The sequence below is a fragment of the Drosophila simulans genome, chromosome 3R (genome assembly GCF_016746395.2).
Source record: "Drosophila simulans strain w501 chromosome 3R, Prin_Dsim_3.1, whole genome shotgun sequence".
Taxonomy (NCBI): Eukaryota; Metazoa; Arthropoda; class Insecta; order Diptera; family Drosophilidae; genus Drosophila; species Drosophila simulans.
The window spans coordinates 3950876-4090168 of NC_052523.2; the positions used below are offsets into that span (position 1 = coordinate 3950876).

At 40.2% G+C, this 139293-nt stretch overlaps 18 protein-coding genes and 3 non-coding genes across 27 annotated transcripts in view; 4 read left to right on the plus strand and 17 right to left on the minus strand.

Annotated features, from left to right (window-relative positions):
* Window positions 1–6805: 6805 nt before the first annotated feature.
* Trnav-cac lies at window positions 6806–6878 on the minus strand. The gene has a single exon. It is a non-coding gene; the product is annotated as a tRNA-Val (tRNA).
* A 306-nt stretch (window positions 6879–7184) lies between these two features.
* On the minus strand, window positions 7185–8554 carry LOC6727091 (deoxynucleotidyltransferase terminal-interacting protein 2). Its single transcript, XM_002102450.4, has 2 exons — window positions 7994–8554; window positions 7185–7579 (listed from the first exon to the last, which is right to left on the minus strand). Exons 1-2 carry the CDS (start codon window positions 8468–8470, stop codon window positions 7208–7210), a joined length of 849 nt encoding a protein of 282 aa, XP_002102486.1. The 5' UTR covers window positions 8471–8554; the 3' UTR covers window positions 7185–7207.
* On the minus strand, window positions 7641–7955 carry LOC120285120. The gene has a single exon (XR_005544433.1). It is a non-coding gene; the product is annotated as a small nucleolar RNA U85 (small nucleolar RNA).
* A 1782-nt stretch (window positions 8555–10336) lies between the features above and the next one.
* Trnav-cac lies at window positions 10337–10409 on the minus strand. The gene has a single exon. It is a non-coding gene; the product is annotated as a tRNA-Val (tRNA).
* An 18695-nt stretch (window positions 10410–29104) lies between these two features.
* Window positions 29105–36974, minus strand: LOC6727094 (esterase B1). Of its 3 annotated transcripts, none has more exons than XM_016175847.3 (4): window positions 36859–36974; window positions 31310–31622; window positions 30529–31240; window positions 29105–30464 (listed from the first exon to the last, which is right to left on the minus strand). In XM_016175847.3, exons 1-4 carry the CDS (start codon window positions 36957–36959, stop codon window positions 29839–29841), a joined length of 1752 nt encoding a protein of 583 aa, XP_016033578.1. In that variant the 5' UTR covers window positions 36960–36974; the 3' UTR covers window positions 29105–29838. The 3 variants fall into 3 exon arrangements, with proteins under 3 accessions (XP_016033578.1, XP_039150584.1, XP_002102487.2); XM_039294650.2 differs by lacking the exon at window positions 36859–36974 and adding an exon at window positions 35056–35087; XM_002102451.4 differs by lacking the exon at window positions 36859–36974 and adding an exon at window positions 34306–34587.
* LOC27209100 lies at window positions 35723–36405 on the minus strand. The gene is made up of 2 exons (XM_016184605.3): window positions 36247–36405; window positions 35723–36190 (listed from the first exon to the last, which is right to left on the minus strand). Exons 1-2 carry the CDS (start codon window positions 36279–36281, stop codon window positions 36067–36069), a joined length of 159 nt encoding a protein of 52 aa, XP_016033579.1. The 5' UTR covers window positions 36282–36405; the 3' UTR covers window positions 35723–36066.
* A 27-nt stretch (window positions 36975–37001) lies between the features above and the next one.
* LOC6727095 (esterase B1) lies at window positions 37002–48191 on the minus strand. The gene is made up of 5 exons (XM_016175846.3): window positions 47592–48191; window positions 40102–40414; window positions 39794–39944; window positions 38997–39733; window positions 37002–38659 (listed from the first exon to the last, which is right to left on the minus strand). The coding sequence occupies exons 1-5, from the start codon at window positions 47633–47635 to the stop codon at window positions 38195–38197; spliced, it is 1710 nt and encodes a 569-aa protein (XP_016033580.1). The 5' UTR covers window positions 47636–48191; the 3' UTR covers window positions 37002–38194.
* LOC6727096 (growth hormone-inducible transmembrane protein) lies at window positions 44030–45477 on the minus strand. Its single transcript, XM_002102453.4, has one exon. The coding sequence runs from the start codon at window positions 45309–45311 to the stop codon at window positions 44214–44216; it is 1098 nt and encodes a 365-aa protein (XP_002102489.1). The 5' UTR covers window positions 45312–45477; the 3' UTR covers window positions 44030–44213.
* Window positions 48192–52528: 4337 nt separating the features above from the next.
* Window positions 52529–58903, minus strand: LOC6727097 (esterase B1). The gene is made up of 4 exons (XM_002102454.4): window positions 58383–58903; window positions 55124–55436; window positions 53714–54601; window positions 52529–53463 (listed from the first exon to the last, which is right to left on the minus strand). Exons 1-4 carry the CDS (start codon window positions 58427–58429, stop codon window positions 52987–52989), a joined length of 1725 nt encoding a protein of 574 aa, XP_002102490.1. The 5' UTR covers window positions 58430–58903; the 3' UTR covers window positions 52529–52986.
* Window positions 58904–61685: 2782 nt separating this feature from the next.
* Window positions 61686–62337, minus strand: LOC6727098 (ubiquitin-conjugating enzyme E2-18 kDa). Its single transcript, XM_002102455.4, has one exon. It carries the CDS (start codon window positions 62232–62234, stop codon window positions 61773–61775), a length of 462 nt encoding a protein of 153 aa, XP_002102491.1. The 5' UTR covers window positions 62235–62337; the 3' UTR covers window positions 61686–61772.
* A 154-nt stretch (window positions 62338–62491) lies between these two features.
* On the minus strand, window positions 62492–66572 carry LOC6727099 (esterase B1). Its single transcript, XM_002102456.4, has 6 exons — window positions 66411–66572; window positions 64211–64523; window positions 63983–64133; window positions 63362–63925; window positions 63129–63298; window positions 62492–63073 (listed from the first exon to the last, which is right to left on the minus strand). Exons 1-6 carry the CDS (start codon window positions 66455–66457, stop codon window positions 62600–62602), a joined length of 1719 nt encoding a protein of 572 aa, XP_002102492.1. The 5' UTR covers window positions 66458–66572; the 3' UTR covers window positions 62492–62599.
* Window positions 66573–67401: 829 nt separating this feature from the next.
* On the minus strand, window positions 67402–71769 carry LOC6727100 (esterase B1). The gene is made up of 3 exons (XM_002102457.4): window positions 71249–71769; window positions 67990–68865; window positions 67402–67921 (listed from the first exon to the last, which is right to left on the minus strand). Exons 1-3 carry the CDS (start codon window positions 71630–71632, stop codon window positions 67475–67477), a joined length of 1707 nt encoding a protein of 568 aa, XP_002102493.1. The 5' UTR covers window positions 71633–71769; the 3' UTR covers window positions 67402–67474.
* On the plus strand, window positions 68973–71226 carry LOC6727101 (esterase B1). Its single transcript, XM_002102458.4, has 4 exons — window positions 68973–69203; window positions 69260–69536; window positions 69621–69771; window positions 69937–71226. The coding sequence occupies exons 1-4, from the start codon at window positions 69190–69192 to the stop codon at window positions 71118–71120; spliced, it is 1626 nt and encodes a 541-aa protein (XP_002102494.1). The 5' UTR covers window positions 68973–69189; the 3' UTR covers window positions 71121–71226.
* Window positions 71770–71777: 8 nt separating the features above from the next.
* On the minus strand, window positions 71778–73249 carry LOC6727102 (reticulon-3-B). The gene is made up of 3 exons (XM_016175845.3): window positions 73119–73249; window positions 72234–72740; window positions 71778–72159 (listed from the first exon to the last, which is right to left on the minus strand). Exons 1-3 carry the CDS (start codon window positions 73120–73122, stop codon window positions 71870–71872), a joined length of 801 nt encoding a protein of 266 aa, XP_016033582.1. The 5' UTR covers window positions 73123–73249; the 3' UTR covers window positions 71778–71869.
* A 432-nt stretch (window positions 73250–73681) lies between these two features.
* On the plus strand, window positions 73682–75686 carry LOC6727103 (tubulin alpha-3 chain). Its single transcript, XM_002102460.3, has one exon. It carries the CDS (start codon window positions 74212–74214, stop codon window positions 75562–75564), a length of 1353 nt encoding a protein of 450 aa, XP_002102496.1. The 5' UTR covers window positions 73682–74211; the 3' UTR covers window positions 75565–75686.
* A 1874-nt stretch (window positions 75687–77560) lies between these two features.
* On the minus strand, window positions 77561–79782 carry LOC6727104 (esterase B1). Its single transcript, XM_002102461.4, has 5 exons — window positions 79678–79782; window positions 79344–79617; window positions 79097–79247; window positions 78131–78864; window positions 77561–78051 (listed from the first exon to the last, which is right to left on the minus strand). The coding sequence occupies exons 1-5, from the start codon at window positions 79689–79691 to the stop codon at window positions 77599–77601; spliced, it is 1626 nt and encodes a 541-aa protein (XP_002102497.2). The 5' UTR covers window positions 79692–79782; the 3' UTR covers window positions 77561–77598.
* Window positions 79783–79977: 195 nt separating this feature from the next.
* On the minus strand, window positions 79978–82180 carry LOC6727105 (esterase B1). Of its 2 annotated transcripts, none has more exons than XM_016175844.3 (4): window positions 81919–82180; window positions 81588–81861; window positions 81383–81530; window positions 79978–81328 (listed from the first exon to the last, which is right to left on the minus strand). In XM_016175844.3, the coding sequence occupies exons 1-4, from the start codon at window positions 81930–81932 to the stop codon at window positions 80142–80144; spliced, it is 1623 nt and encodes a 540-aa protein (XP_016033583.1). In that variant the 5' UTR covers window positions 81933–82180; the 3' UTR covers window positions 79978–80141. The 2 variants fall into 2 exon arrangements, with proteins under 2 accessions (XP_016033583.1, XP_002102498.1); XM_002102462.4 differs by having other exon boundaries at window positions 79979–81328; window positions 81588–81864.
* Window positions 82181–82328: 148 nt separating this feature from the next.
* LOC6727106 lies at window positions 82329–93049 on the minus strand. Its single transcript, XM_039295449.2, has 8 exons — window positions 92772–93049; window positions 91712–92178; window positions 89812–90992; window positions 87703–88009; window positions 86843–87320; window positions 84233–84497; window positions 82921–83820; window positions 82329–82859 (listed from the first exon to the last, which is right to left on the minus strand). Exons 1-8 carry the CDS (start codon window positions 92816–92818, stop codon window positions 82401–82403), a joined length of 4104 nt encoding a protein of 1367 aa, XP_039151383.1. The 5' UTR covers window positions 92819–93049; the 3' UTR covers window positions 82329–82400.
* On the plus strand, window positions 86574–89103 carry LOC6727107 (esterase B1). Its single transcript, XM_016176260.3, has 3 exons — window positions 86574–86736; window positions 86874–87340; window positions 87718–89103. The coding sequence occupies exons 1-3, from the start codon at window positions 86690–86692 to the stop codon at window positions 88902–88904; spliced, it is 1701 nt and encodes a 566-aa protein (XP_016033584.1). The 5' UTR covers window positions 86574–86689; the 3' UTR covers window positions 88905–89103.
* A 2650-nt stretch (window positions 93050–95699) lies between the features above and the next one.
* On the plus strand, window positions 95700–96118 carry LOC120285042. Its single transcript, XM_039295432.2, has one exon. It carries the CDS (start codon window positions 95963–95965, stop codon window positions 96116–96118), a length of 156 nt encoding a protein of 51 aa, XP_039151366.1. The 5' UTR covers window positions 95700–95962.
* A 13537-nt stretch (window positions 96119–109655) lies between these two features.
* LOC6727109 (neuroligin-3) overlaps window positions 109656–139293 on the minus strand; it is a 71153-nt gene continuing 41515 nt past the window's right edge. For all 4 annotated transcript variants that reach the window (XM_016175842.3, XM_039295431.2, XM_016175841.3 and 1 more), the window contains 10 exons: window positions 137259–137422; window positions 120148–120414; window positions 119042–119239; window positions 118302–118694; window positions 117780–117816; window positions 115526–115738; window positions 113697–113835; window positions 113246–113397; window positions 112961–113073; window positions 109656–112825 (listed from right to left, as the gene is read on the minus strand). In XM_016175842.3, the coding sequence (XP_016033586.1) occupies window positions 111651–112825; window positions 112961–113073; window positions 113246–113397; window positions 113697–113835; window positions 115526–115738; window positions 117780–117816; window positions 118302–118694; window positions 119042–119239; window positions 120148–120414; window positions 137259–137422 (2851 nt within the window). In that variant the 3' untranslated portion in view covers window positions 109656–111650. The remainder of the gene's footprint in view (window positions 112826–112960; window positions 113074–113245; window positions 113398–113696; window positions 113836–115525; window positions 115739–117779; window positions 117817–118301; window positions 118695–119041; window positions 119240–120147; window positions 120415–137258; window positions 137423–139293) is intronic.

Sequence of the window (139293 nt, forward strand, 5' to 3'; positions counted from 1 at the left end):
AAACGGAAAACAGAACGGCTAAGAAACGTAGGGAATGGCTAGAATTGTACATGGCCAAATTGAGCTGCTATACTGCAAAATGATGGTGCGTCTTGCAATCAGTGCGTATGTGGGTGTAAATTCGAGTATGAGCCACATGGGAAAATCTGGCTCGAAGGCATCTTATCAAGTCTGCAAGAATAAACAAATTGGACTGTCCACTGCTTTCCGTCCAAGTATTCTTTGTTAGTATGTGATAGATGAATCGCTAACTGAACTTTGATAAATAAAATAAAAAATACTCCTAAAAAGATCCTAAAACTAAACGTTTTAATTGAAGTGAAAAATTGGCTTAACTGCCTTTGTTGTCAAATTGTGAGCGTATTTTGGTTGGCTGCTGCATGAATTAAAAACCCCTCAAAGCTGGAAACAGTTCGACATTCTCCGCAAACCCCTTGCCACTTCGAGTTGCACCGTGTCACACTGCTCGGCAAAAAAAAAAAGCGAGCGGACTGTGAGCAAATTTCGTTTGGTATTCTTTTGCAGCTGGGTCAGCACTCTGAAGCGCAGTCCGTGCTGACATTCTCCTTGTTTACTGGCTGGTCAAATGTGTCAACAACATTGCTGTGCAATTAGGAAGGTCCTCGAAAGGGTGCAGCAATTTGCTTCCCCCCTCCCCCTACGCGCTTCGTTTAAACATGGCTAAAACCAGGGGGGATTCACTTTAAGCTGAAAGTAAGAGCAGGAGAAATGGGAAAGCAATTAATAGTGCTACACATGTTGAACATTCATCTACATAGCATACCTACATCTGTTTTAGTTTTAGTTCTCGCTCAGGTTTCCTTTTTTGTGCTGTGTGTGTTTTATTAAGTTTTTAATTAATGTATGAGCAGTTTAAACTTGTAAAAGTCCTGTCATGATAAACTAAAACAATATTTCTCACTTGGGGGCCAACGACGACAGCTCCTCGTTCCGAGTTTTCCGGTTGCCAGGAGAAAGCAACGCACCCCACAGGCAGTCAAATGGCCCAAAGGCAAGCTTTTCAAAATAAATGAAGTTACGGCCAAAGGATGTTCGTGTCTGTGTTACTGGCCATGTTCCTGTGGATGTGCCATTAAAATATTTGCATCTCATTATTTAGTTTTGGGCTATTCGTGTGCCGGCCACTTTCGAGCGATAGATATAGAAATCCAACTATATATCTTTCGGCTATATTATGGTAATTGACCTTTGCCAATTTCTTACGCATATGCCACACACTCCTTTTTATTTTGCTTTCCTTTGTGGGCAGACTTTTGTTTCGATTCATTTCTGTGTGCTTCGGCTCTATCTTATCAGGCAAATTGAATTTGTGGTCGGCACCCAATGAGTGTGCTAAACCATTTGGCAAACAGACATCAAGCGGCTTACACACACACAAACACAAAATGCACTGGGAAAAATTCGCATTTCTATGATAATACTTTTTAAGCATGTCCTGTAAAGACTTAGAATGATTGGGCTACAGCCTACATTAATAAACAAACTTTATGTTTTTATTAATTTAAGATAGATAGCTGATTTTTTTCTCTGCATTCGAGTGCCAGTCATTTTTCAGAGTCTTGCAATCTGCTTCGGTTGAGCTTGTGAATGTGTGAGCTGGTGCGTGTGTGTGTGTCTAATCCTTTATGCATTTGGTATCCCAGACGTGGACTGACCCCATTTGCGAAATTCTCTGCGCCATCTATCAACACATACCCACAAAGACACGCACACAATGCACAGGAAATTCACACGACATGGTCAAAAACTTTGCACAATTAAAGTTTAAGTGTTGCACAAACTTGTGTCATGTGCTTAGGAGCCAGGGAAAGGGTGGGAGGGAAATGGGGGGAAATCGCAACGATGGATGCATAAATTTAATTTTGTTATTATAGACTTTGCCAACGAATCCCAAAGCTGCACAGTGGGCAAGAGTATCTTATGTTTACAATGAGTAGATTTACATATAATATTTGATTTCACTTTGCTTACTGTTGACACAAAGCAGTGTTGGGAGGTATATAGTACAAATATAGTAATTATAATTAATATAGAAATAGGCAAAGCCAAGAGGTGTATTATAACCTTTCGATTTGAAAAAGGTAACTTTTCCTCAATTTTCCTGAGCGTGTTTGCCCATTGTGCGGCTGTGTGTTTTGGGTAGAAGAAATAACACCTTTCGCAAAGTTGCAAATGCAGTAACAAAGTGTAATTAAAAAGTTTGACTACGCTTGCAAAAATAATGGAATCGATTATGAGCCACGCCCAGAATGGCCACCCCCCCGCACTTCGCATCCTGCCGCACTCAATGGAATTAAAAGGATATTTTTCGCCTTTGACTCCCTGCTGCCGACTGCCAATTGCATTCCCACGTCCTTCCCTTCGAACCATTGTTTTCGTCTGTCAAATGCAGACACTTTGCTTTCGGTATTCATGGCTCGAGTAGCTGCAACAACCGAGCGGAAAACTCTAGCAGAAACTGTCAATAAGAGCATTTTTATGCATTCATTTCTTTCGCATTTCTGCAATCAGTTGAAAAATTGCAAAAACTACAGCGAGCGCATTGAGAATGAAAACTTTGAGAAATGTTAATGCAATTGCTTTCTCCGAAAAGTCCGAGTCAAGGGAACCACCTCATTAAACTCTGTGAATCGCAAAGGGCTCGCATAAAATTTGTTTAACGACATGCTCGGTTTAATTAGATGAAGGTCCATTTAATCAGAGCGTATTATCCGATATTACTTAACCACTCTTAACCACTTTATGCAAACAATTAATTGTAATGGATAGTGCGATTGGCCATTCGTCTGTCGCCGTTAATTAAGCACAACAAATGCGACGTTTTTATTTTTTAATACTTAAAAGAGTCCGGCCAGTTATTGATTTAAGGGTAAGCGTGTATTTAAATTTGCATAAACTGTTATTAATAAGGCAGATTAAGCCGGCAAAATGGTTTGCGTTGAAATCGAATCGAAGGATAAAGAGATAAAATTTGTCGCTTTTTGTGCTTCTTACACTTTGTGCATGCACCTTGCTGATATTTTTATTTCCCACGCATTTGTTATGCTTTTTAATGTATTTTTAATCCGATATAATTAATACGGCCCCAACAACGTTGCCTATAGTTTATTAATTACATTATTTCGTAGAAATATTAACACGAGGCCGCCAAGTCATAAATAAATCTGCGAAAATATCGAATGAAAAATAATACGTTCGCCGGCGAAGCTCGTAAATAATATATAACGGGCGCTTCTTAAAATAAAAACAAAATCGAATAATTTAATAATGGCAAAAATGCGACTGGCGACCGCAAAATGGCTTAAGTCGCCGACGGTTTAAACAAATGATGTGTGAAAAATTAATGGCAAAGATATTCTCGACTAGTGAGAGTGCGAGGAATGAATTTTAATAATAATTTAAATTGCTTAAAACATTTATTTGCCTTTTTTAATTCTCAATGCGGCTCAAACACTATAAAAATTACAGAATTATCATACGGAAGATTTAATTCGCAGGAAGAATGAGCAGCTTAATAAGGGAAAAAAGAGCAGAAATCAGGCATTTATTGTGTGCTCCATTGAGTTGTTCACACATGGATTTGCCTTTCATCGTCAATTTAAAAACAATTTCCATGTTTGTGCCATAGTTTTGTCAGCGTTTTAAGTGTGTGCAGGTGTGGGTGGGGTTCAGATGATCCACAAACACACACGCACCAACCACACCACACCCACTCAACTGTCTGTCCGTGTGGGAGATTGTAGGCTGTTTGTTGTGGTCAGCTGTGCTGAAAAGCTGGAAAATGAATCCTGAGGTTTCCTCGGTCACCGGAATGTTGTTATAGCACTCACACTTCAGGGCCAGAGAAGTTGCTCATACGCCAGGTAATCCCACATCTTTTTTGTAGCCCGCTTTTGCCGGCTGCTCTAATCCAAAGCAAACACCTGCGTCATAAACTTTAAGCCCGACAAAGTTTCGGGCCAACAACCGAATTGGAATCATTGGAGCGTACTTACGGTTTGCCGTGTGAGAGTTTGGCCAAAAAGAAAACTTTTCGATTTGTCAAATGGTATTTAGGGATATCCTTGGTTGGTCGCAAAGTTTAAAGAGTTCGTTTGTGCATTTGTTTATAATAACTTGTACCTGACATTTACTGTTCAGTTAACGAGCGGTGCTAAAATGTTGGCTCTTTCATTTAATTATTGTAAATGAAAATGTACGAAATGTTAGGCTTGATTACCATTTATTTGAAAAATCCTTGATAATAGCCAAAACCACGATACGACCAGAAGTATGTTTGGGTGTCATATAATCATTAATTCATAAAATCCCAGCTTTATGGCTAAAACTTTAACGAATTTTTATTCGCGTGGCAACAACTAATGCGGCATTTCTCTCTCATCATCTTTATCAAGTCGTTATTAGAGTTATTATCATTAATTTATTAAATCCCCCGAACATGGCGCGACATGACAGTCACAATTCAAACAGATACATTTCACCAATCCCCCCAACCCCAACTAAACCGAATTTAATGTGCTTTTCGGGGGAAAGCTGTTTCGGAAAATCTTTTAGTAGCAGCGGAGGAGCAGCGCAATGCTGTTGACACTCGTTTCGGAGGGAAGACTTCATCTTCGCAGCTTAGTGGCGGACAAATTCCGAGTCTTGGTCACGCTCCCCCACTCCGTGGACAACATTTAGCTGGTTATTGTTTTAACATTTGCCCCCATCCCCGTACCCAAACCCATACCCATCCCCGAACCCGGACCGCAAATGTGCGTCTGAGCTGCTCTTATCTTATCGTTATTAACGTTCATTTTATTGTCATGCTGCTCGGCTCGGCTCGGTGGCAATGGCATTGGCAATGGCAGCTTTTGTCTGCTAGTTGCCATCAGTTGGCCGGGCATTTCAACAGTCCTTTTATTGTGTCATTATTGTCATTTACTTCGCTTTTCCGCTACTCTTGATCATCGCCGCGCTGTGCGGCCTGCATTATTTTGGTTATTTGTGAGTTTCCCTACAAACGACCTGGTTTCAGTACATTATGCCCAGCGCTTCTCTTTGATTCGCCGATGACATGCGTCACTGCCACACTGCCACAAAATGGCATACTATACTATATAATTTTTATACACAACTTTTTAAATTTTAAATACATACCTTGGAGGAACCTACATTAGTACTTCTTATAATCAAATTTAAGTTAAGTGATTTATATTTTTCCGCTGTGCATCTGAGAATTCTTTAGATGGCCACCCAGTGTGCGTTCTTCGGCATCATTAATGTGATTAACGTTGGCACAAAAGTCGCTTTTGATTTGGCCGCTGAAAAGACCGAGCGATTCGTGATTTTCTTGTGCTTCATAAAGAGCATTTTATTCATTTCTCCGACCGTTATGTTTGCTGACCCATAAATACAGATTGGCCGACTTGGGGCCGAAAGTCCGTCAAGAGCAAAAGGATAAATAAGGCAGGCCGCTCATAAATTGATTTCGATATCAATTGCTGAACTTTGACTTTTAATTAAAGGCTGTGCCGCGTGCTCACAAATAAGAGCAAACTTTTCATATGTGCGTACGCTCACAAGGGAAAATGCATATATGATATGCATGCAAGTTACCAATTTGGCGTTAAAATTCATACAAACATGAAAGGCCGTGGAAAATGCATACATTTGCGCTATAAAGAATGCTTTTCCGAGGGGAAAACTCGGGCGGCGGTGGTCGCTGCGTTAAAAATGCGAATTAAAAAATGCCAAATGAACGGGAACTGGGCGCAGCAGGAAAAGTTAAAACGCGACTCCGGGACGGGCTGAAATTATAAATCAATTTAACGTTGCCAAACGAGGAGGCCGGACAAAAGTGCGAGCCTCGAGCCGCATAGTAAGTAAATGTGCGGCGGTGGCGGTGGCAAAGTTTTCCATTTTCCATTTTACAAGCAGCGCCAGCAAAAATTGTATAAATTGCCAACTCAAACGGAAACGCAATGACACCGGACGCCATTGACCACCGCCGACCCCCCCGTGACCCGTGATCCCGCTCGAGAACCTCCGTCCGGATGGCGGATTACGGGTTTCGGGTTACGGGATACTGGTAACGGTTAACGGGTTATGGCTTTCGGGGTGCGGGTCTCTCCGGGATTTGGTGGACGCATGCGCGGCTCGTCATCCGGCCATTCCGCGCCGCCACGGATGTACACGCTTTAATCCGTAAACCACAAACGACGGCATCAGATACAGATACTCCAACTGGGGCTCGGGACATTCCCCATTCAAGCCACTGGCCCGCTGCATTTTAAGTCAAGCAGTTGAACAACTGTTTGTAATTGCAGCTTCGCCGGCACTGTGGTAATGGCCCTTTGGGGCCGACTTGGGGTTGCCGTCCCGTCCGCCGGAATCTCTCACAGTTGAATGCTGCAAAAAGTCCTTGCAAGCGGATGTTGTGCAATAAAAATGCAAAGTGCGCCAAAGTTGCCGTCCAATAGCAGCCAGCTGATACAGTAAATAAATGTAAATTAATGTTGTTTCTGGTGCACCACGAGGCATTACAAGATTCGTGAAGGGGGACTGTAATGGGTACATTTTCACTATGGGATGCCGGTGCGCCGATTTTTGGTTATTAAGAGATTATGCCTGAAAGTATACCTTGATTTTTGACTTTTCAATATTTACTGACTTACTGCTCTATAAGAAATTTATCGAGCTGTTCTACTTTAAAATTATGATTTATAATTAAACGAAATTGAAACAAAATGTCATTAAACAAATATATAAATATAAAAAAAAATATAAATTAAAAAAAGTCTCTTGTTCCCGCCCGGGTTCGAACCGGGGACCTTGTGCGTGTGAAGCACACGTGATAACCGCTACACTACGGAAACTTCATGTGAGGCATGGTTCAAAGATTAGTTATAAAATTAAAAAGAAACTTCCCTCGTTCAATCATAACAATGTAGGATAAAGTAATAAATTTAATTTGCAAAATACAAAGAATCTAGCTGAGGAAAATAATGTTTAAATAATCGGCCAAAGGTAAGAAAGTTTAAGAAAAATACATCGTGGAGAGAACAAAAAATAAAAGGTACTAATCCATACGGATCTTGCGATACTTTACGATCTCTGGAGTTACTTGATTTCTTTTTTTATCCGATATATTTATGTTCAAATTAAATAGAGAAACAAGTAAGTTTGGTCTTAGAATAAAATATTCCTATTTTTTATTTTTCTTAAGTTTTTTCATTTTTTTCAGGTTTTTACGATAGGCGTATTTGTCTGTTCGCTGAATAACCTCGTTGTACTTTCTCTTGTTGAACTTCTGGAAGCTCTCGTCGTCTAACAACTCATTAACCAGCGACTGCTTCTTCTTGGACTTCTTTTCTTGGTAGTGATCCAAGTGCGAAGGTAGCACAGTTCCGATTTGGAAGAATTTGGGCAGACGTTTCAGGTCGTTCTTTTTGTAGAATTGCTTAGGGTTCAGAACCGATCGCATCTGAACAATTTTCAGTTCGTTTCGCATCTCGTCGGTGATCTCTGTGGCGGGCATATTAAACCATCCCTTGCCCTTGGTCTTGGAGCGTTCAGCCTGAAAAAAAAGAAGGCGATTAGAAATGAAAGCAAGTTATAAAGCTGGAATTTTCTATATGTTGCGCTCAGATTACTAAAGACGTCGTCACCACGGCATATAGCTTAGACCTAAGTGGCTCCTGGGTCGACAATAGCGCGTGTTTCATTTCTTTTGGGTGTTCTGTAAGCCAGAGACTAAACTATCTGTCTAGGACTTAAGGACAGATAATAGTCTTGATCCCTGGCTGTTGGTGTCCCGCTGGCCTTACGGCCACTGCAAATTCTGGAGTGCAGCAGCAAAGATTACAACGGATGAAACTAGATTTGCTAAAGTCTGAGCCTTAGGTCTGGTCGCAAATGCGCAAACTCCGATGTCGAATATTTCATCATGGGCAAAAGGGCTGTTTGTACAAAGAAATCGCTTGACACTCACTCTGTTGATGATGGGTTGCTGCCTCTTTCCCACGGTGGGCAGTGCGTGCGCCTGTTCTAGACCTGGATTCAAGGCCTGTTTCGTCCTCTTCATATTACTTTCCAGGTTTTCCTGCCGCAGGTCCAGGTGGGGGGCATCGTGGTTCAGTTCTGTTACCCGCTTCCGGGGCACAACCTTCGGTTTGCTGGAGTTCTCCACGGCACTCTCGACCTTTTCGCCGAGGTCCTCCAGCTGTTTGGCAACCTTGGAGACCGGCTTCTTTTGGTCAGGCAGGGAACTCACGACATCGAGCACTTCCTTGGATTTTAACTTAAGGCCGAAGAGCTCCACTGCGCCCTCGTTTTGTTCATCGTCCTCCTCGCTGTACGCGTCACTTTCTGCCAGGAGCAGCTCTTTGTTGTACACAATCTTCTGATGCTGCTGCTCGCCATTGAATACCTGGCGGCCTGTTGTGTCTACCAGAAAAATAGAATCCATTTTGCGCGGCGACCACGCTTGTTTATAACATGACAACAGTGTGACCGTACAGTAGTAGCACTTACACACACCGGGCGGCTGTCTAAAATATACTAAATGCACCGCACTTATTTTGAAAAATACTAGCACTTGGCAAGGGTATTCCTGAACCATTATTTATTGAATTAGTTTTAGTTTAAAAAGATATGGGTTATTATCTGAATTTTCTAACAAGTTCATTTGACCTATATGGTTTGAATTTAGAAATTCACAACCGATTTACAAACTAATGGAATACCCCCAATTTCAATTTTTCCATTATTAAAGTATAACATTAAGATGCTTAAGTAATATTTGACGTACACTTAAGTTAACTACCTCATAAAATCTCAGTTCCGAATGCGAGGTACCAGGTCTTGAGCTTGGTGGACCTAATAACTGAATACTGCCTAAATGTATCAATCCAAATGCTACTGAATTGCTTGGTAATTTAGTAGTCATATTGCAATGCTCAAGGAAAAGAGATTATTGTTCTACTAATATTTACATTATGCAAGGAAAGTCTTTATTAATTTATTCATACCTTTGGCTTAAAATCCATTATAAATCATACAATTTAAAAATTATTAATAATAATCCCATATCTTAGGATTAAGATACCGTTTGCCTGTTATTGCTAAACATGCATTTGAGATTCTATTTATGTGAGTTCAAGTTTCACTGTTCAACAAAACGGCAACCCATGTTATAGTCGTAAAACAAAGATATATACATAGATATATACAAAGATATATACATTAAAAAACAGGTTGGGTAAATTCCATATATAATAACAAATGATGGAACGTAGTACACTCGTAGCAACTTAACAGAACGTATTTCGCTGCAGCAAAAGAATGGGCAAATTGCTCGGCAATGCCGCGTACATGGAAGTGTTCTGAACAGCAAATTTGTTACGAAAATCCGAAGCTAAGCTACTAAGTTACTTAACCAACAAATTTTGAAAGTGGCTGACTCGGGCAACTGTCGCCGGCTTCAGCACCGGACCGCCGCCCGTCCCCGCCCAATACGGCTATCGGTCGAGACCGGAATCCGCGGGGTGGAGGGGGCGACGGATCGGGGGTGCATGACCGTGCGTCGACCGCCGGATAACCCGTCGTCATCCAGTGGAAGGCAGCGGAAAGCCGATCCGAACGAGGAGCCACGGCAACGCCAGGCAGAATTACTGGGAAACACAAAGGTGTGACGGAGGGTCGGCTCTGAACAGATCTGATAAGCAGATGCAGTTACCTGAATATCGATCAATGTACAGAACAATCACAGAATACACTTCCGAGGAAATATCAAGCAGCTGTTGTATTTATACGAGCAATTCACCAAATAAGCGCTTGGGAATTACAAGCTGGCAGCCGGGCAACCGTGTTGTGTGCCAAACCAAATCGGGGTGGGTTTTTGCCTTTGCTTGTGCATATGCATTTTCCGTATATGAACGTTGCTTTAAAAGCCTGTGAACTCAAAAGTATAGACTCTATGTAAGAAATTTTAATTATTTTAGAATGACTCAGAATTGCGAAATTGTAAAAAAATAAAAACGGGAGGTATATACAAAAAATCTATTCCTGGGTTGCCCTCGGCTGGTCTCGAATCTACGACTGATTCTACAAGGTGGACTGACAGCATGAGTTAGATTGCTACTACATATTTTTATGTACAGCGGTAGGCAAACAAACAAGAAAATCATATGCATTTATAAATTTGTACCCTTTGAAATATGTGTGCCAAAAAAGGTGTCATTTTAAAATTAGTTAAAATAGAAGAAAAATAATAAAAAAAACCAACTTGGTTATCAAGTGCCAAAAATGAATTTGACAAAAAAAAAACTGGAATTGTTCCCGCCCGGGTTCGAACCGGGGACCTTGTGCGTGTGAAGCACACGTGATAACCGCTACACTACGGAAACAGTTGAAAAAACTGCGTCCAAAGTTGCAGCTCCGGTGTGCCAAATTTTTTTAAAAGTACATATGTATAACTCTATGTATGGTTGGATCTAATACATTATAATTATTGTAATGTCTTTGGTTAGATCTAACGAGCTTAACTATGAAAATCTCGAAATAGTTCCAGTATTTAGAAAGCGTATAATTACTTTGCGAGGCGTTTTAAAGTATTGAAGAAAGTGGGCGTAGTTCTGCCGCAATATTGCTTTAGTTCTAAATACTGGGAAAATCGTGCTAATATGTACATATGTACTGGTATATCACGAAGTGAGATATGTATTAAGGAGTTTACTTTGGCAATCGTTGGATAATTTACCTTTCTACTTATCACCCTTTCATTCAGCATAAGACATGGAGCGCCTACAAAGCCGGTAAATACAGGTGTGAAAATAAAATTTAATGCAAACTAAAATTTGACACTGAAGGCAAATAAATCATGATAGAAAATTTATTGATGTCTTTAATTGTAAGCTTAACTGCTTAATAAATGAATAATTTGTTTAGGATTCGTCTGCGGTTGACACCAACATTAAATTGTATTAACTATCTGTCATAATTCGTTTATATTGTTTGGCTCCATTTTTGTAAATGATTTTTATATGATTTTCGGAAAGCAAAGGGTGGTATATGTCAAACTTAACAAACAAAAGTGAATCAAATAATTCGCCACTAATTTGATTCTAAATGTTAAATGCACTAATACGAATTAAGCCGGACAAAGTGTCAGTTTTCATTTTGCAAAAGCCAGAGCTAATCTGACACAATTTCGCTGGTTTATTTGTATATTTAGCGCCATCAACCAGCAGCATTTTACTTTACTTAGGCACGCGGCATTAAACCGAATGCAGATAATTAATTTCATTGCACATTGAGCTGGTGCTAATTTAATAAAATAGTGCAAAACGCTTTGGTGACTTTTCCATTCACACATTAATTAATTTGATTGCCAATATAGTGTGTAAAATGGCAAAAATTCCAATTGTGTTCATTATTAGAATCAAACTGAAAATTTGTGCTGAGTTTACTGAGCTGAAAAAAGAGCACATTTATTTTATATTCACTGATTTCAGGAATTCGAATATAATTAAAAAGGTTATAAATGGAATGGCCAACGTATTATGATAGTTTTTTACTCCTGCCCAAAATGCCCTTTATTGCTTGTTCTTGGTTGAGTAACTAAGTCTGGCTGGCAACCTTTGACCCGCCCACAAAAGACCCCGAACCAAACCTCGTTTTTTATAGTCCTAAACTTTATTCAAAGCAATAAAGAACATCGAAGAATCATGAAAGTGCACAAATGAACGAATTTGAAATTTACTCTCTAGAATATTTATTGGTTTAAGGCTAATAGAGATCTATTGGAAAACGCTAATGTTACCACTTTCATCTTTTGTACTAAAATGAAGTTTTATTCAAACCAGAATGAATGGGATAGACTTATACATATATTGACGGGAAGCATCTAAATTCCAAGCCTCGGAAAATAGAAGCTCAAGGCGAAACAGGTGTGCTCTTACCCTAGGAAAGGGTATCTCGAAGGTGGGAAGGATGTTTACCACGGCGCCTAAACAAACAGTGCATACTTTTGGGCGCCCAATGTTGGCACATGCAAGGCGTGTGCAATAATGCGAGCCAACCTGGCTTGTTGCGGCCGTGTCAAAAGTATTTTGACTTGGAAAATTTAAATTTTTGCCCCTCCCACGCCGCGCAGGAAAAGTGACTGACTTGTGGGGAAACAAAGTGTGGAGGCTATGAAAAAGGTCCTTTTTCGTGGGCGGTAGCTGGTAAAGGATAAAAGGTAAACACACTTTCTGCTTGGCAACAAGTTTTTTATTGCTTACCAAATGAGCAAAGGGCTGGGATCAGCGGATGTGGTAAACATTGCCGTGTTAAGTTTGCCAATCGGAACTTTTCAATGCCATACAAAGGCGCTGGGCAATAAAAATGCATTTTTTATTTGGCTCCCAGATTTATTCTTCCGAATAAAGGCAAGGGGCACAAAACGCGAATTTCTATTTCTTTGCACTACGTGATTTGCAATTTTCCAATTTCCCAAGAGCCGAAAATAAAGTTGCACCCCGACCCAAACCCAATCTCGCCGACTCTGTTTCAGTTTGTGGTATGGCATATGTTCACACATGAACACGAATATATTTAAAGACTTACAATTTTGGGCTCCGTTCATATCTTATGTAAATGAATCGAGAGCGATAAATTATATTTAGGATTTTGTTATCTAAGGCGACATGGGTGCATTGCTCAAAAACATGTAATTTAAGTGCACACTACATGAGTCAGTCACTTGAGATCGTTCCCCGCCTCCTAAAATAGTCCCTTAGTGGGAGACCACAGATAAGGTCCTCGCCGCTCAAGATAGGCAGATGTGCCCGAGCGTGGGACCTCGATAAGGCGGGGACTATTTACTTAGGCCTCTGCGTAGGCCATTTACTTTAAGATGCGATTCTCATGTCACCTATTTAAACCGAAGATATTTCCAAATAAACGCAGTTTCTTACAAAAACTCAACGAGTAAAGTCTTCTTATTTGGGATTTTACATTTGGTCAATCGAGCCTTTAATCGACTCTGCAGTTTCCCCCTACCAAAGGTAAGGAACTCAGAGAAAGGCCAGCTCCTTTAAGCATCTTACAGCTAAAGGTAGCAAAAATAAGTGACTCTTGTTTCCCCCTACCAAAGGTAAGGAACAGAGTATAAATATAAAAAGCAAAAAGATACAAAAGAATCTTTTATGTTTTAAAACAAGCACCTTATAGTCTATAGCTAAAGGTTGCTTTGTGTACCATTATAAATTGTGGTAAGGCGTGCTTGAGGCCATACATCAGCAATTGTGAAATTAAAAAGTGCATAACAAAAGTGCCTTATAAATGCTCTAATAGCATTAAATCAGCTCATAAATAGAGTGCAGTGTATATGCCAAAAGAGCATAAATGCCGAAATAAATGGCTAAAAAACAAAAAATCTGACTGGACTACAAAAATAATAAAACGTGCCAAATAAAAAAAAAATCATCTTTAAACATCAAAGGAGCCTCTACCAGCAGCAGAAGCAGCAACAACAGCAGCAGCAGAAGCAGCAACAGCAGTAGCAACAGCAGCAACAACAGCAGCAACAGCAGCAGCAACAACAACGACATCAGCTAAGTCAAAACAAGAATTTTCTGTTTATCCAAACACACATATATATATAAATACATATAAAATACATATACACGTACTATATATATTAAGAAATTACAAAAAATTTTCAAAATGATGTCAGAAAAGACTATTCAATTCCTTAAGAAGCAGTCCGAAATTATTTTGGAAATTAGAAAGTTGGAAGTAAAACCAACATTAACAGATGTAGAAATTCTAAAATTAAATGAGCTTCAAAAATGTTTCATTGCTAATCATAGCAATTTGTTAAAGATCGGCGTTGTCGATCATGAATATTTTAACGCGAAGCAGTATGATTTAATAATGATGGTGTTAGAAAAAATTAAAAATAAAAATGAAAAAATTAAGGGCGAGTCGGTAGAAAACACTTTCCCTAAATCAAACACTGTCCCTAAATCAAACCCTCCCCCTACATTAAACCTTGAAATGTGTGGTCACCCTGAAAAAGAGGGTATAGCACAAAACAACGCTCTAAAAGTAGAGCAGGCATTTCGAAATAATGTTGGCCAATTTCGAGTATATCTAGAAGATACGTCTAAACTAATAGACAGTAGTCCAGATTTCCTTAAAATAAGGAAAAATAAAATTGAATTTTTATGGCATAAAATAGATAACCTGATTGAACAGGTGAATAGTCATTTTGAGAGCTCGCTATTCGAAGAAGAAATTAGCGAACTTGAATTTGACAAACAAAATATTCTTACAGCCATTAATAGTCGACTCAGTGGCACAATAAATAAAGCTGAAATGTCGACGGTTGTTAAGGCGGAGGAGTTACCAACCCTGCCTAAAATACAGATTCCCACTTTCTTTGGTGATTCCAAAGAATGGGATCTTTTTAATGAACTCTTTACAGAGCTCATACATGTGAGAGAGGATCTCAGTCCTTCTCTCAAATTTAATTATCTAAAGTCAGCATTAAAAGGAGAAGCCAGAAATGTGGTTACTCATTTACTGCTCGGCTCTGGAGAAAATTATGAAGCCACTTGGGAGTTTTTGACCAAGCGATATGAGAATAAAAGAAACATATTCTCAGATCATATGAATAGGCTTATGGATATGCCAAATTTAAATTTAGAATCCAATAAGCAAATAAAGACATTTATTGACACGATTAACGAGTCAATTTATATTATAAAATTAAAGGCACAATTACCAGAAGATGTGGATGCAATTTTCGCTCACATAATTCTTCGGAAATTCAATAAAGAATCACTCAATTTATATGAAAGCCATGTTAAAAAGACAAAAGAAATACAGGCACTTTCTGATGTCATGGACTTTTTAGAGCAAAGGCTCAATTCTATATCATCATTCTCACAGGAAGTAAAACCTGTAAAGAAAATGATTAATAATAACAAGAATAAAAATTATAGTGACAATTGTGCATATTGCAAACTACCAGGGCATTATTTAATTCAATGCCATAAATTTAAAATAATGAATCCAGCAGAACGGTCTGACTGGGTAAGAAAAAATGGGATTTGCCTAAGATGTCTGAGGCATCCGTTTGGTAAAAAATGTATAAGCGAGCAGCTTTGTTCGACTTGTCGTAAACCTCACCACACGTTACTTCACTTTGCAGGTCATAATCCAGAAAAAGTGAATACGTGTAGAACAACAGGTCAAGCCTTGTTGGCCACGGCCTTGATTCAAGTAAAGTCGAGGTATGGAGGCTTTGAACAATTAAGAGCATTGATTGATAGTGGCTCTCAAAGCACAATTATTTCAGAAGAGTCTGCACAGATTCTAAAATTGAAAAAATTTCGGTCTCATACTGAAATAAGTGGAGTATCTTCCACAGGAACGTGCATCTCCAAGCACAAAGCGGTTATTTCGATAAGAAATTCTCCGAAAAATTTAGAAATTGAAGCAATTATTCTCCCAAAACTTATGAAAGCACTTCCAGTCAACACGATTAATGTTGATCAGAAAAAATGGAAGAACTTTAAATTAGCCGACCCCGATTTTAATAAACCGGGTCGCATTGATCTAATCATTGGAGCAGACGTATATACTCACATTCTGCAAAATGGAGTTATAAAAATAGACGGTCTCCTTGGGCAAAAAACTGATTTCGGGTGGATAGTTTCTGGATGTAAAAAATCCAAAGGAAAAGAAACCATTGTAGCCACAACAATAGAAATAAAAGAGTTAGATCGCTACTGGGAAGTGGAAGAAGAAGAAAAAGATGATATCGAGTCTGAAATCTGTGAAAATAAATTTATCAAAACGACAAAAAAAGATTCAGATGGGCGATACATTGTGTCAATTCCATTCAAGGAGGATGTCACCTTAGGAGATTCAAAGAAACAAGCGATAGCTCGTTACATGAATCTGGAGAAAAAACTAAAAAGAAATGAAAAACTTAAGGTTGACTACACTAAATTCATGAATGAATACATGGATTTAGGACACATGATTGAAGTGAGTGATGAAGGCAAATATTTTTTACCGCACCAGGCAGTGATTAGAGATTTCAAGCCTTACGACCAAATTGAGAGTAGTTTTTGATGCTTCAGCAAAAACTACGAATAACAAAAGTTTGAACGACATAATGTGGGTTGGGCCACGAGTTCAAAAAGATATTTTTGACATTATTATTAAATGGAGAAAATGGGAATTTGTTGTTTCGGCAGACATTGAAAAGATGTACCGACAAATTAAAATAGATAATAATGATCAAAAATATCAATATATTTTATGGAGAAATTCTCCAAAAGAAAAAATTAAAACATATAAATTAACCACAGTCACTTACGGAACTGCATCTGCACCATATTTGGCTACCAGGGTTCTGGTAGATATTGCAGATAAATGTAAAAACCAAGTTATTAGTGCAATAATTAGGAATGATTTCTATATGGATGACCTAATGACTGGAGCTGATTCGGTAGAAGAAGCTAATAAATTAATAACATTAATTCTCCATGAATTGCAGAAAGTTGGATTCAACTTAAGGAAATGGATTTCCAACAATTCCAAAATATTAACCACTGTGGAGGACACAGGGGACAATAAGGTTCTCAATATTATCGAAAATGAATGTGTTAAAACTTTAGGACTAAAATGGGAACCTCAAAATGATTTATTTAAGTTCAGCGTAAATTGTAATGATGAATCAAAAAATATAAATAAGCGCGTGGTGTTATCAACGCTAGCAAAAATATTTGATCCGTTAGGATGGTTGGCACCAGTCACGGTTTCAGGAAAACTTTTTATTCAAAAACTTTGGATAAATAAAAGTGAATGGGATCAGGAATTATCCATAGAAGATAAAAATTATTGGGAAAAATATAAAGAAAATTTATTATTGTTAGAGAATATTCGAATCCCAAGATGGATTAATTCAAACAGTTCTTCAGTCATTCAGATTCACGGATTTGCGGACGCCTCCGAAAAAGCATATGCTGCAGTAGTCTATGCTAAAGTAGGACCTCATGTTAATATAATAGCTAGCAAAAGTAGAGTCAACCCTATAAAAAATAGGAAGACAATTCCCAAACTCGAGCTGTGTGCAGCTCACCTGCTTAGTGAATTAATCCAAAGACTAAAAGGATCAATTGACAATATAATGGAGATCTATGCTTGGAGTGATTCCACGATTACCTTAGCATGGATTAACAGTGGTCAAAGTAAGATCAAATTTATAAAAAGAAGAACGGATGACATTCGGAAATTAAAAAATACTGAATGGAATCATGTTAAGTCAGAGGATAATCCAGCAGATTTAGCATCCAGGGGAGTGGATTCTAACCAGTTGATCAACTGTGATTTTTGGTGGAAAGGTCCGAAATGGCTAGCAGACCCAAAAGAACTTTGGCCTCGGCAGCAGTCTGTAGAAGAACCTGTCTTAATAAATACGGTATTAAATGACAAAATAGATGATCCTATTTACGAATTAATAGAAAGGTATTCCAGTATAGAAAAACTTATACGTATAATAGCATACATAAATAGATTCGTGCAGATGAAAACAAGAAATAAAGCCTATTCATCAATTATTTCAGTAAAGGAGATAAGAATAGCGGAAACAGTTGTTATTAAGAAACAACAAGAATACCAGTTTAGGCAAGAGATAAAGTGCCTTAAAATCAAAAAGGAAATCAAGACAAATAATAAAATATTGTCATTGAATCCATTTTTGGACAAGGATGGGGTTCTAAGAGTTGGAGGAAGATTGCAAAATTCCAATGCAGAATTTAATGTTAAACATCCAATCATTTTAGAAAAATGCCACCTAACAAGCTTATTAATAAAAAATGCTCATAAGGAAACATTGCATGGAGGGATAAACCTAATGCGAAACTATATCCAAAGAAAGTATTGGATTTTCGGGTTGAAAAATTCGTTGAAAAAGTATTTAAGAGAATGTGTAACGTGTGCAAGGTATAAACAAAATACAGCTCAGCAAATAATGGGTAACTTGCCAAAATATAGAGTGACGATGACATTCCCGTTTCTTAATACTGGAATAGATTACGCAGGTCCTTATTATGTTAAATGTTCAAAAAATCGTGGCCAAAAAACATTTAAAGGATACGTTGCTGTATTCGTTTGCATGGCCACCAAAGCCATACACTTAGAAATGGTAAGCGATCTAACTTCAGACGCATTTTTAGCAGCACTCAGAAGATTTATTGCTAGACGGGGAAAATGTTCCAATATCTATTCAGACAACGGAACAAATTTTGTAGGAGCTGCAAGAAAATTAGATCAAGAGTTATTTAATGCAATACAAGAAAATATAACGATTGCAGCGCAGCTTGAAAAGGACAGGATTGATTGGCATTTTATTCCCCCGGCAGGACCTCACTTCGGAGGTATTTGGGAAGCTGGAGTTAAGTCAATGAAATACCATTTAAAGCGTATAATCGGCGACACTATTTTGACTTACGAAGAAATGTCAACTCTTTTATGTCAAATAGAAGCATGCTTAAATTCAAGGCCATTATACACTATAGTTAGTGAGAAGGACCAACAAGAAGTTTTAACACCAGGTCATTTTTTAATTGGAAGACCACCTTTAGAAATAGTCGAACCAATGGAAGATGAAAAAATCGGAAATTTGGATAGGTGGAGACTTATCCAAAAAATGAAGAAAGATTTCTGGGTTAAGTGGAAAAGTGAATATTTGCATACGCTCCAGCAAAGGAATAAATGGAAAAAGGAAATTCCTAATATAGAAGAAGGGCAAATAGTTTTATTAAAGGATGAGAATTGTCATCCTGCAAGATGGCCTTTAGGAAAGGTGGAAAAGGTGCATAAGGGGAATGATGATAAGGTCCGAGTGGCTAAAGTAAAGATGCAGGAAGGATATATCACTAGACCCATTACTAAAATTTGTCCCTTGGAAGGAATAAAGTCTGTTGACAAAAATGAGGCTGACCAAGAGCCAAAAAGACGAACTAGAGCGACATCGGGAATGTCCAAGATCGGAATCATTATGGCAATGTTGTTGTTTGTGTTAAGTTGTCAAGTTTCTAGCGCATTACCTAAAGATATAGCACCAAGATATTCTATAGACAAAATAAATAAAACCTCAGCAATATATCTAGACCCGCTAGGAGATGTTGAGATTGTGAGTACTTCTTGGAATTTGGTTATCTATTATAAAATGGATCCATATTTTAAAATGTTAACAAAGGGTAATGCGCTTATACAAAGTATGAGGAAAGTTTGCGAAAGACTTCATAGCTTTGAAGAGCAATGTAGTCTAGTCTTAGATAATATGCAAAGTCAGTTATCGGAACTTGAAGAAAACAATAAATTGTTTATGATGCAGTCTAGATCTAGAAGCAAGCGTGCTCCTTTCGAATTTATGGGTTCCTTGTATCATATTTTATTTGGTATAATGGATGAAGATGATAGAGAGCAATTAGAAGAAAATATGAAGAATTTGTTAGATAACCAGAACAACCTTGATAAACTAATTCAAAAACAAACATCTGTGGTTGATTCAACTTCTAATCTATTAAAGAGAACAACAGAAGTTCTTAAAGAAAATTATTATGTTTATAAGGAATCAATAAAATTCTTTATGATTACGAAACAGCTACACTCATTGATTGAAGAAGGCGAAAAAATTCAAGCAGGCATTATAAGCCTGTTGATTGATATTAATCACGGTAGGCTAAATACAAATATTCTCAGGCCAAATCAGCTTAAAAAAGAAATTGCCAAAATTCAGCAGAGTCTTTCGGAGAACCTAGTAATTCCAGGAAAACGGTCAGGTACGGAACTTAAGGAGGTGTATACACTGTTAACAGCCAGGGGTTTATGAACCGACGATAAAATTCTAGTTGCCCACCATAACATTCAGTCCGAAAGTGAAGAATTATTATCAACACCTTATATAGGAGAAGTTAGTGAAGTGCCGAAGATTATTTGGGATCCGCTGAAACTATCAATATTAAATCATACTGAGGAATTTGAACGATTGAATAATGAAATTAAATTTATGAAAGAGAACCATCAAAAATTGAAAGATTTACATTTCCATCATATTTCCGGACATGCTGGATTAATTATTGCTTTAATACTAATGATAGTATTAATAATATATTTCATACGGAAATGTGCTGTGCAACAAAGAATGCAAGCAATAACCTTTGCAGGTCCGTTGCCAGTACTATAAATATCAATAGTAAATAAACAATAAAATAATATAACAAATAAAAATATACAGTCCACTATATCGTTGTTTAATAGAAAATGTACTTCTACATAGAAAAAGCAAAATGTTTAAAATAAGTTAATTGAGTACAAATTGTTGAATTAAAAATAATGTAAACCATAATTGTAATCCAATAAAATTAAAAGCCAGAAAAACTAGGCCCATTGAAATCTTAGTTGCAAAATAAATGAACATATATCAAATAAATACAGTCCACTACTGTTATAAATGCAACTAATATACTAATGTACATCTCAGCTTTGCTGGCCCTTTGGCAGAATGTTCACACATGAACACGAATATATTTAAAGACTTACAATTTTGGGCTCCGTTCATATCTTATGTAAATGAATCGAGAGCGATAAATTATATTTAGGATTTTGTTATCTAAGGCGACATGGGTGCATTGCTCAAAAACATGTAATTTAAGTGCACACTACATGAGTCAGTCACTTGAGATCGTTCCCCGCCTCCTAAAATAGTCCCTTAGTGGGAGACCACAGATAAGGTCCTCGCCGCTCAAGATAGGCAGATGTGCCCGAGCGTGGGACCTCGATAAGGCGGGGACTATTTACTTAGGCCTCTGCGTAGGCCATTTACTTTAAGATGCGATTCTCATGTCACCTATTTAAACCGAAGATATTTCCAAATAAACGCAGTTTCTTACAAAAACTCAACGAGTAAAGTCTTTTTATTTGGGATTTTACAGCATATCAGGCCAACCCACATGCGGTGGTTGTCCACACGGCAAATGTCGGCTGCCATTTGATTTTTCTCGGCAATTTTATTTGCCAGTCGCGATGCGTATTTTATACATGACTACAGCGAAAACTCACTAAGGAATAACGCGAGGGGAATTGGTCTAAACGCAGTCCAAAGTGGTTGGCATGTTAACTTGGCTTATTATTAATTTGGCTTGTACCAAATCCATTTCATATTTTACCACTAACTAAAACATCAAGATTTACTTATTGATCTCTTTATAAATTAAATCATCACTTATCATCGGATTTTAACCCTATTTTTCAGTGCTGGCTAATTCGCCGTGTATTTTAGCCGATTTCCACTGTGGCGGCTGTCAGTGATTCGGCTTCGGTTTGTTTGCACTCCTGCAAATGTATTGCATTTTATTTTCGATTTCTAGCTGTTCTGGCTCCTGCCGTTGTTCGCGCATTTCCCTGACGCGATATGCACTTCCTGGTCTGATACCTCAACTTTGTATTTCCGCCATTTCCTTCGGCTTTTCTCCAGGAGCGCCAGCAGTAGCAGCAGCAGCAGCAGTCAGGGCCAAAGCCGTGGCCATATCTGCGCAGCTGGGGCACAGCGATTTCTATTCCAATGCTGCCAAGGCTGCGCTCGAGGCCAATAAATATTTTTTGGGGCACGCGATTTTGTGCGGCACTTTGCCTTTTCTTTTTCATACCCGCTTCTCGTGGCGGAGGAAGGTATATTGAAACTGGTCAGATATATTCGATATTAGTACTTTGGTCCTTTCTTCATGAGTTGGGCTTTAATAACTTTCCTCGAAGCAAGTACAGTATGCGCTTATATATAACTCGTGTTTAAATATTTGGCAACTTATTTAAAATGTTACTTAAAAGTCAAAACAAGAAGTATCTGGCAGTCTGCGCCCTTTGAAGTCACTTTCAGTGTTTATTTTGCTTTTATTTTGCCCCGAGATGGTTCTATTTCGGTCTTGGGTCTTGGCCTCGTCCTTCGTGTCCTCCTGCCATTGTCTGCCACGCCATTTAATGTGTTTACTAGATAATCGAAATCATGGCAGTTTGTTGGTTTTATATGTTGCATTAACACATTGCAACTGCAGACATGTGGGCTGCCAACAAACTTCCCTTGTTTGCCCTTTAATCCACTGGAGTGAACTATGTTCCAGAGAAGAGTCAAATTCCTGTGTTAATCCTGAGCAGGCATTGTTTTTGCATTCTTTAGGAGTAACATGCAAGTTTAAAGAATTATTAGCGAAGTTAATTTCAGCTAGTAGAGTAGAGATAGAGTCGTCTTTAATTAATTTCCCAGCTCGTTTCTAGCAGATTGAAGACAAAACCCGAAAACTTTCACAATTTGCGCACGCACATCGCAGCAGATGTGATGTCGGGCGATAAAGTTGCCGTTGCGGAGTTCAACTATTAATTACGTAACGGAAATGCAAATATTTCAACCAATTTGTGCCCGCAACAAAACACAGCTACGTGCAACACTTGCCAGCTGATAATTAGCAAAAAGTTGCCACTGAAATAAAGTTACAGCCAACCGTTCACCCACTTCGTCCTTGGGAGCAAGGATAGGATCCTAGATGGCTGCACCTGCTGACAGGTGTTGCCAGCATTTTGCATATGTCTTCCTCCATTTCTGTCAACTGAGCACCGGAAATTGCTGTCGGCACAACTTTCTTTTTCTCTCCGCCGAAAGTGGCTGCAAAGGAAGGGAAAACGATTTATAATTTAGCCAATTTGATACAAGATATTCGTCAGATATTCCCTTTCGAAGGACGCCTTAACTTTTATCATACGGCAAATATTTGGCTTGCACTTTTATTGTTTGTCAAAGTTGGCCAAAGTACAAATGAATGGGGTAGACAAACTATTGGGCATTGTTTTACTTTTGTTCGAAAAAATGTTTGCTTGTTGCATTTTGGGAGAGGGGTGGCATTTTCTGTGTTGTTTACTTTTTGTTGCAACGATTTCGTAATGAGAAAAGTTTTTGGCGTGGCAAAAATGTTGCTGACTGCCTGGTTGATTTTTGGATTATTCGAATTTAAATTTAGCATTTAAATGGTTTCTGGTATTTGATACAAGTTTTTGGTTAGCTTCTACTAATTTGCGTTTTATGTGATTATGTGATAGCTTAAAAAATGCTATACAGTTTTCATAGAACATACACATTGTTTTTGATAGAATATTGAACTAGAAAGTGGTAAATCAAGAATAATAATAAATAAAAAACAATAAATTCCTTATTATAAGAATTTATAATAAACCTTTATTAAAATAAAAAAATTACTAAAAAATATTTTTTTTATTTTTAATATAATATTACTAAATAGTTAATTATAACTATGATTTTGATATATGATATATTATCTGGAATTATTTACGTTTTCCTTTTCCCTAAACAGAAATTAAAGCCAACTACAATCGGTAGCTGAGCAGCCAGCTTGAACTCAAAAATGAATCCACTTGGGTGCGACCAAAACGACTCCTTTATCACGGCCTTCTCAACTCCCATCTAGCTTCACTTTTCACTGACTCTCTGACATGTTGAATGCTGTTGCAACATGAACATGCTGGGTACGGCCATAAAACTCTTGTACCAATCCCAAAAGCCCACTCTCGAACAACCCCAAATATGTCATTACGCATACGCACGGTGGGCGGCAACCGGGCCGAAACTAAACAAATGCGAAAAAGTCGAGCGTCCGGCACTGAGATCGGCCGAAAAGCTCACTGCGGCAATGCAAAAATTAATTTTCACCCCAACGGCCATGCAGCGAAATTTCGACAGAAGCCGGCAACGCCAAATGTTAAGCAGGGTTTTGGGTTAGTAGGGCTCTGGCGGGGATGCTGGGTAGGTACTCTGGGTTTTGGAGCTGGGTTTTCGGCTGGTAATGTCGGTTCTCCCGACAGTTACAAGTGCTGGCTGCAAGTTGCCAAAACAGCCACGGCCAGCGAGCCAAACAAGCCGCATTAATTAGTGGCCAAGGACATGGACACGGACATGGAAATGGACGGAGTCCTGGCTCGTGCTCGCAGCTCCCGCATTTTACATTAACCATTTTTTTTCCGCCGGACTCTATCCCGCTGGCTCATGACAAATTGGACGTGCTCTCCCGAGTGTCCAAAGTGGCGAAGTTATTGCCATTGCTGTACTCCGAGGTGGACTCGCCGGAGGCCCCGCTTCCTTATCCTTTCGCCTCCATCGCGGTGCATTTGTTTAGCGATATTGCCACCCGGCAATGTCCCGCTGCTGATATGCATTGAGTGCATTAGTTGCATGTGTGTACACTGAGAGAAATGCTGTTTGATCACGAATCAAATTAGTAGGAACTAAGATAAGGCTGTACATAAGTAAGATAAGTAAAGTCGCCATATAGCACTGAAAAACATTCTATGAATGCACCAATAATATACATTTTACGCTACTTAAAACACCTATACATTAGAAAAATTCAATGCAACTTGCATCAATGAAACTTTTATCATGAGCGTAAAACTTCAAGTACTATTTACTATTTTAATTTAAATATAAATACATAAAATCTTTCAGTAAGCCTTACCAACCATCTTCTTACTTTAATTGGCTTCTATACTACTTATTTTTTGATAAATTTTTAATCTTGCTTATAAAAATAGTCCATCTAAATTTAGTTACAGACTAGCATTTTCTTTAAGTGCCTGATGAAGTGTTAGCTCTCAGAATGTTTGTGTGTGTGTGTGTGAATGCTCTCTATTTTGCGGCGACACTAAAAGCTATTTGTAAATTTCGCGGCTGCAATTATGTTTGCTGTGTCGTGTTGCCAACAACCCCTCCCACCAACACCGCCCACTTTGTCCACTTTTGGGCGCACTTAGCACACATCTCTGGCCATCTCGCTCTGGCTTAACTTCCGGTTCCGTCACATTTTTTTTTCTGGCCATGTGGCTTTGCTGGTTATTATTAGTTCGCTGCGGTTTTTTGGATGTGGCCGCTTTCTGTCTTGCTGACCACATCGTGTATATATGCATGTAAACATATAAATATTTGCAACATCATCCGTGGGACTCTTTACTCGGATTTTTAAAGGTCTTGAAAATCCTGATCCTTGTTTTTTGGCAAACTCTTCGTGTACAGCGTTATACTCGCATTTTTACATTTTTTGTGAAATGTAATATTTATTATTATTAAAATTATTTTTCATATTTTTAGAAATTTTTCAATTTTAACCTAATACAAGCCAGTGCGAACATTCATTAGTTTACGTTCTAAAATAAGCGCACATCTGCTGAGTAAATACATTTTTTATATCTAATATGAGTAACAAAAATGTAATTTTTAACCAAATGGAATTTCATTATTTGGAATTTGTAAAAGTATTCAATATTATTTCTGATGTGAAGATTGAATGTTATCTGTTCAGGTTTCATAATATAACATCGATTTTTAAATTTCAAAACCTGTAGCCAAAAAGTAATGAATGAAATAAAAATATCAAAACATGTTATGTTATTGTGTGCTAATTGAATGCATTTCTCCACAGGATCTCGTCTACTTGTTCAACTTAAAGAGAAACAATCAATAATTCAGCATTGTCTGCGTGAGGAGCAGCTGTTTGGCACAACTTTCTTTCCCCAAAGGTTCACCTGAAATTTACCGACAAATTATGTTCACACTTCAACGGCGGAGGCCGAACTTCGACGTCTGCCCATATTGGCAAACACTCAGCCTCCGAATCCCTGGCCTTTTTAGAGGGTGCCACAAATCATTTAGTGGCATGAATTATAGCTGCGAAGCTTAGAACGTGCTCCCAGCGTTAAAGTGTCATTACTGGGCTTAATGAGTCGACGAACTGCACAAAAAGGAAGCAGACACATACCACGCTGGAATAGGATGCAAAAAAAATATGTGCACACAGGACACACAGGAAAAGGAGCCAAGGACGAGTCGAAAATTAAAATATGTAGCATGCAAACAAGCGCAAACTACATTGCTCATTGTCTGCGTCTAATTTATGTTGCTGTTGGTCAGCCAGCACCAATAAATAATAGTTCTTTGCTCAGACAATTTCTGAAAAAGGTATAAGTGGGTATATTCGTCAATAGAGAGAAAAGTACATGTGAACCTAATATTTTAAGCCAATTTGATTTGGATGAAAACTTCTTACAAACAATAAATAAATAAATTTTAAATATTATTTTAATGATTTTAATCTAATCTTATGTAAAGACTTTCGTTCTGGTATCGTAACAAATTTTAGTTTCAGCAAGGACCCATGTCAGGATACAATATAAACATTTCCCCTACTCGACATAACTATGAAATATATTTATTCGAAACAGCTTCTTACTTAATTACTTATTTGTTCAAGTGGCCACTAGTTCACCTGCTGATTAGCAACAGCTTCAAGTGGGCGAGCGGACCCATTAACAAGGATACGTCACTCTGCCACTGGCTAAGTGCAGAATCAAGGATCTTGAGGCCATGGAGCTGGAGCACCAACGCCACATAAATTGCGGCGCCCAAAATGCATAAACCAAGCATGTCGCGCAATCATTTTCAGCTGCCACGTGCCCCGGCATACATTTCGGGCACTTTATGGGGCAAGGAAGGAGTTGGCCCCATGCTACTTGGCTAGCAAACAAATGGCCAGCGGCAGATGCGATGGGAGTGGCTCGAAAAATTTTAAAGCTGATTACTCAATAACTTTACTTGGAGTGCATAAAACGCCGGGCATATCCTGCCACTGCTCAACCCCCAACCTTTCCCACTTCGTTCACCGGAGACGAGGGCAGGATGAGGAGCCGTGCTTTCAGCTGCCTGCAAGTCGCTTTATGTGCACTTAAATTGTGTTTGTTATTAAAGCCGGCGAGGATGCAGCTCCTGCGGAATCTGCTGCTGTTGTTTTCACTTGGACCAAATGAAATTTATGCTCAAATTGAGTTGCGTCCGTGTGCGTCGAAGTGTTTTGCAGGTGAAACGCAGTCAACGGCTCCCTCCTTGGCAGCATTTTTCACGTAATTTGTGACACTTAAGTGAATAATTTATGCCTGCAACATAATTGAGTTGCACCTGCCTCCGTCTTCTAATAGCATGCTTTCTTAGTGCACTTGGGGGTCAAAACTCCAAGTTTCATTGACTTTTTCTTGTGCAGAGACTACTTTTTAGCCACTATTTTTTAGCACTGTATCTTGCTTGAACAATTATGCGTTTTTATATCTGATTGGCCATCCAAAATGAAGTGTTATATACAGATATTCTATTGCATAGCACTTATTACAAACCATACTCAAACATGTAAAAAACGCTTTTGAAAGAGCGCACTTTATCGATCATGGGGAAACAAATGAAATGAATAAACATTTACATGGAATGTTATTTATTTATGCTATTTTCGGCTCAATTTCCATTGAAATTTAACACAATTTATTTTGCATCAGCGCGAGTTATTCAATTTGGAAATTAGGAATGAACTTTTTGCGCCCAAAGCTGTCAAAGTCACTCCAACGAGCTGAACATTCATAAAAAAGCGTCGAGTTCTCATCGTGGTGATCCCCTCGTAATGGCCAGAGATTCAAACAATGAATGCATACAACCCGGGAATCTTTTATTATGTTCTTATTTTATTATTCAAATGTACGGTAAATTCAATTAGGCCGCAGTTAAAAACAACGGGCGCGAAAAAAGCCGGAATACATGCACATTGCTGAAATTCAATTACAACCGCTAATGCCACTTGTATTGCCTGGAGTCCCGGCCACAGACTGTTCAGCTCTAAATACCTGTAATCCGGCAAATTTAATTTGATAAAAGTTGAACTTCAATAAGCGCCAAAGTTGCCATGGTTGTCGGCCATTATAATTGCGGTTGTTGTGTGTGTGCTGACCACTTTTTTGTTAAGCGGCCGCCGCAGTTCAGACCGCAAACAAATATGATCAGACATCCCGACGAGTGACTGCGATAAGCAACAAGCGAAGGGGTATAAAAAACCCCCCACGACAAGTGGCAACACGGCGGATGAATTTGGCTTATGCAGCCAAACACACACTGCCACGCACCACCTACACATTGACATGTTGGGGCATTAAGCTAAAAAAAATGATTTTTTATTTGTTACATACTTTCCTGCGGTGGCGCAAAAAATTCCCTTCATCTGCAACTGGCAACAAAAAATAAAAACGTCAGGCTTTGAGTGCAAAAATGTGTAGCATCCACAACAAATTAAATTAAGTGTCTATTTAGAGAAAATGCAGTTAAAAGCCGTGGTCAGAGTTAAAAGTCTTTTTTTATTTAACATTTACTGCTAAACTTTCATCACGTAAACTATTCTAACGAATGATTCGCAGAAAAACCAAACAATATTGTGAAACCTCAACATTTAACACCATTTATGTATATTAAGTGAAACCTTCAGAAAAATATTTAAAATGAATAATTAAATAGCAAAACTATAGTTTAAGCTGAGTTTACAAGAATATTTAGACCAAATGATGCCAATAATACCAGTTTTTACTTGAAATTACAACAGTTGCAGATTTCTGATAGAAAACATTTAAAACTGAAATATGAAATTCCCTCAATCCTTTCGCCAGAAATTAAAACTTGAAGCTGCGCGCAAATTCATTAAAATCAAATTGAAAAAATATTTAATCAAACGCCAGAGCCAGGAATAGAGAGAGGAATGTGTAAAACGAGAAATCGCATTCTCAAACAATTTTGTGCAACGGAAAAAATTCTAATTTATTGAGTTAACGCCCATTTTTACACCCCGTGCACATGAACAGGATCCGGGCGCTAACCCCTCCTGGAAAGCACCCCCTAAAAATCCCCTCCCCCTCCGGTGGTCACGCCCGTGCGCATGCCACAGCCATGACCATAACACAGTCTAATTCTGTGCAAAAAAAATTGTATATATAGGAAAAATTTAACGAAAAATTGCCCAACTCTCTGCGAACCTGTCCACAAAATGAATTTTCACGCTGCTGACGGGAACACGCATCCCGAACACACGGCGAACGAGCCCCTTTGCATTTACCACACAAACATTTTGGCCGTGTTCCTCGAAAGCCCCTTTTCCTAACAAAAAAACAAAAAAACGAATTAAAAACTTGCAAAAATTTTAATGGAATTTTTTTCATTCTTTCTACACGCCCACGCTCCCTGTCCCTGGTGTCATCCTGCCCATCGTTGTTGGCGGTGGCATTGCGGAAATTGTTGTCCCCTTTGATTGTCAAGAGTCGGCTTACACACATAAATGTCACATCAGCATATAGCCAAGTGGGTGGAAGTGGGCTGACTATTCGCCGGTGTTAGCCATATAGATGAGCGACGAAATAAACGTTTAAAAAATCCAGCGGGTTTGGAATAAAGGGCTGTCGCCAATGACACTAAACTAAATCTTAAAGCGGATCTCGCACACGGAAGTGTTAGGGTTTTAAAAATGCACATAAAACTAGTTTACTTCTCGAATAAAATTATTTTACTCGGCTTAGATGATTATTGAGTTTTGATGCTAATTTCAGAAATATTTAATTGGTCTGAGCTAACAGAATTTATTTAATTTAATGCTAGTCTGCTTCGGAGTGACTAATCAAGTGTTTTTAATTTAATTTTATACGATGCATTTATTATTATAAAATCGTTAGGCAGATGACAAATACAATTACGATAATTATTGCAAGTCATTAAAACTGCTTATTTTTAAATTAATCAACATATCAATCCTACAATAACCACATAACATATGTACAATGTATTTACACAAATTACGATTATCCAAATCCATGGAATTGAGACAGCTAAAGCTTTAAAACCCTATTAATGATGCACTGCATCTACAATTTGTTTGAGGCGTAGAAACTGTTCCACACAGGCTCGATTTTTTGCAATTCTGGAAGCGCCATGACTTCAAACTGATCCCCAATATTGAGACACTTGAAGTCGTTTTCGTTTTCGATGGGTGCAAACTTGAGTGATTTTATACTTTCGCAGTTCGGGTCTCCGTGGGCTGCGAAACTCGTCCAAACGTCGACCATTCCGGTTATAACCTTGTGTTCCGGAGAATCGGGAGCGGATTGATGCGACAACATGCTGTGGAAAATATAGCACAGATCGTCACCATGACAAACGCCTCGCATCTGATGACCGCAAAGTACAATCCTAATGGCGTTGCACAGTTTGGAATCGTGATCGAATCGATACAGATAGGTGGGTGCGCTGGATTGCCGGACGCGGTTCAAAGCTGCCCTGTATATGGGGTGCCAGAACTCTCGATATGAGCACAGCTCGAGAAACTTCATCATGTTTGCCTGGTTACAGGGTTCGTCGCCGAAGTACGCCTTCTTCAGTTGCAAGCCGTAGTTCTCACGCAGTTTGGGATCTAGGTTGAGATTGAGATCGCTCGGTAGCAGATTCTTGCAGTTACCCACCTCATCCAGGGTTGCTGGCCGCCTTGAAACCTCTGAAAAATAGTTCTATTTAATAAGCTATTCCAAATACAAAATAAGTATTAGTTCACCACTTACCTGGATAGAATAGCAATCCCTCGAAGCTCGTGCCCCCAAACATCATGGGTATCCTGTGACTCCAGCTATTCTGCATCAGTTCATGCGGGTTTTTAGTGACCACAGTGTGCTCGGTAGCATATGGTTCTACGACAGGTCCAAAGGCGAAAAGGATCCGATGATGCTTTTCATCGTTGCTGAGAACTGTTGCGGATGCCTTGACAATCTCCCCGCCACTAATTGATCTCAGAAACTCAAAGATCGCCTTGTCCTTATTGTCACCGGTGTATCCCAATTTTTGGGCCAGCCTATAGGCCCAATTATTTCTCGGTGGCTGCGTCCAGGGGCACAAAACGCTGCCCGACATAACGATAGCTTTGTGGATAAGTCCTTCAGTTTGGGGACTTAGTGCAAGGAAGTGGGTCGAGGCTCCACCGGCACTTTCGCCAAAGAGTGTAATATTGTTGGAATCACCGCCGAATGCTTCGATGTTTTGTTGCACCCATCGAAGGGCCATGATTTGATCCTTGAGACCTGCATTTCCGGGAACGTTTAGTTGGGGATCATCCAGGCTGAGGAAGCCCAAGGCACCCAGTCGATAAGCAACGGTGACTATGACCACATCCTTCGACATGAAAAAGTCGGGACTGTACATATCCCGAGAAGCTTCGCCAACTTGATAGCCACCTCCGTAGATCCAAACCATCACGGGACGCAGTTTATCCGGCTGCAGCTGAAATGGAAAGGATACAATACTAACATAAACACAAACTCCACAAGATCCATAAGCACATGAACTTACATCTTTAACATACACATTTAAGTAGAGACAGTCCTCTGAGCCCGCGTATTTTCTGAAAAACATGTGCGTCTGAAGGGGCTTGTCTGCCGGCGAAGTGCAATCCAATTCCTGATCCCATGGCTCCACTGCCACTGGGGCCTTGAAGCGCAGATCTCCCACCGGAGGCTTTGCAAAGGGTATCTTCTCGAAACTGAAGTAGCTTCCTCCCCAGATTGTGTTTCTCTTAACTCCCCGCACAGGACCTGATTTTGTCTTTATTACGGAATATATAGCCGTCGCCAACTTGCGCTGCTCGTACTTGAAGCTTATTACCCTGTAAAAGAAGTGATTATCATAAGTTTAGATTGTATGACAACAGTGTTTTGTTTAACTATGAAAAATAATTCATATATATTATAATAATTACATTAACAACCGTATATTATGCCGTATATTAAAAGCTGTTATAGTCGAATACATTAATTACTAAAGATGATGATGATGTGTTTATACCAGTTTTAGTTGAATTAATGCAGACGGTGCACTGAAAATAAACCTTGTGAATCTGCAGGAGAATATAGTTTCTTTAAATTGTGAATACCACATTCTGATCACTGAAAGATATTTTTGCTTTAGGAACAGTAATCATGGTAATAATCGTTTCATATCAAAATGTAGGATCGCCAATTGGGGCATCAAGTGGCTTGTTAACTTCTTGGAAATGTCATAATACCCACTGCCCTATTATAATAATTTGCGATCTAATCCGCTCACCGCAGTCACGCATTGGTAACATGACCACAGTGAACACCAAGCAGTGAGCTCCAGTCCAATTTCAACCACTTTCAATGTCATTGGAGGTGGTTTGTTGGCTTCAAAGTCTTGCGAATTGTCAACGGCTTTTGACCAACCTCAACTCGACGCCTCACGTTTTGCATGCACGACCAGTTTTCTATTTTCTACAACACACCTTTGTTTTTTGCCTGAGACTTTTTTGTTTCTGATTTTATGGCTAATTTGTGGGTGGGCGTGAGGCGGTTTAATGCATTTAATGGCCTATTTTTATTTGTTCGCACTGCGCACCGTCGATTGAGGAGGCACAAATAGTATATTTAACAGGCATTCTGCAAATGCACTGACATAGTTTGATTCAACATCATTGCACACGAATGCATACAAATCGGTAATTACGTTTGAAATCGAGAGAAAGGCGAGATCAGATTGGATACCAGATTGGATTGTACGTGACTGCTGTGGGTTCGTGAAAGCCAACTTTCAAGATATAACGCCATTTCAATATTTTTCGAAGATCTGAATTTGTCATTGAAATGATTTTCTTCAGTGTAGTTCGTTTTAAATGGCCTAATAGGCAGCAGCAAAGCAGCAGAGCGAAACAAATGAAGGTAATAAATTTAGACTAATTCACTCAGTTAACCTAAGGTTTAACACATTTATAAGTGGGAAAAGCATTCAAATTGTACTTCAAGCACAAAGCAAATGTGCAAAGTAATCAAAATTAAGTTTAGTCGTATCAGAAATACTTAAAGCATTCGACAACCAATCAATGCAGTGCGATATAGTTGATCAACAATTCGATTATTTAAAAGGCAATAGCTTGGCGACAAAAAGTTAATACGATGACTAACAATATAAAAAGCGTTAGAAAAAACTATAAGCGAGTTTGTATTATATCAGAAGTGTATCTATAGTGAAAAGAAATCTCTAACTACAAACAGTTCATGCAAAAACCGCCATGTCATGCCCATAGGGCAGAAAATATGGCAGACCTATCACCTGAAATGAACCCTGTACCCGAACAACTTATCAGTATAATTCCGCGTGTTAAAAACAGACATATATACAGACTTATCTGCGATTTGACAAGCCGCTTGGAGTCAGTCGTATAATGTAGGGAACGTTTATCCATTAATTTATGAATTTAACTAGCAGAGAATATTAAATCTTTTAACGAGTAGACTTATCTGCAATTTGAGATTAAATCAGAGGTTTGGGTAATCATAAAAGACCAGCTCGGCACTTCAAAGAAAGGCAAAGTCCTCATGCTTTTTTCATGGTAATTAATTTTATTTGTATTCCGCTATTTTCATACATATTTACATCATATGTTCAATATGATGTTGGTGATGAATTTATCGATAGGTCTGATTCACTGCTACTGACCTAACCTAACTTCACCCACTTCCTCAATTGAAAGCCCGCAGCAAGCAAATGGTGGTAAATAAATATAGAAGCACGAAATTAACACAATTGTGTGTGGCTATGCAATAATTTATGTTAAAAATACTAACTACCCGCAAAACTGCTAATAAACCTGCGAAAACGTGCAAAAAATAGCAAACACAATTCAAATATCATTAACAACCAACAAATGCCGCAACTGTGGAAGCATCGCTGATTCATGGGTGAAAAAAAAACAAGGGGAAGATAGCAAAGCCGAAGAAACAAAACAGACAGAAATGAGCCAGGGAAAAAGCAGCATTATTAAGTTTATGCAAAACAACTGAAAACAAGCAACATATATACATAAAAAAAACGACACGCAGCAAAGTTTGCGCAACAATTTCACCAACGCAAGACATAAATTGATGTGTGCACAGATTACACTAAGAAAAAAAATTACAAATATCCAAAACGATATTAAATGGTTATCACTGTTATTAAATGGCGCCTAGTTTGGTCATTAATAGTTTCAAGAAGTACTTTATTAAATTTAAAAACAAAATTAATTTTAATTTCAATTTATTTAATCTCGATGTTTTAGAAGCAGGATAATGTTAATTTATTCTTGTTTTCCAAGTAAATAAAATATGTTTCATCAAATTTTTTGTTATATTTATAAATCAAGCACTTCTTTAAAACTATTTTCCCAGTGCACACGTATGCATTTGTATGCATGCTGGGCAGAAGCTGTTGCAAAACCAAGACGCGAGACCTCAAAACACAGAAAACCGTTTAACGCTCCGCAAGAGCAAGAAACGGACACTGGGAAAACTCACTTAAAGGTCAGCTTTAGTATATCCATAAAGCGTGTTGCCATATCGAATGCCATATAACGCACTCTTTTTCATGAACACCCAGACACGCTGGTTATCTATGTATAGATATAGTTCCGCTATGCACGCTTCGCAAACGATCGATTTGGGGAAAGTGTCACAATAAACCCGAAGCTAGCCAAGTTAACACAACCGGCTCGAACGAATCTATCGCTATCGCTAATCGCTGAACGGAACAAACAGAGCGCTCTCCAAGAGCGTGCGGCACCAACTGACCGGTGTCTCGGGATCTTGTTTATAATAATATATGAAGCTTTGGAGCGGTGGCGGTATTGCCATTCTCCAAACTCTCTCTTTCTCTCAGTGCTTTTGCACAGAGGAAGCGATTCTCACCTGAATCAGCTGTTCAGTTAGCAACTCTCTGCTCTCTACACTACCGGTTTTACGGTTCACTTTACGAGTTTTCTTACTGTTATAATATGTATGTATGTGTTTGTATTCAAGGGGGTCGTAGCGTAACACAGTCATCTTAATTCATAAATGTCCAGGTATCAGGGATTATATGGGGTTTTCCACTATAGATAAGAATAAGAATTTTAATCGGAAACTGCTCTTTTATCATGATAGCTTAGATCAAACTGGAGTCTTCTTCTCTGCAGTGTACATTTTTATAAATTAAGATTCTAAGCGGCTTTGTGACCTTAGATGGCACTCTCGAAAGCGGTCACTTTCCTTTTTGTTAGTCTAATTTACCTTGCACTTAGGTACATTTAGTAATGTAACCCGTTATCAGTAGCGACTAGACTATGTTCTTCTCCTTTCTTTAAATGTTAGCTTTTTTCGGATAATGATCATTGCGGTCACTATGTTGACTGTCATTCACATTGAAGATCTTATATTATTATGTTACATTATATTACAAGATATTGATACATCAAAAAGTTCAAAGTTTAAATATATGGTCAATTAGTTGAGCTTTTTTCATATTATCCATATGAGCTTCGTATTATCGTTGTTATCGAAAAAAGTTTATATTCACAAGCTTTCAGTGCGCGCTGCAAAGCTGAGTGATGTGATACTCGAAAGTGTGATCAAGCTTTACAAATCAATATTAAACCTATGAGAACCAACGCCTCAAGATAACTTTCAACACGAACTTAATTAATTTACTTTCTTAACTATTTTTTGAGCTATTTTAAGCCTTTCTGAAAAGAGCAAAGCCCCTAAGACATACACTAAAAAAAAAAAACACTTATATTGTCTTTCGCTAGAAAAATAAACATATATTTGTAGGAGCTTTCGTCTAGTGATTATATTAAAACCTACATATATTAGTGTTTTCTTTTTTTAATTACCCACGATTCCCTTTTTTTTTTACAACGAATAAAGTAGCTAAGCAAACAAGAGAGGAGTAACTAAATTTCATATATCTTTTGAAATATTGCAACACTTTTCAATGTGAGCTGAGCATATTATCGAGTGACACTGAATTTATGATATGAAAATAGATAAACCAACTGATAAGTAATTGACTTGCAAATACTTTGGGAATAAATTTCACAAAGATAAGACATATTTTATGACAGTGAAACAAATAACAAATAACAAATAATGTAACAAATAATTTAAATGTTCCAGTAACTCCGAAGTGTATTTTATAGATGTAATTTTTCTACCGCTGAAACTTGTCAATTTAAAAGCTGTCTGCTGAAAGATTGTCAATTTATTTACTCATGATTGGGCTTAATAGGGCTTATCTAACCCCTAATAGTCGAAGTCATCGGATGCGGTGTAGTGCTCTTCACTTTCAGTTACCACTGTGTCTGCCTCGGCGGAAGGAACATCGTCACACAAACCCAAGTGCAGGCTTATGGCAATGAAGTATAAACTGAAAACAACGTGCTTTAACTTTCTATGATCCCACTTTTCGAGAAATAATCTTACCTGATCAACAAGACAATTTTCAAAAGTGCATCCATTTCGACTTATCCAGCTCAGTGTCCCAAATCTTACTGATGCACAGATGCATGATCAGATATAGAAATAGCTGGTTATCTCAGTTGGATTACACTAACTATTAGCACTCGGCAGCTGATTCACAGTTATTATTTGTACAACCGCCGGGCATTAAGTATAACAGATCAAACAGACTTTGATTACAATACCTTGACATTCACTTCGGTGGACATTATTATACAATTATTAGAGCTAATCACCGTAACGAACAAATGCAAAACATAAAGGTTCCAATTAGCAAGGAATTAGTCACGCTGTATTTCATCTCGCGATTTGTATTAAGTATAACATTTTCGCATCAACGCATTTTCGATAATTTGTGGCCATTTAGTAGGTCTGATAACTCACATGAGACCCAGACAAAAATTTATGACGCAGTCCCATGTTCCGATGGAGTTTTATGGGAGTGGTAATGAATATGCAACCACATGTTGAGTTTGCGTTTTTCATTAGAGGGGTAAACTATCGTACTTACTGCTAAATGAAATCCCCATTGTTGAAGACTTTCGGTACACTTTTGTTATCGTATATCGTACTTACTGCTGAATCAAATCCCCATTGGTGAAGACTTTCGGTACACTTTTGTTTGGAATGAGGCTAAAGTGCCTTAGTATAGTTAGAGATACCCAATACCTTCTCATTTCTATTGTGTGAGAACTATTTCAAAGCACTTGTTGAATCTGTTATTTCTTTGTTTCAAAACACAAAGTTTATTTTTTTTTCATAAAATACATTTTTAAATTTCATAGTGTTTTGCATCACATGACTTTGAAGCTTTTCGACAATATATTTGTATTTCCAACAAACTCGGATACACAGAGAATTCTTAGGCAAACTAGTTTTAGCCAGCTGCCTTAAATCGTTATCTTCTTGTGGACATTCATAAACGATTCCATAAAAATTGTTTTTGTTTTCATTATTTCGTATTCTAAAAATGATGTAAAACTTGGACAGGTTTATCGTTTGTTCGAATATAACATTTTACCAAAAACAACCTATGCATACAAAAGATATATATCTAAAAAGACTTAGGCTAAGAATATAAATAAATTGGTTACGGTTAACTAGTAGTCTTAGTTAAATATACATCTCAAAAACACAAATGGAAATTCCCTTCTTGTAAATGTGTGCGTTCGTGATACTGGAAGAAAATATACTGGATCTTCTAACTCAAGTTTGTGCTGAGTACTTAAAACGATCTCGAATAAAATGAATTGTATAAAATACGTTTGATATTAGTTGGCTTTTAAAGATATCAGCGAGACTTAAAGGAACGTTAAATATAAGATCTTAGCTCAGATTCCTTGGCTGTCTTGTCGAGTTTGGTTTAGTGGGTTTGGTAGTTTCTCATAGAAGGTACTTCAGTTGCGACTTGTTTCACACACTCATAGGTCGTGCGCCATCATGACTACATACGAACAGCCTGCTTAGACTACAGATTCGATCCGATAAGATATAGATAGAAACGGATGAACTTTAACACACCTAGAATTCGTCTTCTCGTTGACAAACTTAACAATAAACTCTCATATTTTATGTCTAAAGCTACGCTTTGCATTGTTTCAAACATAGGCTTCAACGTAAAGCTTTTCCAATCATAAAAGGTTAGGGTGGGTTCACTTAACTTCCTTGCCAAAAATAAGTCTTTAGGGCAATCTGAGGGCAAGTTCTACAAAATGTTCACATAAAACGGTGGTACTCTCATCGGGAATAAAGTCCTTTGATGATAGAGATAAAAATTATGTTGAATTTTGTAAATTTCACTCCAAGTAATGCTCAGATTGCATTCAAAGCTCAAGTTCCCTTGCTTCCAAATGTGACCCACCCTTGTACTAATAAAGCTACATGTCTACCCTAATTGGATTCCTGCAGATCCCTACAGCAACTCGTCGCGTCGAAAGAAACTCTCCCAGACCATCAACTTCTTGAGGTCGGGCACGTCGATCACCTTCAGCTCGTCGGATATGTTAAGGCACTTCAGCTGGTGTTTCTCGACGGCTGCAGTATCGACGGGCTGCCACAGATCCTCCTGTTCCGGATCGAAGTTGGGGTTTCCACATGCCGCAAAGTGCGTCCACAGTCCCACCAGCCGCTCGATGCACTTGTACTCCCGCGTGTGGTTCTTGAGCTTCCTCGCCAGCGAGTTGTAGAACAAGTAGGACAGATCGTCGCCGTGGCACGTGCCCCTCACCTTTTTGCCGCAACTCAGAATGCGCAGGTGGTTGAAGTGCTTGGAGTCGAAGTCGAAGCGGTACAAATACGTCGGCGCACTGCGGGCGTACTGCAGGCGGGACAATACTGTGCGGTATATGGGGAACCAGAAGTACTCGTGGGAAACCATCTGGAATATATTTAATGTTATTTTAAAATTATTTAACACATTGGCCTTGCAAGAACTCTAAATGGCGGATGATACCATAAAAGATTGCATAAATTCAAAATACGCGCTATCATATCCGGGTATGCCTACAAAATATCTATGCCTTTAAGTCCTTTAAGTTTTTATCTAAATAACTTCACGCACTCTTTTTCTGATTAATAGAGATTTTAAAGATTTATATACACTATCATAGAACACCTGATTTTATAAGTCATTTTGGTTATATTATTGTAGTTTCAAACTCCAATCTTGAGATTTATTGCCCACAGTCATTCATAAATATTAGTGTTTCACCCACCTGTAGGTATTCATGCAGGGTGTCCAGACTGGGCGTCTTATCGCCGTAGTAGCACTGCCTCAGCTGATCGCCGTACTCCCGGCACAGAGCACTTTCCCTATCCATATTCAATTCAATAGGCACCACAAACCGGCAGTCGTCCAACTCATTTAGACACTTAGGATTCGTCTTGGTCTCTGTGTACAAGAGGAGTCCCTCGTTGGAAACGCCCCCGATGATCAGTGGGATATTATTGCTCCAGGCGGTTCTCATCATTTCGATGGGCTTCTTGTTCACCACACAGTGGCTGGTTACATATGGTTCGATTACGGGCCCAAAAGAGAATCCAATCCGCTCCTTCTTCTCCTCGTCGATGCAGAGTTCTCCATTGGCTTTGATGATATCGGATCCCTTGGCGTTCTTTAGGAACTCCCAGACATCGCGGGTGTTGTTTTCACCCGTGTAACCCGCCTGGACAGCCAACCGATATGGCCAGTTTCTCTGAGGAGTCACTGCCCAGGGGGAAAGCGTATTTCCCGACATGCAGATGGCCTTGTGGAAAAGTCCACGCGTCTGCTCTGTGATCATCATGTAGTGAACCGAGGCACTTCCCGCACTGTCCCCAAAAATGGTAATATTCGCGGAATCGCCTCCGAAACGCGAACAGTTGGCCTTGACCCAGCGCAGGGCCAACACTTGATCCTTGAGACCCGCATTGCCGGGCACATCGAGTTCGGGTTCGTCCAGGCACAGGAATCCTAGGAGGTTTTAGTTAGTATAAATATATGTTTTATTTGTCCGCTTGTCATCATTCTTACCCAGTGGTCCCAATCTGTAGTTAATAGAAATGACCACCACATCCTCACGCAGCAAATAATCCGGACTGTAACATTCCCGTGAGGCCTCGCCGAACTGGAAGCCACCACCGTAGATCCAGACCATCACGGGCATTGGTTTGGTGGGATATAACTGTGAAGTGAATATTATATCAAATATACTATTGTGATATGCAGTGGGATAGCCAGCAAAATAATATCAAAATTGGTATAAAGCAACTGAGGAACTTTCGGACCAATAGGTTAGAGATTTGCTTAAAATGGATGAAGATAGCTTTCTATGCACTCACATTCTTTGTGTAGACATTGAGGTAGAGGCAGTCCTCGGAGCCATCGGTCATCTCGAACACGAAGTGCTTCTGCAGTGGCTTGGGACCCTGGGAGGTGCAGCTCCTGACCTCCGTCCAGACCTCCGGGGGCTGGGGCGCCTTGTAGCGCAGCTCGCCCACCGGCGGTTTGGCGAAGGGGATCCGCTCGAAGCTGAAGTAGGACTGGCCGTAGATGGACTTCCTCTTCACACCCTTGATGGGTCCGTAGGTGGTGCTGACGACAGTCTTTTCGCTGGTCCTGTAGCGACGTTGTTGGACCTTAAAGTCGACCATTCTGCAAGAGACAGGGATCGGAGTGAGCCTAAGCGATTTCTCAAGATATTTCCCAATTTGCACCAATTGTGATCTAAGCCTAATCAGCGAAGAGGGGAATTCGCAGCCATTAATCAGGGACAATAAACGACGTCAGCTCTGCCAATATTGATGGGAGCGGAGCGTCTTTTCCGTTTAGTGTTCTGCTGATAAGGTTAATTTTTTATCAGCTCGCGGCTGACAGACCAGGTGTGCGCCATTTATCAGAGCCCACGACTCTCGCCGATTCGCATTAAATCAGTTTGCAATATTTTGTTATTCTTTCTGGCTTTGATTTTTGTTTTTGGCTTATTTATTCCGCGTAGCAGTCACACAAAATCCGACGCGGCCGGTATCAAAAGATAAACAAAGTGCTAACCAAACAAATTTTTCGGTAATTTTTTGAGTTGTGTAAGTCATTCAACTTGGGTGGAGGAATTCAAGGGTAAAGGCCATTGAAATTCACAAGTGCACTAAACTTTCAAGAGGCCTAGACAACTGGGTTATGTGTTTATAGATTCCATAGAATTGTTACCTAAAAGGAAAGTGTGTTTTGGGTGGAAATTTCGATCTGAAATTCTATGAGATTCTCTTTTTTAATTACAAATTTATGGCAGCTTATTAAAATTCAAGAGTATAAAAGTTTGGGGCACACTGTTTATGGATTTTGAATTTTAAAAATAGAACGAGGTGCTTTGTTTATTTGATGAACTTATAACCTTTCTCAGTTGGTCATTTATTTGCCGAAATAAAAACATCAAGGCTACTTGATAAGACTCAAGGCTTTTATAGATCTAGTAGTCAAAGAATTATTTCATAAGTGCGCAAATATGATTACTTGTCTTTTCGACCAATTTCGGATCGCCCTGCGGCGACTTTTGTTTATCGACTGCCATAATGGTCGAGTCGTGTATACAGAATAAAACCGTTTATGTCACTATTTCCCATTTTCGATTGAACGAAAAGTTTTGATCGCTTTTGTGCTCACCCGGCGAAGAAACGTGTTTCAACTTTTAATTAATGCCTACGTAAGACCCTATTTGTCATAAACAAAGAAGATAAAATAGAAACCAAGCTATGTCTGAGACTATCTGACTTGTCCGAACCTCTTTGTATTCTTTGCTTTGCTCGCAAATGTCATCCGCCTGTTGTTTGCAAATGTCATCAGCTGCTGAAGAAACCCCAAGGGCGGCGAAAATATATCAAAATTTATGTTTATTAATAGCCGGAACGAGCTGATGCCTGTTTTCATTTGAGATGGAAGCCAAAGCCCCGACGCATGATGCGAATACTACATCCGGAGCAATTTGGCCGCTACTATCTCAAAAGACGGCCTTGAACTTGGCCTTGGAAATCGTTATGGCAAATGAGCGCTTAAGCTAATGGTCAGCGCCTATAAAAATAAGGAAAGTCAATATAAATAATGTTTATGACGGGTCTGCCCGACTATAAAAATTGTGTCCTAATGGCGGGTTTGCGTGTAGCCAGGTTATTTCTCAACCAAAGGTCCTAAAACGCACCTAAATGGGGCAGACTGGACAGAAAACAGTTTTTAAAATGCCGAAAGCTCGTGGAATCAAGATATTTCACTTTACCCATGGATACTTTATTTTTTATTAGGGAAAAATATACAATTTGCTAGGAATGCAGAGACTAAAAATTTATGTTAACTCATTTAAGGCTACTTAAAATTTGATTTTCCTATTTTGTTGCATTGCTTCCGTCAAGAATGTATCTGCTAAACGAACTTGTGTGTCACAACTGATTTATGTGTTATTTTTGGCCACGGCTGCGATAAATTTAAAGCAAAATAAGCAAGAAAATTCTGCTTACACTAAGATGGAAAATATTCAGCTGCTTATTAGCAACATGTGACGACAGCAGACCCAAAAAAAGCCACGAAGAAATTCCACAGACCTAAACGCAAATAAACTTAATCCGATTTAAGGAAAAAAATAAACAATAACTACACTCTATGATATCTGATTAATGAAAGGAATTCTGGTTTATGTTTAAGGCAAATCGAGAACCTGAAAACTATTAAAAAATACAAAAAAAAAAAAATCTTTTAAAAAATATCAGTGTATAAGAAAACGTATATTATTATACTTGGGAGAAATTTGAGGACTAGCTAACGTGAAATTGAGATCACCTTATCTACAGAGCAGTAGGAATATTTTTGAAACAGCATTCACACAGTTTGTGTTGTGCTTAATGCACCCAGGGGAGAGATAAGCTCGACTTATGTCACAAATGATTCAATTAATTTCCCATATGAGCTGCGTAATCTGCCCGACTCTCCTTATCAGCTAGACGTAGGACAAATCCGGCACGCGATAGATGGAAATGTGAGACTACAATCTAGAGCAGTATCAAATATTGTCTGGCCAACAAACTGACAGACTGTCATGGCCATGTTAGTTTCTCAAAAAGATGACAACACACGTAAATTATGATTAGAGCCCACATAAAAGAAGATATTAAACAGCAGAAATTTAATTTCCGCCTCGAAGTGGCCATAAAAAACTGGACACGGTCTGTTGGCGACCTTCGCCAGGCTGTGAAAGCTCCAATCGCAAATTGCAGAATGAAAGCTTGGCCGTTATGAATGAACAGGATGGTAGAAGGCCAAAAGGGAAGAGCTTTTCAAGCGAAAGGGATAGTCATCCGACAGGTCAAGGAGTCATTAAAGGATGTGTGGGTTGGCGATTGGGCGTAAACAAATTTAAAATTGTCATAGAACATTTAACATTTGAATATTTAACAATATTTGGTTTTGCATTTAAATCCTATTTAAACAATACGCGTTAAAAGTTAAGCTCACAAGCATTCAGAACAAAGTTAATAAGATTTTAATCTAATTTAATAGCCCCAAGTTGACTTTATTAACCTTAATAAAGTAAATATATTTAATGAACAAACCGATTTGCGTGTCTTAATTTAATGAAAAATGCGCTAAAACTTGAACTCATTCATTGAAAAATCCTTATAATACACGATATGCACACATATAAATTTAAAAGTCTGCTTGCTCTTGTCGCGGCAATTCTTTCATTCTTTATTCATTTAAAAAAATTGTTTTCGCCACACAAAAGCTTTCAGTAAAAAAAAATAATAGAGAAAGGAAAATGCGGCAAAATTAAATGAAATTGACAAGTAGACAAGCGTGTTGGTGTGTGTGGGCGGCAGATAGAAGGCGAGCACGAACCGCCAGCGACAGAATTTCACATAGAACGCCAACGAATTTTTATGCCGCGGTTATACACGGCGTATGCGCAATGTCAGAAACAAAGCATACCGAACAAAAGAATTCTGAAAATCGCCCAAATCCTAAAGCAGTACAGTGATTAAATCGGGAAAAGAACAAATTCAAAAGCAATTTAAATAGCTTTCTAAATCATAAGATTCCTTAAGATTCAATGCATCGCATTTCTTAAATGACCAAAAGAAAGGGTATACTATATTCGTTAAAAAATATATTCCAGGGAAATGGAAATGTTTCGGATCGGAATCATAAGTAGAGTCGCCTAAATATACAATTTTGTTGCCTTTTCCTAATTTTATATTTCATTTTATATTTTAGAAATCTGAAAACCCATTTTAAATTTAATGTTATATTTTAGATTTGTGCTTTAGCTGCGAACAATTTCGAAAAGATACATTTCAAAATGTGAAAAGGATAATTCTAATTCAATTATACAATTTGTGGTAAAAGTCCGGCCGGTTTTTTGATTTAATCAGATAGATTAAATTTAGATTATTTTTCAACATTTTCGACCAAGTCAGTTTTTCCTCTTTTGGTCTCCAGCCAATATAATTGCGATGCGGATAAAGATGTTGAGCGCATCCATGTAAATGGCCAGGGCATGATTAATTGGATCGTAAGGGTATTTACTGTACTGGGGATACAACTCCGCCGACTTAACGATCCTCTGGGTATCGTACAGCAGAAATCCGCTGAACAGAATCAGTCCGCCGTACAACGACATGCTGGCCAGTCCCGCCCCCACTGCAGTAGTGGGCGGCAGCCACATGGAGGCCAGCGAAGAGGCGAAGACCACGCCCAGTCCAATGGCCAGCGGTCCGCCCATATGCAGGAACTTTTCGCTCGGCGCACAAGCAGCCACCGTGGACAGGGCACCCACGATTCCGCTGGTGTACAGCAGTGCCTTGGTCAGAATGGGTCCGCCAAGGAGGCACATGGGCGCCAGGACAGCTCCCAGAACGGTGCAGTGGACGAGCCAGGCCAGCTGCTTGGCCCCGAAACCTGGCTGATATTCAATGCCTTGAGCAACGGATCCACTGAGCATTACCAGTCCCAGGGTGACCAGTGAGGCAACCCATCCAGAACGCGTCATCAGAGCCATCATGGCATCCGATTGGAAAAAGGCAACGGCTGAAGCAGCTGTTATACCACAGGATGCTCCAAAATAGGCATAGGTGGCATGAATACGATCCCTCACGTACTGGGGCCACACCATCGAGTGGTCGTAGATACTCGGTTGATTGGAAAGGCCCAGGCCATAGTAACACAGACCCACGAGACCCATCAGAGCCGCTCCAGCAGCCGCTCCTTTGCCCATGGAGTAGGCATTTTCACTGGGAGGTCCCATCATGCGCTCCTTGAGGGAGGGACCTCTGGTTCGACTCTCCAGTTGGGAACGATCGCGATCTCTCGACTCCCTGGAATACTTTCTCATCCCCAGCTCTTGCATATTCCTTTTAGGAATCATTGACTTTCCTTGAGCCAAGAAAGGTGTTCTTAAGGAACTACTCTTCATCTGCGGATGGGCGGAGCTCCACAGGCGAGGACCTCCAGACTGGCCCAAAAGCCGCATCGGTCGTCCTGACAGCACATGGTTTAAACGGGCCAAAAGCATTTCGAAATTATATGTGGTGTACTGTATTGAGTATTTAGTACAACGTCAGAAAGGTAATAATAAGAAGGGGGTTATGAGTTTTGCCAGTTTTAATGAACAATTTAGCTAAACAAATTTTGAGACAAGACTAACCGATGCTGCTTAGAAGATTGATTTTGAAAGGGCAGCTAGGTTATATCCAAAATGAATGTGTTCATTTATTGCTATCTGCAATTATAAGTTTATCAATTGTCGATTTGTTGTTGGCATATTATTTTTATTATAATGAGGAAATAGGTGATGCTACTAAAGAAACTGATAGCTCTATACCGCTTTGAACAAGTTTAACCTCACGACATCTAGATGCGAACACGAAGAATTTCCAAAAGTTATTTCTATAGCTACTATAGAAATTTTTGCACGTGCCCAGAAAAACAGAGAATTCTCAGCCAAGATTGTCTGAAATTGAAGGTTAATTGGCTGCCAAGCGATGAGTTTGCTGTGTCAATTGATCAAACCAATGACTTAAATTGATTTCAGCCAATAAATAACAGTGTGGAATTGACCAAATTTTAATTTCAGATACTTAAAGGCAAGCCATTTATTAATAAAATGTTGAAAATACATTGTACAATTCGTAGGTGTGTGTCGAACTGATTGAATGTGGGCTGTGTGAATTTATTTCGACTGGCAGATATGCAAAAAAAAGACACAATTTAAAAATGCAAATGAATGCAGAATTGAAATAATAAAAAGACTTGATTGTTATATGACGTCATTATACTGCGAAAATATACAAGGCATATCAATAGCAGTTGTTTAACAGATACAATCAAATGAGTGCTATTTTTCATTTGAATGATGCGAATAGTTTTTTCAGCATAAAAAGTGTTAGCTTTTGAATAATATGTATGGTAGCAGCATCTGAGAGAAATTGAAAATCATTTCAGGCCCCACATCTTATTTGCTACAATCCATCTTTTTGCCGCTTGAAATTCAATGAAATCATCGTGTGAAGGGGCCGAAATGAAACCAGTTGGCCACCAAACCGAGCTGATCTCATTCAACACCATTCCCATTCTTTGAGAATAGTCAAACAGACAATTTTTTTTTGCAAACCAGCCCAAAATGTGAGTCAGCCTCTGGATGTGTTTACTATGGTTTACATAGTAGGCGTACTACAATTTGCATACGTCCCGTGAACTTCTGGGAGCGCGGGCTGGTGGAGGAATTCTAGTTTGCTACCTAATTATTTGCGCAGTTTAAGTGTCGGCAAAAAGCCCACAGACAAAAGAGAGAGCCAAAGACCCCACTAAACACAATCGAATCGTATAATGACGTCTGCTCTGTGCATGTGTGTGTATGTGCCGGTATGTGTGTGTGTATAAGAGTGTTATAGTATTTGTGGGTATCTATGTTTGCCCATAATAAAGACAAGCTACGATTCCACAGAATCAATGGGAAATGGGGGAAAAACATCATAGAAGGGTTAAAAAAGATGTACCTAGATTATTGTGACTAATAGGTACAATCATAAATATCAGATAAGCAGCAATTTATAAGTGATTAAATATTCTTTCCTTAAATACAAAAGAAGTTCGATTTAAAATGTGGTATTTTTTGTAATGCGTCAGCCTATGAACATTTTTGTTAACCAGTTCCGGAAAATGACTTGTCTATTCCCCATACTCGCCCACCTGTCTCTTTCACCTGTTGTTGTTTTCTAGTAAATAATTAAATGTGTATGCGTGCTTTCCACAAGGATTGGCAATCCCTGGGGTAGGACATTGTAAGCAGCTGCTCAGCAATTTCAAAGCAATTTCATTGCTCCCAGCTGTGAAAAATTCGTAACAAAAAAAGATAGAAAATTATGTTTGCCTAACATAAACATTTTCCCGTAGGGATCGAAATTAAAGGTATATTTTTTTCTGAATTTTGACTTGTTATAAAAAATATATAAAGTGTAGTGTTTCGCTCTGTGGATCAGGACATAAATCATAAGTCGGTTGCGATTTACACAAGGCTTTTGAATACCCAGTGGGTTTCGGAGGTGTGCAGTTTAATTATATAGTTTGCTTTAGTGGGGATGACACAATGCGCTGATGTCATGTGGCTTGTGTAATTGGAATGATTTTCATTCCACTCTTAGCTAAGCAATTTTAATGCTTCGAAAGGGGATATAAGCTAATCTTTATGGCCTAACCAAATATGAAGCTGCCTACTACGAGATGCTCGGTGACCGCGCAAATGACACTTTTAGTGCTCAACTTAAATAATTTAGAAAATGAGTTGTCAACTTACTTGAGTCCAATTTTGAACTGATCAAATGCAGCCATGGAAGACATGTTGTTACTTCTTTGCTATGTCTTTTCGGCTCAGGTTCAATGGAAAAATCAACAGCCGCCTTTCAAACACGGCCGAAATGTAGCTTTTCAGTTAATAAATTATTTAAATTGTTTATCGGTTTGTTGGTGTTTTGATATATATATGTATTTAAAAAACGCTCTTATAAAAATTGTTTTGGTGTTTATGCCTAAGCGAGTTGAGGAACTGCCAGCTGTTCGATGGCCTTGCAAGGACTGCGTATATCAACAAAACGGAGCTTTTATGTCCTGCGCACAAACACACGCACACGCGTCGAAACCACGCTGGAAAACGAAAGCGCAGGATGCGAAAATTCCGAAACAAACGCCTATCACATAACTTTTGCCCAGTTTGCTGAGTCGCGGAACTAGATTCCCTCACTATTGTTGCCCGATGTCGGTGTAGTATATAGTTTGTGGCTTTTGTGGGCTACGGATGGCACTTTATTATTATATATAGTCTATAGTCTGGCATCTGTTGCCGTTACGCGTCCGCTTGGCGTGAAGGCAGCTCGTCAACTGCCCGCCAAAGCACAAAAAGTTCTAAGCGCGGCGAAAAGCTCGCGAACGCATGCGAAACATAAAAGCGTTTCTTGGTAGACACGGGAGATACGATTCGGGGAACCCTTATCTATAATTCAGTAGTGCTATGCTATATACTATGTAGTTCTGGGGCGCACTTTTCAACGTGCCTGACTCACTCTGCCCAATTACATGGCACAAAATGTGTCGACTTTGTCCTGCCGCCAAATATCCACTTTATCAATGTCAAAAAAAAGAAACATTAAAAAAACCACCCATAGATAGCAGTAATCGTATTGATTCGCACTGGTAACCAGTTGTGATTTCGCTGATTCGACAATATTTTGTATATTGGTTCTTTTTTGTTTGATGGGGGTGTCATGCGACGGTAATCTTTATGGCCCACTCATACTTTGATAAGAAAGCGTGAAGCCAATTTCACGAATGAGTCACATTTTTTTATTGGAGGGTCTTCTAGGAAGCTGGAATCGGGAAGTAAATATTCGGCGTTGGAAGGGATACTAGAATTGGTGAAGTAATGTTCGCAGGACTTGTGCCGATTATCGCTCATTATTTGAGCAAGAAGTTCTTCTGAACTTAAAGACAATTCTGCTGAACATTTTTAGGAAAATTACGTAGTTGTTCCTCACAAATAATTTACTAGTAGTTAAATGTTAGTGGAAAAATTACTGTTTTTATAGGTGTATAAATACATTTATAAGGAAATAATGGCATTGCAAAGCTGATTCTATTACACTTTATAACTATGTATGTACATGGATTATGGATTATATTGCTTTTGTATACATACACACATACATTTTTAGGGCTATTTCCACAAAATTTGCCTGAATATTAATAAATTAGATATACCCCTTGGACAATTAGGAAATTATTATATTTTAGTACGTTTTTGTTATTAAATAATAATATCATTACTTATTATTTTATATTTCGATATTTTTGGGTCTGTTTTCCCAGTCATATCGATTACTTCATCCTGTTGGTCGCCCATTCTCAAATTAAAATGTACTCCTTGAATAAAGTCGTCCATTATGAACTAGTCCTTCTATTTCTGTTTTTATTGGTGCCACTGGGGCAGTGTAAACAAAGCCAAGTGACGAAAACAAAACAGGGGAAGAAGGCAGGATAAACACAGCTGACTGAAGGACCTGACTCCTGTTGCTACAAGCACTGCTCAAAAGCTTTTCCCCCCAAAGCTCCTTAACTTGCAAACTACTTTGTGTTCGCATTATTGTGCCATTTGATTTGGTCTGCCCCAAGTAATTGCCTCTAGTTATGGTCAGTTCTAGTTTCAGTTTAGCTGAGCACGCAACTGCCGCAGACTGGAATCAGCGAAGATTACACCTAATCAAATTATGGGTTGAATTAATGGAGCTTTGGTGCTTTATCGACTGAGAAAAATAACGCATTAATAACTAATAACACTTTTATATCCCTTTAAAGAGAATCATTTCAAGCCAGGGTCTGTTTACTAAAATCTATTAAAGATATATTGCAACATTGATATATATATATTTTTTTTAATTTGATTCACCAAGACATGACGGTTTTTCTGAGTGCACACTCATTTGAGTAGCCGACAGATTTGTTTATACTTATGATATGCTAAATAAATAACCTTGGCCGGAGGGTAATATAAACTCTCGTGACTTTTGGCGCTTATGTTGCCATGCGCTTTCGCTTGCCGAGCTTTTCAATCTGAATCGGCTTCTATATAGTTACTCGCTATATGGATTAAAGTGCTCTCCGGTTGTATCTGTATCTGTGTAATCCGCTCTGGGAACGATCGCGTGCTCTGGGGTCGGCACGTTTTTCGCTATACATATGAATGTACATATGTGCGAATGGTTCTCTAATTTATTTAAATCAATTTAAGTAAAGTTGTCGTTTTTTGTGCAACTCAGCAGCGACTATTTCTGGCATTGTCAGTCCGCCACATTGTCGCACATTGTTAGATTTTAAATGATTTTAATTAAGCCAAAATGATTCCAATCAGTGGCAACTGAAAATGTATTAATAATAGAAAAAGTTCGCCACTCTGAATATTGTTCTCGGGGGTTTACTTTCGCCATATGCTGCCCCCAAATTTTTCGCTTGATTTTTTTATTATATTGTTTTCAAATGCACGGCGAACAATAAGATTGAGATTCAGAAGATAAGCAATGCCAATTCAGAATTTATATATAAATTCATTTTTGGTTTCCGGATTATTTAGTTATATTACTGTACTCACAGGAAGGAATTTTCTCAAATATATCCTTTCAACTATTTTTTGCTTATTTTATAATGATTTAATATATTTTTACGTTTTGGAGAACATTATTTAGCGTGTTTCTTTTGGTGGGAGTAAAATATGGCTCATCGTTTTGTATTGGAATTTAGGGCAGTGAGCAAATGCTTTTCCAAAAGCAACAAGTTCTAAGAATTATGTATTCATTTTGTGAAAAACTCCTCGCTTGCATTTCCCGCCACAAACAGGGCCAAGAAAATGTTAATGGAATATCAAATGTCCAGGAGCTGAGTGGAAACAACGTGCTAGTTCAGCGGTTCAAGTCGCACATGATAATCATGAGCATTTCGCGCCGCGCAACAATTGCCTCATGAATTTTTCAAAGGCGAATCGAATCAAAGTGGACCCTTTGCCACGCCCTCTCATCAGCGTCCCCTTTTCCGCCCTGCAAAGTCATAATATTCCGGCAGTTCGCGTGACTTTTCCATGCCATTTCGTGACTTGATTACAGCGCTTGCTTAACATGCGCCCTTGTTTTTGTTTTCGCTGCGCAAGGATAATTGGAGGAGGTCCTGTTCCCGACGTTGAATATTACACCGACCCATCAGGGCACCATTCCCTTTCATCGCTTCTGCACGTGACACCGAACTATTGTCTGTGATTTTAAAAATCCGAACCAACCCATTTGACACACTTAGGACTCACTTGAGGGGACTAAATGTAATGGGATAGCTCCTTGGAAAAAAACCTTTTCCAATTTTATTGATACTAGCGATTCTCAGGACCTTTCTGGTGGCGTAAATGGAGAAATTTATTTTCATCTATGGTAGCTCATGGAATAGAAAGAAACCTTTATAAATTCCAAAAAGTTTAAAAAGTGTTAAAAGATGTGAAAGTAATATTTGGATTGTGAATTGAACTTCAGTTTATTATAACAAGCTACGCATTTTTGAATTGGAATTATAAATTTTTGAGGCATTTAATTCAATTTTACAATATTCAAATCGTAAACAGAAATTCAAAATTTATTAGTTGAAATTTCTGATCAAAGTAACCCAAACCCTTGATCAATCAATTCAATTTATTATCAGTTTAATAACAATTAATTAGTTTATATAAACAAAGACTCTTTGTTTTTCGGAACATTTGCTTTGCAATTGTTTTGTGAAGTAGGTAACTTAAAATCGCACTTGCTTATCTGGCGATAAGAACCGTTGTTCAAGCTGATAATTTAGTTGCTGTAAGTTATTACACATGTATGTATGTACATGTCTGATGACTTGTTGTGCATGTGTGCCCATAAAAACCAAATAATCCCTAAAATCTTTGCCGGCATTTTACCGACCAAAATCATTGCATACTTTGTGGCGGCCACAACAATTCCATCCCAAAATTAAAGCATCCCAAAAAGTCGGCCCGACAAACGCGGCGAACAGAAAGTTCCTGCAAATTTGCTAAGCACCTGTAAATAATAATTACAGTATTACAGCATAAACAAAATGGCGAAAAATCCCGTTGTTGGGCAAAGGTCAACGGAAGTCAACGCAACCGAGCTTAGTAAATTTGAAGCACGTGTAAGTTTTTAATTACAATTAATGGTGGGTGGTATTCGAGGTTCAGAGGCTAACGACTTTATTGTGTGTGGGTGTGAGTGTGTGCCTTGTGTTTATAGCGGGCTTTGAAGTTGCCATAGACACAAACACATAAGCCCAACGCGTTATTGTGAAATGTGTGGTGGTGTGGGTGTTCGATGTACGCCGCATGCACATGTATTTGTGCACAGGTGTGCGCGCGCTTTTCGTCCTGTCACCTGACAGCCTTCATCTGTATGCGTGTGCGGCTTCGTCGGTGAGCGGGTGTTAATATTGTCATGTTTGAGCGTTTAAGTATTTTTAATATCATAACATGTTGCACGCTAGGCTTTCGCATGGATTTAACCAATACAGACGCACGCGTGATTCTGTCACTCAAACAAAGTAATAATAATTATAATCAGATCAATGCCTTTGCTCTCGCACTTTGATTCTTTACTCAATTCTTTACCATAAGTAAATTAGCTTTGCTTAAAAATCAAAAACAAAACACATTTAAAATGAATTTTGATGGAAAATTTTTATTGAACATTTTAACAGATTTTTTAATAAACAATCTATTAGCTTTTGTTTTATGATAAAATAACAAACTAGACAGAAAAGTACCTTAAAATTAAGTTTAATTTCTAAAATATAGGTATCACTTTTTTTTGCTTACCCAACGCGAACTCCCATCACATTTTGTGCCGTAATGCAAAAATTATTCCGTTTGGCCTTTAAATTTAGATGGCCAACTTTCAAGCAAACAAAATATTTACCCACTCATGTTTGTGTATAGATTTTTGTAATTGCCCTTACTGCCAAGCATTTAAAAATCGCTATTTACATGTGTACATTTGATGTGCGTTTAAGGCCACCCCAGGGCCAGTTAAGGATCTACATATATCTAAGCCTTATGCTATATTGCTATGGATATGGTAAATGGATGCGATGGGGAGGGTCGGGGAAGGGCGATGGGTGGGCTTTCAGTAGAGGAGTTCCCTGTCGTAGATGCTGTCCCAAAGTCTCAGCTTCTCGGCTTCGGGCAAATCAATCACATGCACATCGTGCGATATATTCAGGCACTGGAACACCTTATCGTCCTTCGAAATGGGCAGCCACGCGCCTCGCGGCTGTTCCTTCTCATCCTGGCAGACCATTGGGATGTTGGGATCCCCGGAAATGGCGAAGTGAACGATCATGGACACCAAACGCTTTATGGTCTTGAACTCGGCTGTGCGGCGTTTCAGCTTCTTGGCAGCCGCATTGTAGAACAAATACGACAGATCATCCGCGTGACAGGTGCCGCGCACCTTGCGGCCACAGGTGATAATTCGCATGATATTAAAGTGCTTCGAATCGAAATCGAAGCGGTACAGGAATGTTGGTGCCAATGGGGCGTGGTGTGCACGCGAGAGCAAAGTCCTATGAATGCCGTGCCAGAAATATTTGTACGAGAAGAGCTGGAAAATTAAGTAATTTTATTTTAGTCAACTGCCTAGATAAATAAGATAATAATAAGATAAGATAACTGAGATGTACTGATATTATACAATAAGATAGATTACTAATAGCTTTTAGTTCTGCGTAAGTATGTAAAGATTTTGAAAAGATTTCAATTTCATTAGAAGCCGTAATGCATCTCAATCTTCAAGTTAATAAGAGAAATTTTAAAAATCTTTACTTCCTGACAATTTATTTATCGAAACTTACATCGCTGTACTCCAATATGGTCTTCCTGCCAGGAGTCCTATCGCCGAAATATAACTCTCGTACTTTCTTTCCAAAGGCTTTTCTTTGCTGCTCATCGACGTGGGCATCTTGGGGCGCCAGGTTCTCGCAGTCACCCAGCTGGCAAAGCAGCTCCGGCCACTTGTTCACCTCGGGAAACATGAGGAGACCTTCGAAGGAGTTTCCTCCGATGACCATGGGAATGCTGTTGCCCCAACAGTCCCGCATCATCTCCAGTGGCGACTTGGGAATCACACAGTGAGGCGTCAAATAGGGCTCGATGGTGGGTCCAAAGCTGAACATGGTCAACCGCTGGTGCCGCTCCTCCATGGTGATGATATCCTCGGCCACCTTCAGCATGCTACTGGCCTTGCACTTCTTGAGATGGGCAAATATGTCGCGATCTTTGGCTTCTCCTGTGTAGCCAGTGGCCTGTGCCAGGCGATAGGGCCAATTTATGTGGGTTGGGGTCTGAGCCCAGGGCGCCAGTGCGGATCCCGACATGATAACAGTCTTGTGGAATAGTCCCTTGGCCTGATCCGTCAGCATCATATAATGTGTGGATGCACCTCCAGCACTCTCACCGAAAATGGTTATATTATCGGGATCGCCACCAAAGAACTGACAATTCCGTTTGACCCATCGCAAGGCCATGACCTGATCCTTTAGTCCTGCGTTTCCAGGAACATCCAGTTCCTCGTCTGCCAGACTAAGGAATCCCAGGGCTCCTAGCCGATATGATATTACGACCAGGACGACATGTTCCATCATTATGTAGTCCGGGCTGTACAGATCACGCGAGGCTTCTCCCATCTGGAATCCACCGCCATAGATCCAAACCAGAACCGGCAGAGGTCTGTGTGGATGTAACTGAAAGAAATAAAATGAATAATCCATATTATATACCAGACAAATTTATACGTTTCAGTAGTAAACATAACTCTTAAACCCGTATATAATAACTACTAAACGAGTTGTGCAATAATTCTTTATCACCAGGTCTATTAAAATGTCGTAAATTATAAAACGTGATTTATCTTACGAATTCATTTTGTTTACAGCATTAAAATATATATCAGAAAATTGCATATAATGTACATCGTTGCTTAATTGTCTTTAAGAATATAATTTGATCTTTAACTACCATTTCTCCTATGTTTCTAATTTCAAATCTAGACTAAGAACTTATATATGTGAGCTTTCAGATCTACATAAGAAAAAACAATCATTGTTTTATGTTTACATTTTTGTTCTACACCTTAAGCTTAAAAATGCAAAATTATAATTTATACCAAATAGTAAAATACTTCACATATGATTCAAAATCAAAATCATCAATAATAAATCGATTAAAATTTCCTCGTGCACCTGTTGTTTGGTTTTTTGACTCACCTCCCTGGTGTAGACATTGAGGTACAGGCAGTCCTCGCTGCCTTGCACCTGCTTCAGAACGATGTTGACCTGGCAGGGCTTGGCGCGAACATGGGTGCACCGCTTGACCTCTGACCAGTGCTCGGGCTCCACGGGCGCCTTGAAGCGGAGCTCGCCCACCGGCGGCTTAGCGAACGGGATGCCCTCGAAGCTGTAGTAGTTGTTGCCGTAGATGGACTGCCACTTCACCCCCTTCACCTTTCCGTAGACCGTGTCGGCGATGACCTTGTCATTGCTGCGCAGCCGCTGCTGGTTCGTCTTGAACTTGACGTAGCTGCAAGGATAAATATGTGAATAAATTAACTTTCAGTAAATCAAAGGAGGCAGAGTAGGAAGCACTTTGCTGGAAAACCTAACTCTCCGAGTGTTTGGCAATTCGCTTTCAGTTTTGTTTGTAAACAAATGCTGGGCGGCGGGTTTGTCGTACTGTTCTTTTTTTTGCGAATTTTCAATTAGCGCGTAAACAAATTCAAATATAAATAGCCAATAGTGAAAATAGAATGAGTGTGTGAAGTGATGAGGTGGGTGATGCCCTGTAAGCACAAGCAAATTATGCCAAAGTCAAATTATTAACAACCTTCAAAGTTCAGTTGGGTTCAGTAAAAACTATAATACTAATTCTTTTAAATATTTATTTTCTATTAAATTGTTTAAGAATGCATTAATAAAATGTAGCAATGAAATACAACACAGTAGACAGTTATTAGCAAGTTATTGATCTTTGCCATATAATGGAATTAATATATTGTTTAAACAAGTTTATATTAGGGAAAACCATAATTTTAATTCCGGGAAAAGGAGAAATATATTTTGTTCTTAAAATACGCAGTCCGGTTGAATTGTAATGAGTTCACAGCGCACATATCATCGGAAATACCCTATATCGATGGAGGCGCGGCCCATTTGAATTTCAAGTGCGTTTTCATTTGGGAACGTGCTCTTCGAACGACGCGTGAGCCGATCCACAACAGATCGCCATACGCCGCCACAAAATAGATGGAATCATAAATGTCCAAATTCGCATTAAATAAAAGAAGACGGAATGCCCAGCCCAGACAAAAGTCAAGTACGATGCTCGCAAATCATGAGAGCAAACGGGTCTACAAGTAGTAAACAGTGGCACCGATTAATTAACAGCTGCCCGGCGTCTACTTCTGGCGCTTTTGAAGCCCCGGCCTTGAGGAAATTCCAGTAGAAATCATTTTTTTTTTTCAGATGCAATCAGTGCGATCTGTTAGAGATCAAGTGCTAATTACAACTGGCGGCCAGTCGAGGCCGAGCCCTAAGATCCAGTCATCGAATAACTAGTATTCTAGCCGAGAACTTGTTTCCCGTCTGTCCACATTCGATACAGAATTTAATTATTTTCACCTTAACAAGCGAGAGTCCACATCTGCATTGCGAAATGAATATGAAATTTTACTTTTCTGGGAATAAAAATTAAAGGATTAAGAAATCCGAATTCGATTCCATTTCAAGCACATTTGTCTGTATTTTTTTTAGAAAAATAAACTGTGCGACGTGCAACTCAAAATATTTACAAATTTATATACATATGAGGGGATATGAAATGGAAATGAAAGTGGAAAATTTCGGAAAATCAATCAATTTTGCCATGCATCAAAGCATTGCATGCGGGTCAATGGCATTTTGCTAGAGTGCATTCTGTATTCAATATTATTTTCCATGGAAAATAAAAATAAAGCATGTATAATATTCCACATTTTTCATCTATCAAATTCAATCACTCGTGTGTAAGGCGAACCAGAAAGTTATAAACGGCCGTTGATTTTCTCTCGAATTTTTTTAAACAATTTAGGTTCTTGACAAAGGGAAGGAAATATTTACAGCTGTTTCTAGTTGACTAATCGCACTCTTTTGAATTACTGACTAGTTTTAAAATAGTTGGAATAAACGTACGTTTTGTGCTCGAAAGTTCGTATCCAAATAATTTACAACAATGCGAAATTTATACAAAACTTAAAATAAAACCAGGCCATTTGAAACAAGAAAAGGTTTTATTAGTGTACGAAATAAACAAAAGTTTAAGTTTGTTGTCCGAAAGTCGAACACTTTGCATTCGTCCATTGAACTTCTTTGCTTCTTGTTTACCTTGCTTGACTTCTTCGTTTAACTTTTTAACTGCTATTTTTCTTCGGCTTCGTTGCTTTTAGCCAAGTTTTTACCTATAAGCATAAACTTTTGTGCTGAAGCTGCAAGTTATTGTAATTGCCTTGACATTTGCCAAACGTGATTCTTGTTAAATAATTTTTTCGATTGTCACCAGACAGTTTTTTTACCTTTTCAAAGAACTCAGTTGATAGAACGGCTCGTAAAAGACTTAAATCAGAGGATCGCAGACATTTGCTTTTTCTGACGCACCATATTAAGCTAGGGTAGTTTAAAATCTTATCAGCCTATTGGCCGATACCGATAATTGATAATTGGCTCAAACAGGAGGAACAGTAATAAGTTGTGCGTTATCAATTGTGTGTGACTCGCATCGACATAATTCGCTTGAACTTTTTCGCACTCAAGAGCCCCGATTCTGATTTCCAAAACTGATGTGTAATGTTCGGGCGGTACAAGGTTCACACCAGATGTCTGCTGATCGTTTGGTGTTTCAATTTCATTGCTAAACTTTTGCGAGACTTCGATTTGATGACGATTTGATTTGGTTATCGCCAATGCCGATGATGCGGATGCAGAATCGAGACATTATCGGCCGCTTTATGACTATTAATAAGACCCAAACGGTGAACCGGATTCGGGTCTTCGCTTCAGCCGCCTGTAATCGCTTGATAACAAATGAGGCTCGGCGGGCCGGACTTCTGTTATCAGGGCTTCTCAACTTGAGACTCGTATGGTCACGGCAACCGGGTGGTTATGGTACTAAAAAGCGTGGAACCCAATTGACCTTACTGATTGATGGATTTACTAGACTCCAGTGCATCGGAATGTTGGTTTGGGACAAACAAAAAAGCATCGTTTGCCAAAAGGCGGGTTTAAAAACAATAACCAAATTTAGAATGATGTGAATAGATTCTCTACACAGTCTTTTAAAGGTATTGTATATTCGCTATATGCTTGCGGTAAGCATGATGAAATTAATGGGTGATAACAAATTTGTTTTGAAATCCTTCTGTTTTTGGCTTAATAGGTATTAATTCTTCATATGTTATAAATATGCATGACAATTGAAGGATTGGGGGGGACTTACTTCAGTGCAATGCGCATCTGATCGGCCACGGCTATATCGAATGACATCTTGCTGTGGTCTCACGCCGCTGGCCACAATCAATTCCCTTCCGGATATATTCGCCTATATATGCGAAACTATTTAATACACAAAACACAATTGGCAAGCTGCTCGAAATCCCAGTGAAAATAAACGAGGACGTCAATTGTATAAAATCCCAGCTGGACAACGGGGCGAATGCGTAACGGGAGTCGTATCAGCCGCCAGCCCTTAAACTTTCGATTCGTATATGTTTTTTTTTTTTGTATTTTGCGGAATTAGTTTAGATTTCTATTTATTTCTCGCTTCACATAGCCCAATGTCACATCACTTGTTGCGGCAACCGTATCTGCTGCTCTGCTTTTACAGATGCGGAGTAATTGAAAAAAGGCACACCGAATCGCGGGAACGGGACGACTGTTACTGCCACTGATTTCCAGCCCGAGAATCTAAGGCTGCCGTTGCGCTTTACTCAGGGTCCGCTCGGCAACTGAGCATTTAAAGTAAGCGCCGGCTAAGTTTAGTGCCCGCCGACGTTCGTCTCGCACACACACAGCTTGTCGATGATGGTGATTTTTCCACTCGTTTGCCCATTCCGCACTGGCCACGGGGTCGTATGAGTGATATTCTAGCGCTAGCTGGCCGCACGTCTGTGTGCGCTGTGCACTCAAACAAATGCCTTGGGACACTCGGTCTGCTCGACTGAGTCGCTTGCTTGCTGGCTGTTCTGGGCGCCGTTGTTTTGTTTAGGCGTTATCGTTTTTGTTGCTGCCGCTTTGTTTATTGTTTATAGCATGCCCCGCCATTCGGCTATCAGCCCCCCGCGATTATTATTAATGTTATTGCGGTTTTTGGGCGGAGCTTCACTGCAGGGTTATATGGAAGTGATTACATTAATTGAGGCCTAAATCAATAAAATGCTGTCAATGATTCCATAAACTTAAAACTAAATATTTACAGATAGTTATTTTTTATAGGTGAGTTTTTATTGGCTCAGGAAAAGAAAGCTCATCATAGAATACTATTTAACTTAATAATAATTTATGAACATATAGTAACTTCGTTACTCAAGAAAAAATATAACTAGACTTCCCCTTAAACTTATAAAACGCAATTATATATATTTTACTTATTTATACATTATACAAACCAGTTTTCCGCATTAATAAGTTATTGAGTTAATTTAATTTGAGCTGTTGAACACAATTATATTTCCCTTAGATATGACCATGATAAAATTACATACATATATGGTGCAATTAGCAAAGTAACTGGGAATATTATCAACGGCTAGAATTGAAGAACAAAGTTATTACACGAAATCAATATAGAAATATTGCTGACCATCAACAAAATATACTCCCAGCTAATTGAGTTCGTTCCTCCATGAGGAAGCACCAGTAACACCATGTAGTTCATGTAATTATAGAATATTATATCGACTTCTCCACTATTTCCCCCCACTAAGCCACGCAAACTTACGTGTTTGTATCAAGTTCATTTCCATGTGATAAGTCAACGGCTTTAACAGAACAGAAATCGCTTTTCATTTTTATATGACAAATTTTTTTCCCAACGTAATTGGTCAATTAAAGTCAGCAAGAGTAATTGTCTACTGTTGACGCCGCTTTGAATTTATTTGTCGGTTAATTTATTGAGATCACATCATCTCTACCAGGTTTGAGTCCATTTTTATTGTTTGAACTGATGCCAAGCGGCTTGGATTTATGAGGAGACAACTATTGTTTCAAAATGTACTAACGTGTATTTGTATTCCATTCTGGCGAAAAAAAGCATTACGCAATAAGCAAGTGGTTCCGTGCGGTGCAACTTACATAGGCCCATAAATAACTTGGAGGACATTAAGCACTTCTGATGATAGGGCGACTCTGTTTATTTTCGATTGGGAAGGCAAAAACTACATAATGAAATCGGTTACTAAGAACTGTGTATACCCTTTTTAAAAAAATGTTATAGAATACTAGTAAGTAGATATTTGGCATCCAAATTCCAGAGACACATTCCAGAAACGCTCCTTCTGCCTGTTACATACTTTTCAACGAACCTAGTATACCCATTTACTCTACATGTAACTGCTATAAAAATTAATAAATTTTAAAGAGCATAGGTAAGTAGTATACAACAATTTCATACAATTGGAGCAGTACGTATTCAATTTTGACAGTGATCTACAACGTTTGAAAAAGTTACCAAGCATTTGGAAATGCTTTTTTGAACGAGTTTCTGCGTAGGCAGAAAGTTCCCAGCTGTTCTAAAGTTAAAAGCGTGTTTAGCTATTTAAAGCAGTTTTCCCGAGGTTTACCAGGTTTTTTCAAAAGTGGTAAAATTAGTTTTGGTAATACCAAAGACTGGAATAATGTTCTAATGTCTAATGCTCTTGAATGAGTTTTAATAAAACCGTGTTTATAGATGGAATTTTGTAATATATTTCCTGGCTGACGTCACTACTAGAAAATTAGTACAATTTTTTTTTTAATTTTGTCTCTTATACTTTCACTAAGTTTTCTCCTGAACCGTATTGTTTCAGGCTTGTTTTGCAATTCCTTTAGTTTTTGTGTTCTATTGGTATGATCAACTCGTTATATTTGGAGCAGACTTTTATTATCGTGTATATATGAAAGTATGTTATTAGCCTTCGCAGACGCTACTGGTGCGCTTCGTCACTACGTGGACTGACTGACTGTCCACACTGATGAATGTGGTCAATATTTAATAGCTTATGCTAATATGTGTATGTAAAAGCATTAGGTGAATATGATTGCTATAGTTACCTATACGATATTGCCAAATGCGGTTTCCTGTCGTTTCTGTAAATGCTTTAATGTAATTTGATAAAAACTCGTTATTTGTAGACAAAGGGGTGTGCTAAGTATCAAGTATATAAGTACATATATAGGATCACTATCCGAGTCGATCCGTACATATTAACGTTGTGAACTCGTGAGTTATAAAGGCTAGAAAGTTAAAATTAATCATGCAGATCCTAGAGGCGCTGAAGCACGAGTTTGCTTAGTAGATTGCCCACAATCACCACAAAAAAGTCACATCCACAGTTTTAAATATTTCGATTTTTTTTCATTTTACTTTTTGTCTTGCCAAATTGGCTACAATTGCAGCAATAAACCAACAACATGTATGCCACGCTTACCAACGGCAACAATTTTTTCACGACTACAATTTTGAAAAATATTTTGGTTTTCTTTTTAGCTGTACTTTTTTCTTGCCCATTTCTATCGAATTACCGTCCATTTAATACATTCAAAATAAGGGCAATTTATGTCTGACAAGTTTTAATTGATGGTCCAAACTATATATAATTTTGATATACAACTAAATGTGAGCTGCGGCTGATTACTCTGGTCGCTTCTCCGCATTCTTCTTGGTGAATTCCTCGGCCGTCTTCATGAACTTCTTGTGCTCCTTTACGAACTCCTCCGCCAGGTCGGAACGAAGCGGATGTTCTGGCTCCGGGTTGTGGACGATGGCTACCAGGGCCTGGAGCACCTGCTCTGTGCGCGTTGTGGGCTTCCAGTTGTCTGTGCTGATGATGGGCAGGCACACCTCTCCCTTCTCATCGACGTTGGGGTGATAGATTTTCGTCTTGAATAGGATTTTTGGGGGCATAAAGGGATACTGGGGCGGGAAGTTGATTTCGATGCGGAAGGCGCCCTTGTTGTAGGGCGCCTTTTCCGGAACCAAAAGACCCGTCCACACCAGCAGGGACTCATCGCTACTCTCGATGTTGCGCAGAGTGCTCATCTTGGCCTCAACCAGATCGGAGAGTTCCCGTGTCAGACGACGAGTGGCAGCCATTCTATTAACGGGATCGGAGTTCCTTTCCTTTGTTTTCCCTAGATCTCGGAAAAAAACTTGTCAATTTATAAAAGTCTAAAAACTTAATTTTCCTATTGTTATTGACAGTAAAGTCAAAAAGGCCTGTCGAACTTTGTTGTTATAATCAAACTTATTAAGATGTTATTATATATAAATAATTAAATAATGAAAAATAGAAATATATATTTTTAAATCAGCATGATCTCACCTTGTTAAAGTCAAACTGGGCAAACTAGTTATAAAGCAAAACAATCCAATTGTGGAATATATTTTATAAAGCATTTCGACCTATTTACAGTTTCTAGAGACTTGTTTGTTAGGCTGTACAGTACAGTAAGTTACATTTAGAACAATAAATCTTTGTTGTCATCATAGAGGCTCTCCCAGACTTTCAATTTGGGCCACTCAGGCAGATCGATGAACTTAAGGTCATCACTGATGTTGAGGCACTTGATGACCTCGTCGGATTTGCGAACTGGATCAATGGTCAGAGTATCCATGCCGTTGATCTTCTCTCTGTAGGGATTACCCGTGGCAGCAAACTGGGTCCAGATGCCCACGGTTCGCTCGATGTTCCTGTACTCGCGACTTTCCTTCGGCAAACGACGAGCCAGCAGGCTGCTGAATTGGTAGGTCAAATCGTCGGCATGGCTGACCCCCTTGACTCCGCGTCCGAATCGCATAATGCGGTACGGAAAGATGATCTCCTCGGAGTCGAAGTCAAATCGATAGAAGTATACTGGAGCTCCAGCTGCGTACGCGTGACGGGAATGGACCACTCTCAAGGCCGGAAACACGAAGTAGTAAATCGAACAGAGCTGGAATAAATTTACAGCTTATGATTAAGTAAGCACCTAATTGGATGACACTTACATCCATGTAATTATCTGGGGTGCTTTCTGCGCCAGTGCGATGAAGATCTCGAATCTTTGCACTCCACGAATCCACCTTTTCTTTACTGGGTTCCGTGGCCAGTAATTCTTTGGGAATGAAAGGTGTGCCAGCATCAAGCTGTTGCACCACCTGCGGCATAAGCTTGACCTCTGTGAAATAAAATTAAATTTATTTAGTGAATGTTTCATTCAATAAAATTCCCATTATCTAACCTGGAACCCAGAGCAGTCCCTCGTACGAAGTGTTTCCTATAAGCATGGGGATGGAATTACTCCAGGCGGTCTTCATCATCTCCTTTGGGGGCTTGGATATTACACATTCAGGCGTGGAGAATGGTTCCAGGGATGGGCCAAAGGCAAACATTATCTTGTCCATGCGTTCCTCCATTGTCAGGACATTTTCCTCCACGCGAATAAGATCCTTGGCCTTCGCGTTCAGCAAGAACTCTAGCACATCCTTGTCGTTGTCCTCGCCCTTGTAGCCAGCCAGTTTGGCTATCCTGTAGGCATTATGGGTGATGTCGCCGTTGTAGGCCCAAGGACAAATGGCACTGCCCGACTGCAAGATGCCACGATGAAAGAGCCCTTGGGTCTGATCGGTTATCATCATGTAGTGAGTGGAGGCGCCTCCTGCGCTCTCTCCAAACACAGTGATGCAGTTGGGATCTCCGCCGAAACTAGCGCAATTGTTCTTGATCCACTTGAGAGCCAGCACCTGATCCTTGAGACCAGCATTTCCAGGTACATTTAGCTCGGGGGACTTAAGACTCATAAATCCTGACAGGAGCAAGGATGCTTAGTATAAATATTGCGCATACGCACACAGTAGCTTACCCAAAGCACCAAGTCGGTATTGTATGGTGACGAGAACAACATCTTCTTTCATAAAGTAGTCCGGGCCATACCATTCCCGATTGGCCTCGCCGATAATGAAGCCTCCTCCGTGAATCCAAACCATAACCGGACGAGCCTTATCGGGCTTCACCTAAAATGAGGTACATTGTTTAAAGTTATTACTGCTTTCACGAAGTTTTTTCTAAACAAGTAATTGGAAGTACTCACATTGTTGGTGTACACATTGAGATAGAGGCAGTCCTCGGAGCCCTCTACCTTATCGAAGACGAACTGCACCTGGACGGCCTTATCCTTGGTCTGGCTGCAGTCCCGAACTCCCTCCCAGGGAATGGGCCTTTGAGGGGCCTTGAACCGCAACTCCCCCACCGGAGGCTGGGCGTACGGGATACCCTCGAAACTGAAGTAGGGCACATCGTAGAGAGATAGACGCTTGATACCCCTCACTTGGCCGTACTCCGTGTCGGCGACTACTGTTTCATTGGTCGACTGGCGATACTGCTGGACTTTATGCTCGATGGTTCTGCAAATGCACGATGGTCGAAATAATTAGCATAATAATATTGGGTCTGCACCCAGATAATTTGATATTTTTGTCACAAAGTCAATTATTTTAATTCATTCTCAAAGCCACATGCCAGTAGGCATACTGCATGCATTGCATTAAATTTAAATTGTTTTGCTGATGTTCATCACATCGCATCCACAAGCTCATTCCAATGCATCACAACCCACTTACCAGCCCTATGGTAACACTAGAAAAAAATTAGCTAAGAATACTTGATTTCTACACAACAATATTTTTAAGCTTATTATTTTGCTTTATTAAATTAGTAATTATTGTTTTTGAACTATATAGAAAATACGATAGAATGAATCATGGAAGCTTTGAAAGAATTTAGAATTGAATAATATACATTAGTATTTTGTTAAGTGTGCACGTAGCTATGTAAAGCTGAAGGATCAGGCCGAACAACAGGTTTAGTTGGTGCAGTCGACTGTGTGGTCCACCTGCTAACCAGGCACGTCTGTCAGTGATAAATTAACACAGTCCGCTGCCCAAAATTTAAAGCCCAGGACTGAACTTAAATCATTTGCCGTTGAAGTTCACACAAGCCCTTGGACTGCCGTTAATGAACTTCAAAATGTGGCATTAATCTTAAGAATATTTAATAAGCTGGAGCACTTGTTCTGCCTTATCAGTAGGTGTCATTTGGTTATCTCAGACCATGTGCTTAAGATGCTTTAATTACTTTTAATTGGTTTTATTGTTATTTAAAAATACACTTTGATTCCATAGTTCTGTATTCTTTGTTTGTATAATAATAATATTAATAGCAAATTGAAAGCGTAAAACTGGTGATAATTATTCTGAGCCCAGCACTGCCTTTTTATTACATTACGTTACGGCAACAAAATAAAATCACACCTATTTTGCAGTCATCGTGATAAAATTTTAATTTGCCATTTATGGACATTACGTTTAAAGCGAAACACAGTTAAACGGGTTGAAACTGACACTATTTTTACCAATCGGCTTCATTATCAAGGTTAATGCGTGATAAGAACCGGACGAGACTACGATGACTTTGAAAATCGAATAATTATTGTTGTACTCGCAACGAGTGTAGATTCAATGTTTAATTAACATTATCTATATTGACGAGCTACTCGTCTTTCAAGTATAAGGGTGCAGTCGTCATTACAGATTTTATAGATGTTTGCCATCGCTTTTCATTTCATTGCTAAGTATCCAATAGTGTCACAACCCATTTTGTATATCGCTGTAGCAATTTTATTACTGCTAAATTGGCCAATAAATATAAAATATCTTTAGCGTTAAACTGATTAAGCAATGAATACAGATTTATGAATCCGATTAATCGATTAATGCTTTCAAGTGACGTTTTTATACGCTCAACAAAAACTTTGAGAAATTACACCAGAATATGTAAAAACTTTTTCATATAATGTTTTTGATGGGCTGTTTCGGTGGTTTTAGTATCTTTGTCTCTCCCAGAATGCCAATAAATAATTCAAGTTTTGCAATGTCAGCTAATAAAGTTATATCATATCTGCTTTAATCGACGTATTTTGATGACCTTATCCTACCTATAGTCATCACGATTGTATAACATTCCACAGCCTAATCTCTCGTTTGGAAAGCTGACTTAATTGGGAAGCCACATATTATTAGTTTCTGCCATCCAAAAATTAGTCATGCTTCACAGTGTGTAGCTGATATTACTTTATAAAAAACAAGAAAAAATAGCTGAGCAAACAAAACCCCGAAACCGAAGCTAAACCATAACAACAATTACAATTGAGAGTGTAGAAAAATACTCTCTGGCATTAAGAACCAGTAATTTAATAAATAATTCCCAGAATTAAGGTCGACGGAGAAACTTACTTGAGGCGCCACCGCAGGCGCTCCACAAAGCCGAGGTTCTTATTCATATCGGATTGACTAGAGCACCGCACACGATCCGATCGATTTGCTATATGTAGATACTAATAAGTGCGAGCTGCGTACTGTATCGCGCCAGCTCCGAACCGAAACTGAAATTAAAAACACACTTTTTCACATCGAATTCCAGCGGCGAGCGGCCAGCGAAAAAAGCAAAAAAGCGCGCAAAATAGGCAAAAAACAAGTAAAGAAAATATAGAAAAAAATATACTACATTAACACTGAATATCAGAATACAAATTACTGAACAAGAAGAGCGTGGAGAGCGGCAGAGAGAGAAGAAAACACACAAAAAGAATACAGAATACAACAAATTGTATTTCAAGTGCGGTGACGAGATAAACGGAATAACTGATATGGCTGGAGCCGATCGAGCGTGGGCTGGAAGCTTGGGCGGCGGTGGGCGTGGCAGCTCCTCCTAGCGAATGCATAATTAATCAACACTGCGAAAAAATCTCTCTTTTGAGCGTCACAGCTTCCTTCAACACTACCTGGTTGCGAAGTAGCAGCGTGAAGTATCTGCGAGATAGATAAGTATCTCAGTTATTAAGAAACCAGCTGTCATAAACTTTATGCTTCTACATAGGCAACTACGCCGCCATCTCAGCTGATCTATCGTAAACTTAGCCTATAAAAGTGACTATTCTAAGCCTTCTTGCCAGTAAATCAAGGGGAAAAGGGGCGGGCCGCCCACCGAGTGGGTCAACAACATTTCGATCGTGCCGGCAAAACTAGTGTAAACAAACAATTTGACGCGATTTGTTTTTGTTTATACGATCACCGAGCTTTCGACTGGAGTGGGGCGTTGCCGTAAAGCTCCGGATCAGCTTTAATTCGGAAAAGCTGAACACAGTGGGCACAATTGAGGTTTAATCGGAGAAAATCAACATGAAGTGCTGTCGAGTGGGTTGAGTCCAATAATCATGATCATACCTCTAAACAGTATCGTTCATTTATTGAATATATACAAAAATTATAGCAAAATAGACTTAATAAAACCCCCCTTACTACTTTAGGTCACTATATAGCCCATTCCACACCTCCAGACCGTCTTTTTCGACCTGCGTTACACACTCCACCTGCTGTCCAATATTCAATGCCTTGAAGGGAGACTTTGTGGAGACGGGCATCCACGGATCCGGCCCCGTCTCCGCGCAATTGGGATCGCCCGTCCTGGCAAACGTGGTCAATATGCCCACCATACGCTGGATGGTCAGGAACTCCGGGGAATCCAGGGGCTGCTTCGCTTGGGCCTGTTTGTGGAAAATGTAGCCCAAGTCATCCGCATGACAGACACCGCGTTTGATGTCATCGCCACAGAGCTGGTTCCTCATCAGATTCAACTTGGGCGAATCGAAGTCGAACCGGTACAGATAGGTAGGTGCTTGTGCGCGAGATAATCTGGAGAGGACCACCCTATGTATGCCGTGCCAGAATAACTTGTAGCTGAAAAGCTGTAGATCAAATATGTCAATTACCATTTTATAAAATGGTAAAATGAACCTATACTTAAGATACTCACATCTAGAATCTGTGTGATGTTACTCTTGGTGATACCGCGCGGTCCATAGTGATACTTAACGAGGACTTCGGCCGCTGTGTTCCGCTCCTCGACGCTCATCGACTGATATAGCTCGTGGGGCAATACCATCGCTGGTTCATGTTTCAGCAGCTCCAGCATATAGCCATTATCCAGCTGACAGAACGGGTAGTACACCAGTCCCTCGAAGGACGTGCCGCCCAGGAGCAGGGGCACTTCACAGGACCACGCCTCCTTCATCAGCTGCTGAAATGGAGCTGGAACCAGGCCTCCAACAACTGGAGCAAATGGGTTGAGAAACCCAAAGCACCGGTCACGGGGTGAGATGAATTCGTGGCCGATGAGTTTTTCGGCATTCACGTTGCGCAGAAACTCCAATATGGGCACCTCTTCCGCGGGTCCTTCGTATCCTGCAGACGTGGCCAGGCGGCAGAATATACTATCGCTATCGAGCGCATTCACCCAGGGACTCAGCATCGAGCCGGACATCATGATGGCCTTGTGGAAGAGCCCTTTCGCCTGCGGCAGACACATCATAAAGTGCACGGAAGCGGCTCCAGCACTTTCGCCAAAAAGCGTTATGTTCTGCGGATCTCCGTTGAAGTTCCGAATGTGCTGGCTAACCCATTGAAGGGCTAGTAACTGATCGTGGAGACCCGCATTGCCCGGCACATTCAACTCGCCACTGGGCATGCTAAGGAATCCCAGGGAGCAGAGGCGATAGTTGAAGAGCACATATACAACATCCCTGCTCATCAAATAGTCCGGCCCGTATTTGCTCTTTATAGCTCCGCCCGTGCGGAAGGCACCGCCGTAGATATACACCATTACGGGCAGAGGTGGCTCAGATTCGTTGAACTAGGGTAACATGGTTTGAAATTATTAAAAGAAGCATTTATGATTCTAAAACAAGCTTAAAAAATGGTAACTTGCTCAAAAATACACTTTTCTGAATTTAATTATCTACATTTACACAAACAGTTTATAATCTCACTAACCCCTCCCAGTTATATACTGCCTATAAGATTAAATCAGGGTTTGCATACTATCTTCCCTACTATATGTGGATGCTAACTGCTACCATAAAAGCCAAGTGCGTTATTAGATAGATAAGTAGGTACTACCATATCTAGCAAGTGTTTCGTATCCACAGTCAAAGCTGAGAGTTACTCGAGATCGGATATGTCTTTTGAAAAGTAAAATCATTTTTTCTTTCGCTTTTAACTTTAGTGATATCGTATATTATTTGCAGTAGTGGAACTTCCCCCGTGGTGCAGACCACACATGGAAAAGTGCAGGGAACCCTTATGAAGGGGCTCTATGACAATGAATTCTATGTTTTTGATGGCATCCCATATGCTGCTCCTCCACTCGGATCCCTTCGCTTCAAGGAGCCACAAGATATTCAACCATGGAAAGAGACCCGAGATTGCTCAAAGCCAGCTAGCAAGTGCTTGCAAGTGATCGCCTTAACTAAAGTGATTGAGGGTTCCGAGGATTGTCTGTACTTAAATATCTCAGTGAAGACGGTGCGTATTTAAATAGTTTAGATATTTTTAGTTATATTACTAAAAATATTGTTTTCACAACCCTTTTATTTATTTATTTTGCAGCTGCAAAGCGAGAAACCCTTTCCCATCATGGTTTACATCCATGGTGGGGCATTTCTTCGCGGAGATTCTTCGAGAAGACTTTGGGCACCGGACTATTTTATGGAAGAGAATGTACTTCACGTAAGCATTGGACATCGCTTGGGACTTTTCGGTGAGTTGGCTTTAAATATTCGGTCCCAAATTACGTTTAATCCAAAAACTACAAGATTTGCAACATGCTATGCTCTTCAGTTTTAGATATTTTTGGTTGCATTCACAAACATCTGAGGCTTTACCAATTTAACATTCATTATATATCATTAAATCTACATTTCAGGATTTCTCAACTTTGCTGATCCCTTGCTAGATGTTCCCGGAAATGCTGGCCTCAAGGATATCATTATGGCCCTTCGTTGGATTAAGGCGAATGCACTTAATTTTAATGGTGACCCCGATAGAATTACCATCTTTGGCCACAGCTCGGGCAGCTATATGGTTAATATGCTCTTGGCTAGTCCGCAAACGGAAGGGCTCTTCCATAAGGCCATCCTTATGGCGGGTTTTTCGATGGAGGTTAACACTCAGCCGCATTTGGAGTACCGTTTGGCGAAGCGTTTGGGCTACGAGGGAAATAATGTCGATAGCCAGGTTTTTGAGTTCCTACTGAAGACTGATCCGAACCTGCTCGTTTCTGCTGACGTTTTTAGCCCAGAGGAGAAGGCTGAAGGTGTTAATTTATCCTTTAAGCCCACAATAGAGTGGTATGCTACTCCCAATGCTGTTATGTTGGCGGAGCCCAAGGAATTGCTGCGGAACAGTTGGAGCAACCGCATTCCCATCATTTTGGGCGCTAATACCGATGAGGGGCTACTAAGTACAGTTGGTTTTAAGTCCGATCCCAAGGTCTTGCAGGGATTCCGGGATCACCCAGAGAGGGCACTACCGCCTGTCCTTAAGAGCACCTGCGACTCCGCCCACAAGCGTGAAATGGCTCTCAAAATGCTGGAGTATTTCTGCCAGGCGAGTGGTGATCAACTCAGCTTCGATCATTTCGATGCTGTAAAAGATATCTTCACCCACCATACCTTTCACGCGCTGTACCGAATGATCCAATCCAGACTGGCTTACGCTCAGGCACCGACTTACTTTTACCGCTTCGACTTCGATTCGCCGGACTTTAACTTCTACCGGATTCAGAACTGGGGAAAGGAGCAGCGCGGAGTTAATCACGTGGACGAGCTGGGCTACATATATGTCATGCCGGCCACTTTTAAATTGGACAAATCCCGACCAGAGTTCACCACGATTTGTCGAATGGTATCCATGTTTGTGCACTTTGCCGCCACATCGGATCCAAACTCACCGCTTACGAAACCTTTTGTAGATTGGAAGCCAGTAACCTCGGGGACTACTCCTATGGTCCTCAACATCGCCGAGGAACTTAAGTTTATCCCGCATACCATGCCTAAACTAGTGTTCTATGATCAACTATTCGAACAGGCTGGAGTTTCCCTTTTTTAGTCTTTATTACTCGAAACCTCAATAATTCTCTTACAGAATCTTAAATTGAGCAGGCCAAGTTTGGATACGATGGCCTACCCCGTTAATAAATGCTTAGTTAAATTTGGGTGTTGCGAAGAATTACTTACATGTTTGGTGTATACGTTTAAGTACAGGCAATCCTCGCTGCCGACGATCTTGCCCGTCCTTCTGTCCATCTGCAGAGGAATCGATCTCTCCTGCCGAGCATCGAGTTCTGAATTCCATGGGTCTGCCAATTGGGAGGCCCCAAATCGGGCTTTCCCCAGCGGCGGCTTGGCAAAGGGAATTCCCTCAAAGCTGTAGAACTCGTCACCATAGATACCGCACAGCCGACGACCCTTGACACTTCCTACTGATAGCTTCACGACTTTGGAGTCTGCATCACCTGCTGATTGGCAGGAGAATCTCTTGAATCCGGGACAACAACGCGGGATTAGGAATCTGAAACATTTGATCCGACTTCGACTTCTTGGCTGACAGAGTTTCCACATGTCATAGTCAAATTCTATTTTTGACCCAAATGAGAAAGTAGACTCGATCCAAACAAAAAGGTGTTCCCGAAAACCCCTTATAAATAAGAGAAGTTAGGTAATGATGTTATAATTATGGCCAACTGATTAAAAAAAAATATATATATGAGTGGAAAAAATATAGAATATATATTTCCCCAACATTAATTTTGAACAATAACATCAAAGAGGCTAGATTAATATTTATATGAATATAGTTCAGCGTCCCTCAATTGGCAAATAGCGGTGCTCGCAATCAGGACAACGACATACTTTGTGGAGTGGCTCATTATCGCATGCCTCATATAGCACTTTACCCTCTTTGGATTCTTCACCCTCGTATGGTGACTCCGGCGGACACTCTTTCTGAATACAAATCGGGATTTCAGCTTTAGGTTCGACTACGTTCGAGTTATCTCTCTGGCATTTACGGAATTTCCGGATCTGGACATCTACGAATGGCTTATACGACTCGTACAGTTTTGGTACGGTGAAAATAAACAAGTGTCCTTTAAAGAAAAATTAATTCAATTTATAAATAAAGTAAATAAAGTAAGACAATATTAAGCACTTATGCACATACCAAATATAAGCAAAGTCCATCCGTTGAAGCAATCGCCCAGCAAATTGATGCCGCATAGCAAAACTAGGAACTTCAAGGAATCCTCCCACTTTTCCACAAGCAACAATTCTATCATACGGTTCAAAATTAAATTCAGATGGGAAACTGCTTTCCCGGCCAGATAAAGAGTCTCCTCCTGGGGTATTTCTATCTTCGCGTGAGGATAGAATCGTAAGATCTGATCTTTGTTCCCATCCTTCTTCCAGATACTCCAGAACTGTACCAAAAGGCGATGGCCAATAGCTGCGATGAGAACTGTGATCCCTACCATGCTTATCACACTGATCACCGAGTGGACCATCACATCCAGCAGGAGGAGCAGGATGCCGGTGAAGACGATCAAAGTCTTTCGGCCATTGCGCCACAACAACAGGTTCTTCAGATCCATAAATAACTGGCTGGAGTCCTTAGTCTTTATCGAAGTATCGGTACTCATATTTTCGAATGTCTTTAGAGCACGTTCTGATACTGGTTGTGAGATCAAAGCAAATTATGTTTTAAGTTTTCACAGCTGAGTAATATTTCAAGGGTCAACCGAATAGGCAAACTAAAAGGATTTCAAATTGTCAGGCGAATACTTTCCGATTCACCATAATGTTTCAATATCTCAGTTCACCGTTAAACTCGAAAAGTTTCTCAAAATTTTATTTCTCAAAATGAACAAAGCGAAGAAAATTGTTAGCTACATAAATATTCTGCTACATAATTATGTGTACCCCTGTTGTAAGAAATATTTCTTAAATTTTATTAAAAATAATAAAATAAAAATACCAAATGCTTTGCCCCCATTATTCATACGGACTTTCTTTTCTAACTAGCTGGTATTTAATTGCAGTTGTTACTTACGCATTTTCAGAGCGTTGTATGAAAATATGAATAATCCACAGAAAAATATTAGATAAAAAAAATTTTAGCCTTTTGACACGAATGGCAAAGACTGGCCAAAATATACAGAAATATATCTGTGCAATATTTCAAAGCATACTCGTTTCGCGCGCAATTAATCGATAAGTGCGCAAAGTGGATCGATAACTGCGCAGTACTGTACTTTACTCGGAAAATACTGCCTTAAAAATATACTAAGCGGGTCAAAAGAGTTAGTTGTGTTTAAAGGCGGGTTACACCATTCTTTAAAAATATATAAAGAGTAGTTACTTCTATCATCTTTTTCAATTTGTTTTTCTTACTATGGCATACTGAACAAATGTAAAAATTCTTTTTTCGTCTTGCTTACTTTGTTCATTTTGGTAAATAGTAGATGTTAGAACTCGTGTAAAATTTTTTAAATGGAACATTAGCAATTTAAAATAATTTATTATCATATAAAGAGTCTATATTCTCTGGAAATATACATTATCCATTGTGTGAATATGCGGTTACTTATACAAGGCATTGGTATTAATTGAACTGCTTGGTATATTTCAATTTCCCACCGGCGGTCACACTTAATCTACTAAACAAGCGTGCTTGTGCTAAATAATTTTACTGATCTTTAAATCTGGTAAATACCGCCATTTAGCCGCATCTGAACACTCTTGCCGATGGTAATCAAATATTGGCCAAGAGCTAGCAATGTTGTGTAAAAATCAGCGTGAAACTAAAGCCGAATTCAAACAAACGAACCAAAAAGCGGCCTGACAGGGTTTTTCGTGCCACCAGAGCAAAATCGATTGGTAAAAGAAACGCGTTTCGTATAAATAGATAGTTATCTAATATCTAATCTAATATCCGAGTTGTGAAGTCTTTTTTCGTAAAACAGAGCCCCTGGCGATTTACGTCTGTTCGAAATCTATTCTCGGGCATTCCAACGTAAACGCCCGCAGAGTCAGACCCCAAAATCGTAGGCTTACACTTTTTCCGTTGATTTTCCGTAGTCGCGTGTGAGAAACCGAAACTCGAAACAAAAAATCCGGAATCGAAAACCCAATTTAAAATCAATATGCGCGAATGTATCTCTATCCACGTGGGCCAGGCCGGTGTCCAGATTGGAAACGCCTGTTGGGAGCTCTATTGCCTGGAGCACGGCATCCAGCCCGATGGGCAGATGCCCTCCGACAAGACCGTGGGCGGAGGTGATGACTCGTTCAACACCTTCTTCAGCGAGACTGGAGCTGGCAAGCACGTGCCCCGCGCCGTGTTCGTGGATCTGGAGCCCACTGTGGTCGATGAGGTCCGTACCGGAACCTACCGTCAGCTGTTCCACCCGGAGCAACTGATCACCGGTAAGGAGGATGCGGCCAACAACTACGCCCGTGGCCACTACACCATTGGCAAGGAGATCGTCGACCTGGTGCTGGACAGGATCCGCAAGCTGGCCGATCAGTGCACCGGTCTGCAGGGCTTCCTCATCTTCCACTCGTTCGGTGGAGGTACTGGGTCTGGCTTCACCTCGCTGCTGATGGAGCGTCTCTCGGTGGACTACGGCAAGAAGTCCAAGCTGGAGTTTGCCATCTACCCAGCCCCCCAGGTGTCCACTGCCGTGGTGGAGCCCTACAACTCCATCCTAACCACGCACACCACCCTCGAGCACTCCGACTGCGCCTTCATGGTGGACAACGAGGCCATCTACGACATTTGTCGCCGAAACCTGGACATCGAACGACCCACTTACACTAACCTGAATCGTTTAATCGGTCAGATAGTGTCCTCGATCACCGCCTCTCTGCGATTCGATGGCGCCCTAAATGTGGATCTCACCGAGTTCCAGACCAACCTGGTACCCTACCCCCGCATCCACTTCCCGCTGGTGACCTACGCTCCCGTCATCTCCGCCGAGAAGGCCTACCACGAGCAGCTGTCGGTGGCCGAGATCACCAACGCCTGCTTCGAGCCAGCCAACCAGATGGTCAAGGTGGATCCCCGTCACGGCAAGTACATGGCCTGCTGCATGCTGTATCGCGGCGATGTGGTGCCCAAGGATGTGAACGCCGCCATCGCCACCATTAAGACGAAGCGCACCATTCAGTTCGTGGACTGGTGCCCCACCGGCTTCAAGGTGGGCATCAACTACCAGCCACCCACTGTGGTCCCAGGCGGCGATCTGGCCAAGGTGCAGCGTGCCGTGTGCATGTTGTCCAACACCACGGCCATCGCCGAGGCCTGGGCCCGTCTGGACCATAAGTTCGACCTGATGTACGCCAAGAGGGCCTTCGTTCACTGGTATGTTGGTGAGGGCATGGAGGAGGGCGAGTTCTCCGAGGCCCGTGAGGATCTGGCTGCCCTCGAGAAGGACTACGAGGAGGTCGGCATGGACTCCGGTGACGGTGAGGGCGAGGGTGCTGAGGAGTACTAGAGCGGATAGGTGTGCATCCCTCTAAATCCTGCTTATTTTCATACGCTCCCACTCGCATGTAAAAATTTTCTGCGATACTGTATAGCGAACAAAGAAGAAAATAAAAACCCAAGAAAACACCAGTTTATTAACCACTTTTAGTAAAAGACCCCAGAAAGTTAATACTTGACCAAAAGTCATGCATTAAAAAGTTATTCACGTGGGGTACATCTGTATATTATTGACTTGCTCCATTTTTACTTTATGAGCAAGCTTATTTTGTTGGCTGGTTAAAGTCTTCTATTAATATAAGTTATTTATAATTTAACAGTCCACAGGATACCGCACACCATAAAGGTGACTTCTCTGGGATTTTAACACCTTTCTGTAGTAAGATTAGAGAGTTCTCTACCTGGTTAAACGGCAAGGTTTTACCAGGCTTAAGCTAGAATTCCACGTATGCAAGTCGATGGATCCAGCTTTCCATATCATTCTGTTCAAATGCCACCGGAGCTCGCCTGCTGCATGACAACGTCACCATCCACGAGGTCCGTGGGTTCCCTTTGGTCAGAGAAGAGATAAAGAAGAGCAGCGATTCGTACATATAGAGGCTTAATAGGCATCCCAACATAACGGCCATATCCCTACTGGACAACGCCGAAGACTGCTCCCAGCAGGACTCATTCCCTAGATTTGGCTTGAGAGCCGCTGAATAAATATCAACAACAACGTAATATTCACCTGATAAATGTTAAAACATTTAATGATGGATAGTTTTAAATAAATAAAATTAAATATTTGAGCCAAAAAAAAAAAATTCTGTGCATATAATATACATTTTTTGCTGCATATTGTCGGCTATTAAATACTTTTCTGTTAGGTTTTCACCATATTTCATCTAGAATTCCGCCAATAAAAGTGACCAGAGAATCCTGATCTATCCACACTTTCATAATTTCTATATACTGGATTATAAAAAAGCCAAAAATAACGAAGTCGCCACTTTCTAGCCCTAATAATTCTTGAGATCTCGACGTTCGCACCGCTAGTGATCCCTATGTGATCCTAATCAAGACAAATTTATAACCTTTATAGAGTCGGATTGAGATTTGTTCGACGGGTAACTAGAATAGTTATTCCTTCCTCAAGAGTTAAAAGGATATAGAAATAAACATTTTAAAGGCACTTAATAAAATCCTGTGTGTCGGGTTACAGACATATGGTACTCCAAAATTGTTAACATTCCTTTGCCCGCAGTGCGTGTGTCTGTCAATTATATTAAAACTAGTAAAACATAAAACATTTCTTTGAATCTTACACATACCTACAGTAAGACTTGCGACCTCGCTACCTGGTGGATGAGAACGTTGTCTGGGCGTAGGGTTCCGAGAAGGTACTGAATATATCCATTCCCAAAATCATGGAGGTAATGATCGGTAAGTCCTAATCCGTCACACGGCCAGACAGCCAATCATGGGTAATCGGCCTAGTAATCCTGGGCAGGAAAATACATACATTATAGGGCCAAAAACGCTCCCTTCTACCTGTTACTCGTATACATACGAGTTATATTTGTATACATCATTTCTCTACGTGTAACGATTATAACAAGTGAAGTTCTTCGACTATCAGATACCAGTTGTGTGATGTTATCTTACCATTGGCCGATAATTCACGTAGTGACAAAACGCACAACGAGAAAGGGAAGGCGACTACAGAAAATAAAAATAAATTTATGAATTATGAAATTATGAAAACACACTGAAAATTGGTATTAAAACTTCAATCGTTTTTTGTAAATTAAAAGATTAGGCGTTGAAATAAATATTTTATAAATAATATTGTTTGAACTCTTTTTGTCCCCTATATCTCGATGTTCAAAGGAAGAGGACATCGACAAGATCGATTTGGCTAGTAAATTTGATCACAAATATATGTTCATTATAGTTTAACCAAAAAAACATATAAACTTATACTTGTAAGTTTCTTTCATCTTAGCAAGGATGCAAAACAGTACTTTTGTGAACATGACTGCATGGAAATTTATTGGTTTGCTTAGATCAATTGATTTGGTTTATACAAGCTGTCCCAAATTTGAAGTTTTTCATACTCGGGCAAATCTATTATAGTAACATCGCTGCTGATGTTAATAACGCGCTTGGGATCATCCTTTGTAGATGGTTTCCACTTCACGTGGCCAATCTCTGGGCAATTGGGATTGGAGGTCGCAGCGAATGCCGTCCAAATGCCAATCATCCTTTTGATGGTGCGGTATTCCGCAGATGTCTTATCCAGTTTCCAAGAGCCCGCGTTCCGGTACAAATAGCTCAGGTCATCGGCGTGGGCCACACCAGTCTTAATGTTATCTCCACAGAATTTAGCCCGGTAGAAGTTGAAGTTCGGCGAATCAAAGTCGAAGCGGTAGTAATATGTGGGTGCTTTTGCATAGGCAAGTCTGGCGTTAAAGGTGCGATTAAAGCCGTGCCAAAATACTTTGTAGGAATAAAACTAAGAGAGGAAATATAATAGTTTGGTATTGAACTCTAATAAAACAAACAAAACAACAGTGGTAAGCACTTTTACTTACATCGAGCATATTCAAAACTAGTTTTGAGCTGGGTGGCTCATCTCCGAAGTAGGCCTTCATCAGACGCTGGCTGTACTCCAGATTCTCTTTCTCGCTACTGACCTTACGCACATCAGCCGGCACCAGCCTAGTTGGATCCTGGCTCAGGTTATCCAAAGCCTTAAGATTGGCCGAAACGCCTGGATACATGAAGAGACCCTCGAAGGAGGTTCCACCCAGCATGACGGGTACATCGTTGGACCACGCATCCCGGGCCATCTCCACTGGCGACTTGGGGACCACGCAATCCTCACCCACATACGCCTCCACTGTGGGTCCGAAGGCGAAGAGCAGACCGTTCCTCCGGTGTTCGGGTGTTATCAAATTATGGTTCACCAAATCTCTAGCCGGAACTCCCAGGAGATATTCTAGTACCTTGGCGTCGTCATTTTCGCCAGTGAAACCATTCTGCTGAGCCAGGCGGAAGGCAAAGTCTTCGGCGGGGTTATTGGCCCAGTAGTTGTGCACTGTTCCCGACATGGGAATGGCCTTGTGGAACAGTCCCCTGGCCTGTTCCGTACACATCATGAAGTGGGTGGAGCAACCTCCGGCGCTCTCTCCGAATACCGTAATATTACTATCATCGCCATTGAAGTTGGAGATGTACTGCTTGACCCACTTGAGAGCTAGCACTTGATCCTTGAGGCCTGCGTTTCCGGGAACCTTTAGACTCGGGTCCTTGAGGGAGAGGAATCCTGTGAGAAATAAGTATTAGGATTAATTTGCTTAACAAATGTAAGTATGCATTTCGTGCGTTAACTTAACTGACTTTCAATCAATGGAAAGAATGTGAATATAAATTAATTAAATAATTATATTTTTAGCAAAAGTAGATGGTCATTTAAAGCACAAAGATTGCAAAGCACAGGCATAACAAACAACCGTTATGATTGATAAGATAATTGCTATCAATTTCAGCTTACTCACCCAAACAATCCACGCGATAGTTAAACGTCACAAGAACAACATCCTTGGTCATAAAATAGTCCGGGCCGTACAATACGCGGGTTGCCTCTCCTACGGTGAAGGCCCCGCCATAAATGTACACCATCACCGGCAATGGCTTGTCACTCTTCAGCTTCAAAAGTAAATCAGCAGCTATCAGTCATTATAATCGATCGAGCTTTAGGAAAAGGTAGCCTTCTTTGGCCCAATTAGCCCGCAGTACACTTACCTGCTTGGAATAGACGTTCAGATACAGACAATCCTCGCCGCCCTCGATTTCACGGGTCAGTAAGCCCCTCTGCGTTGGCTTCTCTGCATAGTGGGTGCAGTCCAGAACGCCGCTCCACGGATCTGCGGGCACTGGGGCCCTAAATCTCAGTTCTCCCAGCGGAGGCTTCGCAAAGGGGATCTGCTCGAAGCTGAAGTAGGGATCTTCGTATAGACTAAGGCGCTCCACGCCCTTAATTTGGCCCACGGGCAGGGTAAGTTCGCAAGTTTCCAGGCTGTTGTAACCAAAGCTCCATAAATAAGATTCTCGGATCTACCGGTGTTTAAAAACTCACCTTTCTGACATCATTAAGCGTCGTCCGTTCGCGGTGGGTGCCGACACTCTAATGAATTCATACTAATGAGTTTGCAAATCCGAAGCCAGATCGGCAACACAAAAAGTTCAAGCCCCCACACTGGGGGCTGAAAAACATTGTCTGCTGATCGAGCTTTCACACCTATGTACATATGTGGTAAAAATTGTGGAGAACCTTATCTGCTAATCGTGTGAATTGTCAAAGGCTTTTGCACAAAGGCAATGTATTTTGTTTTTGATTCCAACAAAAGCAATGTTTAATAAAAATAAAAAAGATAAGCTTTAGTCGTCCAAAGTTATAAAAAGTAGCTTGTTTTCAAAATGTACCTAATCACCTTTGAGCCTTTAATAATGGTTATACTAGTCGTAGATAATTTAAGCACTTTTATGTCGAGCAAGTGAAATCAGAAGTAATGATTATTTATTTCGAAAAGGTATGGTTTTTTAGAATAAAGATACTCCAGCCATTTCGAATAGTCGATCAAAAAACTTCAGCTTCGGCATTTCTGGCTGCGGAATAAAATTCAATTCCTCGCTTATATTTAGGACCATTCGTTTTCCGAATCGAGTTACTGGCTTCCAATCCACCAGAGATTTAGTGAGTGGAGCATTTGGGTCCGAGGTGGCGGCGAATTGGACAAACATGGCCACCAATCGGCGAATGGCTGTGAACTCTGGTCGAGACTTGTCCAATTTGAAGGTGGCTGGCAGCTTGAAAATGTATCCCAGTTCGTCCACGTGCCCAACTCCCCGCTGTTCCTTGCCCATAAAGCGAATTCGGTAGAAATTAAAATCCGGCGAGTCGAAGTCAAATCGATAAAGGTAAGTGGGCGCCTGGCCGTAAGTCAGTCTGGATTGGATTAGTCGGTCCATGGCATGCACAAAGGCGTGGGTGAAGAGCTCCACCAATCCGTTTGTGTGATCTGCAGTCAACTCATGGCCGTGCGCCCCGCAGAAGTGTTGGATCAATGCCTGACCCAGTTGGCGCCGCTGTCCAGGATCACAGCGATTTCTCAGGGTCCAAGGCAGCACCCGCTCCGGGTTGCATTGAAAGTCCTTCAGCCACGAGGGGTTCATTTTTACGAAGTTAAAAATCGACAACCCTTCGCCACTGTTGGCGCCTAAGATGATGGGAATGCGATTGCTCCACGTGGTTCGCTGGAGATCAACAGGCTCGGCAAGGAGCACTGCATTCGGCGTGGAGTAGCTTTCAATGCTGGGCTTGAAGGGCATATTGTGACCCTGTCTCTTCTCCAGCGGAGTGAAAAAGTCAGCGGATACGATCAGAGCCGGATCTGCCTTCAATAGGAACTCCAAGACCTGGCTATCGACATTATCTCCCTCGTAACCCAAATGCTTGGCCAAGCGGTACTCCATTTGGGGCAGGCGATTCAGCTCCATTGAGAATCCTGCCAAGAGTATGGCCCTATGGAAGAGTCCTTCCGATTGTGGACTTGCCAGCAACAGCTGAACGGTCATGCTGCCAGAGCTGTGACCAAAGATGGTGATTCTCTCGGGGTCACCATTGAAGTTGGCCGCGTTTGCTTTGATCCAACGGAGGGCCAAGATAACGTCTTTCAATCCAGCATTGCCTGGAACTTCAAGGTCGGGATCCTTAAGACTGAGGAAGCCTGAAAGAGCATGGGATAAAATAGAAGCAATGTTTTAGTTTTTTGAAAGCTCACCTAAAGGTCCTAGTCGATGACCAATGCTTATGTACACAACGTTTTCCTTCATAAAATAGTCGGGACCCCAGGCGCGTCTCGAAGAATCTCCGCCCTTAAAAGCGCCTCCATGGATGTAAACCATCACAGGCATGGGATCACCTTTTAGCTAAAAGAAATCCGTGATTGCTATTGGAATTTAAGTTTTAGAATTTAGAAGACTTACAGTTTTTACTGATATGTTCAGGTAAAGGCAATCCTCGGAGCCTTCCACCTCCTTGGTTAATGTGCTCACTTGCAGGCACTTGCTGAGCGGCTTGGAGCAATCGCGAATCCCGTGCCATGGTTTGAGGTCGTGGGGCTCCTTGAAGCGCAGAGTTCCCAGCGGAGGAACCGCATAGGGGATGCCATCAAAAGCGTAGAACTGTTCGTCATATAGGGATTTAAGCAGGGTTCCCCTCACCTTTCCATGTGTTGTCTGCACCACGGGGGCATCTTCGCTGCTAAATAAAACCATAAGTAGGAAATTGGCGCTGGATTTTAACTAATGCCCTTACTAGTCGTCCGACATCTCCGAACACAGCCAGTCTCTAGCTTTAACTGCCTTCGCTTATTATTAAGCAATGAAGACCTCTATCGATAGCCGGAGCTTATCAACCTAAAAATACTCGGATCGCTCTCGTATCTCAAACAATGGTAAATTTGCCGCACATAAACAAGGGGACAGAAATTGAATTATAAAGTAGACTATCTTGAATGGTTTACATACGAAATTCGGATGTAGATAGGGTTCTGGGAAAGTAAAAAAAAGTGGATCTAGGAAGGGTTTAAAAATTGTTAAGAGCCTTTATGCATAAATTTTATATTCCTTATATTCTGGCTAAAAACATTTACTCTAAGCAATAGAAAATACCAATGTACTTAATTCAATACAGTTCCAACTAAAAAAATTATTGTAGAAACACTGTATATTTGGAAAATGTTTAATCACTTGCTTGATTTCAGCTACAAATATTGCTAGGACACTTAATACTCTTGACTAGCCCGTTGATTGGCAGACACTTTCCCAGACCCTAAGCTTCTGCAGCTCCGGCAGCTCCATCATCTTAATGTTCTCCGAGATGTTAAGGCACTCCAAAGCGGATTTGCTGTTGAGGGGCTTCCATTCTTTGGCTCGCGGAAGCTGATCCTGGATGAGCTTGCAATTAGGATTCGATGTCCTCGCGAAGCTTGTCAGCATGTCAATCATCCTCTCGATGGTAAGGAACTCGGGCGTGTGCTTGTCCAGCTTCCAGGAAAAGTCGCCGAACCACAGGTAGGAGTGATCATCGACGTGGGCTACGCCACGCAACTTGTCCCCGCAGTACTTCAAACGCTGGTGATTGAACGTGGGAGAGTCAAAGTCGAATCGATATAGGTATGTGGATGCACTGGAGCTCTTTACACGGGATCTCAGCGTTTTTAAAATGGGATGCCAAAACACTTTATAGCTAGCGTACTGAAAGAAGTAGTTAAGCAATCAATCAAATGGAAAGAAGTGAAGATTTGAACTATCCCACCTCGCAGTACGCTTTTAAGGACTCTGGCGACATGGAAGAAGGATCGCTACCGCCAAAGTGGGTCTCCTGCAGTCGCTGGCCCAGATGTCGAGCTAGAGCCTGGGGCAGATTCCGCTTCACATCCAGTGGCAGCATGTGCTCGGGTTCTTTTTTCAGGCTGGTCAGCAAGTAGGGAGCCATTTGAACCCGGGCGTACATCAGCAAGCCCTCGAAGGAAGTGCCGCTCATCAGCACCGGAATCCTATTTCCCCAGGCCTTGTCGAGCAGTTCCTGCGGATGCTTGGGCAGCGCGCAGTGCTCCGTTTTATATGGCTCCACCATAGGTCCAAACTGAAAGACGCAGTCGTCCAGATGCTCCTCTGCGCTGAGTAGATATGGTCGAACCAGTTTCTCTCCCGGCAATTTTTGCAGGTAGTCCAAGACCATGGCGTCGGTCACGTGCTCGGCACTTTCCATTCCCAGGTTGACCGCTAACCGATGGGGCAGGTTCTTGATGGTACAGAGGGCCCAGGAGCAGAGCACATTGCCCGATTGCAATATGGCCTTCTGGAACAGACCCTCAGCCTTGGGATTCAGCATCAAGTAGTGGACTGATGCGGCTCCGGCGCTTTCCCCAAAAGCGGTCACGTTCTTGGGATCGCCATTAAATCTGTCTGCGTTTTCCTTGATCCATTCCATAGCCAGCAGCTGATCCTTCAGACCAGCATTTCCGGGCACTCCCACGGCAGGATCGTCCAGGCTCAGGAATCCCAGGGGACCCACGCGATAGGAAACTGTGACCACGACCACATCACGCATCATGAAGTAGTCAGGACTATGAAGTTCCTTGGTGGGGTCGCCCTTTTCGAAACCACCGCCAAAAAAGAACACAATCAGCGGTAATGGCTTTGGTGAGTCGAGCTGTAACGAAGGTAATAATGGTTCATTAAAGATGGATTGGGTAAATGTATCTGTCAGTACTTTCTTTATCTAAGTCAATTCAAATTCATTGATTTCCTGTATTTCCCATACATAAACTTTTAGTTTAAGCTATAGCTATCTAACTATTTGAAAAAGTATATGCCACAGCTGGCCTTTGCTTAAAAACTGATAAACGACCTCAATCGCCGTCCAACGTACTAAAGTGACTCATCTTTTGATTATCGTCTATCAAACAAATGTGAAGTTAGATAAATGAATCAAATTTCATGGTCTGGAAAAACGCCTCATTGCTTTTGGACTACATTAACCCGACTACGTAATCCCTACTGACACCCGACACGAATGACCTTTACCCCCAAGAAAACTATACTTAACGATCCCACAGTGATACCTCCTTTGCGTAGACATTCAGATACAGGCAATCCTCGACGCCCTCCAGCTGTTTGGAGTAGTGGTTGAATTGGAGTGGCTTCTGGCCGGGCTGGGTGCAATCCAAGGGCTGGCTCCAGGGCTCCACGGGCAGGGGGGCCATGAACCGGAGGGGCCCCACCGGCGGTTTCGCGTACGGAATCCGCTCGAAGCTGACGTACTCATCGCCGTAGACACCTGTGCACAGTTTTCCGAGCACCGGTCCGCTGGTCGTGTTCACCTGCAAGCTGGAGGATCCAAGAAGACTTAGATCACTGCGAAGTATTCACTGCTAGTGCGACCTCACCTCTCCATGTTCGTCTACTAAATGCTCGGTGCGCACTCGTAACTTTTTATCTTGCAGTGGAAAAACATTTAAAGCCCTTTTATCGCGCAAAAAATAAAATGAAAACAAAGAATTTCGAGACAGCTGATTTACAGTTTGCTTTGGTAGCTTTTTCTGAAAAAGTTGAAGTGTTGTTATTATTATCAGCTGACTTCGGCAATAACAGAAAGAGAGCATTCTTAGCGATCAACAGAAAAAGCTTTATTTTTAACAGCGAGATAACAGTCACAGTCGCGTACCTGCATTATTTTAATGCTATGAGGTGTACTACTTTTTCCTACCTCAATAATTTAATTTAAGTTTTGAATCGACCTTTTGTTTACTTAGTATTATTGTCGCGACTGCCCACAGTATCATTTCGTGCAGTTCAAGTAAAAAAACAGTTTTTTGTTGCGATGTAAATCAACTGATTTTCTCAAATCTATTCAAATGAGAATTTTGCATAGATATGGGTTTTCGGACCAAGAAAATCTATTTTTAAATTTGAATTCTTAAAATACGACTTTTATTTTTGGTAAATTATCTAAAGCTATTTTGTGTTCTTTTAATTTACAAGGCTGTTGAACTTCAGATAAAATTAGTTCTTGCATTTCTCAGTGCCTCGAGATACAATCGGAATCAGTATCACGAAACCTTTGACCAATCCAATAAACTCGCAAAAAGTTCTTCGAATTTCACCACCTCAAGAACAAATATAACATCAGAACATCATTCCTCGCTCTAAGAGGAATGGTCCAATTCGCTCACAATTTCAGTGAGTATATTATAGTAAAATCCAGGGGGTCCAAAAGTACAGGGCCAGGGCCATGTTTTGTGGGAATCGATACCTTTGGACATGGCGCGCTCCACTGCCGGCGGTTATCACTTCTTATCGCCTATTGCTCGCGCCAGACAATTCCCGTTAGCCCAAATCATCCATTTGCTTTCGGGGATTGGCAAATCGAGTGGCCTAGCAGTACCACAGGTTGCACCCGATGTTGGATAGCAATTATGGCCAAATATCACGTAAATCGAGGCAAAAGTTCATAGGTATGCTACCTTTCAATTAAATAATAAAAATAATTTTGAAATTCTGAAAGGTTTCAAAGAAGTTAAGTTCAGTTCAGTTTATTCTGCTTTGTGCATTTGGTGTAAGTTTAGATAATCAAATTCAAAGTTAAGCATTATTTAAGTAAGTAAGAATGTACACATTTACATACGATTAAATTTATTTTTGATTTTGTTGTAATGAATCTACGCACGTCTTCTAGCTCTTTTACAAACTTTTTAACAAAAACAATTAAGCCGATTACGAAAAACATACACTATGAAGTAAATATTTTTACAATTCATACAATATATACAATAATACAACATTCTAGTTTTTTATTTTCCACATATGTTTATATATATATATTAATATATTTTATTAAAATTTTTGGGTTTGCTTTATTTGTTTTTTTTTTCTTATACAATTTCTTAGGAACTCCGTATATATAATATATTATAAAAATAGGTTGATTAAATAAGTAACTATTCCAATGAAAATATCACTAGTTTTTTAATAATATTTTTAACATTTTTTATTACAAGTAATTCGAAAAATATATTCTAAATGTATGTATTATTAGCTTACAATGTACAATTTCATTTATAATTAATGCGCACTAACTTTTACAGTGGAGGTCAACATTATATTTTCACAAATTAAAAATATGTTAAATTATTATAAACTATTATTATAATTATTATTATATAACATTCACAGTGGAGGTCAACACCATATTTTAAAAAATAAAAATATTTTAAATTATTTTAGTATCCTGGGCAGAATACAAATAAGAATCTAATTCGATATTCTGTTTCTATCCTATCTTCAAAAATATGTAAGTGTTCGTTGCCCATAATTTTAGGTATGTTATGAACAAACAGTGACCTATTTGGCTAACCAAAGCTGTTTTGTGATAATGATCGTCCGGCGTCTCTCCTGATTTAAGGTGCTATCACCGAATTTCTCCGATCAGTCGCACGGGAATATTCGCTCCGACCAGAAATACAACGTAGCCCTCCCCACAAAACAGTGGATCCCGAATATAATCCTAGCAAATATAAATCATGGAGGTGCAAGTGGGATGGCCAAAGCTGCTCAAGATGGGAGCCCAGTGAGTAATTAGATTAAAGGCCAAGAGTGCATGGTCAATGTCGTGATTATTGGCAATCGTTACCTTCGGACCTTGTTCTTTGTCCCTAATCAGTCTGTCTGTCTACTATCCCCGATCTAATCCAATCTCTCCCTCAGGTTGGTGGGCCATAAGGTGCAACAGTACCGGCTCTCCACTGGTCACACAGTGATATTGGACACCAAATACGGACAGGTGCGCGGACTCCAAAGGAAGACGGTCTACGACAAGGAGCCGTACTTTGCCTTCGAGGGCATTCCGTACGCCAAGCCCCCCGTGGGTGACCTCCGATTCAAGGCTCCTCAGCCACCGGAACCCTGGCAAGGAGTGCTCAACTGCACTACCAATCGATCCAAGCCCATGCAGAGGAACATGCTCCTGGGAATTGTCGAGGGCAGTGAGGATTGTTTGCACCTGAACGTTTATGTCAAAACCTTGAAGTCGGAAAAACCGCTGCCCGTAATTGTGTGGATTTATGGAGGTGGTTTCCAAAAGGGCGAGGCCTCCAGGGATATTTACAGTCCGGATTACTTCATGAAGAAGCCAGTGGTATTCGTCGCTATCAACTACAGGTTGGCAGCACTAGGTAAGGAATCATTTTCCATACAAAATCGAAAAATTAAAGTAATATATGACAGAAATATATGTATGTAATTCTAGTACTTGTAGTTATGGTATTAAAATGAGAGGAATAACTCATTTTTGATAAGGCGCTTAATCATTCGCATGTAAACTAGGTATAGAAGGAAGTGTTTCTACAATATATACAATACAATCATTATCAGCATTGACAATAACCAATTTTATTCATTAAGAACAGTTGTATACAAGTCGGAATCGATTTATGATTTACAATTTTGTTGTACGATACACACTAAAGTAGTTAAATATGGATACAAAACTTTTTAAGTACTTATAATTAAATATTTAATAAAATAGTAATGGTACCTGTCTTCCTTTCAGGCTTTCTCAGTTTAAAGGATCCGAAGCTGGATGTTCCTGGCAATGCGGGACTCAAGGACCAAGTAATGGCTCTGCGTTGGATAAGCCAGAACATCGCCCACTTTAATGGCGACCCCAACAACATCACATTGATGGGAGAAAGTGCAGGATCCGCTTCTGTCCACATGATGATGACGACGGAACAAACACGAGGTCTCTTCCACAAGGCTATCATGCAGTCGGGATGTGCTCTCAGCGAATGGGTGGAAGGTCCTGATAACAACTGGGCATTCCGGCTGGCCCAGAACCTGGGCTACAAGGGCGACGAGAAAGACGCGGATGTATTAAGCTTTCTTAGTAAGGTTAGCGCTCGCCAGATAGCGGCTATTGATCAGGACGTTATCAATTTGGACGAGCTCCGAAGCTTTCTACTATTCGCCTTTGGTCCTGTAGTAGAACCCTACGAAACCGACCACTGTGTGGTGCCCAAAAGGCACAAGGATCTGTTGTCCGAGGCGTGGGGCAACGATATTCCTGTGATTGTCGGAGGAAATTCTTTCGAGGGCTTGTTTTCTTACCAATTGGTGAGAAATGATCCTTGGGCCTTGAAAAACTTCCACAACATCCTGCCAAGGGAGGTTAGAGAAACCAGCAGCCTGGAAGGCCAGGATCTACTGGTTCGGCGACTAAAGCAACTCTACTTCAACAACGAGATGCAGGAATCGATGGAGATGTTCGAGGCTCTGAACATATTTTCGCATCGCCAGATTTGGCACGATACGCATCGCTTTATTCTCGCCCGGCAATCTTATGCTCCCAAAACGCCCACGTATCTATATCGTTTCGACTTCGACTCCCCGCACTTCAATCAATTTCGCCGACTGGTGTGCGGCGATCGGATTCGCGGAGTAGCCCATGCTGATGAGTTATCGTACCTGTTTTACAACATCATTGCCTCCAAATTGGATAAGTCATCGATGGAATACAAAACCATTGAGAGAATGGTGGGCATGTGGACGTCGTTTGCCTCCAGTGGGAATCCGAATTGCCCAGAACTGGGATCTGCCAAATGGGAGCCCGTTCTGCTTAAAGAAAATTCAGTGGAGAAGTGCTTTAACATCAGCCACGATCTTGAGATGCGGGATTTGCCGGAGGCCGATTGCCTGGCCGTTTGGGATACATTTTATCCCAGGGAGTCGCTCTTCTAGTTCTCAAATCTAATTTTAAGGTTAATGTAAGTGCTCCAGATGTTTTATGAAGTTACCATTTGAGTGTAAATATCTTATTCTTAAGTATATTCTTTAAATTCCACTTTATCTCTTGTCTGTTTAATGAATAATATTGGCAACATAATAATTGAAATGACTTCTGAATATAATAAAGACTGTCATTTAAGACTACTCAAAATAATCACAAACAAATTTCTAATTATAAATTTTGCACTTTTGTGTATACAGATAAGGAAGTATTTTGGTTGTAGGTCGTGCAAATTTTTGAAATTGTCCCCATTTATAAATAGAAATAGAAATAGAAATTAGAGATTGGCGACTTTTTTGTGAGGTAAGTAGACCTTTGTTTTGTAAAATTATTGGCAGAAGTAAACTTTATTTTTAACTTAATCTTACCATTGAAATGGTTATGTACATTGTTTTAGTTGCCACTGGCATTTATTTCTCATTATAAACAGCAAACATAGTCGAGTCATTGCGAAGATCAAGTTTAAGGTCATTTGATGGAAAACTACCTGGTGAAGGCGAATTGCTTTTCGCATTGTGATTAATGCTCCCCGCCAAACCAGTTGTATTTATCTAGATTAAACCATGTATATTGCATATTTTGCATACTTAAGCAACATGTATACAATTTTTTAAAATATATATTCCTACTTCTTGTTTAGACCATGACCAATTGATAAGTTATAATAATAAGTATAATAAGTTTAGTTTCACTTTCGATTACAGCACAATAAGCAATATTTTTAGGACTATGTTTTCAGCACACCTACATATTTCCAATTTAATTAGATTATTAATTAAAAATTTTTTTAAAATCTTCATTGGCGAAACCCAGCTGCTCTTTATTTACAAAATATACATACATACAAACTTTCACCTAAAACAAGTCGTTTTTATCGTATAGTCTATCCCAAATCCGATTCTGTTTCGACTCCGGCAGCACAATGAACTCCAGTTGCTTTCCAATATTGAGACACATCTGCGGACCTTTCTCATCTAGTGCTTCCCATGTGGTCGGGCCGATCTGTGGACAGTTGGGATTGTCGTTTCGGGCGAATGCCACCCACATGCCCACCAGTCGCTGTATGGTTTGGTACTCCATCGATGACTTCTCCACCTTGTTGGCCATAATGTGATAGAAAAGGTAGGAGAGATCGTCGGCATGACTAACTCCGCGAACGTGTTTTCCGCACATCACCTGCCGGAAGTGATTGAAATGGGGCGAGTCCACATCGAAGCGGTACAGGTAGGTGGGCGTAGTGGGGGCGTGGCTGAGGCGGGCCAATACAGTGCGATGAATGCCGTGCCAGAAGTGCTTAATGGACAGTATGTGCAGGCACTCATTGAACTCCATGCGCCCTCGAGTCGCATCATCGAAGTTATCCACCTTGAACTGACGTAGCAGATCCTTGATATGCGACTGGGTACTCTTCTCCCTGATCTCTCGAGGAACTAGGACCTCAAAGGCACTCAGCATGTGCTCCTCGTCGTGCAGGGTACTCTGGTAGGCGAACAGGCCTTCAAAGGAGTTGCCGCCCAGGATCAGCGGTAGATCATTTCCCCAAGCCTCCGGCAGCATCTCCCTGTGGCCACGGGGCAAAACGCAATCCCTGGTGATATATGGCTCCACAACGGGAGTAAAGGGAAATAGGACGTACTGCCGTCGTTCCTCTTGGGAGATCAGAGTAATTCCCTGAGCCGCCATATCGGATGCGGATGCTTTTTGAAGGAATCGAAACACTTCCTTCTCGTTCTCACTTCCCGAGTATCCCAATTGGCAGGCCAGGCGGTATGCCCACCTGCCGCTCGGCTCATTGGCCCACTCGCAGAACATGGATCCCGATTGCATGATGGCCTTGTGGAAGAGCCCTCGGGTTTGCTCGGTGGTCATCAATGCGTGAACGGAGGCTGCTCCCGCACTCTCGCCCACCAGGGTTATGTTTTGGGGGTCTCCATTGAATTGGGCTATGTTCTGACTGATCCAGCGAAGGGCCATCACTTGGTCCTTGAGACCAGCATTTCCCGGCACATCCAAATCGCGATCCGCGAGACTGAGGAATCCTGGAATATTTCAATGATTGGAGTTAGCAATTACGACGTGTATATTGCTGGTGAAAATCTTAATAGGTGGAGTCAATAATATATACCCTAGCAATTTTACTAAAGCAGATTCTATCTATAGATGTTGAACATTAGATTCTACCGGTTTGTTACAGTTACAGCGCATGAGCTTACATATACATTATTTTAATTGATCGTTAAGGTAATAATAATTACAGGTGAGTATTGTTCCCTCTCCAGTTTAATAACACGTAAAACGACAGTAATAGTAGTGCTAACGATTTTATGACTAGAGGTGGCAGTAGTGGGAATTTAATCTACTCTGCCTGAGAATACTTATGATTGAAATTGAGTTTGTATGGCGTGGAAAGTGCAGCGTTTAATTTTTATGATATAAACTACTTTCTGAGTAAGTAGAATCAAAGAAGAAGGAAGATTTTTATAAACCAAGATTTATATTTAATAACTTTTAGACTAGTGTTAAACTTGTGAATGATTTTATAGGAGAAGATTTCTATCTTTCTATCAAAATGCGGGTGATTTTTAAAGATGGAGCAGACACAATGAAAAGTTTCACTTGCCAAAAAATCAAATATTCTTTAAACAGAGCTAAATATTACTATATGCAAGCTTTTAATGGGTGTATCTAGATCAAACGTTTATATATGTTGAAATAATATTGAAATCACACCATCTCATATAAAACCTTACAAACTTACCCAATGCGCCCACCCTGTAATTGAATGTGACAACCACGACGTCTTGCTGCATAAAGTAGTCTGGACTGTATAAATCTCGACCAGCCTCGCCGATCTGGAATCCACCGCCATAGATCCACACGATCACGGGCAGCGGCTTGTCCGACCTCAGGCGCTTGGAATATACGTTCAGGTACAGGCAATCCTCGCTGCCTTCGACGATGCTGAGCACGAAGTGCTTTTGCATCGGCTTGGCCCTCGGATATGTGCAATCCCGCACCCCCAACCAGGGATGTGGTGGCTGGGGGGCACGGAAGCGCAGCTCCCCCACCGGCGGCTGTGCGAAGGGGATTCCCTCGAAGGCAAAGTACATCTCCTCGTCGTAGAGTGTCCTTCGGCGATGTCCGCGCACCTGGCCGTCCCTGGTGCAGACCACCTTCGTCTGCTTTGTGCCAAGGCGATACTGGACGATCTTGTGGCCAATGAGCCTGCGTAAAAGATATAGAATTTAATAGATTTTATAATATAGAAAAAATAGCACTTGTTTTACTTCTTTATTTATTTAATTGTATATTAATTATAATAGAATATTGCTCATTTATGTTTGGTTGATTATGTTCAAAAGTGTTTGGATGAAAGAGCGTCATGTTTGAGTTTAATAATAAGCTTTTCTTATCTTATCATTCTGAGAGCGGAACAAGTACTCAATTGAATACAGTAAAAGCTCATTAGATACCACAGCAAGCGATTTCAAATCTTTCGAACTCCATAATTTTATGTATGGTATGTATAACTGCTAGCAAACCTTAATTTCGCGATTTTCTTATCTATTACTCTATATATGCGGTTTGGTTGGCAATCGTCCAAATAAAGGACAACCTGTCAGCACTGCCATTCAGTAATCTGCGTTAAAACAGTGAAATATTTGTGATTACTTCGAGGCACAATAAATCTTATCAAGTATTTGATTAATCTGAGTGTTTACCTAAATACTAGAATTCAATTGACAAAATCCGAGGAATAAAACCCAACGGGGGTCTCTCCAAGTTAGCTTTTACTGTAATTGCCTTAGATCACCTACTTGGTGCCCATTTTCAGCAGATCGCCCACTCCCACTCGGATCTCCATTTATCCGCTCGCGACTCCAATTATATTCACAGCTACTATGTGAGCAGAAGACTCAAGGGTCACAATCCGGTGGGGCACGATTGTGAAATGAACACTTCCGCGGGCCGCGATCGACGAGGAACAACTGAATCGCGCAATGAGAACCGAACAATCGGATCCATCAGTTCGACTGCCAGTGTAAGCCCGCAGCAGCCTCGATTCAGTTGCCGCTTTAATCACGACCGCCGCTTATCGCAATGTGAGTTGCTGCCGCTGCAGCGAAACATATGGCGCAGAATATTGGAGTAGAATATCGCGACTGATAAGCGGAGCGGGCCGAACTGCTGCTCACAGAAGACAGCTGTTTCGCGTCTTCTGTGTAATTGCTTTTTAATGATCACTCTGCGTGCTCTCGTAAGTGATATTAAGTAGCAGGTCATGTGGACGGCGAGCGGGCTTAAGCGGCCAGATCCCATTTACGATCGGTGTTATAGGTCATGCAATTGTCACCGTAATGGCTTTCATAATAGTCTGCGCAAAAAATATGCATTCGTTTTTGAGCAATCATGTTAGCATTTAAATTAAAGCGGCGCGCGCAGCTAACATGCACTGCTTGCACTGCTTACTTTTCTCTTTCGCTGTTAACTTTCTGATTGGAAAACCAGAAGAGGCCAATGAAATGTTATCATCTAAGCTAACATTTTTTCAATTCATTGTTTAAAAATACTTTAAATTATATATTAAGCCCGTAATAACAATCCGTATCTTTGGTATTCTCAAAAATAAATCAGTGTATTATTTCATAGCAACCTGGGAAAGTGTAAAAGTAGACGTTAAATTGCGAAAAAAATCAACGATGTTGGCAGATAAGAGCTATTCTTACATTGAACGAGCATAAGGTAAAATATGCAATTAAGCAACTGAAATATATTTAACAAAAAACTAATTATTGGCAGTTTTAATGAAGCAGCTTTGTGCCAAGTCAATTAGATTACAAATCCATGTCTTAACATCTTTTGAATTAGATTTTTCCGTTCTAAGGATTTTAAGACGAATTTTCATTAGGTAACTTTTTTAAAAATTTGTAAATTGTTGCAAACTTTGTCGCCTCTTTGTGAAAATATTTTACGGATTTCCAATCAATGCCAAACATTTCGTGTGCTACAAAATGCAAAGAAACTGCGAACAATCGCAATGAAAATAAAATGCCAAAACTTTTATCCAGAAATTTGTTGAAGTAACACATAAAGTTATGGAATTTGCATATGCGCCTCGAAATGTTCCTTCACAAGCCATGGAAAATTTCATAGAAAAAAGTTTATTTACGCGCAAACGATTTTGATTAATAAGGCGGCTCGGAAAAGCAAAAGGCGACGGACGGCTGCGTCAACTAATTAAAAAATTGTCATAAATCCCAAGAGTTTAACCCATTTACAGTCGACTGGCCTGCTGAGAAATGGCCAAGAAAGGGATTGCGCGTATAATTCGAGCAGCTACTTAATTACACTTGCGCGCACTTTAATTTCCAGTTAAAAAATGCTTACCGAAAATCGTAAGCGACGGCAAAGAAATGTTAATTTTTAAAACCCCACCCGCCCATGAAACCAAGTCCAGGATGGCAAGTCAAGACGAGCCGAAACATTGTAAATTATAGGCTTAAGCCAGGGGATGTGGAAGTGCGGGGGGTAGTCAGGCCGCGAGTTGGTTACATGGAGGAGCTTATTAAATTACACGGAGGAGACATTCGGTTGGCGGAGGAGGAGGCGACATGCGGGTGTGGTCTTAAATTTCCAGCATTCTAATCCCGATTTGAGCCAGCGGGAGCAGTATCAAGTGAATTCAATGTCAAAAGGGTTAATTGAAAGTGCCGCAGCAGCTGTCAGCCCAAAAAAAAAAGAAAAGGAAAGTGCCATGGAGGCTTTTTTTCCGGTTCCCTGGTTGCCTGGTTCCTTGGATTGTTACCTTCGCCAAAGTACACACATGGCATATGCAGTAGTCATAAAATCAAAGTCCATAAAACGATGCCGACCCACCGCAGTGCATAAATATTTTTTTCTTTGGGTCTGGCTAGAAAGTTTCATGTCTTGGGTCCAATTACGCCACTTCTGACCTTCTCATGCACCCACAGGGACTTTTCATTGACTTGCTGGGCCGAACTATTTCGAATTTGAAATGTAGAAAAATTTCTATGCGTCAAAAATTATGCGTGCCCCGGTGGGAATGTAAAATTTGTGGCAGGCTGTGTCGTGGGAAAATTGTTTTCATATTTCCCGGAAAGTTAGTTCGATGTGCCACGTGCCTGATTTTGATTTTTCCTCTCATTATGCAGGCAGTACGCTTACAATATAAGTTATTTTTAGGCTGAATAGCAAACAATTACATAAACATAGAAATAAATTTATTTCATTTTACAAATGAAACGATTCCTAGAACGGTTTGGAAAGGTCAAAACGTTTTTAATTAAATACAAAATTTGAGAAAAAACGGAGAGCCCGAAAAACAATTGAAAATCTTATCAAGCCCTAAAAGAAAAGGGAAAATTAACTACAAGCCACTGAAGCTAAAATCGGGGTGGCTTATGTAGAAAATGGAAACCATTTTGCATTTACTTTGCCATTTTTTACAAACTCATTTGGTTAGAAAAGCAAAATGAGTAATTATTAAACTGTCGCCCAGGGGCTGAGATTGGGTTAAGCAAGGGGAAGCCCCCAAAGAGCGAAGGTAAGGGAAGTTTAAGGGCACTTTTCCCGTTCAAGGGGAAAAGGTGCAAACCCTAAACTTAACTTTCCTTCTTTTGGGAGCCGGAAAGAAGATGGTAAAAAGAAATAAATTAACTTTTTCCGAGGCGGGAGCCGTACTTCTTGGCTGGTTGGGCTCGGCAAGTGCTCGGTCCCCATCAATGACTAAATAATGGACTGCTCGCCTTATTATTAACTGAATGCTTTTTGATCATGCTAACGCAAATTACAAGCTACAACACCCCGACTGCTTCGCTCCCGCGCCTTTCAACCAACCAGTGAAACATTATCTTGGCGCTGGTCCTGGTGTTACATATAACACTTTCGAATTGATAAGGACGGGGCGTGGACGGCGTCGACTCCATCGTCATTTGCCAAGTTGCCACTGTCATTGTCTGGTGGCATTTGTAATTCACTTTGATTAAATATGCAAGGATGCTGGGCTCTCTCGCAGGACGCCACTGGACGAGGACCGCATTCAAATGCCGCAGCAATGCAACGACAGTCGAGGGACCCGAAATCCAGCAATCCACTATCTCACTACACTGAAAGAAATAGCCTCAAGCTATATTTTCATAGCTGACATAGAATGTTTTATAATAATTAAATAGTGATCGTTTCAAAGATAAAATCATACTCAACAGAATTTTTTTTTTAATTTTAGTAAATAATACATTTACCCACAAAAGTATAAATCTTACTATTTTTTTATAAATTGATTTTGATTTGTTCAACAAATATTTGCTGAGTGCACCGGGCCGCTTCTTAGTCAAGTCGCCAAGAAAGCGCAAAACAAGTTTGTGAATTTCGGCAACGGCGTGTCCTCTGACAGGATATAAAACAATCAGTGCAAGCTAGCGGAAACGGAAGTGCTGCCCCACCCCCGCATCGCCCCGCCCTCTGTGCCATTCTGTTGTGTGAAATCGTCTAAATTGTGGGCGTGGCAGCCGCTGTCTCTCTTTGTATGGGTTTCCCTCTGTGTGGATCTGTGTGTGTGTGTGCGGCTCCTGTGAAATGTAGTCCAAAGTTGTTTTGTGGCCGCTGCCGCTCCAAGAGATGACTAACCAAAGAGTTGGACGGGAAACTGGGTCTGGGGGTGGGATATGAATAGTTGGGGGGATCGCTCCGCCTTTGACTATTGTCTATTTTTGTGTCTTTCTCTCTGTGCTCCTGATTGCATTCGCTGGAGATTTTCAGCTGGGTTTATTAATGGGTTAAATTGAAATTTCACGCTTTGCTGGCTCCGCATCTCGTTGTCAGGGCTTGGAATAGGTCAGGTTGGCATCGGTCTCGGTCCTTGAAGGTATCCTTGAAACGAATGCATATTTATAGTAATGCGGGTCAGGTTAACCCAAGCGAGAGATTATTTTAAAAGGATAATCGAATCCAAAGCAGTCTAAAGGTAAGCGCAAAAAGTCTTAAAAACCCTTGGAAAGTATTTTAATAGAAAGAGTAAAAAGCATCAGCAATGTTAAATATTATAATAAAAACTGTAAATTAAATTAGTTATTGCATTTGCGTAACAAATGTGGCGCAACACACATATATATAAGACATTTTGATTTAAAGGACAAACTATGGCGTTTTTTAGGAAATCTTAAGTTTCAACTTGCAATCCTGAGTTCTTGAATTTAAGAAACTATTCCCAGAGAAAGTTGTCATTGGCGTGGCTAAACTCAAGAACACGCATAGATTGAATGACGAACTTTTACTTTTCAGCTGTCGCTTGCAGAATCCTAGGAACTCAGGACCAACAATGGGCCCTGAATATTTTTCGGCTGCTCCATGCCCAAGATGTCAGCTGTCAGGACTTGGTGCGTTGTTTTCCTTGCTCGCCTCTGCGGCGTTTTGGGCGGGGATCTGAAAATGCAAGAAAACCAAACAGTTTTGTGGCATTTTCTTGCAGTTGGCCATCCTCTGCCACTTCCTATGGCCGTCTCTTTCCATTGCCCCACCGCCCGTCTCCCTCACTTTCTGGTCAATGCTCGTCGTTGTCGTCATCGTCTCGTTTTGGTGGTTTATAAATGGAATGCCATGGTGTGCTATGGACTGCTGGCGGCGGAGGTCATCCTTTGTTCCTGTTGCTGACATCGTTGTCCTTCACTGCTGATTCGGCAGCTCCGAAAGAGACGGCTGTTGTGTGGGAGGGAGACGGGCAGCGGACTGGACCGGGGGCTCTTTCTCACAATGATAAACTGCTGCGCTGGTGGCTTCGGCTCATGGACATTTGGGACTATTTTGCTGGCCGGCCAGAGGAATAACTCTCCAAAATGTTCGGTTCATTATACCCTAGCACAGGGTATTCTCAAGACCCAATAATCCCGAATTTATTTCTAGGGTAAATACTAGATACTATAGTACATATATAATTATGTTATATAGTGATTGTTTCATTTCAGTTTTAAGCTGTGCCTGCTCATGTGCGCTCTGAGCATAATTACAGAACCGGATGCGGAAGTAAATATATAGAAAATAATTTAAATACATATTTATTTTATTTGTCTGCGGTGAGTTTAGTTAATTTCTGCAACCAAATAAGGGTATTGCAAGATACCATATCGAACGTCACCTTCCTTTCGCTTTACTTATGCAGTTAGTCATTAGTTGCCTGCGGTTTCGGTTGGTTTATATTGATGACTCTGGTGGGGCTCCAACCATTTGCTGTGAGGAATAAGTCACAAGATGCATTTGGAAATGGGCTCCCACCGCCCAGGGCCTCCGCCTTTAAGTTTACACCCTCAAACAATTGCAAAGTCATTTGCAATTTGAGAAATTACTTGGCTGACATCGTCGAGGCTGCTCTCTTAATATTTAATGTTGTCTGTCTGGAAAATGTTACTCCGTCGCTTCTGAGGCAAGGCGACATTTTCATTTCTATTCTACACTCTTTTTTGATTTGTTCTGTCATAAGAGAATCCACGAACTCAATTTAAATGATAAGAACTGCTAAGAAAGTGGGAAAGTGTGTGGTACCTTTCACGCCAAATTTCTTGTGTCAGATTCGTTGAATAAATAAGCACGATTTGCATTTGTTATCCATCTTTTCGAGTGGAATTAGTTTCGGTTTAGCACATTTAACAAAAGATGAAAAAATGGCAGTTCGTTAAATGGAAATGCAAACGCACAAATAATTCAAGTAACATTTTTGTTGCAGCCACAAAATTGCATGTATGTTATTTTGTGATATTTTATAATTAATTGTCAATTGCGAATGGAAATCAATGCAATTACAGTTTTAAAGTATCATAAAATGTTACGAACAAAGACTCCGGAACCCGTCGGACTTGGAGACTTAAGGTATCCCCAACGCGGTCCTCCTGGTTCTCTCTACATTCTGATGCGCCCGCAGAGATTTATCATCTAATTTGGGGCAGGACCTCTCCCCCGAGAATCCTGCCCGTCTGAAGACATCGCTAATTAGCAACAACATAATGTGCTTAGGTGTGGCGACACTGGCCGCAGAACCACACTCATTACAATGTCGCACCTAGTCGTCCTTTACCCAGCTTGCCCCCACTATGTGCCGCCATACCCCGATCCCCCACTGGATTGGAGCCATAAATACTGGGTGCAGCAGACTCGGCGTCCCTGTCTCGTGTAGCTGTACTGTACTGTACTGTTCCGGAGCCGTGCCTCCCTGACATTCTGCTAATTTAAATTTATTGGAACCAAATTTATGCGCCGCAGTTGCAGCGGAGGCGGCTGGGCAAAGGGGCGGGGCCGCATCTTGGCCGTCTGCATGCGAAATTTATGACATTCGCCTGCATTGACACTGGCAGGCTTCGAAATATGGCAGCCAACTGTACAAGGGCCGTTTTTATTTTTTGGCATGGAAGAATGGGCCGCTGTGAGCCCATTTGGGTATGCAAATGTTGCGGCTTGCCATGCTTGTTTTGCCAACTTAAATGTGGGACCCACTTTCGAGCGAAGCCATGGGGAGATTATTGGTTTGGAAATGGTTAGAAAAAATAACTTGAACCCAAAATAATAATAGCTAAGAGGAGGATACAAATTTAAGTTAATTTTACACATAAGACTAACTTCTAAGTTTGTTTAAATTATTATATGTAATCCTTTTTATTTTTTGCCATATTATAGTCTAAAATTCATGCATTCCAATGTTAATTTGCATATCAATTGCGACGGAATTTGCATTAAAAATGTATCTATGTATCTATGATCAAATATGGCTCCGACTTATTTTTCCAGAAGCTACGTTCGACCCAATTTGTTATAATTCCACATCTAACACACGTTTGCAACATTTTTTTAGCACATACTTTCGCTTGCATAATTTATAATGTAATTAAAGCGATTGGTGTTTGTTGTTGACATCGTTGTTTCGCCCACGGGTTCGAGGGCGCCTAAGCCCATTTTGGGCCTTTGTTGTAGTTCTGCGGTCGTTAGTCATCCACCGGGTTTGCTCATAGGGGATACAGCCGAAAAAATCCCGGCATAGAGAAATTTTAATTGAAATTATAATAGCCTCATTATGCAAATTTCTTTTTTGTTGCTTATTTTTCGCCCGGTTGTTGCACACACAAAAATAAACGCAGAACAACACGGCACACGGAATCCAAAATGTCGCTTTCTCAGTCGCCCCCCCGGTTTTTGTTTATTTTCTATTTGTGTTAATAACACTTTTTGTGCCTGCTGTGTGTTTGTTTTGTTGCTAGGGCAATTTTATTGTTTGGCAGCAAATTTCCCATTTATACACTTTATTATTCAACAGTTATATTTGTTGTTGTTCCATTTTCCATCGTTTTGTAATTTCCAATTTCAGCGCCGTAATTGTATTTGTTTGACGATTTGCAGAAGGGTAACTCGGCTAAATTTTTAAATAAGTGGATAAGGAGCCATTTCATTCAGCATTATTCAAGGAATATTTTATTGCATTTCGATTGTAATTTAGTTGTCGCAATGTTTGCTTGGTCCAGCAACGGATTCATTTTACACAATCTGAAATGTTCGTCAAACCAATATAATATTTGCCATAAAATTGGAATTTCTGCTACCCTTTTATGTGGAAAATGTATCGCAATAATGTGCAGCCCTGAAACTGAAAACCATCTTTATGTTTAAACTGGCCCGTGGCCTGCAAACTTAACAAACAGTAATGAAGCATGCAGCCATATAATGATTGCAAATTATAAATTCGTGTGTGCAAGTGGAACATGATTTGGTTTGGCTCCATTAACAACTAAGCAACTCCAATTGCAACCTTTTGCCGTGTCGAAATGCCCCTTTTTGAATGGGCACCCCAAAATGGAGGCTGGACTCATTTGCAAGGGGCATAAATAATGTAAGCCAAAACAAATTTTTAACGGCACAGTTTCCCACAACTGAATGCGCACAAAGGAGGGGGAAATGCACCTGTTCAGTCGGATTTTCGCCACTCCCTCACTATTTATATTTACCTGAGCCTGGGTCAACGGCCCATTTGGCCCGAATGCGTGGAACGTGTGCGTTTTACCATTTAATAGCATTAACTTGAAATATGTAAAAGCAAACCCAACTCAATAATGGAGGGCTGCTAGCTCGAAAATTTGCAGGTCGTGAGGCAGGGTATACAATTATGGGCATACTTCGTGACCACAAGAGGTATAATTTTTACTGCGGTAATCATATCAGGTGCAAATGAAATATTTATTCTTCTTGCACAGAACGTCTTATTAAACTTAATAGTATTTGATATGTAAAGCCAAGCTTTGGTTTCGTTTCGACAAAGATATCTCATTTGCAAACAAGAAAAATCGTCGGCAATTCCCTCAAAAAGTTCATTTAAAAGTCGCTTTGAACCGCTTTGACATTAAACGCTTTCTGCGTTTCGGGGCCATTTCATAAATATAACCAAAAGGCCATCAGCCCAAACGATCCGGGCGAGCGCAGCCAATGAAATAACCCCGTCAACCCTTTATCCCGGATGCTCCGCAACCAAAATGTGCAATGGGGCGTTGTGTATTGCATAAATATTTAGTCAGGCGATGCATTAAAATTAATGCAAAAGAGCCAAAACAAATTGGACTCGTAAAACTCACTGAGTTTGGCGATGCCAATCCTTAAAGACGACTAAACTGAAATCGCCAGAGCTATAGCCATGGCCATAGCCATTAAGTGGAATCTCTCTTTATTTCCATTCCCGCCGCAAACATGTTCAAATGTCACATTAAAAATGGTTGCTACTGCTTTTGCATTAATTAAAACTGCGTTCGATCGATATGTTTGCTCGTTCGGGGCTGGTCTGGGATTATAACATTTCTGTAAAATGCAAAAATTGACAGAAAAATAATAACAATTGGCAGGCACGCGAGTGTGTGTGTGCACAACAGATATTCCCAGAAACATAACAATGCACAAATTGCACCCACATCATATCCGTTGGCATTTCGGTTCGAGTTATATTGGGTGGGAGGTGCTGGCCGAATATGAGCCAACTGGGAACTGCGGCCATAACCGCAATAATGGATACCAGAGTCAATGAAAATTAATTGTTGTTTTAATGATTTCCCATTTTCCATGTTAATTGAAAAAAGCATTGAGCTTAGTGTCCGTAATGCCGAAAATTGTGGTTCGTGCTTAAGGTGAATTCCAAGACTTGTGAGCAATAATATGTAGCATACATCTTGGCGTCGATACAGTCAGTTTTTATACCCTTTACTAAAAGGGTATGCTATATGCAGTCCAGGATGAACATGGCGGACACGGCGGGCTAGAAAATTGAGATTAAGCATAAAGATTCCAGATTCCCACAAACCAAAATGTAGAAACGTTTTCAATCAAGAAACAGACAGAGTAACCGGTATATGATAGTCGAGGTAGTCGACTCTGGCAATTAATAACAATATTTCTAAAATTTCGGAAGGGGGTAATAATTTATATTGCATGGGATAACATATCATACCATATTACCCTTAAATCAGCTACATCAGCCACATAATTCCATTGTTTGCACTGCAAACCCGTATAGAAAGTCGAATTAAGTTGTTAAAAAACTATTTGTTAAACCCACATAATTGATTATATTAAATTAACATTGAACAAACACTGCAACGTAAATATTTTTCGGAAGCTGGAATCTAATTCGAATTGTGCAATCAACTGTAAACCTAATGAAAAACTAAGATAAAACACATAATTAAATGGTAAACAAAGGAGTGGAAAAAAGTGAATGGGAAACCAAAAAATATATATGTGGCATATATCGGGATTATTATGTGTGCTACACTAAATTTCAAAATAAAATTTATGCAACAAATGAATTCTTATTATTATCGAGTGTGTTTTTTAATTAAGCCCAATTGTAGAAAATGTGAAACTGATCACGTAAAATAAATTAAAATATAAATATAATATAATTTGTAATAGGAGAAATTAAATGTGAAATATATCTAGTACTTAAACCGTCTTTTAAGAAAACAAAATACAGCTGGACTCCTATTTGAAAACGAAGCTGATACACGAAGCCCAAAAAGTCCTGACGAAAAGTCAATTTTAAAGGGTGAAACACTTTCTTTGACTGGATTTTATTTGTCACCCAACTGGAATCCATTTAGTAGCTGCAGATTAAATGTGAATTCAATGTCCATCGGGAAGTGTCAAATCCCTTTGTAGCAACTCCTGGCCACGTGCTAATAGCAGCAGCTGCTGCCAAGGACCTCCTGCAGTTCAACTGAATGGACATTCTAGTGTCCTTGGGTGCTGTTTTCTTAAGGCTCTCAGCTCTGCAACTTTGAATGCGGATTGCATCAGCATGGTGTTGCTCATACGCCATGTGGTCCAGCCACCTCAAAGTCGGAAGACGGAGGTTTATTTCCTTTCGAAGCTTAAGTCTGAGGTTGTTAGTGAAATAACCAAATAAAGTTTTACAATCCCCTTTAAACTTGTTACTTTTTTATTGTCACCTTAAGCCCTTCAAAGGTGCTCTTGGAAAAATGTTGGATACCTTAAATTACATTTCATGTAGATACTATTTTATATAAAATCTGAAAAATTCATTTTCAAAGATTCCAAATTTAACCAGAATTAAATAGCTTCGAGTTGGCATTTCACTTTTTTAAATTTAATAATCGAAGAACTCAAGACTCCCTTTTCCTTTGATTTTTATGTTCTACAAAGAGCAGGCAAATGTAAAGAAAAAAATTGTTTGATTTTTCAATTAACTCGCAATGACTTTGACTTTCTTGGATTCGTTGAGAAGCCTGATTTGTAGTAGCTTAATTATTTATTTATTTTTAGTAGCTCCATTTGCGGGACAAACTAATGATTTTTATGGAAAATAATGCAGCTAGCTTGTAAAGTATTATTTTTTATAACTATAGAAGCATAGAAAACTGTTTATTTTGTTAATTGATGCGAAATCCTTATGTAATCCTAATGGTATTAGATTGATACAAGACGCACTTTATATGCCTTACATTTAAATTGATCTATCCTTAGTTAAAATGTTTATGTAATAAGTTTCTAAATGGCTTTGTGTTAATTCTTAATTAGTTAAAATGTTTATGTAATAAGTTTCTAAATGGCTTTGTGTTAATTCTTAATTATTATTTAAGCTTTAAAAATTTTTCCTTCTCATAAGTGTAACAGCTGCGAAAGGAGTTTGTCTGAATATTGGCTTTGAAGTTATGTTACAAACTTTATGCAAAATAAAAACATTTAACCGAGCAGAATTTCAAATTAGCCCAAATTTAAATAGATTAAAAATATGCTAATTAATAATTAGGCAAGCTCCCTTTTTTTTCTCTCTGTGTGAGATGACTTGCTCACCGTTGCCGCTGCCATTAATTACCAAACTCATCCAAAGTAATTCTATGGGAAAATTAGTTTAAGCGGGCGTGGCAGCCGCCTTCGGATGATTCAGAGCTGTCAGAGTGTGGATTGCTGTTGGTGGCGCTGCCACTGCAATTATTATGCAATTACTGGCGGATGGGCGATGGGAGGTGGGTGGTGGGTGGTTTGGCAGAGGGTGTAGGCCGACATCGTTTTTCTATTGGCTCTCGGAGGGATAACTACATAAAACTGTTACCTAAGCAACCTGCTGCACAAAGTTATGCCCTCCGCCTCCGAACAGGAAGGCAATTTAGCGGTGGCAAAGCGTTTCAGCCTCTCGCTCCCACTCCCATCTTCCAGCACACTACCTCTCGTTTTGGCCTTTTGTCTTCTTTACGCGTCGTCGGTGGCTGTGTAATATTTTGCTTTCTTTTCCAGCCAGCCAGCCGACTGCTCTTTTTGTGGGCCCGCTGCATGGAGGAAAAGCTCATAAAACTTTTTCAATTTCACTTTAATTTCGCCGGCATTCTTCGCTGTCTTCATCACCATCTTTTCGACGGCGCTTTTCTAGCAACAAAGGCATTTGGCGAATAGGCCTCTTCTTTAGTTGTGTAAAAATTCAATTATATGCATTACCTTTCTTAGCCCAGCCACACATACAAACAAAATAACACTCGACAAATTTAAAATGCTTAGCTTGTGTAAAAAACTACTACTAAGCGTTCAAACTAATCAGCGCATAGTAGTTTAAGGTCAAGGGTTCATTATTGTTGTAACAGTATATTTTTATGGAAAATAGGTGTTTGTATAAATTACTTATATATTAAGATTTCTGCATATTTTAAGTGTACGCATTATGGTCATGCAGAAGGTTGGATGAATTTGTTTCTCGCCTTCGCCGTCTAATGACAATCAAATTAGCGCCATTTTCCTTGGCGCCAAAAACTTTTTCCATTAAACGTGCAATTTTTTCTTCGTATACATTTTTATTTTTTAACTTGCCTCAATAAATTGATTGAGCAAAGTTACGCTGCGTTTGGCTAAAAGCAATTTTTGTGCTGTATTGTCGTCAAGCTTGGAGCGATTGCCAACTTGGACTGCACTTGGTCAGATAAACTTATCCATTGCCGCCGCATTCCCAGTGTTAATCAAAATGTTTACCTCTAATTGAAGTTTCTTGTTACCGGTTTAATTTCGTGTTCATAATCTTATGCAGAACACACGATTAAGTTTAGAACAGTTTGCTGGGGGTGAAGCACACAGTGGACGGAGATGGGTGGTCAAATGTGGTATCTACCTATCTTAAGCCTTGTTTTGCCTATACACTGTCCTCGAATTGTTTTGTTATCCAGTGGCATGGAGTCAGTTTGATTAAAGTGCATAATTTTTACTAAAAGAAAAAATAAATTAGCAATGACCGTAAATCGCCTTTAATTATATATTTTCTATCAGTTACACTTCATAGGTTAGATTTGATAAATTAACTAGCTTAAAAATAAAACGACTCGATTTTCATGTTACCAAGGAAACTCCTTATAGGTCTGAAACGCACTGTAGATATATGGATGGGTACTGTGCACACAGTGTACAGTGTTATGGGGGTTTGATATTAATTAGAAGCTTCAAGGACCTCCAAATTCGATTAGTCCTAGCAGTATGCTAGGCAATACATACAGCTCCTAAGTCAATGACCTATTCTAATTTATATCCGAAAGATCTTTGTCCGCAGAGCAGATATTTCCATTCGATAATTTATAATTTTTCAATCTTAACCAATTTGATGCCATGGTCGTGACTCAACTTGCTAATATTTCCCGGCTTCCCATTCCTTTACCTCCTTTCAGTCATTCATAGCTTAGTATAGAGTGAAAAGTAAAGGGAGCTCGATTTCTGAAGAAAGGTGAACAGTTGGCAGTGTCATCGCATCATAAACATGAATAATTGCGATGCTTAACGGGCGTTGAGAGTCAGGAGACCTCAGATGGAAGATGAGTTTCCCTTTCCACAATATTTGGTCTGTGCCTTGCGTTTGTTATAATACCTCCTAGGCAAAGAAATAAAGAAGAACTAGCACCTATTAGTTTAGTATGACTTGAATTAACGTAAATAATTACATATATAAGATGGGCATTAAATACGAAAAGTGCATGCAAAACGTAACCATATATTTATATTTTTTACTGAATAATATTTTTTAAAGACTTCAGTATTGATTTCTAAAATTGTTGATAAATTACTGGTTTTTTAGGATTCGGTTCTCCTAAACTAGGTATCCTGTGTTCGAATCCTTGGCCGATCTATTTGATTTGGTTCTATGTGCGTTCGTGCGCAAGTTCCAAGTTGCCACAACTAAAGGAAAGGGGATTGGATGTTGGGGCATACATGAAAAGTAGCTTAACATTAGACAGGACGACATACGACACTTGTCGGGCAGTTGGTGCCCTCCGACTCCCCCCTCTTCATGTACGGGAAGGAGCTATCATTGACAGCCATCGAGTGTGACCCTCGATGGGACGGATGAGCAGGGTGGATGCAGAGGTGGATCGGGTGGGATGGTGATGTAGATAGATAGAGGGCTGACCTAGTCTTCATTTTGCACTCTCCGTATTTCAGGGTGCGCTGCATCGGATGTAAGCTCCTTCGGAACTCCTCCTTTCCCCCTTGGTGCATTTGTGATTCGATTTGATTTGGCTCAATGGATAGATTATGGTTTTCATATATGTGCAAAATTTGGGTTAGTTGGAGATTGTATCGCATAAGGTGGATCGAAAATATATCAGGGCCATTATTGCCATCCTTAACATGCAGTGCATGTGAGATCCGACGACTCTATTTAAGATGAGAGTGGAAACTCTAGTCTATCTAATTAGACTTTGACGAAACAATATCCCAAATCAATTGCGTAAATCTGACTAATAAGCGGCTTTGACGGTTTTAAGGTCTACATGAAATGTTATTCATAGCTGTTGCCAATTGGATTTGAGTTTATCTGGCTGCTGAATGAGAGTGCAAACTTTTTACTCAACAATGAGAAAAAGACAATGGACAAACTTTGTTATTTCTGGTTTTTCTGCCACGGGAATTGTAACGAAACCAAACCAAACGCGGAAAGCAAAAAGAAAGATATTGGTCAAGCAACTAATAAAACTTTCTGTGGCATTCAAAAAGCGTATAGCACTGAATCCTGTTTTCACCTGGATGCCAAAAAAAAGCGAGTGTAGCATGCAAAAGCTGCAAAAACACACTATATAAATTTTTTAAAAGTTGCAAAAATGCAACTATGGCACTGGGGCTAAAAGAACAAATATAAATGGCAAAGTAAACTGAAAAATAATACAAACTAATTGCCGGCCAAATAAAGTTTACCCAACGAAAAACTGCTATAATGTGTATAGCATTTTTTGCTCAGCCACTTTTCTTCGATTTCGTTTAAACTTTTCCAACGGCAAACGGCTTCTGGAAAAAAACATTAACGAACTTTCCGCAAATTGTGCGAATTTTTTTGTATGTCGACCAATTTTTAGTTGAGCAATCCGGAACTCAATTTTGGTTGGGATTAACGTTGAAGTGCTATAAAACTGGGAATAGTTAAACTTCCGAAAGTCCTAACACGGATTTGTCCAGTCTGAAGATCAAAAAGGTAGTCCGGAAAAAGCGAAGTACAATTTGACAACAAGTTCGAGATTCAAATACTCTAACAACGCAATTCAGTATATAAGTATATAAAGCCATCTATCTAATTCAGAAAGTAAGTGCGTCGGTTTCAACTTGTTAAAAAATCAGTCGAAAAGTAAATCGAAAGTTGTAAGAAGCAAGTCACGGTTGTTGTTGTTCGTTTTAGCGTTCTTTCTTGGTTTATGTTGTAGTTAGTAATACCAGTGGGGGGCTTATTAAATTAGTTGATTTACAACTTAAATAAATAATTAAATAAGCATTTAATCACCTTCGAATGTTCTTACACCAAGTGTAGAACTTTAAATTATATCATTAGAAAATAATTAGATTTACACTTAAGACATCAACTCAAAGTGCTCTATAGTTTCCGAGCAAATCTGGATCAGCTTAAATTAAGTTGTTTGCTACCCCTTTGGAAATACTTTTATTAGCGTATAAGGCAATTTCCAGCAGATTTCGCAACATAAATTATCAACTTGTCGGGACTTCGGGCAACGGCAGGACGGATGTTCAGCTCGCCAGCCATTTGCTTTTGGCCTCACGCCCATCAAAGGGTCGAAGGACCTCCGCCCCTGCTGCCACGCCCCTGGCTCGTGACCTTTTTGGCAGCATTAAAAGTGATAATTTTCACTCACACACAGAGGCAAACACGATGAAGGGGGCCACTTGGAAGACTTTTATTATTTAATTTTGCCGGGCTGTGCTAATAAATTAAACACAGCTTGACTAACGCCCACCATCTTGGTTCCTGATTTTAAGTGAAACGGACGAAGAACAACACGTACGACCAATGTATGCAAACAGTATCTCGAAAGCTGAATTACCAAAATGAAACTTTCTCCAAGGGGATTAAATGCCATGACTCGCCCCTTTTTGCACCATTGCTTTGCGACTTTCAATTGGATTTTGTCATGGGTAATAAAAATCAGGCAAATCAGCCCAAAAAAAGCGGAGAAGGCGAAAGCTAAGCTAGTTTGAAATTGTTTTGATTCAATTATAACGTTAAGCATATATGGCATTCGACGGCAGAGGAAGAGTGCGGTTTTTCTTTCTATTTTGTGAATTAAAGACACAGATGGAGTAATGGCGAACTCACTTACGCCCGCCAAATTTACATAATAAATCTATTTTCAATGGATTTTACGTTCTTATCCATCTCTTTTTCGTTAAGGAAACTTATCTCCATCGAGCGCTGCCTTTGCGCATTCTATTTTGCTATCAATAGAACCATTATTGTACTTCAGTCTGCAAGCCACCCAACTATCCCCCCGCAAGTCTGTATTTTTCCTTTATCCTTGGGGCTGCAGCTCTGCGAATATTTGGTTAAGAACTGTGGATGTGGATGTGTGCACCCAGTACGAGTATCTGTGTGAGCGCCAGAGCCATATTTGTTTCGCATAAAGATGTACGAACTATCTGTATCTCAATAAGCGAGTGTTGGCGCCCATGTGTGCAGATGTTTAACGCTTCAATGGAAACTTAAAGCTCACATGCCTCCATTACTTAACACATTCGTTTGACTTGGCAATTTAAATGATTTTCAATGGGATGCTTTTAAAAACAAAAACTACTTCAAAATGGAAATGCGTTTTTATCGAGTTTGTATGATATCTTAGAGCACTGGCGATTAATTCTTACCTGTTTCGCTACGGATTCGAATTAAAACACATCAGTCGTAATTTTTATAATTTTTGCAACTTTATTATTATTTAAATTTTTATTTCATCTTAGTGCCTGCAAGTTGTTTTGCTGCACACTTTGGTTATAAACCATTAAACTAATTTTTCCTCTCTTCTCTCAAGTGTTTTTTAATTTTATGTTTTTATGGTTTTTACTATACTTCAATTAGTCCGAATTTGTTAATGCTAAGTCCCTTTCGCACAATCGTTACACATTTTCTAACGCAATAGATTTCATGAGATTTGGTTTTAGTAGTATCCTTTTGTTTTGCCAGTTATGCAGCACTCTATATATTATTTATATATATATATTTGTTGTATTATTTTGCTAATTATTCTAAGTGTACACCATTACATTAATATATAGATTTAATTTTAGATGTATGTATATGCATACAGAAGCTATAAACTTATACATTCTCAATGGGGCTGTAAATGGTTTCCGTGTTCCGTTTTTCGTTATAGTTTTCTTTTCGCGTTTGTTTCCACTGCCGCTTAATGTGTTTATATAATTTACAAGTATTTTAATAAGCGCCGTAAATTGTTTGCCATTTTCGTGCTGTTTCACTTTAATGAGCTGTTCCATTGCTTAATTTTCCCATCCTGTTTTTCTCGGGTATCATTGCCATTTTAGTTACCATTTTGGGCAATTGTTTGTAAATAGTTATTATTCAGAACGGAAAAAAACAGTGAATACAAAAACTAAAAGTAATGAATATCTGTTATGCTTTCAATGCGCATTTCAATTGCCCCGCTTAACTCCTAATGGAATTTTTAACTATTCTCGCAGCTGGAAATTTGTATAGCTATATAGAGGAAATTATTGTTTTTTGTTTTGTGTGGGCTTATATACGCATTTAATTTTAATAGCTATATAAATATTTATTTAGTTACATAACAAAGTACCTGCATGCTTACAATTAACAGTTTAATTTAATTTTGCTTTTGTTTCGTTTGTTTTCTGTCGACCAAAGCTTAGTTCAGTTTGAGTATGAGTTTAGTTTACGTCTATTGTTTTCTCGGGGTAGTTGTACAGCTTTAATTTTACAAATCTCTGCCACAACTTAAAGGAACAGCTCCCTTTCACCTGTACATGATTTGATTTCATGGTTGCCATTTCCCTTGGACTTGTGTTTCTTCTTTTGGTTTTCTGTTTGGTTAAAAACTGCATTCTCATATTAATACTTCGGGAAACTAAAATATATTTATGGGAGTGTTTGTTTGTACGTGTAGAGTAGTACTTTTAATTCTTCAACTAGTTTTATTTACACACAATACACAATTATAATTCAGTCTTTGGAAGAATAACATTCATGTTCATTTTTATTTTCGCATTCAGAATACTCTTAGTTTTTCCTATTTTTATTCTACCATAATTTTTTATACTAACGCCAACAGAAGGAAGAGAAGGAAACTTGTTCGTAACTTGGAATCGTGTAGTATTGATTGGTCCTAATTAGTTGCTAAACACATATTGACATGGAAAGAAATATAACTTCATCTACAATTTTAAGTATTAAATTGGAAAAGAAATGTAACTTTAAAGACCAATACATACTTAGTTAAATAATACATAAAATAATACAGATAAATGAAATTTCAAGAAACTCCAACTCTAATTTAGTGCAAAATGCCTACTATGCAACAGAAAATAAACTCTAAAAACACTCGCTGAACACTTTGCAGATCAGTTGAAATTCCAAGTTAACTTTCCTTGATAAAGAGTTCGACAACAATCTACACTTGGTTAACTATTTACAGTGTAATTTTTAAAAACCAACTAGCAACAAAGTTTAGCGGAGCGAAGCATCTGTGCGTATTGGATAGACACAGCTCTTACTCCTGACACACACACTTACCATATAGCTACCATATAGCCTATGTACTTTATATATAGAGACAGCTGAAACGCATGGGGAAAGGATTTGGGGTTCCAGGAATGAGGTGGCTGTGCGTTTAGAGATCACATTTAAAACGCACGGTCAATTAATGTCACACACGCAGCTCGTCCATCAGCGGATGTTGCTGCTGTTGCTGCTGCTGCTGCTGCTGGTGTTGCTGCTGCTGGTGTTGCTGCTGCTGATGCTGCTGCTGCTGGTGTTGCTGGTGCTGCGTGGTGGAGGCCACAATCACCGGCACAGTGGGTGGCGTGGGCACGACCAGTCCACCGGCCGTGGTCAGCACAGTGGTCATGCTTTGATTATGATGATTCTGCAAGTGTTGCTGATGGGTGACCACATGTTGCTGCTGCTGCTGTTGCTGTTGCTGCTGCTGGGCGGGCGAGTGCTGCTGGGCCTGGGCCTGCGTTTGCTTCATGCAGCTCTTCTTGGTCAGGGTGCCGCACTGATTGCCCATCACTTGGAGGGCGTGTGGCGGCGGCATTTGCACCACCCCGGAAACGCCCACCGCCCCGCTGACCGAACCACCGCCACCCGGATCCTGCAGCGATTTCATGTGCTTCGGCGGAGGCGGCGCTCGGTGGGGTATGTCTGCGAATTCCGGCGGTGGCAGCTGGTGGTGCTGCATGGCATGGTGGTGCGACAGTATCGTGGCGGGATCGCTCTTCGCGTGTATGGTCAGAGTTTCCAGATCGCCGCATATGTTATTCGGCATCTGTCCGTTCTCCTGCCTCTTCAGCTTGGTTTGGGGTCTGGGTTCGCTCAGTCGGGTCTTGTCCCTTTGGTAGTAGACGCCCGCGAAGATCAACACATTCAGGATCAAAAGCGAGCATCCTATGGCGATGGTCACACTCAAGGCTGTGGAGTACGCCGCAAAGCCATCGTTGTCCTGGGAGGCACTGGCCGCCCCACCTGCGTGATCGCCGTCCATCATATCGTCCGGATATATCTTACCGCCTCCGTAGCGAGTGCCGTTCCTTTGCAGCGACGAAGACGGCGAACTGAGATTTAGCAGCGAGAAGACCTGGTTGGTGAAAATCGTAAAGTTTGCCATGGCTGCCGCGTTCGCAGCCCGTGAAATGTACGGCGGATTAAGGGGTTTCACGGAGGCATCGCTGGGTATGTTGTTGTCTTCATCGTCATCGTCGTGGAGTTGGTGGTGTGCGGCGGGCACATTATCACCTCCTGGCTTATGCAGATCCGGGATAAGATTTAGCCAGAAGGAGAGGCGATGTGCTCTATAGTGATTCTTGAGCTTTGGCTTGGTGTCTATGGGAAACATGTGAAATACAAAAAGGAAACGGAATCCTCGTTTAATGTATTGCGTAAGGCCCTCATTCGAGTTTTAGCATAACATTAATTGAAAATGCATTAGACTTAGACAAATCTAATATGCATACTAACCAAAATTGAGGTATTTCTTGTGCACACTCTCGTAGGCTGTCCACTCGATTGTTTTATAGCGACTCCGTTCCTGACGACTCCCATGCTCCGTTTCCATTTGCTCATTTGGATTGCTGCGAATGAATGTGTGTTTAGTACTGGTAATTGATGGAAAGTGCTAATTTATTTATATTTGAGTGAGGTACACGGGAAGAACACAAGTCTAGTTAACACAATTGCCCAAAATTAAGGAGAAACAATATAAATCTCAGTGTGAGTGCCCGCAGCATTCACAACTGCACTTACCCCGTTCGCACAAAGTTGGACCAGTAGAACATCACAACTTCCGATAGACTGATTTCGGTTTTCGTGTAGTTGCGCGTGAAGTGATTAAAACCGCCGACGAGCGGGGCACCGAAGATGTAGGGCAGGTCCTCGCCGTGAATGCATCCCTGGCGCTGCAAAATGCCGGAAAACCAGAAACCAAATTAAGTGCCAACCATCACATCCCTGACCCTAATCATATTAAAGCATCTGCATCTCAGTTTCCAACTAATTGGGGTATTTGTGAGAACTAAGAGCAGGGGCCTACACACAATCCTATTGAAGTATTCGCAAAACATGTTAATGTACTTGAAAGCTAAACTATGGAGGTGGCAATAGAGTTATCTATAAAGACTGCCCCCATTTTTTAAATCAATTCATTGATATTATTGTTAATTTGCACTGCATATTTCCAAGCTGAACTTGAACTCACCTGAGGATAATCACCGAATCGCGTCTGGTAGTCAAACACGTACAGGTACGAGTTCCGATGATCCGCCGAGTGCAAATCCACCGTTTGAGCCGCCGGAGCCACTACCTGAGCATCGCTGAGCGCCTCCAGTGTTTCGTCCCTGCGGAAAATGTGGGAAAAAGCACAACATTAAAATCAAATAACAATTTTTCAATATTTGCCCGCCGGCGCCCTTCAGCTCGCTTCCAATTTTCCGGCTATTTTGCCATTGCTCTTCGCCAATCGAGCTGTGTTCAAGTGCGCAACTAACAAGCCACTTTGAGTGCTGCCACTTTGGTTGATGTGGCTCGTATTTACCTGTTTACCGAGTGGAGCCCTCAACGCTGGCCTAAGCCTATTTCGGTTTAAGTTTTTTTGCGCCCGCCCGCCGTCCGATTTTCCGCATTTCCCTTATTTTTGTCTGTCTCTGCCCTTTACGTTTTTTTTTTTTAGTTTGTTTAGTAGTCGAAATGCAGCAGCGGAAAATTTGAATAAAACCCATTTGGCGCATTTGCATACATATCTTTTCAGTGCAGCAAAGATGGAACCACCAGGAGCTCTTTGTGTCCCTCGCTTTTTATTATTTGGGTTGTCCTGGCACATTTCGTGCTTAATGCTGAGAGTTCTTTAATGTTCGAAACTATTTTCAGTGCGATAAATAAATTTGTGACTAAGCCTTTAAGTGAACTGCCTACAAAAACTGGACAGTGCATTGTTAATAAGTTATCAGTTGGATATTGGATGTTAAATAAACTGCTAAGTTGCAAGAACATGTCTTTAATTTTGTTGTTCCATGACTGATCCACTTGATTGTTGTGAAACTATATCCATACCCATATTTTCTTTTGATCAGTAAAGAATGGTATTTTCTTGAGCTGTGATTGGTATTATTCACTTCATTAATTGCTGTTGTTGCACCCATATATTTAATCAGAACTCTCTTAAGAAACGCGCCTGGTGGCAGGATGGCAAATCCATCTCTTGTATTGCTGACACTCAAACGGAATGGCACTTCGCTCCACCCCGCCGCCTGCATTTCCATCCTCGGCACCTGTGATCAGTGCTCCATGGAAATGCGGCCTTGACGGAGTTGGAGCGTGAAACGTTTGCCGTGCTTCATTGCAGGCCACTTAACGCACGTCCGCACAACTCCGGGAAATGCTCGGTAGTGGGCTGTGAAAGGCTGTATTAAGTATACGCCACGCGAAATCAATTTGTTTGGCGTATTTCTTTGGAAATATTGAAATGTAATTCCGCATAAATTATGCAAACACAAATAAATTGTTTGAGGAAATGGAAACGAGAGTCGAAATATACATTGGACATGATATGAATGCATTCTGCGTGTGCTGGCTGCGCTGTCACTTTGACCTAGTCGCAAACATAAATATTGATTGAAATCGAAAAATGAAAAGCAAATCATATATTTGATTGGGCTTGTGTGCTAGCAATTTCCATGCCACTTATGCGACCCGTTTGCGGACAAATTGCAGCCAAACATTATTTATGAAGACTGGCAGGCTGGCTGCCTGGCTGGCCGGCCGACAGAAATGGACAAAAAATTTGCATTTCATTTGCCACAAGATTGAAATCAAGATTCATTTAAGCCCCTTTAATTGAAACCTGCTTGGGAAGCGGGCGAGCACCGGAGCAGCAGATCGGGCATGTCACTGCGTATTTAATTAAGAACGAAATATTTATTTGGCACACACCAGCCACCTGGCTCCTTGAAATCTCCGTCTTCACCCTTCCGCCCGTCCGGAATCTCGGGTTCGAGGGGCTTGGGTTCGCATACAAACGCAATTACTCACCGGATATTAATTGGATGCTGCACGGGCCTCTCCCAATCCGTATACTCATTGACAATCGTGGCGAATATCTCGTTCAAATGGAACGTGTACGTGTTCCGTACGTAGGCCTTTAAAATTCTCGACCGTCGATCCGCCTCGATTCCATATTGCACGTCGCCCGAATTGAAGCTGAAAAAGGCCTCGGCACGTGTCACGCCGGCCATCAGGTCGTATCTGCGAAAATGTGATTGAGAAAGAGGAGTCAAATTGGGTACTCGAAAAATGGTCTCGAGGAATTCGGTTAAGCCTTACAAATAAGTTGGAAGTTGCTCTCTGAGTATTTGGGCTTGAATTGGTATTGAATTGAACTTAACTAAACCCTTGCATAGGGTTTATAATATATATTCTTATCTCCTTTTTAATTCGGAAAATTGAAAATAATATTGGTTTCTGTGTACTATTAAATGGCTTGTGCGAGAGGTGTCAGATTTCCCATTTGATAACCCATTGCTAGGAGCAGGTTGCTCCAATAAGTTAGGACCACCTGAGTGGTCTCCCACGAATTAAGAAATAAGCCAAGGGTCCTGGTCAAGTGCTCTGTCGGACTTAAGTTATGCTTTGTAATTACAAATTTGCAACCAACAAATTGCATTCCTCAAGCATCAATTCACATTTATCTCTCTGCCACAATAATTTGGCCCGAAAACTTTAGATCCATTCATTTGTTAAGCAAGTTGAAGCACGCCCTTGCAGCTAACCGCACTCTTGATATATACAAAACTTTGAAGCAACTCTTGGCCAAAAGCAGCTGGGCAAGTATATGCTGATACTTCTTGCAGCATTTGCAATTTTAAATTTATTTTTGCCCTATTTGTTTACGCACAGCGTGCGATAGACTTAGACGAAGGGAGAGATTGGTCGGTCGGTTGAAAGTTTTGCGCTTTATATTTGGCAAATTTTATTTGCTCTTTGTGCATGTGTTTAATGGAATTCCTTTGGATATTCGGTGTGCGTGTGTGCTCCGCAAATTGCTTTTAAATGTGCACAAAGAAATATTTATACTCCTTTGGCAGGGCGACCGACTAATAGCCCCCAGGACATTGACAGTTTACAAAGCGCACGGAGATAAATTCACGTTAGACCGACCGACCCACAATGCAACGCTGCACTCGAGTTGCAGCTCAAAGCCAGGACCCCAAAGTGCTGCAGTTTTCAACTCAAAAAAAGAGTTCACATTAACTATTGACTGTGCGTTTGATTGGCCGGCAGTTCAATTCCCTGTTAATTATCTATTCAATTGCAGTTCGCAATGGTGCTTGACTTGTAATGCAGCTAGCCAGTGATTGGAAATACTATATGCACATACATAAGTAGTTAGTTACCCTGTTTATTGGATTATAGCCAGAGATAAGCTACGCACCAATGATTATTATCAACAATATTTTAGTTCGTAAATGTTGCTACCATATACCCTATTTACTGATCCATGCTACTTATCAAGATAAATATACTAATATTTTAGTATAATTTAAAGTAAAATATCGTAAGAATACACATTCCTTGGCAACACTACCCTATTTCCGCCATTCCGTGAGTAGTTTGTATAACAACAGAGCCGCACATCAATTATGGCATCGCAGCTAATTAGCTGTTAATAATATATATTAACATTGTAAAATGGCTCAGACACAAAGTGCATAAATCAAGTGGCCCACACCACTGGGCCACAGAAATCTACAAAAGCCACAATGGCCAGCAGCGAGTTGAGCATTACAAAATGTAGCCCAACATTTGCGTGCCTAATGTGCATAAATTAATTATATGCAAGTGAGCCCAAAGCAGGTTTGTGGCCAAATCTTATCGCTGGCTAAACTAACTGCTCGTGCCGTGGCAAAAGTCAAGATAAAGCGCCTTTGACACCCGACAAAGCAAACACAAGCTTGCCAAAAGAAGTCGAAACTTTAAAATAATTATAGTCCATACTCTGTTTACTCGAAGTCATGCACTGGGAAAAAACAGCATGGTGATTGTACAGACATTACTTAAAATGAGCATCTATCATATGAAGTTTATTTAAACTAAATTTTTTATGTATTTTTTATATTTAGATTCAAAAATATTAAGTACAACCAGAGTAAGATAAAAACACAATATAATGTTGAAGGTATTTTCAACGTATTTTTGCTTTGTGTAATCACACCATATGTACGCGTTTGTGTAGGGGCAGGAGTTCAGGTAAAAATAATTAAGCATTTGCTGGCCTGGCCCAACTTACCTTGACAACTTGTTAATGGCAGTTTTTCTCATTAATACTGCATTAATTAAAAAGTCCGCCGCGCGTTGTGAAAGCGTGAGTGTTGTTGGGCATTCGTGCAACCATATGTGTGAGGAAACATCGTGTTCATCATCGCCAAGATCATCATCATCATCAGGAGCAAAAGCCGTCGGAGTCGTGTTGGGATGAAAAGTGTAGAGGGAAAACCATCGCATTATAATTTATTTTAATTATGCAAAGGAAATGAAAGTAATTTGCGAGTTAACGAAAACTGCGTTCAGATGCACTAATACCAAATGTAATGAATTTAATTAACCCCTTTTCATTTTTTGTCGTAATTAAATGAAGCAGATCGCATTTTAATACTTTATACAAAACTTTTTGTTATTGTGGGGTATTTTCCAGTAGCACAATGCAGTTTATCAAAACTAAATAAGTGAATTTCACCACTACCAATATAAATGATAAATTTTTCATAGCATTTTAATCTTGCATGAAACTATGATGGAATTCGAAACCCACCGATATTCTCGAGTTGTCCCGGTGTTCCCCAGCCACCCGCAGCTGCGATTCCCGCCTCTCCGCCCAATCCGTTGCCAGCGGCCGTGGAGGCTTGAGCCTGCGCTTGGGCCGCCGGTGATCCGGGGGCGGGGGGCACATAGTCACCGCCGTCGATGACCACTCCGTCGATGCTGGGCCCAAAGGCGAAGCCAAACTCCGGCGGACGAATGGGCACGCTGAGCAACTGGTCCAGTGTCTTCTCGCGCAGGCATTTCATGAGGTGGGCGTGCGGAAGGTCGGAGGCACAGTTCACGTGGTGGGCCACGATGGCGGCGTACTTAGCCGGATTACTGACCAGTGACCAGGGGGCCAGACCGGATCCGGACATTAAGATGGCCCGGTTGAAGAGCAGGCCTAGAAAATGAGACAGAGCACAGGAAAAAATTAGCTCGGAGTTCTTAGGAAGTAATATTATATTAGTCTAGGGAAAACTATTTGCTAAGATACTATTAGTATTTACATAAAATTAAAAGATATAGAAGATATCTTTATTTTACATTAATAAGTATATTTTTTTTTATTTATGAATCAGGTTACAAAGTACATTATCGTAACAGTATACCTAAAAGAATTGAGCAAAGTGCAACGATAACTCTTTTGAAGTGAAGTGGATAAACTTATTACTTTTCCGAGTGACAAATGATATGGGTACTGCCACATGCAAGTATGTTGCCACGGTCAGTTTGATATTGGGTACTCACCCTCCGGCACGGCCATCGACGAGATGAGGAAGTGAACGCAAGCGGCTCCAGTTCCGTGTCCTGCGAGCGTGATGCTGTTGGGATCCCCGCCGAAGGCCGCGATGTTCTCCTTGAGCCAGTGCAGCGCCGCAATGATGTCCATTAGGCCGTAATTGGCCGGCAGCTTGGAGTAGCGGTCCGTGTTGGCATTCAGAAAGCCTGCAAATAGTTGCCGGGGTTTCCCGCACTTAATCAGCAGTTTTCCTTGCCGCCTGATTGGCTCGCGAATGGAAATTTAATCGATTCGCCGCGTACTCGTGCATTCAGTCGTTGGTCGCTTTGCCTATTTAAAATGTCAAACGCCACTCTTTTTTCCCGCTCTCCCGCGCGCGGAAAATGTGCAAAGTCACGCGTGCAAATCATGATGTCAGCACTTCCGTTTCCTCTGCAACAACAGAGGCGGCGGCAGCAGCAGCAGCAGCAGAGGGGGTAAGCAGATTCAGGGAGGGGTGTCGAAAGGCCGAAGGAAATGGGTGGGTATGAGGTCAAATGAGGTCACACTTATTTCGACTGTGCATTTGAATTTACACAGGGTATCGGGCAATGCACAGTGGTCAATTGAGCTGCCGGAAACTGAACTAAATAATGTATCCTTAAAGGTGATTGATCACGACGGTCCATTTGTCGAACAAGTTCCTGAATTATGTGGGGATGCTATTTCAAGCGTTTGATAAGTTTAATGGTTTCCTTTAAAATTAATTTACCTTGAAAGGTACAATTCAAAAAACGTTTGCCTTTCAAATTCAACACCCACTGTGACGTTGGCGAATTTCGAGCCGGACTGCAGCTAAATTAGTTGGATTATGGAATAAATGTACGCCTGGTAGCTGCTGCAGTTGCTACAGCGGAAGTGCAGTTGATGTTGCAGCTGGCTGGGATGGATGGGAAGGGAGGTTGAAAGGAGTTTGAATGGAGGCTGAAAGGCTGGGAAGAGGGTCGATTGGTTGGCGCACGTTCGCTCCATTGCACTGACCTCACTCGCCTGTCCGTCCGGCTGTCCTTCGTCCTTTTGGTCATGCACTCGGCATATCAATTAGCATTAGGATTTGAGTGTGCAGAGCACTTACCCAGCACTCCGAGGCGATAATTTATGGTTACCACCAATATTTGTCCATAGCTGGCCAGCACGGATCCGTCGTAGGGATTGCCGCTGTTCCATTCATATGATTCGCCGTGCACGAAGACCAGCACCGGATACTTGGCGGGACTTCCACTTCCAGCCGACGAGGAGGACGTTGACGACGATGAGGAGGAAGAGCTGGAGCCTCCACTTCCCGATGACGAGGACCCGGTAGACGAAGACGATGAACTGCCCGAGGAGTCACGCGATCCAACTGTTAAGTACACGGAAACAAATTATTGGTAAAAAATTCAAGGCATATTTTGGAGGGCAATTATTTAGTTATTTGAAATTTACTTCGGATTTTTAAATGTTCAAAAACAGTATATCAATCTTATATCAAAAACTATTAAAAACCAACAATGTGTAATATTATATTTTAGCTTTCAATGCAGAATTTTCTCACTGCATTGACATGAAAAAGAAATGTTAATTAACGCCATTTCAATTGAAGGAAACGATGGAGATAAATTTTATAATGGGAAAGCTGAAATTGATTGTCTTTCCGGTGGAAATCCGGCAGAAATATTTCAAGTTTCCAATGAGGGAAATAATTGCGGTAGCAGAGAATCACGGTCTCCGTCTTTAAACCGCTGGCCAAGAAGCCAAGACCATTAATCAACTCTGCCTACGAAAATAGGTAAACAAGGCATTAAATCAGGCTCGATTCAGAGACAAATGAGCGTCTAAGCCCTGAAAATAGCCAAATAAGACGCAAACAACTCTTTTCCCGTTTGGCTTCTGTGACGAAAGCCCCAAGTCATCGAAGGCTCTCCTGGTCTAGTGGATCCTAATCGGAACGGACACGTTTTGGAGCTTAAGATATTTACGTATCGAAAGGCTTTTTCCTTAAGAAGAAAAAAGTATGGCAGTGAATTGATCCCTTTTTGCTGACGTGTGTGTAAAGTAATCCTCACATAGGTGTGAGCCTTTGAAGTCGCACATTTGGGGATTAAGGTGTATAAGTTGTTCCTATTTGACAGTCGGTTTTTTCATTTATCTTAGCTTGTTATGATAGAATTAAAAAAACACTAAGCCGTCAATATTATATAATTATTTACAAAATACATAAAAGTAACTACATCTGAAATAAAGTAAAAGTAAATGAGAATCATATATATATTTCAAGGAGAAATATTGTTATTAAAGTTTAAGCTGTAACTTGAAACCTAAAGAAATAAGACGTCACTTTAAGGTTAGCTACAAGTAAAACTAAACTCACTTTGAAGCAGAGAACACGAAATCGCTCGCAAAATGCAAACATAAATTTATCTTTGGAAAAGAAGGAAACGAGGAGGAAAGCATAGTTTGTGCAGCTGCATCTTTGGTAGATACATATCGCATGTATCTGAGTGCACGCTTGTATCTGAGCTAGTCAACAGTGGGGCGGAGTCGCCCCACAAGTCACCACCCACCGAACAAAAGCCCCAACAACAAGGATAACAAAAGCAATATGAGCACGGGTTTCTCGCCTGCTGCCCACATAGAAAGTTCCTCGCTGGAACAAAAGAACCTGCTTATCAAAGCGGAAAAAGAGTTGAGGAGGCGTTGGGGTTTGGGTTTGCTATATGGATGTTATGGGGGGTTCTGCTACCAAGAGTTAGAAGAAGTGGCGAAACGAGCACCACATAAAGGCCAAAGGAGGAAAGCAAGTTACTGTGTCAGTGACTTTTATAAATAGGGCGAACAAAGACTGACTCGTGGCACGTGTGTGGACCTCGGGCAAAGAATTGGGTAGGGGGTATACACATCACATATAGATAGGTACCTATTGAAACCTGGCCAAAACCCACTGCTGAACAGTCGTTGTGTGTTAACGTGCCACGAAATGGAAACCAAAGTCAATATGTGTGAAAAATTTTCTCGCCTTGATGTCACTGCGGTGTCACAATTCTCGCATTTCCAGCTAATTCAGTGATTTTCCCAGAAATACAAAAAGCGTTTGCTATTTTCAATGACTTTAAAATCGTGCTTCATGCTCACGTTCTAAATTACTATGGGCTAAGATGCCATCCATCATTTTCCTTCCTAAGCATTAAAACTGTAATAAGCTTAGACCACATCAAGTATTCGTTTATTTGTTCATTGTTCTTAAGAAATTCGTAAGAATTTTGGAGTTCTATTAAATAAAATATATATATTATACGTACTTCAACTCAAGAGAAGGAAATGTTATTCCATTCTTGTTTATCTTTGGTCGCACTGATTTCGTAATTTAAATTAAAAAGCTGTTTACGGTATCTTCAACACTTACATATCCTTTAAAGTACATCGTACTTAAGCGTTCAAATAGTTTGCCAATTCAGAATGTAGAATTTTAATGCAGCAAATGACGCCGTAAAATTAATACAAATTTCTATATTAGTTCCAAGAAACTTTTTAAATGTAACAAGCTATAAATTCCATGAAGGCCGCAGAAATTCAAAGCCCCCAGTCATTACAGTAATTTGAGGCCAGAAAGGTTCTGGCCAAAACGAGGGGTGGAGGGGAAGCCACGTAACATGCAAACAGCATTTAAAACTTGTCTCCAAAACTTCCGACCACCCGCACAAAAACCCGGCCAGAAAACTTTTGTTGTCATTTCAACAAAAATGGCGACGTTTTCTGCAAGTTGTAGGCCCCCGGGGGATGCTACTTACAACAACCAGAGAGAAAGGAATTAAACTTTTATGACTGCCCCCGAGAAGAAGTCAGCACACACATAGTGCACTGAGAAAAACCAGGCAATAGTTTAGAAAATAGTTCTTTCTTAGGACTGCTGAAAGCGAAAAACATTTCTTTCGAAAAAAATGTATTTTACATTGGGTCACTCAAAAACAAATTTATATGCATTGCAATGGATCGAAAGCTGAACTCATATAACACGTATGAGTAACACAGAATATAGTAATTTATTTTTATAAGACAAATATTGGGCAAATATTATTAATTTATTATTTGTATTGTGTATCAATTTGAATCTTATAAAATTTCAGTGCACCATCAGATCGCAGTCAGACATAAGTTTAGCAGGAACCGCCTACAACAACTGCCCGCCTTAAAAAAGTTGTACAATAGTTTTGCTGGGTGCTTGGCAAAAAGTTTGCTCCGCATAATTCTGGCAAATGTAAATATTTTGTAGGAGCGCGTCTACAAATGTGTGTTGCCGGAAAACTAATGCGACTTTCGGGGCCCACTGTCGGGCTTGTTAATAAGTTGAACATGTTTTAATTTACATGCTCACGCTGAGCTCGGGTTGCCATTCATTCATTCAGTCAGTGCCATATTATTTGCGACCGGCAAATCACAACTTGGATGTCGTCAAGTTTTCAGGCAGTCTCGACTGAAAGTTGCCGCTGGGAGTTGCCGACTTTCGGGGCAGTGTTATTTTGACTGGCATAAATTTAATCAAATTTGTGGCATGTGCCAAATGTGCGCTTTCCCTTTTAATAGCAGCCATGTTGCTGCAACTCTCGAAAAACTGTTGACAGTGTCTGAATAAATGACTCTATGTGATTGACTATGCTAAATCAGCACTCACAAACAAAAGGCAACTGGCGAAAAGATAAAAACGTATAGTAGGATTACAATTTTGAGCTTGTAGATTTAAAGTATTCACATTATGCCATTTGTTTATGCGTAATTTTAACTTGCATTTTTGTTAAATTAAAATTTTTCTGGGTAACTACTTTAATGAAAGCTTCTGCATACTTGTCTCTACTTTTTAATATTAAATTAAAATATATATTAGCTTTGCTTATTGTTTATTCATACACTTTATATTTGTGTGCGGAACTCGCTTTCACAGTTTTCGCAAATCAAGTTTAGTTGACACACCGAAAATGTAGAACAATTTGTTGATAATCAAGTTGGTGCTATTGAAATTCATTCTCAAGTATGCGCACACAATATTGAATTGCTTGTTTTATGGCACACATTTTCACACCCACAACAAAATCAATGAACAAAAAAAGTATCAAAATAAAAGCAGGAGGCGAGGAGGAAAACTGTGTCTGAAAACAGCCTTCAGGCAACCAAAAAGTAGGTGAAATCAATATCCTCAACTCATTTTGCTTGGCCTGCTGGCAGCCGCATTGTCGTCGTAGTTTCTAGACTTTTCCCAACCTTAGAGAAACCCTTTCATTTCCTGCTCCCCAAACAATGCCACTTGGGTTCGATGAAAGATGCTGCAGAAATCTAGTTCATTTCAGTTTATCGCAGTTCTAGCGAGGAAATTTCATTTCGTTGAGCTTCAAGTTTAGTGTCGTCCATTGTTATACACCAAGTACATTCATTCAAGTACAGCAAATTCTGGTCAAGGGGCATTATTTAGCTGTGCTCTCGAAATATATTGCTTCGGAAAACTAAAATAAAAACTCAGGTCTGTTTAATACATATTTTAACAATGCACTCGTGCAGATTCATTGTTTGCTGTATTTTTAGAAATTTTTTTAATTTTCTGCTGCCAATTGTTGAGTTTAAAGTGTTTATCCCAAAAAATTCCTGATCTTCGTCAGTTTATTTTCCGTCAGATTTGTTCGTGCTTTTTGTTTCCACTCTCTATCGATTTAATAAATTGCAGAGCCACTGGGTCTTCAATATAAGGTTCATTGGGCTCTTGGTCCGTGGAAATGTTTCGCCGAGCTCTGAGTTATCCAGGTGACACAGTTACGGTCACGTAAGTTTTCCTTTTCTATCATTATTTTTTCGTCATTTTGCACTTTATGGCCAAGCTGCTGATCCCCTTAACTCCTGAACCGAAGTTGTCCCAGAGCTGTTTTCCCCGTCCTTCTGGCTTTAGGTGGCGAGTGCATTTTTGGTTTCGTAGTTTATTACTTTCGCCTAAGTTTTTCTTTCCGTCCCATTTTTATGTTTTCGATTCTGCGAAACTTTTAGCTCGTACAAATGAATGAAACTGGTTGAATATTTTTTCGATATTTTTTCAGACCTTTTCCATCGCTTCCTGTAGTTTTAAAAAGCTTGTTAAACTGTTGCCAGCAATATAAGGTTTAAGTGATGTCGGTAGATTACACTAACATGTTCGGGGTTTCGAAAAAAAAGAACACATAAAGTTGGTAACTTCTAACAGCAAAGGCTCCATAAGTGAATTGAATAATTCAGTTGGCAGACAAGATATAAATGGGAATTTCAGGTTATGTTGGGGAAAACAGGAAAATGTTTTGCCAAAATTGATTAGGCAAAAGTCAATTGGCTCAAATACCAATTAAAGTTTCTGTGGTCAGTCGCAGAAACTTGATTTTCCACTTAGTATTTGTCTCAAATTGCACGAGTGAGTAGGCAAATACACTCGTAAATGCAAAAAGTCATTTAAACTTCTAGTTCTCGGGGTGGCAACTTCCTCAAATGGTATGAAAAGAAAGTTTTCGAATAGTTCCTCGGCGAGTTGAAAATGTTAAAGTTTCAATTCTGTACGCAGCTGGAGCAAAGCTGGCAATTCCAACCTAAATGAGCCATCTAATCTCGAGTAATCTGTGGCTCTATATTGTTAATAAACCCAACGGATACATTCTTGGCATTTAAAATATTGCACGTACTTTGCGAATATATTAGATGGAACCAACCGCAGGAAACAAAGCAAAATGTCAAAAAACGAAGGAGAGATGAAATTATGATTTCGTCATGCAAAATGCGGCTAAACACTCATAAATAAAAAACATAAAAGCTCATAAAAGAAATATGAATGCGTCTGTGGGAGCGGGAAAGTATGAAGTTATCACGTGACTCCTTACGCACATTGCACGCCATAAATTACAAAGTACTTTGCCCGCCAAAACTCAATTTACATTCATGTACACAACACCCAAACACACACGGGCTCCGCTCACCCACACAAATGCCCTTTGCTTCCTCGCTGATAAGCCTGAAATGAATGGGAGGAGCACACGGAAAATGCGACTGGAAAATGCTCCAGGAAAGCGGGGAAGCTGGGGAAAACCCAGTGGCAGGCAAGTGTGAAGAAAAAATTGTTGCATTAAATTAGGCGCACACAGAGAGTGGAAAACTTTACGATGCGTCACTTGGCCCACGCCACACTTACATAAATGCCGATAAATCATTAAAAGAAAAAATAAGGGAAAGCTCTGCGAAGACGAACCGAAACGAGTCAAATGCAAATGGAAAGCGTTGCTGGCAACAGTGCTTGATATGCTCTTTTTCTTCGCTTTTCGCTGAACTTTTACAACCCACAAAATACGATTTTTATTGCCTTGGCCCCGTGGCAGCTTCTGGCACTTCATAAAAATGTAAAATATTATGATGCCCACGGACACGTTCACTCAAAACGCATTGTGCGAGATCCGCTCGATTTTTTCTCACTCTTGCCGCGTCGAAAAAGGGAAAATCCAGGCGTGTATGATAATTTCTTTCGAAATGTCAGCTAAAATGTTACTGATGGGAATCATTGGCCTTTCGGGTTTCTTTAACGGTGCACTTATCCCAGCACCTGTTAGCCCCACAAGTAGCTCCACCTGCCATTTGCAAGCTAGTTAAACTCATGTAGGGACTTAATGTGAGCCAGCGTTACACCCGGCGTATACGTAATAAATGGTTCTGCGGGCCAGAGGAGCCGATCTTTCGCTGGGTGCCTGGGTTGCGGCCAGAAACAGAACCCGACCACTTAATCTTAATGCATTCTACCGCTTAACCCTTGCATCGGCTTAAGTCCGGCTCAAGCCAGCCAGCCGGCGTTTTGCATACGAGAGCTCAGGTGAGAGTGCATTTTAACGAAACCAATATGCGGCAGACACATGACTTCTAAAAAAGAATTGTGGGTAAAAACGAAAGCCCTTAAATGCGTAGCACACCGCGGAAAAGTGGTACAGTAAAACAAAAATTTCCATTTAAGGAGGCACTACATAAGTATATATTCCATTTTAGCATGAACATGATCTATGTGCAATTTTGCAATGATAAAAGACACAAAAGAATCGGATTCCAAGAATAAGAGGCTTTCAAACTATTATTCGAAACAGAAATTCCCCGACAGCGTCCTTTTGAGGCACGGCTTTTATTATTTAAATTAGGTGGGTATTTTCCCCAAGTGTGGAGCTGCAACGGGAAGATAAGGGGGCTGGATGGGCGGAAGAAAAATGTCTGGACCAGAAGGGAGACTGGATGTGGCTCCTGGCCCTGAATGTTGTTGCAAATTGAAATATGCAATTTGTCGTGAGAGATTTTGTGTGGCTTTGCCGCTGACTACGACTGCAAGTCCTGCTGTGCTGGGTCCGCTTTTCCCTTGCCAGCTCCCCCTCTGCTTCCGTTTCCATACCCTTTTCAATTTCAACGTATTATCGGTTAACAACATTATGTCAGCGTTCAGGCGTAAAACTGCTTAAGAAAATTGCGGACTGGGAAAAAATGGCGAATAGAAATTGGTTGGAAGTCGTTTTGAAATCGAAGCAAGTGCTTCGCCACCTTAACAGTTTTCCCTTTTCTGATTTTCCCCCGCACCCATTGCAATTTATGTGGAATCTGCCACATAATTGCGTTCCAGTTACATTTTGTGCACAGTTCTCAAACGCGCTTACTTTTCTGCATTTGTTGCAGCGCCGTAAATGTGTCATACATTGTGCCGGGACACCAGGGCGTATGCATAATATGCACCCTATTTACACTCGGGCTTTCTTATTCGCATTTTATGCTGCATTTTAACGACTCCGTGTGCCTTGTGCCACCCATGGGGAAAAGTCCGCACATAATTGATGGCCTGCACATGGCAAGCTCATCAATAACTAAAATGACGTATGTGTTATAAACAAATAAGCACAAAAACTCATCCATCGTCGGCATCATCAATATCCGCTAGATACGGCGGGAAATTGTCAAAATATTAATGGCCATCAAGTAGTTCGATCTGCCTGTTGTAGCAAATTTATGTCTATTGCTACAACTATTCGAGAGCGTTCTTCCCCTGCCGTTTTTCCTGCCATCTTTGATTGATAAATTTTCTTTTACGGTTGCCATTCTCTCTGCTGTTTGCCTGGCCATTTTCTTCTTATGGCTTCGTTAGTAAATTATGGCCACTTCCGTTTTTGCTGTCTAATAAACTGAGCCGTCATATGTTGTGCGTAAGTGTGTGCGCGATGGCTTACTTATGGGATCCTGCCATCCTGCCGAACTTCACTTTTGTTTGGCCACCGAAAACAAATTGACGTAAGTCGTGTGTAATTTATAATGAAATATTATATACGCTCGTTTGGCAGTTAGGCAGTCAAGTGTGCGGGAGGTAATAAATGACAATGTGTGGTGTGATATCTGGCCGGCTTTTCGTGTTTCTGTTTCTTTGAGTGGCGAGTAAGAGAGTATTCTTGTAGGCAATTTAATGCGTGTTTTCCTGGAATCATGAAGCGAAATCTCTAAAAACGATTTGACAGTTGATTTTGATTATGCAATCGATTAAGTCCATTTAAAGGCAGTTCATGGAATCTCCAATTGTAAAAGTATGGGGGATTGAGGAGGTTTAGAAAACCCAACGTACGGGCTTCATGAATTCATGGAAGACTAATCAACTGAAAACATTGGCTGGCCCCAAAAGTTTTGTAAATTACTCTGGGCAAAGAAAACTCAACGTTTTATTTTACCCTGAGTAAAATGTAAAGAACACATTTACGGTGCAAATAACACTGCTCATTTGATTACCCGCAAAACTATCAAAATGCAATTTTGTTTGCACTAAAACTAAGATTAGTTGGCGTGCAGTTCGCAATGCAAAGCGGGCAGGAAGTCTTAGGAAATATTTTTTGTTGCACATATTAGGCGAATCCCCAAAATACGTAAGTCAACTGTTCACTTATTCGGTCGACAGAAGCCAACAGCTCAGATTTTTGTGTGTTTGCAAACATGCCGCTACAAATTCGTGGCTATGTATCTAATGCACTGCTAGCATGCAAAATGGCAGTCAGAATAACGCCCTGTAATTAGACCATGACACGCTAAGTGCACGAACACATGGACGTAAAAAGGAGTTTAGGAAGGTCCTTCGGGGAAATGTCTGGGGGGAAATGCTTCAAGTGCATGCAATGAAACTTACTTTCCGCTTTCTTTCCAGGGACTGTGTGCCATTTGCAAGTTCTATTTGCTTAGACAGGCACATTTTCCATTTCAATTTGGCCACCAGCCCTCGCAACTCTGCCCGGAAAAGTGTTCCTTATTTTGTAAAGCCTTCCTTCCATCCAGATACCCGAAAAAGTTGGAGGCGTAAGAAGCCAATTATGAACTTTGACTTATCAATTTCTTGGGAAATGACCGCACACACTAAAATGGTCAAATTCTGTTGGTCAAATTTAATGCGCAATTTAAATTCAATGCCTTGGGTTCTTACTACATGTATAGCTCACTTTCGAGGGTCAAGTGGCCATTGAAAAGGTGAACTCTCTTCGACCATTTCCCCGAGATGTGACAAATTTTTCATGCATATTTTATACGTTGGCTTTGAGTGTTCCACGGCCCTAACAGTGTATGTGTGATTGGTTGTGTGCACATGGGAAACTTTGTGTGAGTGACCCCGGGATGGAAAAACAAAAATACACATTTTCCAAGGTGGCTGTGGGTGGCGCTTGGGCTTTTTCCAGCGGGGTTATAAATATGGTTGGCGCTTTAAAAGCGCAATTTTCTGTGTCAATATTGAATATTTAAATTTGTATAAAGGGGAAATATATATAAAGTCCAACACACCAAGCATCGAATATTAAGTGCTCTTCAATGGCCCAAAGCTAAAAATAAACATTTTAGTTTTTCGTTGAATAAAAAATTAATTACATGCTGTGCTTTAAAAAGTAGTGTAAGGTGTAGTTATAACTAACAAAAAACAGTGATCCACAACTTCAAAAAGTTTTTAATTTATAATTATTTAATTAATTATTTCTATTACTGTTTATTGTTCATTTTCTATTTTTAAAAAATGTCCACGTACTTTATAAAACTAGAAAGCCCATCTAGCGAACAAGTATTATCCTTCTACAAAAACTGCAACGGATTTATATGATAATATATCCGAAAACGTAAAAACGAAAATGCCAGAAGTGTCATGCAACATTGTTTCATAACTGTGAGAGGCAGAGGAAAAGTGGAAAAATGTCACACACACGCGCACATTTATACTCAAATGGCGGCCATCAGCAGAGACTTTGCTTTTCATACATATTGTAGATTTATTGATAGCGCTCCACGTTCACACAACCAAATACGCAAGCCCATGAGCAGAACGCATCTGCACAGAGAAAAATTCAGGAAACTTCAATAAGCTGTAATCAATTCTTTTAGATAAGAACATTATAACTGCAATTAAATAAAACTTGCTACGTCTGGCTGGCTGTTTTTAATTTACATAGAAAGTGATATAGTTTTCTCCCAGTGTACAGAGTCAGGGCGACACACATAAACTTGTACACATACACAATCAACATAAACGCTTCAGTTAAAGTCAATATGTAGTCAAGCGCTTCGTTTATAACACAGAGTTGACAAAAGTTTCCGACGCCCTTTTTCTGTCAGCCGCTTTTTTTCTGCTCATATTTATGGCTTTCCATCGTCACTTGTAGGTAGTTATTCCAGAGTTATTGTAGAAGCTTGTATACTTGTATGTTGGCAAAGCCTAGGAAATTGCAATCGCAAGCAGCAAATACAATCAGCAACACAAACGCAGACACAATCCCAAGGGACGAGTGACTATCTGTCTCGACGAAGGAGTTACGCAAAATGGGCGATTTGATGTATGTACTTATGTCCTGGGAATCCCCTGATGGGAATCGATTTGTGGGTCCTTGTTTAAGCCCTGATTGCAGGACGACTAGCTGACTAGATGCAAGAATGGTTACTTATTACTAATTGGAAAGCTTTAGAAAGGGAAGATTCTGAAAATGTAGTACTAGTATTGGATGCACTATGGTACTTGGCTGATATTGAAGATTGCTTAGCATAATTTGTTTATAATTAAAAATAAAAATGCTAATTTGTTTCTATTACTTGTTAAGCTCTTCCCCATGTATCATTTATATTCAAACCGAAATTATAAATTCTGCTCTTATTTTTCTAAAAATTTCCTAAGCTTGCAATTAAAATGGCTTTTAAATTAGTATTTGAAAAGTTGGTTTCAAATATTTGTGGCCTTTAAAAGCACTCAGCTTTCGTCACGAACTGTGGCAGAATTTTCAAAATTCCAGTACCGTAGATGGAAAATTAAAATTTCAGGAGTCCGCTTGCTTTGCATTGACAAATCAAGCCAACGCTTAAAGACATGCAAATGCTGATGGAAATCTTTGAGAACTTGACACTAAATGGTACGCAGGGGCTGGGGAAATAATAAATGTAATTTCGAAATTTTCCGTTTCCCACTCACCCTCGTTGCGTTTGGCAATTGTGTCTGGCGTAGGAAAATGAGAAAAGTAACCTCATTCTGGTCTTTGTCTGACTCGATTCGCCCTCCCACCGACAATCTCGTCCAGCTGCAATATTTGTTGTGCCAAGTTTACGGGCAGCAGACAAAGTAAAAAGTTTACTTCTTTTTCCTTCCTTTTTTCAGCTCTGCAGTTTCTTTTTCTTTGGCCGCTTTATTCCGTGTTAATTCGGCTACTGTGTAGCAGAATGGGTCTTGCCTCTATTGTTGGCATTCATATGCATAACTCTTACATCGGCAGGGTTTCAGACGGAAAAAAGTTAAGAAGAACTTCATTTCCGCGTGCGAACAGGAACACGCACCAGGCGGCTCTCGTTTCGATTTCCTGTTCCGCTTTCGGGACCGACTGCCGCCGTTTGCGTGTGGAATGTGGCACGCACTCGGGCACACATCAATGACCCGTCCCCTTCCACGACCCAGGCCTCATTAATAATGTATATTCGATGGGTTTGGATCTCCCAATTCGATTGGTTAAGGGATAAGGAGAGGATTGGTTATAATCGAAATGGTTACACAGAAACTTAAGTTCAAGATAAAATCATTCTTTAAGTTTCAAATTGTCATATTTTTTCCGTACACTTCCATTTGGTTCGAGTGTCACATATTTAGGGCACTTTTCAGACGAAAAGCAATATTGTGTGCCTATACTTATCCCAATGACCCACTTCGCTTGCGTACAGTGCTCATGATAAATATTTGTTTATTTTCTGGTTTACGCAATCAAACAAGCTTTCGGCAACTCTCGATTGGCTTATTGGATTCAGTCGAAACCATAGACACAAAGGAAATATTTCATTATGAATTCAGGCAGCAATGCTGCGATGGATTTATGGAAAACATGAATGCAACTGTTTCCATTTCCAAATATATAGGGGTCAAGAATACATTTATCAATTGGTCAATGGGCAAGAAAGCCCTCTCATAATGCGCTATTAAGTGAGCCTTGAAGAGCTTAATCACATGGAAATGCTAGAGATTAGAAATTATGACATTCATTTTTCACCAATCCCCGATTAAGGGGATAGCGGCCATTTCTCAGTGGGCAAACAAAAGTCAGTTAAGCACAAAATATGGCCAGCATTCAAACAGCTGATAAACTTGAAATCTACACACGAACGAGCAAGCCAGATGAGGGTTCAAAACCCGGAGGGGCACGGTTTTAGGGGAATAAAAAGCCCAATGGACTTTTGCCTGGAAAAGCGGCAAATCATGCTTAATGTGGCATTTGTATGTTTATTTTTTTATTTTTATACATTTTCCTTCTACGCTTTTCTCAGCGAGAACAAGCCGAGGACTTAAAAGGGAACGCCGAAGGACACGGCAACAACAATAATGCCGTAAAAAGGCAGCAAATAAAATAAAATAAGACGAGATGCGAAGCGAAGCGATGGGAAAGGGTCCAAATGAAGAGCAGGGCCAGGAGCAGGACGCAGGCAAAGCAATGGCGATGGCATGGAGCAAATAAAAACCACAGAGGCGAGAAAGGACTTCACTAAGCAGCGGCCCAAAGCAGAGAAAAGCTAAGATGATATAAATTTTATTGTCATGTCCAAGTAGATTAAACTAGCTGCATATCCGTCCGAGTCCAGAGTCCCGAATTCCGGCTCGTCGAATCCCGTGAACGGAGCTCAAAAAGTAGCTACCAAAAGGGCAGAAGAGATTTATGTGCTTATTTGTGCGCCCGTATGCGTCTGTGTTTCTCTGTGTGGTGAGGATAATAAAAGTATATTTTTCACTTTTAACACAGCAAATTCATATTAGGACATTTAGGGACTCGTGTTCCACGCAAAAAGAGCTGCACAATCTTTCATCCTTATGACATTCAGCCGTGCAGTAAGACTCTAAACGTTTTGTGGTATAATTTCTGGCATGAGTAAATGAGAGAATGAAATCTTTAGCCTTATATTATTGTGTGACCAACTGAATCGTGTGGCCTGAATTGTATTTTTTTTTAATTTCCACCCACCTTTTTCATCAATGATCGATTATAAATTTAGCTCAGCTTGGTATCACCTTTTTTGCCTAACTCGCAACTCACTTCGACATGAGCCGACAAAAATAAATAATGATTTATTCATCTCGGTGCCCTTCTGACAGTTGGGCAACCCAAGGCAAAAAATTGAGGCTTCGGCTCATTAAGATAAACTGTAAAAAATTTACATATTCTCCTCCGGTTTTCTTTTCCACTTTTTTTTTTTAAACGATTTATTATGAAATGCCCAAGGTCCTTGATTGGATGAGTTTGTTATCCCTTGTAAGTATGTCCTTATATCTGTTGCCTTTGCTGTGCGCAAAAAGTTGTCCTGTTTTTCAGAGACTGCTTATCCAATTATCAAAACCAGACATTTAATTTTCCCTTTTACTGGGGCTTGCCCTCGACAAATTGCTCGTTCAATTAGCTGCCCTTGAAGATGAGCATTGCACTCGAGAAACGTACACAATTTCCAATTCAATTTAGGTCCGCGTCAGAGAACTGCAGCCCGCCACTGGCACTCTACGTCCACCCGATAAACACTCGGTCTCTAGGCACCCCGTCTTTTTTGACACCCTACTTGCGGCAACAGAAAATATTCGGGTGTTTTACCAACGTTGTGTTTTTGTTACGAGTAAAAAAACCACCCGAGGCCTGCTGCGCAAGAGCCGTATGGGTGAGTGGACGCACAGTCAACGATCGGCCGCAGGTCATTTTTTGTACGCCTAAAATTTGTATGGGTGGAAGCGCGACGGGTATAAGAAATGAAGGGTAAAAGGGAATACCCAAGAAAAATTTCGTGCTCATGTCGGGTGCCACCCGTTTCGAATCATTGCCTTACTAATTTTTCACAAGTCGCTAGCTGAATACTCTAATGACAAATATTCTTACATAAATTCATTTTTGAAATGAATTTTGTGACATTATGTACATAGATTCGGCTATTAGCATTATTACTATTACTATTATTTTTACTATAATTTACATTTAAATAATAAAAACGTTAATAATATATATAATATATAATAATATATAATATAATATATATATATATATATAATAATTAAATTACATATATATATATATAATAATATATAATATAATAAAATATAATATAATAAAATATAATATAATATATATAACTATAATAATATATAATGAAGATGAAGGGCATATTTTACAAAGTATTCGACAAAGTCTAGAGCCACGCCGAAAGAATAGTGTGTAAACGTATGGAGTGTAAAACGCATGGAGTTACGCATCTTGTCTGTGACTCGACTATCTACAAGAGTAGATAGACTGATAGAGACTATAACCCGAGTATTTTTAGAAACACCCGAGTATTTTTGGAAACACCCATGTGTTTAACGGTAAACCCACAAGTGTTTTTGTCACTCATCCCTTCTTAGGCATTTGTCTTTTTCTGACTGTTTGTCTTCTCTACCCTCCGTTATGGGTGCCGAGTATGATCGGCACCCGAGACGCAGGTCACCGTATTGATTCGGGTGCGGGCACAACGGGGTGTCTTGTCTGCATGTGCAGACGTATACTGTGTGTTTGTAAGTACCCGCGATGTGCGTGGCGGGTAGCACCCGCACACAAAATTGTTGGGTGTGAGTCGAGTGGCTAAAAATGCCACCCTTGCAGTTCTCTGGTCCGCGTCTCAAGTTTCGGCGCAAACAATTTATCATAATTTCCCAAAGAAGTAAATGAGAAAAAATGAAAACTCTTGCAACTCAGCAGAGTTGGCACGCCTTCATCGGCAGAGACCTTTCCTGCCATCTGCTGTCAAAGACAAATTGCAGGTAAAATGTAAATTCTTTCATACTTGAGCGAATCTTTATTTATTCTATAGGTATTTACTTTTATTCATTTTTCATGCCGAGACAAGGCGACATTTTCCTTATCGGCTAGCCGAAAAAGTGAACCGTTGTTATAGCAATATAAACTCATCTAATTGGACACTCCTAATGCAAATGGGACACTCCTATAAATGGTATATACTAGAATATAGAGGAAAAATATATTCTTTATAAGAAATAAATAATCCATAAAATTCAAAAACACAGATTTCTTTACAGGACTGATAAAATGACAAATTTAAAAAGTAAATGAATCAAACTGTGAGCCGACAGTCATTGTTTTGTTTGATTATGCTAAATATACAATTATACAATCTTGAATTACGTTGCAACTACAAATGTCAAAAAGCCATGAAAATATATCTAAATTTCATTAAGTTGGGAGAGGGAGCTCAGCAAATACATTAAGTATACGCCCCGACGAACTGTAAGTTAATTGAAAGCCGGCGGCGAAATCAAGGCAAATGTCTCCTCAAATGATGGACGACTGTCTTGGTGGAGGAACTGGCTGACAGACTGAGGCAGTCGCTCTGCGGCTCAACCTCCATTGCCGTCGAGCAGTATATTAAATTTAGCTCTTAACGCGGTGATAGACAATCAAATTTACTTCGATTCGCAGTGCACTCTTCGACTCCTCGACTGACAGGTGCCGCGCTATTTGAGTTGCCAGAGTTGGCTCAGTAGTTGGCCCAGTTGGCTCAGTTAGCTGAGATAACTGACTGCCGCTGATGGTTCCCATTAAGTCCCAGTTACACGTCCGGATTCCCCACGGCCAATGCTCCTTTGGGTTTTAATTAAAATGTAATTTACTACCCTGTCGAACGGCGGCGGCTTCGTTGGAGTTCGCTGCCGTTGCATTTCCCAGTGGCCAACTGAAGTTGACTGGCAGACTGACGTATAGACATCCAGACAGATCGATACAAAAGAACTGAATATTTAAGGAGCATTCAGATTCAACCGGAGTCGATTTTCCCAAGAACTGAATAAAACTTAACTGAATATTAAAGAACTCTATAGTCGATTCCCAGATGACTGGTGCCTGCCTTTCTAACGACATTTAAAGTATTTGAAGGTTGTGGGATTATATTAATGTTCCATGACCCTCAAAACCAATTTAATTCCAAAAACACTTTCTAAATAAACAAAATGAACAAATAAATGGATATTTTAATGGATATGTTGAAGTTTTAGTGCGTAAATTCAAACAAACTTGTACTTGTTTACAAAACCGACTGAGTTAAGACAACTCTCCAGTGGGCATTTCATACCACACTGAACTCAATTTATAAGATGAAATTTAATGGATCCCCAACTACTTTCACTCTTTTACAGCTCAAAAAGCTTAACAGCTGCAGACAAATGTGGCAAATCGCTTTGGATTTTCTCCAGACAGGACCAGACATACTTTTAGGCATAAATTTGGCCACTTTGCATTCGGGACCGAGGACCTTCGTTTCGGCTTAGCGTATTTTTTCTTTCGGAATTTGAAAAATGCTCAAGCATTTGTCCATTTGCGTGCAGCACAAGCACAAAAAAATATTAAAACCCCCGTAAAAAAAATCCGAAAAAAAAGATATTTTAAACTTCACCAAGGCTGACCCTTTTCTGGCGTTGGCCTTAGGGATTAACGGAGGAAAGAAAAATTGAGGCGAGTTTCCCCCGGCCAGCCGGCTGCCAATTTATTCAAATGCCTTGCAAAGTGCTAAATAAACAAGACTCAGTCCCCCGACACTGTCATGTCATTTTTCTCGGTTTTAGCTGGGTGCAAGAAAAAAAATATATAGCACACTTATTTGGTGTTAGCCAAAAGCCCCTTTCGCCCCCGCACTCACCTTGTATGGGCACATAAATATTTAGATAGAGGCAGTCCTCTGATTGATTCTGCAGATAGGGCAGCAATCGCTTCAGATACTCCAGTCTGCCCTTGGGCATCCGTTCCAGGGCCGCCGTCTCGTTGTGAATGTCCGGCAATCTCTGCGGGCAAACCGGGCTGAATCTGCAAAATCGAAAAAGATTTGAGTGCCCAGCTTGTCAAAGGAGAAACTTTCCATCATGGCATTTCGCTCGTTGTTAAAAAAGGTTTCCTCACCCCGAAAAATAAAAAAAAAACAAGCGAAAAAAGTTTTTGGTAAATAGGCTTATTTTTATGCCCGGCCTCTAATGTCGTTATAAATAGATTAATTTGCCGGAATTGTGTAATCTTTGAGGGATTTTTTCAGGGGGGCCTGTAATGACTTGAAGAGAGCCCGAGTCAAAGTCAACTTTGTGATTGTCTTTTGGCCATAACAACTTTTAGATTTGAACGCAAAGTTTGCGTTTTAATTTGTTTTTGTCAATTCGTCTCCTTTCCATTTCTTCGCTTCTGCATTTTTCTCCTTTTGGCCGAGGCTTATTTTCGATCTTGGTAAATTGGTTTTCGATTTGGCTCTTATCGTTCCATATTCCCCATTGGCAAATCTCCCTTTGTGTGTGCACTTGTGCAATTACTGATTTCCTCCCTCTATTCCCACAAACTGGCCATGCAAATGCCAGAAGCGTACTCTTTTTTTGGCCTTGCGCTCATTTATGAATCTGATGGGATTCGAAATACACTGATAGAAAATTTGGGTATTCAGGTAATTGAAAATAGAACAAAAAGTGTGCTTATCGAAGGACAATACTTTAACTAAACAATAGACTGATATTTATTTTATGCCTGATTATTAAAATAAGTTTTAATCTCTGAAAAATTTTTGAATAATACATCTTCAAAATAACATAGTATTATTTCTCAATAATATGCATTAAAATTGATTTAATCGAATAGAAAAAGTTCTATAACTTGGAATACCTTAAATTGGTAAATTATAACGTAAATATTGCAAATAAATATTTTTCACCAGTGCTACAGGGTTTAGATTCTGCCATCTGCTTTTAGCTGGCAGTGTTATTATTTGTTTTTAATCTGATCTATGTGTGGAAGAGTTATTCACATACGGCCATGTTGAGCCCACCTGTGTTCCATACATTCCCGTGAAAGACAGGTGCTGCCCAGGTAAAATTACGCTCGAATTCGTGATGGCAGTTGAAGATTTGTGCCAGTACAGGCTTTTAAAGGATTGGCAATCGAACGAAAGGGTACTGTGGCCACTAATGAATTAAAGCCGATACGATTTGTCTGGCGAAAGCCTTCAATTCCATTCATCAGGCCTTTGTGGCCGTCAGAGCTCCTCCTAATTTGCAGTTGAGTGCTGGGATCCCTTTAAGTAGGCGGCTTAACTCATTAACCGACACAGCTCCTGTTGGCCACCAAATTGTCATAAAGCGAAAATCAATAGGAGCATTTAAGGGAGAGTTGCTGCTCCATTCCCCCGGCTGGCTGCCCATTATGAAGCTTCCTCTTCCAGTCATCCAAAAATGCATTAACATTAATGACATTGCGAAACGAGAATTTATTTTATTTAATTTCCTTAACTTTATTTCGCCGTTTGCCCTTTTATCTTTGTTATTACCGCCCACTCTGCTTTTTGTTTACCATGGCGAGTATATTTAATTTTTGGTTTTTATGGCATTCCAAACGCCTCGCAGAAAATTGGGAATCTACTTGGAAGTGACCCTCAGTGGGTCGCCAGTTAATGGACGCTTGTGGTGGCCATGCGATTGCCATAATAATCATTAATTTTATGGCAAAACAATAAGGCAGGTAATAAAAGTTTCATTTTCGGGCTCCATTCTCCCTTCGCCTTTTTTTAATGTAGCGGACATGGTGTCAACCTCGGAACCCTGCAGCCACATGAACGGGAGCTGGAGCAGCTTGGATGAGCAGAAAATATTAAAAATAATGAAAGTGAAAAGTTTTTACGGCAACTCTCTCGTAGTTGTAGTGGC

Bases quoted from the DNA above. Each gene is read 5' to 3' on its own strand.
- LOC6727091 (XM_002102450.4), bottom strand. From the start codon at position 8,470: ATGGATTCTATTTTTCTGGTAGACACAACAGGCCGCCAGGTATTCAAT. The intron at 7,580-7,993 runs GTGAGTGTCAAG...CTTTTTTTTCAG, and splicing joins AGCAACCCATCATCAACAGA to GCTGAACGCTCCAAGACCAA.
- LOC27209100 (XM_016184605.3), bottom strand. From the start codon at position 36,281: ATGGATGCACTTTTGAAAATTGTCTTGTTGATCAG. The intron at 36,191-36,246 runs GTAAGATTATTT...CGTTGTTTTCAG, and splicing joins AAAATTGTCTTGTTGATCAG to TTTATACTTCATTGCCATAA.
- LOC6727094 (XM_016175847.3), bottom strand. From the start codon at position 36,959: ATGAGAAGGTATTGGGTATCTCTAACTATACTAAGGCACTTTAGCCTC. The intron at 31,241-31,309 runs GTAAGTTCATGT...TTTCCATTTCAG, and splicing joins TAAATGTGTATGTTAAAGAT to CTGCAGCCGGATAAACTGCG. The intron at 30,465-30,528 runs GTAAGTGGTGAA...ACTATTTTTCAG, and splicing joins GGGATTGCTATTCTATCCAG to AGGTTTCAAGGCGGCCAGCA.
- LOC6727096 (XM_002102453.4), bottom strand. From the start codon at position 45,311: ATGCTTTTGGCCCGTTTAAACCATGTGCTGTCAGGACGACCGATGCGG.
- LOC6727095 (XM_016175846.3), bottom strand. From the start codon at position 47,635: ATGTCTTCCATGGCTGCATTTGATCAGTTCAAAATTGGACTCAA. The intron at 40,415-47,591 runs GTAAGTTGACAA...TGTCTCTTGCAG, and splicing joins CAGTTCAAAATTGGACTCAA to AATGGTCGACTTTAAGGTCC. The intron at 39,734-39,793 runs GTAAGAATGATG...AAAACCTCCTAG, and splicing joins CTACAGATTGGGACCACTGG to GATTCCTGTGCCTGGACGAA.
- LOC6727097 (XM_002102454.4), bottom strand. From the start codon at position 58,429: ATGTCATTCGATATAGCCGTGGCCGATCAGATGCGCATTGCACTGAA. The intron at 54,602-55,123 runs GTGAGTCAAAAA...TATTTCTTTCAG, and splicing joins TCAATGTCTACACCAGGGAG to TTACATCCACACAGACCTCT. The intron at 53,464-53,713 runs GTAAGTTTCGAT...TTAATTTTCCAG, and splicing joins CCATATTGGAGTACAGCGAT to CTCTTCTCGTACAAATATTT.
- LOC6727098 (XM_002102455.4), bottom strand. From the start codon at position 62,234: ATGGCTGCCACTCGTCGTCTGACACGGGAACTCTCCGATCTGGTTGAG.
- LOC6727099 (XM_002102456.4), bottom strand. From the start codon at position 66,457: ATGAATAAGAACCTCGGCTTTGTGGAGCGCCTGCGGTGGCGCCTCAA. The intron at 64,134-64,210 runs GTGAGTACTTCC...ACCTCATTTTAG, and splicing joins TCAATGTGTACACCAACAAT to GTGAAGCCCGATAAGGCTCG. The intron at 63,074-63,128 runs GTAAGTGTCATC...AATTTATTCCAG, and splicing joins CCCCAGATAATTACATGGAT to CTCTGTTCGATTTACTACTT.
- LOC6727101 (XM_002102458.4), top strand. The intron at 69,537-69,620 runs GTGCGTATTTAA...TTTATTTTGCAG, and splicing joins TAAATATCTCAGTGAAGACG to CTGCAAAGCGAGAAACCCTT. The intron at 69,772-69,936 runs GTGAGTTGGCTT...TCTACATTTCAG, and splicing joins ACATCGCTTGGGACTTTTCG to GATTTCTCAACTTTGCTGAT.
- LOC6727100 (XM_002102457.4), bottom strand. From the start codon at position 71,632: ATGTGGAAACTCTGTCAGCCAAGAAGTCGAAGTCGGATCAAATGTTTC. The intron at 68,866-71,248 runs GTAAGTAATTCT...ATGTTACCCTAG, and splicing joins TAAACGTATACACCAAACAT to TTCAACGAATCTGAGCCACC. The intron at 67,922-67,989 runs GTGAGTATCTTA...TTTGATCTACAG, and splicing joins ACATCACACAGATTCTAGAT to CTTTTCAGCTACAAGTTATT.
- LOC6727102 (XM_016175845.3), bottom strand. The intron at 72,160-72,233 runs GTATGTGCATAA...TTTTCTTTAAAG, and splicing joins ATGGACTTTGCTTATATTTG to GACACTTGTTTATTTTCACC.
- LOC6727103 (XM_002102460.3), top strand. From the start codon at position 74,212: ATGCGCGAATGTATCTCTATCCACGTGGGCCAGGCCGGTGTCCAGATT.
- LOC6727104 (XM_002102461.4), bottom strand. The intron at 79,248-79,343 runs GTAAGTGTACTG...TTACTTTTGAAG, and splicing joins TGAACGTCTATTCCAAGCAG to CTGAAGAGTGACAAGCCATT. The intron at 78,052-78,130 runs GTAAGTAAAAGT...TTCCTCTCTTAG, and splicing joins TAGTTTTGAATATGCTCGAT to TTTTATTCCTACAAAGTATT.
- LOC6727105 (XM_002102462.4), bottom strand. The intron at 81,531-81,587 runs GTAAGTCTTCTA...GATTTCTTTTAG, and splicing joins TGAACATATCAGTAAAAACT to CTAAAAGGTGATCCCATGCC. The intron at 81,329-81,382 runs GTGAGCTTTCAA...ATGCTCTTTCAG, and splicing joins TCATCGACTAGGACCTTTAG to GCTTCCTCAGTCTTAAGGAT.
- LOC6727107 (XM_016176260.3), top strand. From the start codon at position 86,690: ATGGAGGTGCAAGTGGGATGGCCAAAGCTGCTCAAGATGGGAGCCCA. The intron at 86,737-86,873 runs GTGAGTAATTAG...TCTCTCCCTCAG, and splicing joins CTGCTCAAGATGGGAGCCCA to GTTGGTGGGCCATAAGGTGC. The intron at 87,341-87,717 runs GTAAGGAATCAT...TCTTCCTTTCAG, and splicing joins CTACAGGTTGGCAGCACTAG to GCTTTCTCAGTTTAAAGGAT.
- LOC6727106 (XM_039295449.2), bottom strand. From the start codon at position 92,818: ATGGAGATCCGAGTGGGAGTGGGCGATCTGCTGAAAATGGGCACCAA. The intron at 84,498-86,842 runs GTAGACAGACAG...TGGATCCTCCAG, and splicing joins ATTGGATTAGATCGGGGATA to CTTGCAGGTGAACACGACCA. The intron at 82,860-82,920 runs GTGGGATAGTTC...TACTTCTTTCAG, and splicing joins CCTTAAAAGCGTACTGCGAG to TACGCTAGCTATAAAGTGTT.
- LOC120285042 (XM_039295432.2), top strand. From the start codon at position 95,963: ATGCAAGGATGCTGGGCTCTCTCGCAGGACGCCACTGGACGAGGACCG.